General features: G+C 48.3%; 15 protein-coding genes across 16 annotated transcripts; 6 read left to right on the plus strand and 9 right to left on the minus strand.

Moving 5' to 3' along the window:
* Positions 1 to 126: 126 nt before the first annotated feature.
* On the minus strand, positions 127 to 1,312 carry LOC131207403 (uncharacterized). The gene is made up of 3 exons (XM_058200016.1): positions 1,181 to 1,312; positions 993 to 1,090; positions 127 to 917 (listed from the first exon to the last, which is right to left on the minus strand). Exons 1-3 carry the CDS (start codon positions 1,261 to 1,263, stop codon positions 127 to 129), a joined length of 972 nt encoding a protein of 323 aa, XP_058055999.1. The 5' UTR covers positions 1,264 to 1,312.
* A 2,572-nt stretch (positions 1,313 to 3,884) lies between these two features.
* LOC131210542 (uncharacterized) lies at positions 3,885 to 5,765 on the plus strand. Its single transcript, XM_058203803.1, has 2 exons — positions 3,885 to 4,223; positions 4,945 to 5,765. The coding sequence occupies exons 1-2, from the start codon at positions 4,090 to 4,092 to the stop codon at positions 5,258 to 5,260; spliced, it is 450 nt and encodes a 149-aa protein (XP_058059786.1). The 5' UTR covers positions 3,885 to 4,089; the 3' UTR covers positions 5,261 to 5,765.
* Positions 5,766 to 14,403: 8,638 nt separating this feature from the next.
* LOC131211186 (lipase 3-like) lies at positions 14,404 to 15,686 on the minus strand. Its single transcript, XM_058204558.1, has 2 exons — positions 15,585 to 15,686; positions 14,404 to 15,501 (listed from the first exon to the last, which is right to left on the minus strand). Exons 1-2 carry the CDS (start codon positions 15,684 to 15,686, stop codon positions 14,404 to 14,406), a joined length of 1,200 nt encoding a protein of 399 aa, XP_058060541.1.
* A 703-nt stretch (positions 15,687 to 16,389) lies between these two features.
* Positions 16,390 to 23,726, minus strand: LOC131207404 (uncharacterized). The gene is made up of 7 exons (XM_058200017.1): positions 22,608 to 23,726; positions 21,981 to 22,478; positions 20,473 to 21,665; positions 19,353 to 20,208; positions 19,100 to 19,283; positions 18,883 to 18,984; positions 16,390 to 18,804 (listed from the first exon to the last, which is right to left on the minus strand). The coding sequence occupies exons 1-7, from the start codon at positions 23,724 to 23,726 to the stop codon at positions 18,560 to 18,562; spliced, it is 4,197 nt and encodes a 1,398-aa protein (XP_058056000.1). The 3' UTR covers positions 16,390 to 18,559.
* A 2,447-nt stretch (positions 23,727 to 26,173) lies between these two features.
* LOC131209162 (protein FAM91A1) lies at positions 26,174 to 29,869 on the minus strand. Its single transcript, XM_058202161.1, has 13 exons — positions 29,724 to 29,869; positions 29,575 to 29,659; positions 29,325 to 29,465; positions 28,991 to 29,244; positions 28,646 to 28,906; positions 27,710 to 28,574; positions 27,430 to 27,636; positions 27,245 to 27,358; positions 26,948 to 27,178; positions 26,832 to 26,869; positions 26,642 to 26,745; positions 26,471 to 26,540; positions 26,174 to 26,382 (listed from the first exon to the last, which is right to left on the minus strand). Exons 1-13 carry the CDS (start codon positions 29,808 to 29,810, stop codon positions 26,284 to 26,286), a joined length of 2,556 nt encoding a protein of 851 aa, XP_058058144.1. The 5' UTR covers positions 29,811 to 29,869; the 3' UTR covers positions 26,174 to 26,283.
* Positions 29,870 to 40,858: 10,989 nt separating this feature from the next.
* Positions 40,859 to 44,664, plus strand: LOC131211479 (uncharacterized). Of its 2 annotated transcripts, XM_058204962.1 has the most exons (3): positions 40,859 to 41,935; positions 41,999 to 42,340; positions 42,516 to 44,664. In XM_058204962.1, the coding sequence occupies exons 1-3, from the start codon at positions 41,350 to 41,352 to the stop codon at positions 42,977 to 42,979; spliced, it is 1,392 nt and encodes a 463-aa protein (XP_058060945.1). In that variant the 5' UTR covers positions 40,859 to 41,349; the 3' UTR covers positions 42,980 to 44,664. The 2 variants fall into 2 exon arrangements, with proteins under 2 accessions (XP_058060945.1, XP_058060944.1); XM_058204961.1 differs by having other exon boundaries at positions 40,859 to 42,340.
* Positions 44,481 to 45,363, minus strand: LOC131208500 (tRNA-specific adenosine deaminase 2). Its single transcript, XM_058201274.1, has one exon. The coding sequence runs from the start codon at positions 45,361 to 45,363 to the stop codon at positions 44,845 to 44,847; it is 519 nt and encodes a 172-aa protein (XP_058057257.1). The 3' UTR covers positions 44,481 to 44,844.
* A 73-nt stretch (positions 45,364 to 45,436) lies between these two features.
* On the minus strand, positions 45,437 to 46,604 carry LOC131211481 (single-strand selective monofunctional uracil DNA glycosylase). Its single transcript, XM_058204963.1, has 3 exons — positions 46,111 to 46,604; positions 45,776 to 46,039; positions 45,437 to 45,712 (listed from the first exon to the last, which is right to left on the minus strand). The coding sequence occupies exons 1-3, from the start codon at positions 46,498 to 46,500 to the stop codon at positions 45,437 to 45,439; spliced, it is 930 nt and encodes a 309-aa protein (XP_058060946.1). The 5' UTR covers positions 46,501 to 46,604.
* A 1,299-nt stretch (positions 46,605 to 47,903) lies between these two features.
* On the plus strand, positions 47,904 to 49,988 carry LOC131210876 (tetratricopeptide repeat protein 30 homolog). Its single transcript, XM_058204186.1, has 3 exons — positions 47,904 to 47,963; positions 48,025 to 48,739; positions 48,799 to 49,988. Exons 1-3 carry the CDS (start codon positions 47,904 to 47,906, stop codon positions 49,986 to 49,988), a joined length of 1,965 nt encoding a protein of 654 aa, XP_058060169.1.
* Positions 49,989 to 50,084: 96 nt separating this feature from the next.
* On the minus strand, positions 50,085 to 59,614 carry LOC131211959 (uncharacterized). Its single transcript, XM_058205656.1, has 9 exons — positions 59,274 to 59,614; positions 57,068 to 57,121; positions 54,215 to 56,476; positions 53,878 to 54,062; positions 53,119 to 53,775; positions 52,750 to 53,043; positions 51,662 to 52,000; positions 50,833 to 51,585; positions 50,085 to 50,764 (listed from the first exon to the last, which is right to left on the minus strand). The coding sequence occupies exons 1-9, from the start codon at positions 59,433 to 59,435 to the stop codon at positions 50,317 to 50,319; spliced, it is 5,154 nt and encodes a 1,717-aa protein (XP_058061639.1). The 5' UTR covers positions 59,436 to 59,614; the 3' UTR covers positions 50,085 to 50,316.
* A 19,709-nt stretch (positions 59,615 to 79,323) lies between these two features.
* LOC131212515 (thyrotropin-releasing hormone receptor-like) lies at positions 79,324 to 102,031 on the plus strand. Its single transcript, XM_058206409.1, has 4 exons — positions 79,324 to 79,419; positions 79,504 to 79,666; positions 92,364 to 92,544; positions 100,870 to 102,031. The coding sequence occupies exons 1-4, from the start codon at positions 79,333 to 79,335 to the stop codon at positions 102,029 to 102,031; spliced, it is 1,593 nt and encodes a 530-aa protein (XP_058062392.1). The 5' UTR covers positions 79,324 to 79,332.
* Positions 102,032 to 110,015: 7,984 nt separating this feature from the next.
* On the minus strand, positions 110,016 to 110,536 carry LOC131207405 (protein stunted-like). Its single transcript, XM_058200018.1, has 4 exons — positions 110,510 to 110,536; positions 110,313 to 110,377; positions 110,125 to 110,255; positions 110,016 to 110,056 (listed from the first exon to the last, which is right to left on the minus strand). Exons 2-4 carry the CDS (start codon positions 110,339 to 110,341, stop codon positions 110,016 to 110,018), a joined length of 201 nt encoding a protein of 66 aa, XP_058056001.1. The 5' UTR covers positions 110,342 to 110,377; positions 110,510 to 110,536.
* Positions 110,537 to 111,208: 672 nt separating this feature from the next.
* Positions 111,209 to 120,482, minus strand: LOC131209429 (uncharacterized). The gene is made up of 5 exons (XM_058202500.1): positions 119,762 to 120,482; positions 115,299 to 115,414; positions 111,705 to 112,509; positions 111,497 to 111,614; positions 111,209 to 111,428 (listed from the first exon to the last, which is right to left on the minus strand). Exons 1-5 carry the CDS (start codon positions 119,844 to 119,846, stop codon positions 111,371 to 111,373), a joined length of 1,182 nt encoding a protein of 393 aa, XP_058058483.1. The 5' UTR covers positions 119,847 to 120,482; the 3' UTR covers positions 111,209 to 111,370.
* A 1,684-nt stretch (positions 120,483 to 122,166) lies between these two features.
* Positions 122,167 to 125,760, plus strand: LOC131210985 (uncharacterized). The gene is made up of 2 exons (XM_058204319.1): positions 122,167 to 125,619; positions 125,680 to 125,760. Exons 1-2 carry the CDS (start codon positions 122,167 to 122,169, stop codon positions 125,746 to 125,748), a joined length of 3,522 nt encoding a protein of 1,173 aa, XP_058060302.1. The 3' UTR covers positions 125,749 to 125,760.
* Positions 125,761 to 126,099: 339 nt separating this feature from the next.
* On the plus strand, positions 126,100 to 131,109 carry LOC131211990 (V-type proton ATPase subunit B). Its single transcript, XM_058205698.1, has 4 exons — positions 126,100 to 126,224; positions 126,301 to 126,468; positions 127,356 to 127,681; positions 127,741 to 131,109. Exons 2-4 carry the CDS (start codon positions 126,372 to 126,374, stop codon positions 128,812 to 128,814), a joined length of 1,497 nt encoding a protein of 498 aa, XP_058061681.1. The 5' UTR covers positions 126,100 to 126,224; positions 126,301 to 126,371; the 3' UTR covers positions 128,815 to 131,109.
* The last annotated feature ends 8,039 nt before the right edge of the window (positions 131,110 to 139,148 follow it).

Consider the following 139,148-nt stretch of genomic DNA (forward strand, 5'->3'; position numbering starts at 1 on the left):
TTTTCCACTCAAAATATTGCACTTTTAACTACTGGCACCGTGAACCGTCCAATAATAGTTCAACCAAACGGTAAGTATTGCACTGAAGATTGGCCGCCTTCCATACGATTATTCCTACAACAGGTCCTACAGCCAGCTTACCAGCAGCGACGCAAGGAGAACCACTCCGCCAGACGTTAGCAATCCCACACCGCTGGTGGTCGTCTCCGGTTTGATCGTCGTGACCGTTGTCTCCGAGCCGATTCCGGTTGAGGATGAAGTCCCCGGAGTTGTTGCCGTGGTTCCAGCTTCAGCCGAGGTGGTGTCCACCCGAACAGTTGTGACGGCTTGCGACGTTGAACTTGCTGGAGGTTCTGGCGTCGTGGTAACACCTGCTACTGTTGTGGTTACGGGTGCTTCCGGATTATGCGTTGTCTCCGAGCCGATTCCGGTTGAGGACGAAGTCCCCAGAGTTGTTGCCGTGGTTCCAGCTTCAGCCGAGGTGGTGTCCACTCGAACAGTTGTGACGGTTTGTGACGTTGAACTTGCTGGAGGTTCTGGCGTCGAGGTAACACCTGCTACTGTTGTGGTTACGGGTGCTTCCGGATTATGCGTGACGGCGACGGTAACTTCCGCCGGCTGCGTTACGGAAGAATGCGTTGTGCTGAAAGATCCTTCCGATGTGGACCTCTCGAAGGGTATGATTGTCGTTGTGGTCGCGTTGAGATCTGCTACCGTCGAGTTTTCCGGGGCTTTCGGTTTCAGCGTCGTGAGTACTTCCGCCATTAACGTGGTGCGTCCTTCCTCTGTGTAGCTTTCATCAATTTCCGTAGTTCCAGTAGAACCATTGTTGGCCGACGGTTCAGTGGTGCTAGTGCCCACTTGATTCGATTCGCTGGCAACATCAACGGGCGTGCTGCTATCGGTCGGTAGTTCTTCTGCAATGACGACAACGATCACTCAACTCAAAGTTCCATCGAGTTCCATTAGCCGAGACGGAACCGAGAACCTACCATCTTGGTCACGCGTCGGCAGCTCCGTCTCTGGCAACAGCTTCATAGCAGTCTCCGGATCAACTGATAATTGAGCGGTGCTTATTATCGTTGGTTTCCTAATTTGAGTGGAGCGACGGTAGGGAACAAAGAACCAAACACATGAATCGAATATAAATTCTCACAAATCACTTCGTGGCCCACCGTACCTCTGCTCATCATCGACCGGTCCACACATGGCCCCGATCGCGAAGGCCACCACTGGCAGGAATAACACTTCTCGGCGAACCATTCTGCTGAATGCTAACGGATCTCCGTCTCTCTCTCGTCGCTTTGTACCAGTCTCCAGTCGGCGAACCTTGCACCTAGCACGTCGGAAGCAAACTGCGAATTGGTTCCGATTCCGGCACGCTTTATGAAGAGCCATCGCATTGGTTTTTTCTCCACCCAGCGACGCTATCACTGACGGCGTGGTGGTGTACCCCGTGAGATAAAGTTGTTTGCCAGGACGAGTGTGACCCGTTTTCTGGCCCCGCCAATGGGTGACGTCTCGGTGGGCGGTGGTGTGCGTAGACTTACCAGAACGCGACCCGCGCCATGGCTTGACTCGAGAACGCCCGCATCCTAGTCGGAGCCACAATGGAGGCTCTTTCTAGCGTCCCCACATTGGTCTTATCGTGTGAAACTGTAGCAGCTCCGACCTCCCGTGATATCGATTAGTTCACCCTTACTGGGGCTGCAAAGTAACACCGTTACCTTGAGACCAACGGCCCTGTAGACCACGGTCACGGTCGCTCGCCATCCGTTGCGGGCGGGTGAGCGGTTCAGGAGTTCCACAACGTTTTGCCACTTGCCTAGGCAATGAGTTGGCCAGCTGTGTCCAACAGACGGCTCCTTGTGGCCTCATATCGGTGAGAAGCTGATAAAAAATTAAAAACCTAGTCCCCCGTCCCATCGGAAGTCATCGGGCGTTTTCGATGGACCTACTTAGCGGATTGGCAATCGATATCGCACGGTAATTGGCACTCTTTCGACACGTAACCCTGCCACAGTTTGCCACAACCAAAGCATTGCTCATATTCCATATGCCATACGACAATGTGTTGGGTTCCTTCGTAGGACAGCGTGGGATTCCCAACGGATTTATATAGTCATAAACGTGAACGTGGCGATGAGATCAAAGCCCTATCTAAACAAGGAGCAAGGGATTGCATGATGTACACAAAGTCTGCGTCAGGTCGTATGGTCTTTAGTCTAGTTCACCGTTATGGCCACCACGTTGTTCGTTTTGGATTTTTGATAACGAAAATATGGTTCACATTCCAAATTGTTGGGGTGTTGCAAATAGTACCGACAAACCAACGGTTGCCAAAAAACGACGCATCTTCTCAGCCAAGACCTCTATGACACATCCGGAGCACCTTCTTTTGATGTGAATGGCAAATATTTGTTTTGATAACAGTTTTGCACAGGCGCGTGAGTGAGCGAGAAAACTCTTCGGACTTGGGTGCATCTTGGTTGAGGTGCGACGAGAGATTCTCCGTCGTAATGCACAGGTGAATCATCGTCGGCCCGAAGCAACGAGATGATGCGATACAACTGCAGGCGCATGGGAAGTCCCGAATCTTTCTTGGACCACAAGGGCAAAAGGTATATGTTAGGCCCGTGTTAAAATGGAGCGATTGCACAGTCAGTGAGAAACGAAGAGTGCCTGTAACACGGGTTTGTGGACGTTCCTCCACTCGATCGCGAATTCATCGGTTGCAGCTCTGGATAAGTTGGTCCCTCCACCAGTTCGTGTTCCATCACAATCCAACTATTTAAATGTTGAATAACTCCGCTACTTGTCAGTCGATTTTAGCAAATGAACAAGATTTATTTGGAGTATAGAATGCCGTTTATTAATAACTTACCCAAACTAAAATACCGATCAAATGACTGCGTCCATTAGACACACAAAAAGCAGCCTGTTTTGGGCATTTTTCATTGCATTTGACAACATTTCGGTAATAGACAACGTAATAGCAGCAATTTCCGCTGTAATGTTTGCTTTCAGTTTTTCAATGTTCTTGAAGGACATTATTATTAACATTAACTACATTAACAACACATATAACATATTATTATTTAACATTTGAATAGTTGGATCGTGATGGAACACCCTGTACACATTTTGTCCTAATTTAGATTACAGCCCTATCCATATCGGATACTCGCTTTCAAAGAGTTCAGTTTGTTCTTTAAAACTTCAATGCCCTAGTCATGCCCATTTCTTATCTTAGTAATCAGAAAAAGTGTCCTCGATGCTCGATCGACTACAAATAACTCAACAGCTAGAAGTTGTAAATCTTAATGGTCACACTATCTACTTGAATCAAAGTTTATTTCTGCAATAGTAATAAACAAAAAACAGCTTTGAATGGCGACGCCTAACGATTTAATGCCGAAACAGCACACGCCAGTTGTTTGGCCACATTCTCCGTTCTCTGTTCCGCGTGCCCAAATGTTGCGCAACAATCCCGGGGCCGGGGACCAATTTGCGTGTGGCTGCTGATTAGACGGACGGAAGTTCCGTTCGCCACAATGGCCGGCCGATCGTGACCGTGAATTCGAGCGAAATTCGTCGATGTCGACGCTACAACGGTTCATTATCTCCGCCAGTTATCATCGCCGACCGGCGGTTACGTCGTCACGTGACGATCGCGTCCTCGGAAAGGGCGATAACAATTGCGGCGTCATGCACCGCAACCGCAGGACACCGACACTCGCAGTCACCCGCACACACCGAGATCGATCCCGATCCCGCGGGAAGGCACTCATCCGATGGCCGCACACTCACGCGTAATCATCCGAAACCGGTACGGTATTAAATGCCAGTCGTCCGGCGGACGGCAGCCATTTACTGTGGTGTGCCCGGTGATCGTCAGTGAACTGCTGCGTTCCGCGCTGCGAGTGCCTCAGTGCAGCGTAGCTGTTGGATTTGTTTTCTAGCTGGAAGCTTCTGGGGATTCTCAGCTTGTTGACCGTTGATCAGCGGGAAGTTTCCGTGGCCCCAACCACAATAATAAGCCCCAAGTGACGTCTATCGGCAGTGCAAAAAGGGAAAATCCTGCTCAAAATGACGATCAACGAAAGGACATCGCTGCTGCCGAAGGACTACCAGAAGACCTACATCATCCCTATCCCGCGCGATGACGAGAACAACAATAGCAGCGACGGCAACAACAACGACAACAGCGTGCTGCGAGAGTAGTAAGTATCCGGCGGGGTCACAGGAGTGCACGATGGTCGAGCAAAGGGTTACGAACACCACGACCGATGAGTAAGGCCACACATACGCCCACGACAGGTGCGAGACCGGCCGAGCGGTTCCGTATTTCTCGGCATCATTCCGGTTCGATGTTTTTGGTTCAACTTTCGTTTGTCTCCCTTCCGGCTTGTTCTGCATTAAGTGAAGTGATGTTAAACACCGAGTGGCCTATCTCCGAGCGGTCTGATACGTGTCGCCCGCCCGCAACCGCCCCGTCAGGACAATCGAGTGACAGAGATCTTGTCACATGTCCGATAACCGCCATCGGCGTGTCATCTTTAGCTGGCCCCCCCGGGGTGCGCCATTATCTGTTCTGCCGGCTTGACGAGCATTGATTTAGTGGCGTGTCCGTTCGGCTTGCTGAAATTGTTTCCCACTTTTGTCGATTAGACCCTGGAATGGGCTGGACTTGCGTAGTTCGGATGCTATCTGGAAACGATTGACTGATATGAAGAGAAAAATTGATATGAATCTACTGGCTGTCCGACGAGAACGTCAGCTGTTTCGGGCGTGTGTTGACCGGGTTGTAACCATTGCATTGGACAGGTTGTGTTGATTAAAATACGAGGCATGAGCGATAACAGAAGGATCTTCTTCTTACTGCAACTTCAGTCCCGTCAGCTGGTATCTAATTCTCTCTCTCTCTCTCTCTGCTACTTTCAGCGACAGCTGTGCCTTGACGAAAGCGGAACTGAATAAATACATCGACGATCCGTGGTGGATAAAGATGCGGTACGGATGTTTCGCGTTCTGCTGGATTGTGTGTCTCGTGGCCCTCGCCATCTCACTGTACATTGCGGCCGATGCCCTGCAGCACGACATCTGCGGCACGGCACAGGTGTCTAACGCCACCACCCAAATGTCAACGACGCCCGCCAGTAGCAGTGGAGTCCCTGGGGTGTCCGCGAACCCGCCAACAGCCGGTGAATCACCACCGTCGGTAGTGTTTGCTCTGCTCAGCCAGCAGCCTAGAGCGTGATCGAACGCGCGATCGGAACGGATTTCCGTGAAGGTTCATTTGTTACCGATCTTCCTATTGCTGTGATCGCGACTGGGGCTACCGGCCCGCCCCGCCGGGAGGACACGGAGGCGAATCTTATTTATTGCATTACAATCGTCAGCACTGTAAGCGGATCTCATCCACGAACGAAATCGCATTGCATCAATGCACGTGCTGCTTCCAACAGCGTGATAAAAAGCCGAGATTGACGGGGCACTGTGGATGGGCATGGTTGATGATAGGCACACCGTTCCATCGAATGTAACGCGGTCTTCCAGTTATCTCGTAGATCATGCGCGGACTGGAAATGATGCAACTCTCGGTTAAGCTGCCATCATGCCCGTTGGCTTCGCAGCGCTTCATTACGGCCCGCGGGTGATGACATTGACACCGCGCAATCAATCGCGTCGCGAATAGAGCGTGCTTAGAATGCAGCTCATATTGATTACTTCAAACAATTCTACAACATTGTAAACCTACTAATAAAGGACAATTTTTAAAACAAACTGCTGCATTTTCTTTCAGCTAGATTGTGGATTCACGAGAACCACAATCTCTAAAGAGAGAACTCGGTTGACAACAAGGGAAAAGATTTCTTTGCCCATCTATGCACATACACGTCACGAACAGAAGCGATGAATCCACACACAAAAAAGCTCGCGTCAGAACTGATACCATAGAAAAAAAATTCGTTAATTTAGATTGTCCTAATCAGCGAATTGACAACGTAAAATTCCACTCGAAAGATTCGTCATCGAACCCTCGTGCACCGTGCGAAGGCAGACAACTCGCGTCTTCGCGTGAGGTCAAGGTTCCGCCAGAGATCCTTTCTCGCGGGGAACCGGCAGCCGTCATCGTCGCTGTCGTTATCAGCGCTGGCGCACCAAGCGACGGGAGGTGCAGAGATGTTTCCTGGTTCGGAAGCGCCCAACAGAGGGGATGCGTAACGCTGGACGCCCTCCGAGATAATCGTCGACGCGGGACATTGTTCGGACCAAGCCAAAGTGCATCGAATCGAACGAACGATTTGTTTTGCTCCCCACGTTGGCCAAGCGGAGAAAACATAATGATGTAACTATGGGCTACGATTTAATCAGACCGCGCCGGCCGAATGAATGCCGGAAGGATGTAGTCACGCTGCCGTAGCGTGCGGGAAATCCTTGCGACCGCAAGGGCGCCATTGATACCCATTGAATTCGGCACAAAAAGAGTGGGGCTCAACGAAAGTATCTGTATCGGTCTAACTATTACTTTTAGCTTGTGTTTAACATTGTAGCAGCTTGCGCCGATCCGAGTATAAAGACGATCATATTCAAAATCCTTATTTGATTTGTTTCCATTTCAAGAACAAGAACATCGTTTATGTAAGTTTCATTGCAGCATATTAGCATATCTTTCTTTTCAGCTAACAATGTCTCTCTTAATAAGCTATAAAATTCTCAAACGAAGTAAATTTACGGTTCTGAATTTTTGCTATTTTTCCATTAAAATAGTGTCATAGAACAGTTTGAAGCGGTTAAAAGAGCTCAGGAAAGGTTCAATAGCTGAGTTATTCGGGATGCTGTTGAAAATGTTTGTTCCACTGTATTCAATCGTCAAAATACGAAACAAATCCCCTTCTTTTAAGTTACTTCGGATATCAAGGTGAAAACTCTAAGTTTAGCTCAATAAACCGATTCTGACTCTAGGGACATAATAAATGGACATATATTTCTAACCAAAATCAGATTCATCTCCAAACTAAGCTTAGTTACAAACAATTGAACATTTGAGAACAAACAATTCATTATGGAATAATTTTCGGAAACTTCACAAATTTCAGGCGATTGGTCTCTGCTGCAGGCCAAGACCCCACGCCGGTTGTAATTGCCGAAAATAATCATGTATCACGGCAGAGGTGCCGAAGAAGAGGAGGACCGGATATCCTGACTAACAAAAACTGAAAGGTATCTCCCGAACAATCTGGTAACTTCCCAACAACGGTTCGAATGTGCACGACAGAATGTGCAGAAGCAAGAACGGCGGGATATTAATTTATTGATAACTAGCTGACCCGGCGAACTTTGTTCCGCCTTAGGGGTAATCAATAAGAGCAGATGTTGGATTTCATCAAGTTTATTTTCTACTAGGATTGGGATAAGTTAAAAAAAATCTGGTATTCTAGATATTCTTTAATAGTCGAATGTGAGAATGAAATAGGTCGTAGCGACGCACAACGGGCACGGCTTTTTTCTTTATAATCTGATAGACCAAACTATATTATACTCTTTCACTTCCATTGTATTACGCTACATATTTAAAGGAACTTTACTGGCACCAACTGGCTCCGGCCATGATTGTTTTAATTTAAACGTTTTCCTTCCTCTTTATACGTTCGAACTTAATTGGCCGTAAATACGATTGAAAATAAACCCATTTCAAACGATGAACGTTCTTCACGGTCGCATGGCTCACGAAACTTTCTAGTTCACCCACTGATCACCGTCCAGGGCTTTAATTAAACCTCTTTCGGTCAGTGAAGCAAGACGTTCAGTGGACCACACTCTATCACTGCATCCCTGGTACGACGGATGGAACACATACAGATGAAGAATCCCCAACGGGCAGTGAAACGATAGGAAAGCACTCACCAAAGGATCCGTGCGCCATGCTCGCCTGCCTTTAATTAGTGAGGCGTCAGGCAAAAAAAATACACGACAGAAAAGAGAGCCCAGCCAACGCAACTCCTGTCGTTGCCGAAATCGATGTTCACTGTCAACAGCTCGGGACTGGGGACTCGGGAGCACTAATTAAAACCCCGAGCGCTTAATTGTCCTATCCCAATGAACCAGCAACGACAGCTCCGCTCGGCGGGAAAGGTTTCACTCATTAAGCCCGAATTTTAACCGGTCCCCAGCATCGGCCAGTAGGTAGCCCGGACTCCCGGAAAATTCGCCCCCCGCCCAACTCCCATCGGGCACGTGCGCTAGATAGCGTGGACCGTGGACGGAACGAACACCAGCAAAGAACGGCCGGACGGTCTGTGCTTTAATTACTCGACCCGCCCCCGAACTACCGGATCCGGATCCACCGGCGAGGGTGCTTCGGTCGGCACGACCGGACCGAGGGTTGCCTCGCGGTCTACTCGGCCGGACGCTGCTCTCTGTCGGAGAAGAACAAACGGAAACTTCCCCACTGGCTCCCTCGCAATCGAAGCAGGAAGCAGGTCCGAGACGGCGATAGCATCTCCGTGCCGGGTTTGGCCCCCGGAAGGATGAATGGGAGTCGTTCTATCGGCCAACACTTTATGGGTTTCGTAGCGTATTCTGCTGTGTGGAGCTGAACCAGGTGTGCGACCGGTTCTGGCTTCTGGGCACTCAATCCAGACCTAGATAAGATTACTCCACAAGCCTTATTTCCCCAACCGATGTTTCGGCTTCCACAAAATACCCATCTAAATACCTACCGGCCACTGTGTGCGATGGCGATCGGAAGTCTAGTGCAATAAATAGTGTGTCTAATTAATGGCCCCTTCCCCGAAGAAGACATCCCGTCGACGACGGGAGACCACGAACACGCCCCAGGCCGTGGCAAGGAATAAAACATTAACGACCGGCACACCGGCGGCCACAGGTCCTGCCGACGGTTGCCATCGTAGGCAGCGATAAATTTTCTTCGCTCAGCGGCGCTGTCACACTACCAGGCGACCATGACGGTGGCCATCGGAGCGAGCGCCCGTTCGGTGCGTTGGAACGAGGCGGGGTGCGGAGTGAGTGTGCGCGTCACGAACCCGCCTCTTGCCTTGCCCCGCCAGCCACAACCACCTCGCCTTGCCAGCCGGTTGCCGACGAGGAAAGATAAACAAGTGTACCGGCCACCGTTGGTTAGCGTCACGCGCTGAATGTAGGTCTCACTCCTGCACACATACACTGGTGGCCAAGGACGCGCAGCACCCTTGCCGCCACCCTTGTTGCTGGTGGCCGAAACGGAAACCCCCGGAAGAGGACCGTGACCGGGCCGGGGCCGGCGTGACTGTCGGGTGTGCTGCACGCCTGGTCGAATCCAAGGTAGGGGAACTAAATGTGTTACTCGGAACCGCCACGACCCAATAACCCCGCGGCAGGGGGTGTCATTGTTTTAGTCCCGCCGGGAGGGACGTGACGTACAACGATCCCACAGCATTCGCTGTGGGAAATGCATTGCGTCACGCGGGGCATCCGCAGCCGTGTCCGATAAATATTCGAGATTCGAAGAGCTGATGCTCATGCGCGCGCCGGGATTCCGACTGCGTGCGGGACCGAATCCGAAGGGGACGGTAGTGCACCACGGCCACTGACAAGGTTGGTGTTCGATTTTATGCATTAAATAGAAATAAATTCAATAACGAAGTGCAATTCGAAGCTGTTTTTTTTTTGGTCACCTCTAAACAGTCGGCAATAACTACCGCTCTTTTGCAAACATACGAACGGAAAAAATAAAATAATGTTTCCTTTACACTAATTAAGTAACATTTATAATCAATAGCAATAGCAATAGCAAGTAAAATTTATAATCAAATCAATGAATAAATAGAAATTTATGTTTGAAAATAATCGTCGGCTTTCGAATATTTAAAATATTTAAAAATTCAATTCAAATAATAATTTAATAATAATAATTTAATTAACAATAAGAGTAATTCAAAATTTACTCCAATAAGTTGTAATAATCCTGTTGTTGTTATTTTGATACACAGCTAGTAAATAGTAAAAGGACAGTAAAATGTAAAAGGGTCAACATATGAAACAACGACCTCGGAGTCGGACGTCCATCCGAGGGTGCTGTCCCCTGCAGCGCTGACCCGCCTGTCGGTGCTGCGCTCCCGTTACTCGACGACAAAACGACGGCATTCGGGAGCATCTTACGACAATTTGCCAATCATCTCCGTCACCGCACCGTGTGACCGCGATAATGCAATTATGCACGCCCAAAGCCGATCCGATCCGCAAAAATGAAGAATGGCCCGCTGATGAGCCTACCCGCGAAAATGTCAAAGGAGTTTGGCCGACCCAAGTGACCCGCCGGTCCTGTGTAAGTGCATGTAACGATCGCGTGGTTCGGGGTGTTCCGACCGACCTCAAGAAGGGCGCGAAGATTTCGGTCAAGTGGCTGCAATCAGAAACGCATGCGAACCGGTAAGCAGATGCATACGGAATTGGGCGCGCCGTGTCGTTGCGTCATTAGCGACCGTCAACCGGCACTGGCACGTGTGAAAACGCACGCACGTTACACAACGCCGGGGAACTGAGCGGACTGGCAATTATGTGTACTTTCAGCCGAATCGCCGGGAAATGGCGCCAACGATGCACTTGCCGAAGGATGGGCCGCGCACACACGGGGCGCGGAGGACAATCAATTATGCAAAGCGGTACCGGGACCAGCATCGCTCTTCCCCCGGGCAACGCGGGAAAAACCGAGCGGGGCCCGAACTGGGTCCGGTGGTGGCCAGTGAATAATAAATAGGCGACGAAAAAGCAAATTAATTAGTAGCAGAGCGTGTTTTAAGCTCAATAATATTCGAACCGGTTCGAGTCGCGTTTGTGTGGGTTGTGTTTGTGGGTGAGAGAGATGGATAGAGCAGGAGGAGAGCAAATTGGTTGTGTGAGAGAGAGAGAATGAGAGATAGAGGGAAAATGCAGTTACATGGAACAACCGTTCGGTTTGATTATCTGACTGTTATTGACTGATTACAAACATTTTTCTATTTTGTTTAATTGGGAAAACGAATACGTGGAAATGTTAATGTTTCTATGTGAATGTTTTATTTTTTTCTACTCTTTTTTCTATATTTCATAGCTTGCTTTTTGCTAAAGGTTTTCGACCAAAAATCCATAAAGCTGATTTGATAATTGATGCTGATTGCATGGCGAAGTTACCAATACCAATAAAACCACGGTTAGTCCTTTTTTAAACAAATCTTATGCAGTACGAAGCATCACAAAAATGAAACATAAAACGTAACAGCGCATAAAAACTATGTAGCACCATTCATAACCTCCCAAAATCCAGATCGCATCACAAAAGAGATAAGAGTCACAATTTGTCTTTATATCTTTTATCAACCGGACATGGACATAAAGGACATCAAACAATAAACTACAACATTCTGAATACTAATTCTTGATGAATTGATCCCCAAATGCAATAAAATCAACATACCAACAAATTATAGTGACTGTTCAATACAACGTTTTATACGATTGAAAACAATTAAAGCACTCGTCAATCATATGGTAACTTTTAATCAAGCGCTAGAGCTACAAAAACAACTCACCTACAAATATGTAATTAAAACTAACTTGAAATTTCAAACCCGCACTCAAAGATTGTATCAAAACCAGGGATGTGTTTTAGTTGAAATCGGCAATGAAATGAAAATAGAAAGCATTACCGAAGGGCAGCCAGAGTAGGAGTTTTTGGTAGGGATCAGCAACAATCCGATTGGCCGTCGCTTACCTAGTCACCACACAAGATTGTTATTCTCAACAAAAGATCAACAGGGGCAAGGGCACCTATTATCTCCACAGCTCGTATTTCTTCAATATCTGTTTTTCCGAGGGTAAATCATGGTTGTAAAATTGCTTCATTTATCCGTCATTGTTTCTGGAGCAACTGGCAACTGACTGTTGCGACGCGATTACTGCGATGCAAATTGCGGCGGTCGAAAGTTTGGCTCGTTTCCATTGGGCGGGCATTCTCATTCCTCCGACCGATTCGGATCGGGCGCCGGCCGCATGCCGGTCCGAGCCGGCTCGAACAATATATTTTCATTAGCGCGCATGTTTTCTGCTTCCATGCATCATCGAGTTGCACCAGCGGCTGCAGCACAATTACACCCACACAACGGAACGGGCCACGACTACCACGCACACCACGGGCGGGCTCGCGGGTCCACCGGTAACAGTTGTCCTCCGCCGAAAACGGTAACACTAATTAATATCATATGTATCACATAACATAACCGGTCGGCTGCAACCGTTGTTGTCTCGGTTTTATTCGAAAACGATAAACAGTGGGCCCGGAGCCCGAAAGATAGGCCTCCTGTCGAGCATCGGTGCCGGTGAATCGACGAAATTAATGAGTCGTTTCTGGTGGGCTCCCCGCCCGGCGCCAGCCACCTTATCGCGCCCCGGACCCGTAATTATTTAATTACCATTATCTTAATGTCGCGGACTCACGTGAACGTCTTCCGATTCCGACGCCGGGGGGACGGCATAAACCGCGGACAGTGGAGGCGCCACTGATGGAGGCGCCAGCTGATGGAGGCGCCCGATGGAGGCGCCCACCGGGAGAGGGCTCTAATTAAGCGGCAATCCGTCCTCTTCAGTCGGGCCACAGTGGACACTTAAGTATTTTTATTTTTTTAATTTCCAACACAATCTGTGATTGTTTTTTACTTGATTATGGCCAACTTACCCTCCCGTGCATCCCCCGCCACCCACAATGTTGTCTTACATCCGGAAAGGTGTGTCTTCCGATCGAGACGAGCCATCAGGAGCGCAGGCACTCGGATCGGTAGCGATGCTCCCGAATGTCGACCAGCCCGGGACCGGATGCAGCCTCACCCTCCCCGAGCCTCATGTCCTCCGTGCGATGCTGCGCCTCCGCGGGTTCGCAGCGAATTGCATTATAATATTGCGCCCCACAGCGTCAAATAACGCTATTAACGTATTTGCTGCGTTCCACGTGGCGGGGAAATGGGGAAACGGAATCCGCGTTTTCAGATTGGCTGCTGCCGTCGACGGGGTTTGTTTTGCAACGGGTTTGCGCCCCCGGGAAGCGTTCAGTCGTTCGGCCGCTACCAGGTGCGCAGAAACGAATGCACCGCACGCATTGGCACGATGCCACGCCGCCGCCGTCGTCGTCGTAGCCGGAGCCGATTCGCGAACCTTTCGCATTCCGATGCAACCCTTCGGCGGACGGTTGTGTGTGGCCAAACGTGTGGCTGTGGTGTATGTGATGGGTACGCCACGGCCCATCAGCTACCAGAAGTGCACGTCGGCCAGCGGGCAGTGCAACTGCATTCGGGTGCATCACGCGCCGATCACGGCTCGGTGTTTGCCGATCCGGCCCACCAACACACGGGCAGCTCACGAGACGCCGTCGGCTGGCGAACGCTTATCGATGCACCCGACAGCGCATCGCGATGCAGTCGCTGCATTGCATTCGGGCACTGCAGGCTGCACTGTGTCAATCGAAGCATCCAACAGTCCCCGGAATACTCAACTCGATGGTGAACGTGCTTTCCCAAACTTACCCATCGTGTTAAAAAGACGCTTTATTTCGTTGACGTTTTTGAGCAAATTCAAGTCGAGTCGATTCAGTTCGTAAAACCGTATCCATCTTTATTGTTAATCCTGATCCGATGATGGCTTGGGATTGGGATTTGGGAAACAACTAATCACTCGTTTCGTCGATCTTGCAGTCTCCTGGTTCCGACTTCCATCTGATCCAATCATTCGGACTGTCGTCAAACGATCTCCGAATACTTTTAATACATTGGTGACCGTTGCATTGGTGATGCTCCTCCTGTTTCGACGCCATTTCCACAAATGAAGGGCAAATGACTAAATCGAATAATGATTTTTTGATGCACTATGGAAAATACTACATCAAGTTGAAGTTGACCAATTTTTGACAGGCCCACCCGTTTTGTGCAACGCGCGCCCCCGGACTGTGTCAACCATTGTCCCAGCTCGGCCCTCGACCCGTTAGCGCTCCATAATCGTGTCTCCTTAATCTTATCGTAATCCCAAAGCGCCCCTCAGCGTGCGTAAATCGGCTGACGTCTTTCCTGGGGGTCTTTGGGGGGGTTGAATCGTGAAAGTGCCATGGGATTTCGAAATTCAACCTACGACGACTGTTCACCCGCATCGATAAACCAGCGGCTAGCGATAAAGTATTGGCGCAGTCAAAAAATGGACACTCATTCCGTGATCCTCGGCATATAGCGAAGCCCACCGCGGAATTAAAGAAAGAGGCGTGACACGGAGAGGATTTTTCGTGATTGATTGCTAAACCGTTTCTCGGTTAACCTATTGGATGGGTTTTTTTTAATGTTAAACTTTTTGTACCAACTTTAAAAAAGGGACGGCCTAGGCTCTCTAGACGTACGCCCGCAGATCGGCAAGCAGCTCGTTGTACAGCAGTGGCCGCACATTGATCGCCCACACGAAATCCAGATGGTTGAAGACAGGTAACGGCACCAGGTAGCGCTTCACTACGTTCGGCAGTTCACGGTACAGCAGTTCCACGTCTGGCGGAGCAGCCATCCAATCGTTGGTACTGTGATAGAAGAGCGTCGGGGCCTGGACGTTGGCCAGATTGTAGACCGGCGGCGTGAGCTGCCCGTAGCGAACCATGTTCATCGCGCCGTGATCGTACTGGCGGAAGATACGCGAACGTATCGTTTGCGCATGGTGCAACATCTGCATCGCCGAAGCACCAGCCGGCGAGTGAGCGTGAATGACCGGCAGCATCGTCGAGTTGACCTCCTGCGTGTTGAAGCCAGCGATCAGGAACGTGTTGATTGAGCACATCGCCTGGAACGGAGCGCCGTCGTGGCAGTTGTTTAGCCCGCCCTGGATGTTCATCTCGTTGGTCGGCTCGAACCACCAGGTGCCCATCATCTGCAGCATCAGGTCGGTGGTGTAGAGGAACGTGGCCAGAAAGAGGACGTACGGGCTGCGCGTGTTGTGCATGTAAGCGGCTGGGGCCAACGCGTGCATGCTCTTGATACGCCGGTTGTAGTACGGGTGCTGCGACATCATCACCCAGTAGGCGGTCGTGCCCTGCGAGTGGCCAACGTACTGAATCGCCTGCTGCCCGGTGCGCGCTATGATGTAGTCGATCACGTTCGGAATGTCGATGCTGCCAACCTCGTGCCAGGAAAAGTCCCAGAACTGCTGCGTGACGTTACTGCGGGAGCGATGACGGTTGGAGTAGCGGTTGCCACGTGCGTTGCCCATCCACACGTCGTAGCCGGCATCGGCCAGCATGTATACCAAGGCCGTGTCCGGCCCCATCAGGATGTAGTCGGCCGACGAGCTCAGCATACCGTGCTGCAGAAGCACGACCGGTTTACCGGACGCCGGTGGGGACTGTGGGCTTCCCGGGCACCGGTGAACCCCCAGCAGGTAGCCATCGTCCGTCTCCACAATGTGTTCCTCGGCCGGGTAACCATACTTCCGCAGGAGCCCAATCTGTAGCACCACCCAATAAAACGAGAATCGACAAATTTAGATGCCTTCGACGCGCTCGCCGGCTAGGGACACGTTCTACCTACCGAATCAAGGAACGCGTCCTCAACGATGTCCGGATGAATCTGGCATTCTCCCCCGGTGGCCACCAGAAGCAGCGCGGCCACCAAACCGACAATCACGTTCATGGCGTACATCGACACCCTGGCTGTTGAACCTCCTTAACGGCCGCACACACTATAAGCCTTGACGGCACGGGGTCACGGCCGTTAAATAGGTGAAAATGCTACCGTTTCTTATCACGCTATCACGGGCCCCCTTTTCCCCTATCCATCCTTTCGGGTGGATGATTAAAACCGGCAATGGACACTTGTTATCACGGGATTATCGTCGCCCCCCCGGCAGGGTTGGGGACCGATCATAGATAAACATTTCTATGCTAGTGATTGATTGAAAACATTCAACAGTAGTGCAACAGTAAGAAGCGTCACCGGACGACCCAATTAGAGGAGGAAAGGCCGATGACTGGCATCAACCAAGTCCACATCTGGCAATCGGGTTCATGGATTCGTGTGAGCATCGGTGAAATGGCTAAAAAACACGGCAGCTCATCTACACGCATTTCACAGGGTCCAGTGTTATTCGTAATCCGTCGTGCGACAGGTCACGGATAAAACGGGTGCTTCCGATTGGTGCATCTGGTTCTGGGATTCGATAGCGAACTCGAGATAGTAGAGCATTCGCGTTTTCCTTTTGTGCCGTTTTTATGAATCTAGATGCTTGGTGTTCTTAAAGTTACAGTTCTTTCATTGGACAATTCTACAATTCGACAGAAGCAAGTCGTTTTTTTGCGTTTTATTATAAAAAGCAATGTTACAGTTAATGTGGTTTCTATGTTGTTTTTTAACCTGCGTACATTTCGCTAGTGTATTATGTGTGTTTGTGTTTTTTTTTGTTTACCTTATCGTATCATTTGTTGCTCGTTACCTGCCACACTCACAGAATCCCAATATACAATTATAAGTGTACTTTTTAAGGTAGAGTTGCTGCTAGAGGGGCGTTAAGTGTATTTTATCGATTAAAGTATTTATTATCATTCATACGATATATTTATATATTTGTGTTTTTATCAGTACCCTACCGAACTAAAGCTTATTGATTTCCAAAGGACAGAAGCGATTCGCTTACATATTATTGCGATACCATGTAGTTTCGTCAATCATTTGTTTGTTGCATTTCACACACTGAAGTTACCTTTTCCGGGTTTTCGTTAATCCGAAGTTCATGTATCACTACGATAAGTAAGAACGAATTTTAAGAGCATGCCTCATGTTCCCGATACTACCCACTCTAGTGCGAACGCTTTGGAACCCTACGCCATCGCTCACGTTTCTAGAAACTGGTGAAAAGATGTGTCGCTAAGACAGATAAACTCCGTCAACCGGCCAGCGATAAAGACCCCTTAAATTCGAAGGCCGAAAAACGAAAACAAATGGCAAATCTAGCTCCCGTTGTGCCATTTTGATTTCTTTTTTAATCAGGTACAGATATCGAGTTTGCTTTTAAAATATGTTTAACTATAGTTATAGCTTGTTTATGTATAGGTATGTACAAAGGTATCGCGAACGGTCCCCAGGCTCGAGGACGACAACGCAATAACCGAACGCCTGCCAGGCATTCATCTATCTGCACCACAGAGCAGCGCCACTTAAGGCATTGTCGGACTGTGCGATCGTTGTCTGTTGAAAAACCCCATCATTATTAAGGCTAGATTCTGCCTTCTAAATGCGCTCCTAAGATGCACTTTTGTTGCAAATCTAATCGATCAAGAATCACTGCAATCACACGTTACCCAATGGTGGCCGGTGAGAATGGAATAATGTTTGTGAGAATTGTTAGCATGCGACCGACACTGAGGCCGACTCACCGAAACGTTCTTTGATGCGTAATTTATGTGAGCCTAACAATACTCATAACGATGAGCAATAGAAACAAAACTAAAATCGTATATCATGCGATTGTGTTGCCATTGTCGAAAGAAATTACTCTCTTGACAACCTGGCGGCCATGCTAAGTGACAATCAACTGCAACGACAAGCTTCGCTTTGATTTGTGAAAAAGTTCCTTAAGATGCAAAAGAACTACTTGCAAAACTTTCAACATACTCTAAGGCAAACCTAAAACAAGCAGTGCAACTGCTTCTGCATGTAAAAAACAATAATTATGTAGGACCCCCTTCAACAGAAAGAACTTTACAACTTTACAACTTATCGTTGCTTACGTTGCGTCAAAACCGCGAGCAGATACGTATAACTTTTTGATAATAACCCAACTTAAACTGCATACTTGGCCCGCCTCAGTAGAATTTACTCGGCAACTGCGAGCAAACAATTGAAAAAGCAACTCTTCGTGATCCACTTCATGATCTTCAAGACGTAATCTTTTGTACCTCATGCGCAGTGTCACTTCATTCTTCGTCTGGGCAAATTATCCACATTATTATGTTATTCGCCGCTCAAAAGGTCTGGTTGTCACGACGATCAAACATAGCCCAGACAAAATCCAGGAAGATTACAATTTCATACAATTTATTTCACAAAACCACCTAGGAGATGAAATGATTAATTCAATCAAAACACTGACTAATATCTGGCTACTGATCAAGTTACCAAACATCATTGGTGGGAGCGCACAATAGCGATCCTCGAAGGTGGTTGCATGTTCCCTTCGCTTTCTGTGCGGGATGCTACGGCGATTCGCGTCCGCGAATCGGATCAAGTGGTCTTTGCGATCACACAAACTAAATCATTTTCTAAACCGTTGCTCTCGCTCTCCCCGTTGCTCCACAATCAATGGAACGTCAGCCGAAACAAAGCTTCCATCGTAATTTTTGTGATCGTGCCTCCCAGTGGACACTGGTTTCAGCTGTCATCATCAAGAAACCGGTACAACGATCCCCCCAACTGAGCGATTCTGTAGTGATGGTGAGGAACATGCGTGTCACTACGAATCGTTTTCTACGGTCGCCACTACAAAAGCACGTATGCCACACACCACATACTTACGTATGCACAAGCCCTCGGATATCGCTGCCGTTGTTAGGTGAGTGCAGTATCTGGTCAGTACAGATGTCCGAACCGTCCAGGATTTCGTCGTCGACATTTTCGAGGAAGTCACCTAAAAAGTTTCCGGACTCCACCGTCATGTCGTCGAGTGATTTCGCTTCCTCCAGTGCCAACGCAATTTCTTCCTCAACCTCGCACGTATTTTTGTCGAACGCCGTGCCCTGATCGTGAACGTCTTGAGCTGCGGCAGCAAATAAAGCAAAAAAAAGTTATGGTTGCTGTCGTCCGTATTGGCGCCATGATGATGCACGAAACTTACTGCCGCCCCCGGAGAACAGCAGCTCATTCAACTCATCCGCCGGTAGCTGACTGAGCACGTTCGAGTACAGCTGGCTGGTGATGTCGAATGGTATAATTTCCTCTGAAAGTGGTAAGATTAGCGAAGATTAAGTGACTACTACTGGCCGCTGATTAAATAATATTGCCTCTTCGGTTTCCAATAATACCATAAAGAGCTAATAAATTTCGCCACTCACCAATCACGTCCGGCGTTGCCATCAACTCCGATTCCGACAGGCCACCAACACCGGTATCTTCAGAACTGGCGTATGCAGAGCTGTTCTCGCATATCGTCAACAAGTCCTGCGAGGCAGAAGCATGCAGCATGGGTTGCACCGGATGCGCTGTAGCACCAGTGCCGTAGTGCTGTTGATGCTGCGGCTGATGATGATGCAATTGCTGGTGCTGCTGTTGTTGGATAAAATCGAGCAGCAGTTGCTCCTCGTTCACCTGGTGCTGCAGATGCTGCTGTTGCGGTTGCTGTAACTGATGCTGATCGTGGATTGGTCTATCGGTCTGGCCAACAAGTGCCACTGTCGAATTATTTTGTTCCGATGGGAACATCGCATCTACCAGGGTGCTCTCCCCGATCACGTGGCTATCGGCACTAAGTGGACTTTGAAGGTGACCATTCGTTACGGGCATAGTTCCACTATTGGACATTGCCGTATCATTGCCAATATACTGCTGTTGCTGGTAAGGCGATGCTAGTAGTGCGTGTTGTTCCGCATGTTGCTGTTGAACCGGAAGTCTATCAATGTGCCCGAGGGTGACACCCGGAACATTCGACCGGGGTGCACCGATTAGCAAACTTTGTTGCTGGACGACCTTCCCTCTCTGTTGCTGCTCTGGGGACACAGGCAACTGTGCAGATTGAGGATTCATTTGGCCCGACTGCACATGATGATGCTGTGGCTGGGTGTTGCCCAGGAATTGTTTGAACTGCTGCTGGTGCAAAATCATTTGCTGCTGCAGAGGTGTCAACTTCTTCTTCTTTTTCGGTCGCTTCTGTGTTCGCGCGACGGGCGGAACTATAGGTTTGGGCTTCTTCCGGGCTGGCTTCTTCTGCTTCACCTCCTGCGTCATCTTGTCGTGATTGTCGTGCTTCCAAGCGTGCTCCTTGCACAGCACTAATTCGTGACTTATGTCGAACACCGGCACGTGGCACTGACGGTTGTCGGAAAACTTTGCGGTGCACCGTTGAAAGAGGCGTTGCTCAGTATTCTCCGTAATGTGGTTGTAGCAGTGTGTCGTCATCACAAGTGCTGCCTCGTTGCAGCCCTGCGAGAGGCATTTCGGTTTCTCGCTGTTTGTGAGCAGATCGAGATATTTTCTTATATTGAAACAGTTTCGAGTTAACTACTTATGTTACGAAAAAACTACAGTTTGAATAAATGGGAGGTTGAATAGAAATGATGCTTCATTAAACTTGTACAGGATAAACGTAAAAAATTAAGGAAATCTAAGAATAGGAAATTGTCGACCAATGTTATTCCTACAGGACTACACTGGATAGAATTCACAACCAATTTTCATAATTAAATGATAAAAAAAAGGTTCGTTCTCTCACCTTTCTTGGGTCAGTGCCTTTAGTCGACGGGCTTCCAATTTTTCCATCACCTTAGTCATCGACTCAAGTCTCCGTTTGGCGGCCGAAACGTTTCGCATCCGCAGTCCATTGCGACACTGAACCGCACGACGCTGCAGGTAAGCTTTCTTAAGCTCCAGCCGCTCGTCCCGCGTCAGCATGCGGATTTCAAACTTTGAATCGTCCTGTTTGTCCTTACCCATTCGTACACCACTACCGTGCGATGGACCGGCTCGCGAGTGTGGTGGATTAAAAGCCCAAGCCGAGCTCCTTTCCGGTACGCTGACTGCGATCGATTCCTCGTACCAGAAGGAGAGCGTATTTGGCCACAGATCGCATGCATCCTCATCGTCATCTGATTCATCTTCCGGATCATTCTGATCAAATATATATGAACCAGGAGCATGCCATTCGCGCACTGTTTTCTGAACCATCGGTACCGCAATTGCACCAGGCGCCCGTGAGCTCGGACCGTGCTTTAGTTTCGGTTGCTTGATGGCCGGCGATTCGTCCCCATTGGTACTGCTGGCACCTTTACTCAAACTTTCGTTTGTCGGCAGGAGAGGCGTGAACTTTTCCTCTGGCGCTTTCTCAACCTCCATTATCGCCGCGGAATTTGCCACAGACGTAGGAGTAGCAGGACAAGATTTGGATGATGCCGAAGTTGCTATTAGTTGCTCGCCAGAATGTTGTTTTTCCGTGGAACGTTGACTGTACGTTCGCTTGCCTTTCTGCTGCTTTCCAGCTGGATTCTTACTGGCGGATCCAGGCTTTCGTCCAGCGTTTGAGCGACACTTTACATTAACGTTCAACGGTGCGACTGTGGCAATTGGCATTGCTAGCTGAGAGTTTTCTTCCACTGATTTCGTTTCCGTGAACTGCACCTTTGGTACAATCGTGGGCTCCACGTTAGTCTTATTCTGCGGTGAGATTGGATTGCATATGGTCGATAGCGTGCCGTTTCCATTGTTGGCGATTGCGTTTTCTGTTTTCACGAAGTCAGGCACAGGTTTTACACGACCATTGACGTTTGCGGCACCAGAAAGTAAACTCGATTGCCCTAAGGTTCGCACTGTGGTCAACACTGGCCCCTCAGTTGTTGCTGGCTTAAGATTGACCTTTCCAGCGCTCGCAACAACCGCTTTTGCCAGTAAAGATCCATTTAACGTGGACGACTGGCCAGAGAAAGGCACACAAACAGATTTAGGCGCAGTTTGGAGAATCGAGGGTGCTCCCTGATTCAGAGACTGTTGAGCTTTGCGTTGTTTGGGCACTAAGAGAGGAATCTGTTGTTGTGGTTGCTGCCGCAGTTGTTGCTGCGGCGACTGCTGATGCTGCTGCTTGGGCTGCTGCTGGGGTTGCTGCTGGGGCTGCTGCTGGGGCTGCTGCTGGAGCTGCTGCTGGGGCTGCTGCTGGGGCTGCTGCTGGGGCTGCTGCTGGGGCTGTTGTTGGAGCTGCTGTTGGGGCTGCTGTTGGATCTGCAGTTTAACCTGTTGCTTTGGGAACTGTTTTGGCTGCGGCTTGGGTTGCTGCAGCTTGGGTTGCAGTTGCTGCGGTAGTTGTTGCTTTATTTGTTGAGGTTGCAACGACTGTTGCTGAAAAGAGGACGGTGCTGACTGTTGCTTTATAGTGTTTTGTAGGAAAGGTTGCGGTTGTAGCAAACTTTGCGGTTGCAACAAACTTTGCGGTGCAGTGCTTTGCGCCACCTGTGCTTGTTGAAGAACCTTCGGTAGCTGCTGCAGTATAGACGAATGCTGCTGCGTTTGACTCTGCACTTTTCTCTGTACCAACACATTTTGTGAGGCGGGAGCATTATTGTCCGACTTAGACAGTAACGATTGCTGCTGTTGCGGTGGCGGCACCAATGACGTTTGGATCTTTTGCTGGAACTGAAGTATCGGTTTTACTTGTTTCGGTGTCTGTTGCGGTAATTGCAGTATTGGGCTCGGCTGCGGTTGCTGCGAATTCTGAACAACTTTTTGTGTTTGCTGTGGCAATTGAACAAGTGACTGAGTTGCGACCTGTTGAAATTTTAGTTGCGGTGGTATTGGTAGCGGTGAAGTTTGTTTTATCTGCTTGAACACCTGCTGTTGCACATGCGGTTGTTGCTGAATCGCCTGCGGTTGCTGCGGTTGCTGCTGTTGCTGCGGCTGTGACGGCTGTTGAATTTTAGCATTGTTCAGTTGCTGCAACTGCTGCTGCCGAAAAAGAGAATTTCGCAAAGCCGCTATACTGATTGGACTCGAGATGTGAGTTGTGCTGGTCAAGTTGTTGCTGTTCGCTGCTTGAAGATAAATTTTACCCTGGGAATTTGGTTGTATGAGACGAATTTTGGTCGGCGAAACGCTTGGCAACTGAGTCGATACAACGGTAGCAGCATTACGCTTTATAGTGGATGACGGGGTCGTTGCGGTAGCAGTCACCGATATAGCGGATTTTGTACCAATCGTACCAAGGTTACTGGTGGTAAGTAGTTTCTTCGTGCCATTTCCAGTGCTGACTTGTATGAAATTTCCCTGCGGAATGCCTGTTATTGTTGCTTTTCCGAGCTGATTCTGAGGGATTTTGATAAACTTTAACGCCGTGCCGGTCGGTGTCGTAACCGTTGTGAATATCGAGCCGCCGGGTGAAATGATCGACGTTTGTTGTGGCGACGATTGGTTCTGCGGCCGTTGCTGCAGTTGTGAAAATCCTTTTAGGTCACCGGCAACAACCGTCGTTAGCAGGGGCGATTTTTGCGGCAACACTTTCTTGATCAGTTTCCCCACCGTGACCGTTGGTTGTGGCTGCGGGGTTTGCTGCCTAATTTGCAGTGGTTTTGTGAAAACCGGTGTAGTAGCTACGGCTAGCGGAGCCTTTTGAATTTGCAAAGGCGTTACCACGCCATTATAACGAACCTTCAACGATGGGGAGATTTGCGGGTGTGCCGGTGATCCGGCTACCACCGGCTTAGGCGATATGATTGTCCCAACTGTAACCGACGTAGGCGCTCGTCCTGCTGGGCTGGTCGCAGTTCCGAAATTGCCCCCAACTGCGGACGAAGCGAGTAAACTAACGCCAGACTTGGCGGCCGCTGTTGTGACCACCGAAATTCCCGTGCTCGCGGCAGTCGTTCCAACATTACTACCGACTGTGCTTGAATGGTTTGCATACAGCAACGAGTTCGCCTGAAGTGGGGCTGATTCGGTGAACGCGTACGGATCATCCTGTGCTCGGGATGTTTGGTGACATGACATGACCGTCACAGCTGTGCCCAAGCACTCGATCGTCGTTGACCGTTAGTTTTCGTATTACTTCCTCGATACTGACGGAGCTGCCTGTGGTCGAGCTTGTTTCGAAATTTGTTCGAATCTGTAACGGGAAATGAATACAATAGTGAACAAAGTAACGACAATTCTTACAACGACATTTGTGTGACCATGTAACCAAGAATAATGTGAGGGCGAAAATACTTTAGCCTACTTAGCGTAGTTCATGTTCGTAGTTAGTATGAAAACCAAAACGCATGCCGTTTATTGCTAATTGTCAGCAACCTTTTGTTGCTTAGAAAGCAAAGTGGGCACAGCAAATAGTGCTTACCAAGCATTAAGCGTTAGCATAAAAGTTGCACGGATCAAGGTGTCGAAGCTAATTTATTTAAACTGCGCTCGTCGAAACCGCCAAGACTCCTAGCACAGGCCAACACAAGCCTTGTAAACCACTTGCAAACGTTTTAATGGTGTCGGTTTTCATTCAAGTGGTGACGCACGTCTCAATGGAACGGTTATCCACAAACAGCGGAGAGGCCGGAGGCCATGGAACATCCGGAACTTTTTGTAAACAAACTGCACCAGTAAGTATTCATCAGGCATCACATTTAAAGATCGAATCGGATAGCACAAACCCATTCTAACCAAAAGCGCAATGTCGCCAACTAGGGAAAAACAAACGTACGATTATCGCAGCTCCGAATTGGTGCCCTGTGTCTGCCAGTACTCGTGATCCTGTTTTCCCTTCATTTATTGTCACTGTCTGGTTGTTTTTACTGCTGTTGTTGCCTCTTGCGTGATTACTTCTCAAGGGGTCAACTTTTCGTACCGTGCACTGTGCTGCTCACGACCGAACAGAAGCTAACGGCAACCCAACACGGCCCGTCTACGGTTCGCCACACCGTTCACTCCATTTTTGTCGATTAATCGTTGACTATTTTAGCTTTTTGTGTGAAAAAATTATCGTCCCAGGCTGACGAATTTTCTTCTTTACTATGAAGCTGTCAAATCGTGAGTTACTATTTCTTTGACGGAAGAAAAAAAAAATGAGTTACTTTCGTTTTGACAGCTTGGAACGCGCGCCCTACAGACACTCACTTTCCGCAAAAGAGGCACTTCGCGAACATTTCTCTCTCTTTCTCTCTCTTTCACAAATCGATCTGAATTGCTGAGTACCACGATGTCAAGCGTGAGTTTATTTTGTTTCGTATCAGAGCTCGAAACCGGCAACATATGATATGGTTGTTCGTACCAATAAATGATACGAAAACGCATCTAAAATGCTTGTCACCAGCTACCATAAGCATCGGAATTGAGGAAGTAAGCAGCACTTTGTGCTATTAAAATCCTTTTGTACGTTTCGTACTCGATCGATGATAATCACAATACTAAAACACATTCCCGGCTCCGGGGTCATCGGTAAAGGTCGTTCGCGCATAGAGCACAACATTTCAATAGTTTTGCCCCTTCGCGGTCAGATGGTACTTTCAACAGAGTTATAGACACAAACGAAACGATTACTTGATTCGTACGCCGCACGGCTTCCACCACCATATACAGCTCAAAAGTCAACGAACCTATATAAAGGGGTATGAGCAAAGCGGAACAACGCACGAAAAAGAACGCCTCATCTTTTTGTGTAGCTCCCACACTAAAGAACAGCACGATTCGCCTACGGCTTCCTACGTTCAATAGGCAAAATTAGACATTCCGGCACACGGGCGAGAGACAGGTTAAAGAGAAAACCCAAAACTCGTTGCTGGACGAGCAAAAAGCATCCCTCTTAATCGCGGTTCAGTAACCATTGGAAGGGGAGTTTCCATTCGCTTTTCAGCTTTGTTTTCATTCATCGGCTTCCTGCAGCACCACCCGCCGCAGTCTGTTTGCCCAACAAACATGCAGCAACGTACGTACGTTTACGCTGTGAACTCATTCTCATCTATTTCACAAACAATCTTCGTTCTCGCTCTCTCCCACACTCACACACACACACTGCCGCTACCTTTTTTACCGCTTTTACCAGCAGCTAGGAACACGCCCGCTGAACGCTGCGCCGGCAACGATGGCTAATGAAACCGTATCGATCTGCACGCAGTGTGACCACTGTTCGATTTGATGAGTCTGCAGAAAGCGATGGCGGTGTAAATTACCAATTTATGCTGGCGTTTTGTAAAGCCGCGTGACGAGCAATCCCGTCCGAAAGCCAACACGACCTGTGCACACCAGCTCCGTCGCAACTGACGTTTCGCAAGCCAAGCCGTCAAGCGACTGACAGTTTCCTTGGCACTCAACTCTGTCGGACTGGCCTGCGTGATCGTCGTCGGACCACTCGATTCCGACAGCCGGCAGCGAACCAGGACGATTTGTTCGTTCGGTTACACAATTGAAAGCACAAACGAAGATTATCCGCGGTTTTAAAATGCTGCCGTCCCTGCTATCGATTATATCGTTTTATTACGTTCGCTGTTAAAATAAACCTAAAAAATCACTGGAATCGGTTGTTGCGACAAAGGATGGATCGGTTGTACCAAGAGACGGAAGCGGCTCATTTTCCATCCCAACTTTGGATTTTCCCTTTTGCGTATGCAAGATTGATGCGTAATTTTGGCGGCTTTTTCAGTTCCCTGTTATCATCTTCGTAAAACTAGAAAAGAAAAATTTTCAGCTCTTCATCCGTTTGACTTCGGAATTGCCGATTGCCGTGCCACGCATCGACGAATCTGCATACTCACCAGACATTGGGAAATAAATTCGACGTATTTTCGTTCCATCGCCTGATTGACTTCCTTCAGTGTTGATATGCTGCAAGTGAGTCGAACCGGATGGAATAGGAACGAAATTAGTTACTTAAAGGAATTGGCTGTAAACTCTAAAATGCGAGCGCTTGCTGCTTCATCCCTTACTTTTGCTCATTGCACAAACGTTGTACAACATATTGGCAAATTTTGGTGTTACAGTCCACGTCAAATAGAGGAATGCCGAAATTTATGTCCAGTATTGTCCACTCCTATCAATAGAAGGGGGGAAAATAACGCAACACAGTCGTTAGCTCAATGCGGAAATGCTGAAACTAGGATTTATCGGTTCACGTACTTCGCCTGCGTGCTGTAGCGAATTCTTTCTCGATATTTCTGCAAATGGGGTTTTGAAAAAGAAGCATTAACAACCAAGAATAACATCGTAACTCATTATCACAACCAGCCCGTTACCTGTGTCCGAATCCGATTCAGCCATCTCGAGCACCGCCTGATTGTCTTGTTTTTCTTCGGAGGGCGTACCGTTCGTTCCTGTAACTTCCGATGGAATGTTCGTTTCGTTGGGCGTTTCCGTATCATTGGAAGAAAACGTTGGATTTGATTCATTCATTTTTCTACTCGTACCTTTCTGCCTTCTGTCATCAATTCTTTTAAGTACGACTGCCGTTATGGTATCGTTACATCCTGTAGCGACAAAATGGCAACATTAGTAACCCACCCATTAGTGGTAGTGAATAGTGTAGTGCTTACCCAGATCAGGAACACCAGTCTTGATGAAAGTAACGTAGCCGAACGTTCGCTTCATGTCGATCACTTGCGATAGACCATTCCACGCACCGTGCTGGCTCCAGCAATTATTTTCATCTGCAATGTGAACCCATTCGAAAATGAAATTCTGTCCTTTTTGCTGAAAACTGTAATCCAAACAAGCATACCATTAATATTGAAAGGGAACGGTTCGTAATGCACTTGGGCAGGTTCGTTTAGCCCATAGCCTTGTATAAGCAAACATTCGTTTTTCAAATGATCATTCAAGGTGTAAAACTTTTCCGAGTTTAAAACGTAAGAATCCGTATTGACGATGGTGACCAGAAGCTTCCCATAGCCGAGGAATATTCGAGGTAATGATTTCAAAATCGTGCCTGTAAATGAAACGTACAATATATATCTTTCTGACCCGTCGCAAGAGACCGCATTCGTTCCCGATTATTGTACCTTTCTTCAAAAATAACGAAGGTGGCCCGTAGCCTCCCATGTGGTAGTAGAATAGCTTCGACCAAATATGCGATTCAGGTGAGCTCTGGTAGAACTGTCCGAAAAATGGGATCGTAAATTGACTAGACAGCGCCCCGGAGAGTGGGGCTGCCGATATAAGGTACTTATACTTCCGCTCCAGCAGTCGGTTACGCGTCTGAACATCCAGCCCCTCAATACTTTCGAGCCGCAACAGGTCCAGTTCAATTTTGAGTGAACTTTTCAGCGCAATGATCGTGGATCGCAACAGAACGGCATGATTAAAGTACCGACTAACATCTCCTTCCGATTCCGCGTCCAGCATCGACACCTTTTCGAGCTCCTCGAGAAGATCAGCCATGCCTTCGTCGCACAGTTTACCCACCTCGAAAAGCGTGATGGCGTGCGTTTTTAGCCCGGGCGACAGATTGCCCATCATTAGGAAGGCGGTTAAGGTGGAATCAAAGAGAAAGCCAACCCGCTTCGCGCGGTTCAGCGTACCTGTTCCACCAGACTCTGCCCCAACCTTTGGCAACTCGGATGGGCCGATCGAAGTCGGACTGCTCGGATCGGAGGGAGGAAAGAAAACGGGCACCGAGGATGGCGAGACGCTTCCGTCGGGCGATGGTTTCACCTCGAGGGGTACTTCTGATAGAAGCAGTGCATGGTAATTGTAGGACGCCACATCCTCTCCACCATACAACTGCTGCAGATGCTGCTGCTGAAGCCAACTGTCGTCCAGCTTAAACTCACTGAACGCGTTTTTGATCTGCGCAAACCCCAACCTGCAGAACAGTGACGTAGCGCGCTTCACCGTGTCCACCGGTACTTGTAGTATCTGCGAAAGCTGCGAAAGATGAAAGACGTTACACACCGCTTACGGATACAGCGTGAAGTGAAGAGATTTCTTAGCATTACCTCCGAAGTTGTGCACTGTTCGTCGGTCGTCACAAATACGTTGTACAGCAGATTCTCAAAGTAATCGCCGGCCACACGGTTCATCACAAAGTTGCGTAACGGTGGAATGTTGATGCGATCCTCGCCACTGATTGGCACATCCAGATATATGAGCCCCCTTCGGTACAGCTTTTGCACGGTTTCGAGGTTCAGGGTTCCGGCCGTTTGTGGCCCGCAGTCGATTAGCTGATCGATCATCGTGATCTCGTCGATGGGCACGTTCTGCGCAACAGAATCCGAAACGACAGAGAATCAACACAAACGCTCAAACTTCTAGTATTGCACAACCGAGCGCCATCAAGGTACCTCTACGTCCTTCTCCAGTATGTGGCCGATCTCGACAATCCACCACGGGTGCATCGTTACGGTGCGCGGAAACTTTGGCAGAAAGTGGTAAGGATTTTTCTTGAAAAACGAACGAGGTGAACTCGACTTTAGGTCGCTTGAGATGGAAAGGTACTCGTTTCGGCCAACACCCAGCACCCGCAGACAGTCAGCTGCCGTGAAGTTCGGCAGTGCATCATAATTTTTGTCATTCTTCAGCAGAAATACTATCATGTCTGCGAATGAGAAAAGTGAAACTCGACGTACATGATGATGCGCATACAATATGGCACACACAGTTCCCTGAAGTATCTACCTGTGTAATAGTTGAATGGCGTTACGCGCAACCCCTTGGTGATAACATCGGCGAGATGATAAGGGAAAATATGCAGGGCCTCTATGTTCACTTCCACCAGCCGCTCGTAGTAGCGCTTCTCATTCTTCGTCACGCCGAACACTACAAGGCATATCCGCCGTGTGGTACCGCGAGGAAAGGAACCCATTCAATCATAAATCGGTAATGGTTGCGCAAAAGCGACCCACACGAACTTCGTCTCCATGCTTACCGATATTTCCCCGGAACCGGAGCTGGTTTTGCAGGCTGTAATTGATAATTCGCTTACGATACACGTTCTCATCGTCGTTCAGAGCCTGTGACGGGTGACGGGAGTGTGATTAGTAAATCCTGCTGCTAATTCCGTGGTCTAATGTTTACCTTTCGCACGTCCGCACTCAAGTCCTTCCAGGCGATGTTACTGCGAATACTCTCATCCACCTTGCCGAACAAGAATCCGGAACCCATCGCAGCCGAATCCGGAACGGATTAGGCAACAACTTAGAGACAAGTAGCTGCTATTTTGTTACGCTTCCGCAAAACAACACCCAGCGACCGACCGTCTGTTGTGATTACATCGACGATCAGCAGTGGAATCGAACTCGTGCGACGTGTTAAGGCTGTCATCGCTTGACAGCTGTTCGTTCCAGTCGAACTTTGGCTGGAATCGTGTGACTGCGACGCCACTTGAAAGCTCGCCCTCCCTTTCACGCTGAACGTTTACCAGAAGGCAAAAGCTCCGTAGGCGGGTTGCACGAAAAGCGACCGACAAAACATTTAACACGCAAAAAGCAGTGCGATGCAAAGTTTATGGGAAAAACAGTTCGAATCAGCCGTAGTTTACCAGACTTAAAGAATCATGTAGCAAGGTTTATTTGTGATGCTTGTTTGATAATATTGTGTGTACCTTAGTTTGGTAACAATGTCTAAATTACAATGTGCCGAATAATTTCACCAACATCCAGAATGAGCACCGTTCCCCATGCCCAGCCAAGGTTATGCATTCCTTTTATCAATTTACCGATGGCGCGCATAGTTTGATGTTTTAAAGCGGCGGAAAACAAAAATAAAACACTCCAAGCGAAATAAACTCGTCGCCGACCGACTATCAGCGGAACGCGTTCGGCGCATAATGCCAACCGCCAGAATGAGCGGGGAAGTAAACAAAGGTCGCAAAAGGGGCTCGCTGAAGTTATGTTTCTTCTTTTCTTTTAGGCGAACACAAGAGCGAAAGAAGGACGCCAAGATTTGCGATGGGCGAGGCGCCGGGGCCGAGATAGGGGATAGGGCCTACGTGACACGGGGGAGTGCGTCCGAAAAGCCCGTCCGACCAACAAAAGACGAAGCATGGCGCAACATAAAGACGCATTAATCCACGCGGAGACGCACCCAAGGCACGGTTAGTGGAGGGGGCACTTTCTTTCGTAACACAGTTTCCAACCCCAAACCGTTGTTTTGACCGTGGTGAGTTCCGCGAGCCGTGCGTCCGATTGATCTGCGGGTGGGGCGGCAGGCGAGTGCATTTCGTGTCACAGTGAACACCGGCCATTGACACCGATGAGGCTGACCTATCGAATGGGATGGGCGAACGTACTCGCGATTAGACCATCAACCAACCCAGTATCTTACTCCTGCGGGACTTCCCTTTCGGGAACGGTTTCGGAACGAGCCTGAACTATGTAACTTTTGTGCGCCGTATCGACTTGCCACGCACCGGCTGATTAAAACGATGCGTTTATAGCTAAGTGGATTGCACGTGAAATTGTTCGGGCGAGACTGTTGTTTCGCTGCGGCGTTGATAAAGGTTGTAACTGCGTAACTAATTTCAGCAATGGTAAACGATAAGCATTGATTGTTGGATTTGGTTGTGTTTGGATCGGTAGGTGCATTTTAAAACCATGCTCATTTTGGCTTAGCTTATTTAATTACTGTTTTAGAAATTTAATAATTTACGCTTTACGCCAGGCCATGTTTTAAACATGGTTATTTTTGTTACTCTATGTTCTAGTGAATGTGATAGCATTCTTTCTGGCCAATCGTTCTGGCTTTCCGAGTTCATCAATTCATCGCTACACCGAAAAGCGTGCAGCTTTCGATTCGGAATCGGTTGTCGATTACCGCATCTTAAGTTGCTGATGCGGCTAAGATTGATTCTAGACTGATTGCCAGTCCCATCCGTGTCCGAGGCGATTGAAATCGGAAACCCGTCTGACTATAAATACTGGTCCCTGCATCTGCATACATGTGCATCAAAAATACGACATCGACATCCGCCGCGGTATGCCGTCCGCCGAGGCCTGGTGCCCACACGTTGAGCGTTTTCTTGGCGGCTTAGCAGCTTGTCTAAAGTGTTCGTTCCGCACGATTGTTGTGTCAGGCAGTGGCGGTGGTTTTGAAATCATAAAGCGATGAAAAAAGAAACACCTCCCAAGGGGCGACTCTCTGACTGCGCCAGGGCAGAGCAAAGCAATAGCCAGCACCCAGCACGGCGACCAAAGCAGAGGACTGCAACCGAAATGATCAAATCAAGCCGTAAAAGCAGGTGAAAGATCATCTTCCCTGTGGAGGGCACCACCGGACAGCACTAAAAATGCAGTTTATTGCGATCTCCTGGACTTGGAATGAAAAGCGTTTGGCGCAGGATTTTGCCGGAATCGGCAATATGAGAAAACCAGCGCCACATATAGTCCAGCTGAGTTGTACATGCACGTCCGATGAGTTTTCACGATATACGAAAACGAAATTACGCTAAGAAAAGAGTTACTCGACCAACTCCACATCTGGAGCGGCTCTGTTGACTAATATTTTATCATCAAGATGAGCTTCGGGGCTGATCCAACATCATGAATCTGTGTTGACGAAAAGCGATAAAATGGCTTACACTAATGGACACCGACCACCACCGGCCAACTGATGAAGACGAAAAGCAGTTTTTTGTCAGTGGAGCCGCAGTCATCAGTAGAAGCAAAAAAGACCCAACCTTTATCTTTGGCCGCGTTAGATATTCTGGGCGCGTAAAGCTGGGATTATGATGATCCACAATGCGTGAGAAATCTTTAAAGTTGCTGTGGGCTGCGCTTGAACAGATTTTCTCTACTCTGTCTGTTCATGAGGCACGGAAGTGAAACTTTAAAAAACAATTTTCATTACATGGTGATTACTCGACTAGAAGGGTACGGAATTTTATACGGAACACCATAGCACTGTGGACATGAGTGCATAAAGTCTTATCACACCATATCACGGTTCAGTGTGGTAGTGAAAAGGTTTCGTTAATGTGCTTCACTCTTGTCGAAATCTAAACTGATGGCGGAGGTCTTTGGTAAGATGTGAATTATCATACTATTACAATAACTACTGCAGATTTTCGTGCACATCAGCAGTACATTACGTTTGTTGGGCTTATTACAATTCCTGTCCGCGCAAAGCAAGGGCGACATTCTCCTTATCAATCTCCAAAAATTGTCCTATACGACACCGTTTTCTTATCTCACTTGTTCAGCATATTAAGCTGTTTGCGAGCGGTTTAGTTATAAATTTACCCACTCTGCGGAGCAGGAGAACCCAGAAATAACGCAAATTCCGCAAGCAAATGATTGAATTGAAATTCAATTAAAAAACTGAATTAACATTTTTGATTTGGATTCTTTGAGTACAACCTTTCCGACCATTGTTTAGCCGTGCAGGAAACAGCGTTGATCAGGAAGAGCGAACAAATAAACGAACAGTTCCTGTGCTGTTCCGACCTCTTTCGCCAACGGCACTTGAACGAGTATTTGGCGAGCTTGCCGAAAACAATATTGACTAATATTTAATGTATTCTGGGACCTTTTACAACTCAAGTCAGTAGCATGCACTAACAGGTCTGTTACCCGGAGAGCGATTGTGGCGCTCGTGTCGCTGTTGAAAGTATGCTCGCATGTCTTTAGGTTCATTCTTAAATACTCACGTCTTGAGTGTGAATTCATGAAAATTGTCAACGTGTAAAGGGTTGTATTGAAGTTTGTATTAGTTCTACCGAAAGAATGAGATTTAACCCAAATTCAAACCATGTCCACGCCCGGTGAAGTAGGAATTAATGATCTGAATAAATTTCACCTACTTAATGCGTTCCGGTGTTGTTGACTTAATTTTTATCGCTACGACTTTTCACCTTTAGTGATCTCAGGCACGTTCTCCTTTGCCATCGCTGCTCCTTCGGCTTTCGTCTTTGTTCCTCGTTTACGGTTTTCATCGGCTCTCCCTTTCGACCGCGACGTGCCTGAACCGCGCCGCTCGTCGGCTCCCGCTCGACGACCACCAGACGCAAGATAATTAATCATGCGAAAAACTTTTCTCACGAGCGGTTTTAGTGCCTGCATTTATAGTTCCACCACGTTCTTGTCGAGAGCTTTCCACTGCTCCAAGGGCGTGCGGCGGTCCTATGGTTTTTTGGTCCTTTCCGCGTTACCGTTCATCACGCCAGGATTAAATTACACATACACTAGCAGCACCAGGAATCTAGGGGGAGTGGATCGCCGTGAATGGATTGGGCCTTGGGTGGAAAATGGCTTTTCCAGCCTTGAAAAATTTTCTTCCTTTCTCCGGCCGTTTCCACCTGTCTCGTGGTGCAGTTTAACTTCTTCCCTCTTCGTTTCGGCTCTCTCGTGAATGCGTTCCCCGTAACACCGCTGACCCACTTCTTTCGTTATGCTTTCGTGCATTTTCCGCACTCACGAATTACCACCATCCCATGGCGACCATTACAGTTTGATGCAAGGCTCCGTAGCTTTGGTTTGGCCACCACCAATGTGTGCGTCCACCGTGAACCATGACCACGAGCTTTCCTTTTCAGCTTTGTCATAACTTTGTCATTGCCTAGATTTTTTTTTTTTTTTGTCAATCATATCAATGAGAGTAGTCAATCGTAAACTCTATGCCAACGGTGCCAAATACGAATGGCATGGAAGCTCAACTTTTACGGTACATTCTTACATTGCCAAGTTCTTGTAAAACGAACATTTTTCTTAGATGCGTAATAAAAACTGTCTTCCTATTTTATGCCGGTGTGTGTCTCTATACTTGGGTGTGTGCGAATGGATCATTTAGGAGAAAATTGTCCGACAAGCGCAACAGCCGACCCGAGCGCTCGACCAATGCACCAATTTCACATGGCCAGCTCACTGCACGATGCCAATAACCGGGCAATACTGAAAAGCGAGTTGCAGCTTGTCGCTGAATACATACGATCCTACATGTCCTCCGGTTATTTTTCTATGACCAACACTTCTTTATTGCAAAATGCATATGTGCCTCGAATTTACGGCTAGCTCATGTCATACAAACAGGTCAGTACCTGATGTGTTAAATGTTCGAAATGTTATATTAATAAAAAAAACTATTCCTAGCATGAGCAAAATATTTGGTGTACATGTTCTCAATTGACTGGATAATACCATAACACGTTTCGATTGGTTCGTGGCATCCGTATGATCGAACATGATGATTGTCCTGTAGCAGATAGATTTCTAGGCTTACTTTCCTGACAAGTTTATTTTTCTTGTTCCTACTCACCACCAGAGAAACTATTTCTGCAAACCAAAACAAGTTGAAATTTCAACATCAATTTAGCCCGTTTATAGAAACTAGTAGTGCGACAAAAGAGAAACAGTGTGCAAAAGAGAGAGGAAAGAGAGAAAGAGGTGGCTTAGCAAAGTTCAATCTGTTATCGATGTAGTTCACAGTGGTACGCGGCATTACTACTTCCATTATCAGCCCTCGAAGATGCTAAACCAAAGATGCAGTTTGCTATTTAAAATGAACTTCAACGGACGGTCAAGACTGGATTCACACACCTGATAACGTAATCACGCCCAAACGAAATCCTACACGACTGGTAAGCAAATTTCCTACCAAACGATTGCGAATAATCTTTTTAATATATCTTGTATTGTTGTTTCGAACGTTCTATTGCAATTCGGGGATCTGCTATATTCAATTTGGCCGTACTCTAAGTCGATTCCAATACCTTTCTGGTGTGTAGCTCTAGACGACGGAAAAGACATCTTCGATGCAATCGTGCGTGCCGCGTCGAACAAGGTTTGCTTTGACGGTAGTGGTACGCCTTGTGGAAAGAGTATTAGTGTTGGGCCTACCAATAGCGACCAGCAACGGACGACGAATATTGTAGCTGCGACTGCCTTACATGAAAACGTAGCCGCGCGCGAGGAACGAAGGACAGTTGCTGGCAAATATGGTTACGGCGTCAAAAACGACCTCTCGCAGCGTACGCAGCAGCGCTCGGCCAACAGGTACGGATCCCGCGGCTCGAAATTGCCGACACACACTGCGATGTCCGCGCGATGAAGAAGACGCCATATGAACGTTTTATTAGGATCCCCCGAGACGGCGCGAAAAACATTAACGAAGTGATGGGCACTTCGATGAGTAGGCGCTGCTTTGTTGGTGAAGTGAAATGAGAAAAACATTTGCAGCCTCATTTGCTTGAAGTCTATTTTCAAATGTTGATAGAAAAATATGAAACACCACAACAGCACTGAATGCAAGAAGATGCAGTTTTCGTTTCAATCACGTCAATCAACGACATCTACATTTATTGTTCGTTTTGCTGATGTTCTTGTTTTCTGTTTCAGTCGTTGGTGGTTAGTACATTTTCAGTGGTTTCAGACATAAGTGCTGGCCGCGAATTAACATGCGGCTCATAAGTGGGAACCAAATCGAAAGTGAACCGCAGCTACCGTTAGCGTTGCACACGACATTTGACATAATTTAGCGGATAAAGAACACAAGCCTATTATCTATCGTCCTACAACGCGAACTGATGCTTCGAGAATGGTCAACTTGAAGGAATTACTTCAAATACGATCGATACGATTGAACGTTAATGTAACAGGATGGTCAAACTTGGCGCAAATGATTAGTCTCGCAAAGTAAAGAAAACCGGTACAATCAACTGGGAAATTTGTAAAAATATTCAAAATAATACGGCATCCCTCCGCCGTAGCGCATATTTATGTTACACATTCACATCATGCACGCATATGTGTGCTGTTTACAGCGGTCGCGGCCAATGCCAAATGTCAGAGGGAATATGCTGTTGGTTCCCGTTGTTTTTTTGTCGTTTTTGAACATTTTTCAATTGAAACCCACCTTTCTTCTCGCAACACAGTGAGCGCACACATCGAGACAACTCCATGATTGAGGCACCGTTGAGACGTTTCTCATGTTTATTTATGTTGGATTGTCTCATTTTTTGGAAACGCCCGGAACGCAATCAAAGGACGTCACGACGGCGCGTCCAATGGGCGCAATTGAGGCTGACAAAATGGCACGCGGAAACTATTTTTCCCCAACTTCCGTCGCGCTCTGACAGGCGGGAGCTGGGACACGGTGGCAAAAACAAGACAATTCGCCCACCACACGCCACCGAAGGGGAGCCGCGCCCCAACCGAGACACAGAGACGGAGCAAACGGACCGGAATGGATGAGGCGCAACGTCAACCATCGAACCGGTGGCCATTGTTTGTGCTGCTCATCAATGGTTGTCACCGTGCTGTATTCGTACCCAACATAACCTACTAAGCCGTTCCGACTACTTCCTCCTACTTGGGCGATTGGTTCGATTGGCATTCGGGTAGTTCTCAGTCCGCTCGTGCACCGATAGCGCCAACAACAATCGAACCACGGCAAGTCTCACAGTTCGCGTTTTGCCTTTAATGTGCCTCGATTAAGTTCCATTTCCATTTCAACATGCCGGCTGACCTTCAAGGCCGCCCGCCAGTGGACCCTCGGAGCAGTTTGACTAGGAAAATGGTTGCGCTATTTGGACCCGGGCTCCAGAATGCTCCATCCCCACGGCGATATTGCTTAAGCGTACGAGAACGAGAGTCCAAGCGCAGTATTGTATCGGCGTGTCGCTCATGGCTCAACTCGGCATAGTCTATGCTCTCCATCCGGTAGCCGATGCCCTTCGGATAAACCAAGAAGGAAACGGATACTCCATTCTCAAGGAGCATTTGTCTTTCGTCGAGAATCGTCGTCTATGTTGACCACTTACTATTGTTAAGTACAAATCTACATAATTTATTTTCCATCACCAATTGTAAGTTTCAATTGGTAGCGTTTAAACGTTATCAAAATAAAGGTTTTGATGTTTTTATATGTAAAACCCAAAACTAAACGGGCTTATAACGATTATAAGTAGAATGTTTCGAAATGATTTGCACTCGGTCTAATATTTGTACGATATTTGGTGGTAGGCTTGGTCCTAGATGGATAACGACATCCAGTGACTGATTTGAGAAGAATGAACAGCCAATAAGTCTAGAGTGACTATAAGTGGACTATGAATTACTTCCGACCACTGGGATCACGGGCATTCTAGATGGTTGTGAAGTATTTTAAATTCTCCTCAGCCAACAAGACCCCCGTAATTGCTGGACACACCTGTGGAGGTCAGCTATGGCGTCTCAACCGAAACCTCCTTAGATGGGACGCTGGTTATTGCGGCGGAGAGCCTGTCAGGTGTCGCCGATGGTCCATGTTATCTCGTCACAGGTTATAGCGCCTGCCAACTTGCACACCACCGACGCCGGTGCCGCCAGCAGTGTTGTAATGGCCCCGCCGTCCACCGTCGCTGAACGCACACGAGCAAACGTGTGAGGCCCGTGCGCGCATCACGAGAGTGCAAAATCACTATATGTGCAAAAACAAACCGCTCCGCGGTGGGCAGACCAAGCGACATAAGAAAAAAGGGAAAAAGCGAAACCAAACGCATGGCGCACGAGCGCGCTCCTGGTCGCCACCCTCCCGCTCCACCTTACGGTCCACGGGCAGGGACAGATCGGCTCGACTGTCGCAGCCGTTATGGGTCCCGTTGTATTTCCAGTCGCTACTACTCCTAGCAAGCATAAAATTCAGTACTTTTCACGTGACTGAACATAAAACCACGGAACAAAGGGTTCATGCTTCGGTCTCCAAACAACCATTGATTTGTTTCGCCAACCGAATTCTTTTTTTTTTTCAAGAGAGTGTAAACACGTTTGAACTGGCAAACATAGAACAGGTTTCGGTTTCGTAAGTTTCGTTTTACATTTGATCGACTTCTTATGGCTAAGAAGTGGTGTTAGGAATCGTGGTAAATGATTATAAGTAACCAACTCACTCGAGTCGAATTAGTTATTATTAATTCTCTATACGTCCAATTAGGGGAGGTTTTAGCTATGACTGCCCAAAATCTAGTCAATTTCAGTCCTACACCAAAAAACGGCCGAAAAAGGCTAAAGAATAGAATTGAACTATGTCTTTCCGTTCACAACTGTGCCATCGGCTTCTACGATTTGAGGGTGACTTGAGTACAGCTCTTCGTCCCACGCTTTTGGTTGCAGGTTGCCCGTGTAGCCGCATCTTCCACACACAAGGTTGCGACACCGCGTTCGGGGCCTTCGCCAATAGAAAAGAATAAAAAAAAACGTAGAAAACAATGTCACCGAAGATGAGTGAAAGATGCAAAGCCGGTGCTCCGGACGCTCCAGGTGATCAGTAGGCGCCGGCCTGTGCCACAGACTTTAATCCTTTAATCCAGCGTAGCCTCACTGCTCACGGCTGAACGATGGCGGCTTTCGGATCCTCGCAATGTTCCGTAGCCCACGATTGGGGCTAGATAATCGTGTCGCAGGACCAAACGCGAGTATTGCCCACTTTATGCACACACGACCGCCGACCGGAGGACTATTTTGCACACACGGATGGACCATACACACTATCGAACGAAATCCGGTTCCGGTTCGATTTTGATAGATTTCACCGTGGGCGATGCAAGGATGCTAGAGCACCGCTTTGGCCTTCCTTTTTTGACAAAGCCCTTTTTGCTCCATCGCGGGTTTTTTTGCCAACATTTCATTTCGTTTGCCCATTATCGCCGGCGTGCTCTCTTTCTCTCAATCGCTTGCTCGCTCACTCTCTCTCTTCCATTCCACGGCCTTCTCTATGAGCTCTCCCTGTTGTTTTGGGCCGCGGCTTCCAGGCCGCGCGTCGCCTACCTTGCCCCTTCCACGAGCGTGTGAGTTAACGAAACCTTCGTTCGATTAGCTCGCCTCTCTCTCGCACTCGCTCTCATCCGCGCATAAGCGGGCTCTTCCTCACCCTGTTTCACGGTCGGATCCATTGGAGCGGGCCAATCCATAAAAGCATCGTGCTGGTCACTGGTGCAAGCGGGGGCGCGGGATGGACGAGAGAGCTGGGAGCAGCGAAAGTGTTACCGCGTTAGATGCGTTCCGCGTATCAGGCGCAAATAAAAAATAGAACTAAAACAAGTCGCTCGGCGCTCGGCGAACGGCTGGCACGAAAATAACACGGTGCACCGGGGGCAACAGGGCAGCAAGTCGTAGGCAATGGAGGGCCGGAATCGCAGCTGGAAGTCGGGCGCCTTTTCCCTTCTTATCATGCTCTTGCACCCATCCGCCGGATTCGCTCAGCGCTAGACCCGTTTCATGCGGTGGTTTGCAGTCCACCAACTTATCGTCAGTCTTCTAGGCTCTGTTTTCGGGCGAATCCTTTGGACATTATTGTACACATCCCCGCAACCCTTTTCCGGCTCTTCCGTTCTTACCCCGCTATCCATGGTGTCAGGTTAGTACACCGATTTGGGGACTGATTTACATGCATGGTGTACGGCACACGACGGAACCGTGTTTATCTTTTCGCAGCCACCGCATGTGTTGGTGAAATTGTGTCATACCAAGAGGCGGCCATCCGATCCACCCATGAGCCAACGGGGAAAAATCTTCACCTGTAATTTCTTTTGCCCTTATCCCTGTATTTAACAATTTTTTCCTCCTTTATCTAATGAAACGAATATTTGGGAACTTGTGACTTGATTATTTTGGAGGCACAATACCATGGTTTGCTTTGAGACGTTTCCGGTTTCTTCTTTTCCGGCCCATCCCATAATTGATCCCATAATTGGATGTTGTCGCTCACGAAAACTAAAACAAATAATTTAAAGAATTGTTCCAACATTCTTCTGGCAGTATACCGTCGGTAACACGCAATTCTAAAACGGCTCGGCGCTGCACTTCCAGACATTCCGTAACATCACGTCACTCGCCAGTGCATGACGCCAAGCACGTTATTAATAGAAGGCCTACGAAATCAGTGGCGCCTTCTCTGGACGTCGCTCGTACACGGCGCACACGCATCCGAAGGCAACACCTAGCCCGCACACATCGGTAGAAAGAATGAAATGTGTAAAGAAATTAAAAAGTGTACAAAAAATCGGCCCGAGCTGAGTCGAACCCATGCGCGGGGTTCTCGATAAAACATGGCCGCAGCGGAGACGGTGCCTTGACGCTGGACGTGCGAGAGCGAGAAGCACGATGACAACAGAAACCGCAGCGGTGCGGGAACACGCGAAGCTCACCTCGGGTTCGACCGTGCAGGGCAAAACAAAAGCACAACCCTCGGGTTGGACGGAACGCTGCGGAGCGAGCGGACTCATTCTGCCAGGAAAAGTCGAAGAGCGAGCACGGTTGAGCGAAATCCGCGTGAAGTTGAGTCAGGGGTGTAGCCTACTCGGGAAGCGCTGAGACGGGACGAATGTTTCCACTAGCGAGTGTACAGTGAGCGAATTGGATGTGCAGTGAAATACACCGAAACTGAATATTGTGACTTGAAACTTTTAAATCTAAATTAACGAGTGTAAAAGTCGGAGCCACTACAACCCTGCACAGCAAACTGAAACGGTGCGAGAGAGCGGGACCACAGCGCCAGCGTGCGGTGAAAGAGTGAACTACTAACGCTTCGAGTTTTCTACAGCGAGGGAAAGAGAGAGTGGTTAAACCCGACGCCCGAGTGAGCGAGCGAGGATCAAATTTGAAGATGGCGAATAGTGAAAACCGAACAACCGTGCCAACAGTTTTAATGATTTTCGGCGTGTGGTTATAAGAAGCTCATGCGGTAATTGACTATTTTCGGTTGAGAAAAGCTTCAGTAATCGATAAAGTACAAAATGTCTCTAGAAAGTTGCGTGGAACAAGCAGAAAGCGTGCGTTTTTTGCGGCACCCCGAAGATGTCGGCCTTCTCGGCCACCCGAACGTGAAGGCAACTGGCCCCGAAGCAGTGCCGATAGCCGACGACGGTGGCCCGACCACCGCACCGGCGATAGCAGCGCCGCCAGAAACCACCACCAGTGATGGCGGCGCTAGTGATGTACCGTTGAACGATCTGGACCCCAACCGTGCAGTTGCAGCCGTTCAAACGGAGAGCGAACGGTTGGCAGCCCCGAATAACAGCGGCAACGTGCGCAATAAAGGCAACAACAATGGCAACACCAACGTTGGTGCGACCGGCACCATCAAGCGTAAGAGACGCCGCGGAAAATCGAAGCGTGGAAAATCGTGCCCGACCCAGCCGTACAGCAGGACTACCCAATGGAAGTACCACAGCGGCAACTTCAAACGGCGCCAGGAGTACCTGCTGGCGACTGCGCGACGCAATACGCCGTTCCTGCAGTCGGATCAGCCCCCGCTAGTGCCATACAACACTAATCGCTTCCTGATGGAAGATCACATGCCGCAAGTGCTAACGCCCTCAGGTAGAACGCGCGATTCAAGTTTGTCGATAGATTCAGAAGAAAATTATTTTTACTCACTACCAGAGGACGAAGAGGATTTCCTCACCAAGGATTTCGCGGTCGTGTACGAAAAGGAGCGTTGCGAGCAGCTCGAAAACCTGAGCCATCCGGAGCTCATACAGGAGTACATAAAGTTGCTTCTCGATCACGAGCAGGTAACGCGGCGCCTCAACGCACTAAGTGCCAGTAGTTCCGCTTCCGCCAAGAACACAGCGAACAACAGTAGTGGTGGTAGAGGCGATGAGCCAATGGCTGGCGAGGCGGCTGATGCAGACCGGGATAATGACAACGGGTGCAGCAGTGGTGGCATTTCCAAAGAAAAACGTTTAGAGGAACGCGTTCGAGAGCTGACGGTAGAGAACTTCGGTAAGTTAACCCGCGGTGCGCAGTGTGCACTAGATCAGTGTATGGTAAAAAAGTCAATTTTCAATCTTTTAAAATGGTCGATAGGTTTGGCATGTTTCTTTGCTGTTGGTTTCACAATAACAGTTGACTACAAGTCTACAACGAATCATTTCGACGTTTTTTTTCATTTCTTCAGAACTACGTCGGCAACTGGAGCACACCAACCGCATGGTGCTTTCTGCCAAATCATCACCTCGCTACGGAGCACCCACATCATCAGCATTCCTAGGCTTAGACCAGCGGATGGATGGCGTTGGAGGAGAAAATCGACGTAATGATGGCAGCACCAGCGAAGACAGTGAATCAGACAGTTCCAGTACGAACACCAACAGTGGAAAAAGCAAAAGTAGTAGCAGTAGCTCCAGTAGTAGTAGCAGTGCCAGTAGCATGAGCGACGCAGAAGCCGACGAACCTATGGCTGCTGCAGAACCGTCTTCCGGCGATGCGCCGTACGGTCACATGAACGGGAGGGTACATCATTCACCACTGCCTTCGCCTCGGTTGGAGGCAGATTCACCGATGGCAAATGGGGCTGATCTTAGCGAAGACGACAACGCAGATTTGCCGCTTTCCCCGCGACCACCGTTAGCTGTGGAATGATAAGCGATGAGGGCCACAAGTATGCTTTTAAAGACGATGGCAGAATATGTTTGCGTTTGAATGTCCTACTACTATTCATATCAGTTTAGGTTGACGGATTTTGGATGATCGAATTATGACATGTTTCTATCTGCATCGTGTGAACGTGTTATTATCAAAGAACCTATCGGTCAACATTACCAAAAAGAAGATAGAAAGAAAAATTCTCAATATTTGAGAGTGATGGGCGCGCTGCTGCGGTTTTCGAGAATCATACGGGCATACGAGAAAGGCGGTTTGAATTGTAACTGAGTTTGAAAGATGTGGTTCCTCATCTCTTGCTTTTATTATAAATTAATCGTTAACATTTTTATCGTTTCGTGCAAGTGAGAATAGGCATGTTAACGAAGCAGAAACATGAAAAAGAGAACGGATTGAGCAGCAGAAAGGATTGATTTTTTGTTAAACAAAATTTGTTTCTACTTTAGCTCTTTAAGTATTAAGATCGAGGAATACGTTTGAGAAAATAAACAACACCTAAACCGGATCAAAACTGAATTAATAAGGTACTGGTACCGCGGTACTGTACTCTGGCAAAAAGTTGTGGGAAAGGAAATTTGCAAACTTAAAAAGAAAAATTAAAATCCACATAAAAATAGCAAAACTCCTTTTATGTAAAATCAACAAAAACTATGCAAAGTCTTCTGGGCGAACTGCCAGAGAAGAGATGAAAGGCAAAGAAGATCGAATATTTGCTAACGGCACTAGAACGGGAAGGATATTATACACATAATTGCAAGAATATGTAGCGTATAACGATATACCTTATACAAACATATACAAGGAAAAAAACCAAGGCGACAATGCAAATGGTATGTGATTTCTCTTTTCTCTACAACAAAAAACGTAAAATGTAGCACACAAAACGGACATAAACATTGTTGGAACAATACAATCTTTCAACCAAGTCACTTTTATTGACCGCAAACGAATGCGGTAACATAGGTGAAATGTGATGAATGTGATTCGATAATAAACTAAGCATACGGACGGATGTTGGTTTCGCGAAGATGGTGATAAAACGACTAATACCACAATTGGCATTAATTGACAAGTTCTATTATGCACACCACGCAAAAAGTGGTGTGTTGGCAAATTTTGAAATTTTACGTTTAACGTTTTCAGTTTCAACAAAAAAGAAAACATACACCTGGCCCCTTTGCATGGCGTAAGAGAAGTTTAGAAGCTGTTAGTACATATTGGTTTGATAGACAAGGACACGGTAAATATAATGGAAAAAGAACATATTTAACAGAAGAGGTGAATGCGATGAGATATCAATATTTCATTGCTGTTACCGTTATTATACAAGTGTAACATTTGGCACAAACTAAAAATAAAATCAATAGTTCAGACAACCATCGAACTGGTGGCGAACCTGGAAATCCGCATGCGAAGGCATTCCGTGACCAACAAATTTCTAAACATGTGAATGTGTACAATGAATTTGGTGGCCACCGATGATCCTTTCGCTATGTTTATCGCATCCAAAAGTAGGAAGATCGTAGGATCGTATCCAGTGATATCACAAGTCGCCATGCAATTTTTAAGATGAAGAGTTAAAAGGCAATGGTGGAAATGGTCTGCTCGATTGAAACACATTTGCTGTAAGTGTACGATGCTTGCTGCAAGTAATACAAAATAAACAGAAGAAATACTATAATTTTGTTTTTTCATTACTGTCTTCTACATACATTTAGTCCAAGAGAATCAACGTCATTTGTTCATACGAAGTGGTAGAAGGTTCTTAAAAACGCATATACTTATACATGTTAGTTTTGTGAAACCGAGTTCAATGGAAATCAATCATTCTGGCAAATTCCTGTTCATGTTTTACATCCACCTTGGTTGGCCCTTGACTTTGGTACAGGTGCGGATGGGTTTTCTCCTTTGTAGAACTCCTTCAGCAGCTCCATCGCTTCCTCGCCTCGAACATTTCCGCGGATCGGAATGCTAGAATTTAACAAGGTCCACACGTCCACTACAGTCGATCCACCGAACCGATCATTGCGACAGCCGTAAATGATCTCCCGTACACCAAGATTGATCAACGCCGCTGCGCACATAATGCATGGTTCCACGGTCACTACTACGGTGATGGCTGAGAAGATACTTTCGGGCGGTTCTATAGCGTACTGCCGAGCGTATTCCAGTGTCTGATCGATGCAAATGAACTCCACGTGGCGGGTAGCATTCTTACTTTCGTTTACTAAATTACATCCACGGGCAATGATTTCTCCGCTACTATTGCTGCCATCGTAAACGAAAACACACCCTACCGGAACTTCGTTGAGATCGTTTGCCGCCCGTGCTTGTTGCAGCGCGTCTTCCATGAAGCGTTCCATTGCTTGCTCTTAAACTTACTAAATGACTTGCCAAACAGGCAAAGCGAGTGAAATGATACACAGGAATGGTCGATTAAATGCCGCGCGGCACGAGATATGGCATAATGCCGTGTTCGTCTAGCCAATGTTTGGCTTTTTCGTTCCAGTTCGTGTTGTTGAGGCTCCGCGGACTTGGGTGGGGCATACAGAGTGTGCGAATGGTTGGATCAAATTGATTTTGTTTAATGAGAGCCTTTACTCGATCCTCCGTGTAGCGCCCGACGGATATGATAATTTTGGGTTGGAGTAATCGGAGTGCGATTACCAGATGCTGTTCGCTGATCGATTGAACTTCACGCTTTGCTGGGCCCTTAAAATAAGAAACAAAGACCGAATGTTTATGGTACCAAAACAAGAATAATTGTTATCGTACTTTCAATTCACTCGGTGTAATATTCCGTCCCGATTTGTGGAAGAAAGCCAAGGGGCAAAGATTGTGCACGAAACATGAGTTGAAGAAGTTTTCCGGCGATCCACACAACTCCTCGTACAGGCCCCACCAGCGTTTTCCGCTCTGCTCTTCTCGAGTGCATGAAAGTCCTTCAACTGGGCGTACAGAAAGTTCGTCTGACGGTTTCAGTACAGTGCCCTTTAGTCCCATCCAATCGCGGACGGCCGGAATGTATCCGAACGGAACCTGCGAATGCAAAATACGAAGTTAAAATTGAATCACAATTTTACGTGGAAGCAGAGTCAAGCAGTTTTCACCCCGGTTTGGCACATGCCCCATGGGCCGGGATTCATGCCGATGAACAAAACCGGCTTTGGACCGTCGAGAAATCGGTGCAAGTACGCGGAATGAATTTTTTCAGCATAAGCAATCGGATCGTAGCAGGCGGCTACATCGGCAGGAAGAGAAACCTTTCGCAAGTCCGCCGAAAGCTCCAGTTCGATGCGATACAATTGTTGCCAGAACGGAAGTGTGCCAAAACCATCGGTTGCTGTAACAACTACTTCGCTCGGATGTGCCTTAACGGTAACGTCCGCCGGATGTCCGATCAGCTTGGGTTTCGGTGTGTTGGCGAAGCGCGACAATGTAAATTCACCGGCAGTACTCGGCGGTGGCCGATCATCTAGCCTTAACTTTTTGCGTAACATGTTTTTGCTCACACGGCTACTTACGCGCTGTAGTTTTCTTAGTTCTACAAATTCACAGTTGAATGCAACACCCGAAAATCATTCGAAAATCGCAATTTTACCGCCCCGCCGGAAACGTTTTTGACAGCACACGGCGTAGTTTTTTCCCGAATGGCAAAATCGTTTGACAGCTGATGTTAAATGGTCAACAATATGAGTTTCAATTGTTTGTTTAATCAATGATATTCCAAAATCCACATTCCCCATCAAGGCTTATTATTGTAAATCATCCTTATTTCTGGCAGCGAACGAAAATGTGCCCCATACAAAAACAACGACCAGACCGTGTCAAATTAAATTCTTGCACGGGAACGAAAACAATTCAAACTCCAATGTGGAACACATTGCAACGCCTTTCCGAATGGAAAATGCAATTTCCCCATGTCTTGCCTATTTTTCAAATCAAATGAATGAATCCGACAGGAGCTAAAAAACGACTTTTTTATTAATTGATTGTTTGCAAGCGGCGCGTAAATAAACTACATTGCATTATGACGAACATAAAGAACAACGAACAATGTTCCGTACGAGTGATCAACGCTTAATGCCAATAAAAGAGTGTTATTCGGTCTTCGCCAAGTGCTCTTCAAATGTGATTATCCGTGCTTCGGACGGTTGCTTTTCCTTCAGCCAGGGTCTTTCCCACACAGATATCTTGTACTGCTGGCCGGATTCGTCATTCTTGAACGAAATGTGATAAGTGAACTTCACTCCGGCAACGACCTGTTTGGTCACACTGTGCACTTTATACGACCGTCCTGAGTGTCCGTCGGTTGTGGCAAGCGCGGCCTCGATGCGCTCGGCATGCTCAGGATTCTGAAGGTCTTCGTCGGCAGTAACAGCACCACAAAGAACAGGTTTTTGAGTTTCGGCCATAATATTCGATTGAGATTCTGAAAGAAGAATTCGTTTGGAGTTATTGATCTTGGAGCGATCCTTGGGTGTGATCATAGTGACTCACCGCTTTGTTGTAGAAATATGTTGGACCCGTTTCGTTGCCTGTTCCTAGAACACTGGAACAAAGAATCCGATCTCGGGGATTGTAAATAAAAACAACTCACTGCGTTGACAGTTGCGCGATGAAATGTTATATTAAAAATCATAGAATATGGATCAAAAACGCCGTTGATAATGAGTAAAATATTTTTGTTTCTTTTAGGTACTTCATCGGACTAAAACAATTTTTCCCTTATTTTATAATGATAATTTCACATTTATAAGCGCTCAATTCTAACTTTTCATTGCTGAACGATTAATTCGAGTTCACGTTGAATAGTTACCATGGATACGGTAGTTTCAAACAAGGTGAAGTACTTTTTCCCATTTTAACACCTAATTTACTTGCAGCGCTGTTTTGATCGAAAATGTTTTCTCAAAACATGATCATTCGCGATGGCGAGTACACCAAAACAATCTACACGATGGTGAGTCTCCTCATGTGCCAGAGATGGTTTGGAAGCAGATAAATAATGAGTAAACTTCCAGATAAAAGAGGAACGCTTTGTGGAGGCAATAAACACCCTAAACGGCATACCAGAATCGTCCACCACTCGGGCCGGATTGTCCTTGCTCGGGCATTGCTACTATACCACTCAGGATTTTATAGAGGCAGCCAATTGCTACGAGCATTTGATGAGCCTCGTGCCGGATGTACAGGAGTACCGCCTGTACTACGCTCAATCCCTGTTTCAAGCCGGCCTGTTCGAGGAGGCACAAAAGATAATTGCTACCGGGTTGGACTCTCCGGAATTGAAAGAGAAGGTATTACAGCTGCAGTCCGCCATTGCGTATGGCAACGAGGACTACACAACCGCTCAGTCGTTGCTGTTGCAACGTCAGGACGGAAATGGCCAGGAATCGTTTACTAAGAATGATGAAGGTTGCCTGCTGTACCAAGCGAACATGTTTGAGGATGCACTGCAACGGTACGTCTCAGCATTGCAGGCGGGTGGGTTTAATCCCCATGTGGCTTATAATGCCGCCTTGTGTCACTACCGGCGCAAGGAGAACTCGCAAGCGTTGAATTTTATCGCCGAAATTGTCGAACGTGGCATTCGCAACCACCCGGAACTGGGAGTCGGAGCTCAGGCAGAAACGGAGGGAGGTGCTCGAAGTGTTGGAAATCCTCCTGCTTTAGCTGCATCCGGCTTAGCGCAAGCATTCAACCTCAAGGCGGCCATCGAGTATCAGGAAGGGAACGGTAAATACTAAATCTGTTTGCTCTTGGAACATATGAGAATATTTTCTATTTCTTTACAGTCGAAGGTGCTCGTGAGGCGTTGACCGATTTGCCGCCGCGATCGGAACCGGAACTTGACCCTGTAACGTTGCACAACATGGGCCTGACGGATCCGGTTGGCGGAGGAGCCGGACTGCGTCGATTGGCGTTCTTGCTAGAACTTGGTCCACCGACATGCCCACCGGAAACGTTTGCCAATTTGTTATTGCTATGTTGCAAGCACGAAATGTACGATACCGCAGCGGACATACTGGCGGAACACACACATTTGACATACAAATATCTTTCGCCATATTTGTACGACCTACTGGATGCGCTGATTACGGCACAATCGACACCGGAAGAAGCGGAGCAAAAGCTTGGTACGCTGGCCAACAGTATCGGTGGAAGATTACGGTCCCTAGCTGCCAAAGTACAGGAATGCCGGTCGGCAACTGACCAGAACGCACTCCGTATGGCGCTACGGGAGTATGAGGACGCACTCGAAAGTTACCTCCCAGTTGCGATGGCACGATCCTGGATTCCCTGGCGAATGGATGATTTCCAAGGCGCGGAGCGTGAGTTCCGCGCTAGCGCCGAATTCTGCTCGGAAACACCCTCCTGGCGATTACATGCTGCCCACGTGTTGTTCATGCGAGGCGACCGATACAAAGAGGCAGCAGCCTTTTATGAACCGATCGTACGGCAGAATTATGACGACATTCTCTCGATTCCGGCATCCGTGTTGGCGAACCTGTGTGTTGCGTACATTATGACATCACAGAACGAGGAGGCGGAAGAACTGATGCGTAAAGTGGAACGTGCGGAGGAGCGTAAGGGGAACACGACTGGCCAGTGTTTACATCTGTGCATCGTGAACCTAGTCATAGGAACGCTATACTGCGCGAAAAACAACTACGAGTTCGGTCTTTCACGTATCGCTCATGCTCTCGACGGTGGGTCTGGCGCAAGGCTGTGCGCCGACACTTGGATTCACGTAAAACGGTGCGTGCTGGGATTACTAACCGGTATTGCCAAACAAACGATAGTGCTTCCGTCAATAGCGCTACAGGAAACACTGAACTTCCTGCGGGCCTGTGAGGCCTACGGGATGACCATTCCGGCCGTGTTGACGGGACCACTTGAGGATTCGGTCGATCATTCGCCTACCATCGGGTTGGAATCGAGAAAGCTGCGAGCACTGCTTTTGAAGCTGATGGAGTATAAGTAATGTTTCGATATTCGTTTACCTTCAAAATAACTTAATCAAAAAATGCCTCAACATTGAGCTTAAACCTTAAAGAAGCACAAGAATGGCCGATTTGTTGAGTGTTCGTTTTCATTTATTATTTTTACACTATATCGCCTAAAAGAAGGTACATATAAAAATAAGATATATAAATGATGAATAAAAAGAGATTTTTGCTTAAAAGGCCGCAAAATCTACCATAGTACCTTTAACGATGTCGAAACGCGGGCATGCAAGAGCAACAAGAGAAATATAAAAATTGTAAAAAAGTGAACGTCAGCAAACGCCACTAAGCGACCGCACCATGTCTTTACTCAATAACTGCCGAAGATGCCATTTCGCTCACACCGCACGAGTTGTCCCCGCGATAGATACGGTAGTAGCCCTGTTCACCCCACTTCGGTCCCCAGGAGTTCTTAATGATCCAATATGGAAGAGTTTTGTTGAACATCGGATACTCCTTGATGCCGTACCCTACCAGCAGGACACCGTGGTCGATCTGTTTGTGATTGCACAGCAGATGCCAGGGATGTGATATACCGCCGCGATAGAACTGCATCGCGTTCGCGTTTAGTCCGATTGAGATCGGTCCGTTTTCGATGAGGTACTGCGCGATGAATGTTTCGTTCTTCGGCATATCGACCGCACCCTTGACGCGAACGTGACTGAGTGTTTTGTTGTACTGGCAAGTTTTCTGCGCCTTGGCATGGTAGGGATAGTCACTCTCTAGCTCCAAACCGCCTATCTTTTCGATAGCCCTAAGGAGTAAAATAAGGCATTGTCATGTCCATGTGGTGCACTCTATCTGATGACTGCAAAAACTTACTTGAAAGCATCGTCCATGTAACCACCCTGGCACCCGTTGTCCACTTTGTCGCAATCGATCAGCTCCTGTTCCGAGTATGATTCCAGCTTTTTCGTTTTAATCTGGTGCAAACCTTCGATGTTTGCGATCGCACTAAATGCCCAGCACGAGCCACAGCTGCCCTGATCCTTCACATTAGTTACGGCACCGCGGTCACGCCAATCAAACGATTCCGGTAAATTTACCTCATTCGCAAGCTTTGCGATGGGATTGCGAATGTGGTTGCTGTGTTCGTGTTTCGGCATGATCAAGCCGGTGTGCGCGCGGTACTCGGCCGTGGTCATGTCGGCAAACTTTGTTACACCGTACTTGCCAGTTCCTCGTTCGTGTTTGTTCAGTTGCTCTATCTTAAACAGATTGTTTCGGAAGATGTTGAAACGCATCTCGTGCTCAAGCGAACTGGCGTACTGGCGCATGTGTCGCACTTTAAACTTCTCAAACTGGCGCCGAACGTGCTCGTTGTCGTCGATCTTTAGTGATCGAACCGAACGCTTCACCGTATCCTGCGGCTGGTGTTGTTGACGATCCGGTTGCTCCGTGTCGTCATCGCCGGTACACTTAAAGTTGTACTTCCGCTGATCCTGCCATTCCAACCAGACGCGCTCCCAGATGGATATTTTGCATACAATTTCGGGCTCGCTCTTCACGCGGAACGTGTACTTGTACAATGCGCCAGCCACCTGTTGCGTAGAGCCTGCTAATATTTCAAAATCACTGGAAAAACGAGTCAAGGATCAATGGTGAGTTAGTAAACACGAACACGCTTATCACTGATCACAGTCCAAATTACCTGTAGGTTTTCGACCTTTCGACGTTGTACGAGACCAATCCGGCTTTGATACGCTCGACGTGCGATTTGTCCTTTAGTTCTTCGGCCGTTAGCTCGTTCGAACTTCCCGTCTTCTTGGCGTGACGCCGCTTGCGTTCATGTTTTCGCTGATGCTTCTTTTTAGTCGGACACGCCACGGTATATTGATACGCGTCGGTTGGATTTTCCTTCTCGAGCCAAGGGCGCTCCCACGACGACAGTTTGCAAACTTTCTTGCCTTGATCATCATCGAATTCGACAGCGTATTTGTACAGTCTTCCGGACACAGTCTGCACGGTTCCGCTAACAATCCGTACTTTACTATCGGTCAGAAAAGGATTGTTTTACTTAGTATGTGCGCATTGCGATGGGCTTAAAACTATCCAACCAGAACTCTACACGCTTTTCTAGGGAATTATTGTGTAAATACAGAATTTCTTGAATTGACAAAACAATTATTGTTTTTTATCGTCCCACAATAACACTGTAAGAATATAAATCCAGAGTAAAATGTCGAAAAAGCTACCCCATCACCCTATTTTGGACGCTGGAGTACTTTCTGTTCTAACCATGGATCGGTCGATATGTTCGAAACCTTCTTACATCCAATCCAGAGTACATCTTCGCCATCTCTGGTATTCATACTTTTTCACTAACAGACTATATGAAATATTTTTCATATGTTTAACCTCTAATCTACACCATTTTTGATTTTTTTACAATCATCGAGCAAGTTCTGAAAAGGCCGAGTAAATCACCTTCAATATGTAACACCCTGCAATGTGCAGAATCGAAAAGCGATTATGCTAGCTGAACCGTTAGTTTTATTTTTTCTGCTTTAATTTGCATACAACTCGTAATGTGTGCGTAAATATAAGAACGTAGACACATGTTGTATTCATCACCACAAAAAGAACTCACACATGAACAAGGTTAAATGCTACCCTTACACTCATGTTAGTTGAATTTCATATGACGTTGGGGTCTTAAGCAGGTCGAGTAATTCGGTAATCCAAGCAAAGCATGCTAAGATCGTGATTAGTGCGATCCTATGCGCGAACTGTACTTACGATCCATGAGATCCGCCGTTCGACACTAAAATTTTGTCCACGCGCTGCACATGTTCCGTATCGTCCAGTTCATCCTGGCCGAACGAACGGATTCCACCAGCTGACCGACGACGTCGTGACTTTCCTTCTGTGCCGCAGCTGGACGAATACATGTAGGCTTGTTCCGGATTTGACTGTGCTAACCAAATACGCTCCACCGACGTTAGCTCACAGGTGTTGCCATTGAGCACGACATTGTATATGTACTTCATACCCGCTACAACTTGTTGTGAGGCATTGATCACCTTGAAATCTCTGTTGGGGGAACAATTGGAGTCCATTATTTCTATTTCTGGAGGTGATGTTTTGCTCGGGTCTACAAGCCGTTACCTATCCCGACTTAATCCGTGGAACGAAAGAATGCTGTTGATACGATTCTGATGTTCGGTGTCGCTTAAATCCTGCGTACTTAACGACGAAGGGCAACCAGCGCAAGTTTCACGCTTTGTCTTCTTTGTGCCTGATGGACAGCTAAACGTTGCCTTGAAGGCTTCCTCGGGTGCTTTTTCCTTCAACCAGGGCTTCTCCCAGACGGTCAGTTTGCAGACACGCTTTTCTTCGTCGTCGGGAAACGTTAGCATATAGGTGTATGATTTGCCCGCCACGAGCTGCTGAGAAGCACTGACAATCTTAAGTTTCCGGTCGTTACCGCTGCCATCGGCTAGCTGGGCCATTTTCTGTAGACCAGTGCGGATGCGTGCCTGATGCTCCTCCTTGCCGTACTCTTCGGGTGTTAACTCTTGGGTTCCACCGGTTTTCGGCACTTTGTTCAGTTTTTTCGGTGCTACATCGCGCCTATGCCGATGTTCTCCGTCCTGGTGACAGTTGAAATTGTATTCCGGAGCACGATCGGAAGATGGCAACGGTGTGAAGATTTTCACATTGCACTTGCTGTACGCAACCTGGTCGCTGTCCGTAAGTTCGATGATGTATCGGTAAATGGTACCTGCCACGAGTTGGACGGTTCCGGAGCGAATTGCGAAATTGCTATCGAAGATGATGAACGTATTCAGAAAGATGCACAACGTTAACCGAGAAAAAGTACACTAAATGAGATTTGTTCAGCCAACGCAGCCGCTATAAGCTTACCTATGCTTGCCATTCTCATAGCCGACCAGTCCAAGACGAATGCGTTCGCTGTGTTCCGGTTCGGTTACGTTGACCGGAGTTTCGCCCCCAAGCATTCCACCTATAGATTTATGCTGTTTTTGACATTTGGATTTGGTTAGTTTTACCTGTTTGCTGTCGTCATTTTTGGTGTTAGAAACATGTACCTGTAAGTAAGAGATAATGTTACTAAGGATTTCCAAGCCTTCCACACTTTCGCGGCATATTCTGGAGATAGTATGTGGTCCAAAAGGAAAAGGACCACAATCGGCGAATAAATGTTCGCTCTTTCCATCCTGCAATCTAATGTCCCCATTACCTCTAGGGTACACTCTTTCGTAGTATCCGGCATCAGTAGCGACCGGCAGGACTCAGTGTTCTTGCTCTCCTCTTCCGCGCACCGTGAGTTGGCGGTTAGCACGTCAAGCACGTATGTTGCACGTGTTTTGTCGTGATTCTGAGAGATCTTCCGTGCGGTTAAAACTTCGAGCAGCATCCGCTGGTACGGATCCGTATCCATCTGATCTAACCGGTCGATAGCTTCCATTGCGATCGCTTTCATTGTTGACTCGATTGTGGGGTCGTCGAGGTTAACTAGCGTCTTATCCTCTTCTGCGACACTCCGTTTTCCTCGGTAGTAACCATAGTACGGATTTCGAGGATAGTAGCCATAGTGATTGCCACCCCATCCGTAGTGGCGCCTATTATAGCTTCCGTAGAAACCGTCTGATTGATCGTACGATGATGAGTAGCTACGCTTGTCCCGTTTTAGTCCATCATCTTCGTTCAATCGCTTGGTAAGCTCTTCCTTCGTAAGTTTCACCTCTCCAGCATCCTCATAACTATCGCCAAACATCATGGCAACGCCTTCAATCTTTGGTGCTTGGTTGGGGCTATTATGATCAGATAAGAGACCACTCTGGCCAGTAACTTGTTCACCCGTCTTTGAATCCGACGAAACTTTATCACCGTTTTGATTGTCGGTAACCGCAATTTTGAGAGAATTTCCTGGCATCGTTTCATGCACATCGATTGGCACGTCATCCGGTGCTGCGTTCCGGTTAGCACTCAAGGGATCGATGTCATTTGCAATTCCTTTTACCGGTGGTTGGTTCACTGGAACACCTTCGTTTGCTTCCTCCACCATCGTGTCTCGTTTTTCTCTGTAGTGGTGGCCAGAGTGTCCACCAGAGTAGCTTCCATAGTGGGCCCCAGAATAAGCGCCAGACTGACGCTTCACCCGCTGCAATCCGTGGTCCTCGTTAAGCACTTGGGTAAGTTGCTCTTTGGTTAGAATATCGTGCTGATCGTTGTCATCCTCGTCATCGTCCGCCACGAAGGTTGTCGTCAGCGATGGATCAACCTTGGCTGGATACATATTCGCTTCCTGGGGCGGGATGCGATGCTGTGCAAATACTTGCGGTTGTACTCTCTGGTGTTGTTGCAGATCTTCGTCGCTTTCTGACGAAGATTGCGCTTTGTGCACCCCTGTTTGATCAACGGTGTGGGGCGTTGACGATGGAATGCGACTTGGCGACGTGTGACTATTGTCTCGTACAACAAATGCGGCCGTATCGACGTTCGAATCACCTCCGTTGGTTGTGCGATAATAGCTATCAATACTAGCTCGTACCTTCTGCAACAGCGAATCGAAAACGGGTCTATACTTGAGCTGCACATCGCGCCCCCCACCGTTGACGACCACTTCGTCCAGGGCTTTTTGAATTTCTTGGTGCGTACGGAACACTTCGTCGAAGGTGGACTGAATAAGTTGATCCAAAGGCTGTATGGTAGAGGTCCCGGTGGTACTAGGAGTCTCCGTCGTCACGGTACCCTCTCGAACGAGTGAAACTCTCTTCGGTACGATCATTTCCTCAACCACTTCCTCTCGCACTGGGTCAACGTTAGTGTTTTCTTGGTGTGAGACGCTGGCTACCTTCTTCTGTGGGGCAGCGAAGCCGAACAGTTCGTCGATACTTGCTTTGGCCGCTTCACTTAAGCCTTCTTCCTCGGTGGTAGATGATACGATCGCCGCACCGGTTGAAGTGCTCTCGCTGATCGTAGTAGACACTTCCTGTTCGGTCGTAGGTGAGTACGTCGACGAAGGAATTACCGGTTCTTTGTCTACAATAATCTGTTTCTCCATGTCTTCCACACGTTGTGGTGTAAGTTCCTGAGATTGGCGAACATTTGCGTCGAACGCTGGATTAATCTGCGTTACTGGTTGAATGGTTGCATCACTTTCCGAAGCATTCGTAGTGCAGTTGGTGTACTCGAGCGCGCGATGCTTTCCGCCGTAAACTGTCGTAATCCACGGCTTCTCTAGTATTACCATCCGGCAGTAATGCCGTTCGCCGGCTTCATCCGTAGCGATGGCAACCAGTTCGTAACGAACACCTGCCACTACCTCGCGAGTGGCTGAAAGGACTTCGACGAAGGTGTACCCACGGGGCAGGAAGCTGATAGCCATGTAGGACAGGCCGCGCAAGGTGGGTCGTAACTGTTCCTTGGCTCCGACCGCGTCGACGTGAATGGCTACAATGTCGCCTTCACTGCTTCCGTTGATCGTCGATGGAGCATCCTAGGCGAGCGGAAGGGAGAAATGTTTCATCCATTGATCGTGCGGATCGATCGTCTACGATTCTACCAGCCGGTACAGGTTTGATGATCTGAGTCCGCTCTCACCAGAAGGTTAGCTTTTGTCCGCCCGTTCCGGCGGTCTGCCGCTTAAACGGGTGATGTATTTTGATTATTCCGTGCAACAAGGAAAACTAGTTGTGGTTAGAGCGGTAGTAAATAGGAGAGATGCGCGGTGGTTAGGCCGATGATTCATAGCGAAAGATGTTCGAGTCCATGGAGGCCGGATGAGTGTAGGTACCGATGAATTGAGGAAGAGGAGAGCCAAACTACTGAGATGCCGTGTTACGATTGCCTGAGGCTGTAATAATAGATTCCCTTTTGCATGTTACAATTGCAGCAGAAGATGAGTAACCCAACGATAGTGCCTCCAGTGGGCGGATGTTCGAATAGTTCCCATGCAGTAAACAGTGAATAACGACACAACAGCATCCGCACACGATACTCGGAGGTTCACGATTCGAGCAGGACAAAAACAAAAGGTAATTTTGAACGCGCTTCATGCGATTTACAATTTTGTTGGCGCTTCACTTACGGCTTGCTCTTTGACGAGCTCATGCTCCAATCGCAACCCGGAGGTCAACAAGTTCTACAACGAGTAGAAAAAATCGGAACAGGTTAAACCAGCACAACAAATGCTATTAAATCGGACACATTGATGAATGCGGCGACGCTAGTTTTTTTGGCCGCGAATGGATGAACAGACGATAGGACGGAGATACGCCACACAAATGGTAGACGGTTGTGTAACCCCGCTCCAGGTATCTTAAGCCGATCGAAAGGATAGAGAAGATTTAGTGCGCCGAAGTAGTCGGATAATGAAGGCAGGCGATCTATTTCAGACGCTGCAAAAATGTTCCATTGCAGACAAAGTCCTCTGAATGTATAATAAACTAAGATGCGCCATAAAACTGTACGAAGTTGTCATAGTAGAGGCCTTATGAGTCGGTTGTCAATGCTGAGACAAAACATAATTACAATTTACAATCAAGGGATTGATTTTATAGCAAAACTAGTGTGGCCCACAGAGCATCATCAATGGTATCAATGGAATGGTTAGAATAAAACAGAAACTAGGCCATTTCCACGTCGCTGTTTTGATGTGGCGTATGTCGCTGCTTTGCTCTGAAACGCGCTCGCTGCGCTGTTTTTGTCCATCAACTCCCAACAGCATTATCACCAATTCGCTATCATCATTCATCAAACATCGTCCGCTATTTGTACGCTAGTGTGGTGGATGAATGAGGCTTGGCAAGTGCTAGTACCGGAAATGTCTTCAATACTAGTGCTACACTTTTTGCATCCACTTGTAGTATTTGCAGTGTTTCGCTATTGAGGCCCCTATCCGCCAAAGCAATGCCCGAAACAGGTTCCAAACGTTGTCCTGTAAATGTCGAAACGGTCCAAACGTCGAAACGAATTTAAAAAACATGGATCGTGGGTGGGTTACTTTAAAACGGTTTGCATCAATTGACTCGTAAGTACCGTGACGGCACAAACGGTCCAATCGATACCACGCCATTTCTCCGGATGATGCTAATTGGCAAAGAGGCGTTTATCGGACCACGAATGCACAAAGAACCCGCCAATCATACTGTCCCGCGAACGAAGATGACATGAAAGGCTCAGACCGTTAAATTCGAGGAGTAAACGTCCAAAAATACCCACTTCTTTGTGGATGGCTCATTGTCAGGAGAAAATATCTGATGGTAGAGCTCTTTATGTGAATGGTTTATTTTAGAAAGGCAAACAATTAGGCACTAGAAAGAAAATCCTACAGCTGAACGACGAATGGAGCCACCATCAATGCGGAAGGCAACAGTAATAACTTAATTCCTGTATTATGCAGAACGGGCGTGTGGTTCTACTACTTTACGTCACTAATCCGAGGGAGGACACAGAGGAACTGGTCTAACCGGTTGTGGGAAAAGCGTAAGGTAAGAAAATTTCAATAGCAACTAGACTTTTTATGATTTTTAAAATTAGAAAATTTTAAACTCTGATGGAACAGCAAAGGCCGAAGGAGAGTAAAATTCAATACGGCAAACAGTTCACTGTCTTACTTTAAGTTATTTGCCTACAATGTCTTTACATACGTTGTGTTTCATACTTTGAACACATAAAAGGATAAAAGCTGTATCGGTGGCCGAGCGAGGGGTGGCCTCGTTCAAACTGCCTTGAGAGACAGTGAAATTCGATCGCATTCAGCAAACTGTACAGTTCCATGGTGCTGGTGCTATGGCGATAAGGCCACATTCGCTCCAGGCACCGAGCTGAGAGAGGTAAGATTCGTAACTCGGTTGTTTCCCCTTTATTCGCCTACCCTCCCGGTCCTTGACCACGGTACCGTAGTCGGCTTGATCATGAATTGATCAGCATAAGGCAATGTTTACATAACGCTAACGTGTTCCCGGAGAGCCTGTGCCAGCCGCAGTTGGCCCATCGAACCTCCTCTTACGGGCTCCCCCCCGAACGTTGATTGCGATGCGCAAAAATCAAACGCCGTATGCCGTGGGCGAGCGTCACACGATCCTCCGTGTTGGTCAATGGTACTCCGTTTCGGAAACAAAGAGATAGGCGATCTGCTGTTTTCGGTGAGGTCACTACTTTGCCTGCGTTAAGAATTCGTTCTGCCATCAGTTGAACTCAGAACGGGGAGCAACGTAAGGAAAGTTCACGAAAGCATGACGGATGTAGTAACAGTAACAGTAACAGTAACGAAAAACTTAACCTAATCATACCTGATGGGTGTACTCATCAGCCGTTGGTGATTCCTTCGCATCGTCGTCGGCGACGGCAGCGGTTCCGGGATCCGATGGCTCTTCCGAGTATACTTCCTTCACCAACACCGCTACCGAAAGAACTAACAGCAGCAACAGCAGCTGTGGACGAGTTCTTCCCATCCTTCCACCAACTTTTTCCTTTGTTTTGAGGCTCTTTTTATTGTGCAACTCTGGCTTATATTGCAACCAGCATTCGTTCCCAATGCACTTCACCTAATGCACTTCCAACCAATGAGGAACAGCAAACGATGGCAATTCTCGCTTCCGCGAAATATCGCGACCACCACGCTCAATTTACTACTGCGCAACCACGTACACTCGCGAGGAACAATTCACGGCAAATAAAATTATAAACAAACTGAATGAACAGCGAAAAGGGAAATAATATGAAAAGGACGCAAAACAATCGCAGTGACAGCGGTTTGACGTTTCGTGTATTGCAAAACGCTACAAAGAAACGCTTCGCTCGTGAAACGCTCGCTATGCCGAAGTGGCGCAAAATTTGAAATTTAAAATGTTCGTTTTCGCAGCCAAAGATTTTCTTAACAACTCTACAGGCTTCAGTTGATGACGTTATTGATTTTTATTCATTTTATTCTCAACAGTTGCTAAGTTGAAACGGATCAGTGGAAAGTATTTCAATGCGCTGGAAGTTCCTGAAAGAAAAATGTTTCTCCACGCATTTAGTGAAAGAATGTAACGTAAGAAGTTCATTCGCTTCGTTGTTGATGGATGTCTGACAAAATAATGTTCAAAACACTTCCATTTTATTATTCAAATTGCAGTCAATAACAAATGATGGAAGATTTGGTTGGAGTTAGTCAACTGTATATTTTAGACGAATCTACCACCTTTTAATGCACGCGTCTGCTGTCTGTCTGTGTGATGGTGCGACTGCAACTAACGATTAGGTCGGCGGCATGGTTGACAAACAAAAAAAGGATGTGGCATGATGGCGCAAAATGTGCATATTGTGCAGATGATCATCAGCGCGTGTATGGCCAGATCGAAAGAAAATCGAGATTTCCTTAGCATACAAGAGTCCGTCGCAAAATGAGCTCTCTTCGTTGCGCTGCTCTCGGCAGTGACAGTGACATTGATGGATAGTATGTGAAAAGACGAGTTGGCAGAGAATGTTTGGATAAATTTGGTTAATTATCACGAATTAAGCTCGTTGATGGAGATTTCGTATGTGCGGTACGCTGGATTCGCGATGATTTATGGGGAACAACACGCATTAAGGGTAATATAATCTTTTTTTAATCTTAGAAGAACGGACTGGGCCATATTTATTCATTTCATCTTGTAGTTGAAGTTGCAATCTTCCATTTAAAAAGTACTTTTGTTTTAGTTAGGAAATGCATGAAAAATTAAATAAGATGACGCTCTACAAAGAGCAATATTATTCGTACTATTCTTTTTGCAGCAAACACTTTTCGCCTGTCTGGGCCACAGATTAGAACAATGGTGACTGAATGTAAACTGACACTTGGCATTGATTGAACGATGATTTTTGGGTTCGCTACCCATGGAATCAAAGAACAATTATCGCACTATTCCGTTAGTGTCTGATTGAGGTTTTAAGACAGCTATGAAAGCAATCACTGCTTTTCACGAGACTACACCACGACTCTCAAAATGCAGCTCGTTTCATTTTCGCATCTTGATTGACCAATGGGACTGACAGAGCGGATAGGTTGGTACACGGTTAGCAAATAAATTCGTAGGTTTCGCTGAAGCGTACTCAATATGGACACCCTTTTTCGCAGCTTCATCCTTTGTTAGAACCGTGGATGCGCACAACGGAAAGTGTTGGTTTCATTCATAGTATCACATTTTGGCAGGGCAAGGCAGGGCAAGGATGGTGAAAATTGATAAAAGCATCACCCCAAGTGATTGATAGCGAACTCACTTGGGCGTGTAACTCTATCGGGTAAAGTCTTGTTTGATATTAAAAAAAGGCTGCTCCATGCCATTCCAAGATCCATTGATTGCTACGCATTGAAAGCCACTGGCAAAATTTACGGATTTGAAACAACTTTTCCTTATGTTGTATGTGTTCGATTTTTCAACATGATTATGTTAATTTTCTCCTTCCAACCATGCACTGGTTTATTTTTCTGCTTTTTGCGCTTTCTAATATTAAAGCACAAAACTAGTAACTGTACTTGGAAAGCAAATTTATCGGGCTCGATGTACACCATCCACCAAGCGAGATCGCACAGAAGGAGCCGATGACGTCATTCGGCTCCCCCGTGGTCAATAATATTGCAAAAGGGATACAAGTTATGTTATCGCCCAAGCAAAAAGGAGCACTGTTCCGAGGGCTGTCCAGGGATGTCAGAATGTGGGAATATTTTTCCCCAACAAAAATGAACTGGTAATATTGAGTGAAAGTTGCCTGTGGCTCACCGTCACATCATACTGGCCTTAGACACTTCAAAGCAAGTAACGCGTGGTCTGCTTTGAAGGATGACACTATGCATCGTGGTACGGCCGAGTTGTAAATGGCTTACAGCTATGAAACCATTGAGCAAACAAATATGCTGTAAGCCATGTTTCGAATATTGCTTTTGAGTTGTACTTGTCCTACCTTTCATAGATTCGCGATATGTGTGTAATTTAAGCTATTCATCATTTTCGACCCATCCAGATTAGAGTTTGTATATAAGAAAATGATTATAGTGATAATACATTTGATGCAATTTATTCGTCTTTTGAGCTTTAAAATATTCTACCACATATTTTTAAAATATGAAAAAACAATAAAGTAAATGAAACAACTGTTGGCAACTGGAAAGATGCGTCATAGACAGAATTAGTCGATAGGCAAACTGAGGTACAAAACAATCTAATGAATATGGGTTCGTCTGTTGTAAAACAACGATAATTTGAAGCAAGGCGATCAGAACAGAGCGCGTGGGACACGCCAGCTCGCGTCGTGTCGCTCGGATCCCGGCACCGCGCGATTCGTCGCAGTTTCGGCTTCGGCGTTCGGGCATAAACACACTTGATGCGCTCTGCCCGTCGAAAGCGCGGTTCAGTTTGATTGCAAACGCCCAACCGTTCGGTCGGAAGTCTCAGTTCGGTTCGTGGCACGTGTGTTCTGCCGTTGGTCCCCGTTGGTGTTCTTCGAACGATCGCCAAATATTTCGCGCGCTTCAGGGTTTAAAAATTAACCCAATAGTCGGTTGCCGGTGCGTGGGTCTCGGCGCCAATGGAAGCCGGTTCTGCCCGTGGTGACGTGGTGGTGCTGGTGCTTTAAGCTAAGGCCAAAGATCAAGTGCTCCCACGATGGGAACCGCCAATCGACCGTCAGCATACTTTTCGGCCAATTGTGCCGTGTTCTGCTCATCATCTGTCGCATTCTGGCCGGTCAACGGCCAGCACATGGCGCGTTGCCCGCGGCAAGCCGGATTCGCGCATCTGAAGTAACGAGTGTTTATTTTCTCAAACGAAACGGCGAAGAAAACTCCTCTATGCAACATTAAAACAGGCAGTCCGGCAGATAGTGCGAACCCGAACGCGATCTTGGCCGCGAATTGTTTAGATAATCAGTCGGAGGTGAGTTGAGGGTTTTCTTTTTCTCCGCTCCAAGAGTTTTCCGATTCCAACATTCGTTAGCCAGCCGCTAGGAGCGCGATGTTTTTTTTTGCGACTATAAATTGAGTGAGCGTGTAGTGAGTGTTTAAAAAGTTTAAAGTAATACGTGAAAATCTGCTGACCAACACGTACGGGTACGATTTGTTTGTGGAGCGTGGAAAAAAGTGCCGTTTCCTGCCGGCTACCTTGCAGGCGAAGTGCCATCGAAGAACTACGGACTGTTTCAACTAACGGCACCGGCGTTAAGGTAGGTCTTCTTCGCCGCACTCCGACACGCAGTGATCCGATCGGTGTGGTGTACATAAGTTATGAGTTACAGAGATGGACATCTAACCTTCGTGAATCGAGGAAATTAAATCTTATCAAGAAAAAAGAAATCAGCCAGAATGTATCTAATTGATATCACCGCCAAAATCTCAAGTGACACCCGTCCCGGGCGGGGCATCCCTCCGCAGTAGTTGAAAGCAGCCCAATTGCGAACGGGCGAATGAATATTTATTGGAAACGATAATGGCGTGCCGGTTGCCGCTGCCGGATCGGAACGCACGTTTGCGAAATAGACGATTTATTTTTACGATCCGTGCGGCAATGGGCCCCGAAACTAGCCCTTTTCCCCGTGAACGTTTCTATTTTCCTCCACCCCGTCAAATGGGCAAAGACTGGGCTGCATCCGTCCGAAGGTACCCAAGACTCCCATTTGTGCATAATTTATGGTATGCTAATACCGGCTGGATCGTGAGTTTCTAATCGGTCTTTCCGTTCTTGCGACATCGGTGCGAAGCGGTACGATTTAAGTCCTGGGATCGGAAGGATCCGTAAAGTGTTGTTCCGAAAGTAGTTTTCACACTAGTTCCACCGGGACCACTATTTCCGGGCAGTCCGAGGGACGCTCTCGTTTCCACCGGGACCCACTTGAACTATGTGCGTGACGGAAGTTTTCACTACGAACCTACAGAAACACGTCAGGAAGCGCCAGCACGCTATTGGCTGGCGATCGAAATTAAGAGACACCATTTGCTCGACTAAAAATCGAATTCAAATAGCTTGACTTTACCGCTTGAATTAGTCAAAGGTCATACCGCCCCCAAGAATGTCGCTTCGAAGTGAGCCACAATCGCGGTGCCGGTAAATGAACTGCAGCGCACCTTCTCGGAACCACGTTGGATGCATTAATGCGCTAATTAAATATTAGCAAATTTTCCCTTTTAGCCCTCCGGCAAACAGTGCACCGGTGCTGCCGGAACGGAACGATGTCGCCGCGGCCGCCGCCCGACCTGCCCACCGTCTGCACACCGTCACAAATCTCTAATAATCGTTCGACTCGACGGAATCAGGGTCGTCAGAGGCGCGCGGGGCGCAAATGATTGCGTAGACCCCCCCGCCCGTTTGCCGCGGTCTGTTGCGCCGCGTTGGTGGACAGTTGGTTCGGTTTTCGGTCCAATACTTCTTTATTGGCGCGCCGCATGGCCGTTTCCGTTCGCTCGGCAATGTCACCGGTCCGGGCCGTGTTTCTTGGGAAGGTGGCATTTTAGGTATTCATTCGCTCGAAACCCGAAACCCATTCGGTGACCAATCGACGAAAACGACGTCCGCCCAAATATTCACCTCACGTAGAAACGGAATCAGGTTGAGGTGCAGTGTCACCCGTCCGTGCCCTTAGAGCTCTCGTTCGTTCTGTGCTTCTTGTCTTCATTTGTCGCCTTCTCTGCCGTCGCTAGTCGTGAGCCGCTGAAGGAAACAAAAATCCGACCATCCCTTGGCGGAGTGCATAGAACGCGATCCCAGAGACGACCCAGGGCGAGATGATGGTTTATGATCGATGCATAACGCGCTGCGATCTTCCCAACCCCCTACGGGGGGCAGGCTCCGGTCAGTTCCGGTAAACGGGCGAAGATAAACAAAACCCAGCGGCCGTTTGAGGTGTTAGGTGTTTGGTCAATTTTTTGTTTCCTTCGTTTTACGACACACGTTTCACGTTTCATTGCCACGGCCGACTGCTGGACGGCCGTCAGCACGGGGTGGCCCACACGATGTGCCCGACTTGCTTGACGTAAGCCATCGCCGGCCATTATCGTTGGGCCGTTAAACGAAAAGTAAGAAAACCATAAGGCCGGACCGAAGAGCAACCGAAAGCCCTCTCGGCGGAAAAGCCGGCGAACGCTAGGCCGGCCGGACACTATCGACGGATGCCAAGGACCCGGGGCCCGCAGCGTATTACGTTTCGCGTGCATTTCACAAACGATTGAAGCGATGGAATTTGCCCACAGATCCCGAGCATCCAGTTCAACTCCGACCCTAACGGTCAACGTGGTAAAAAGTGCCTGCATCAAGGATCTGGTCTAACTTTCAAGGCAAGGATAAAAGTTGACGATCTATCAAGGTCCGGCATAGTAATGGTGATGATTTCCGAGCTTTATGTGTGTGTCGAAAACGCGGAACTACTAGCGGCCGACATCACGGTACACGCAATAAAGTTGGAAACTTGTATTTTCCCACGGAGTTTTCCACTTTTCAACGCGAGCCACGTGGCGAGCCTGCCGGTGTGCAACCAGTGGGTCCGAATTGGTGCGCGACCAGCGGCAACAGGATCAAGCGTCCTCAGTTTCCCATCTTCCGGTCGGCCCGAGGCGAACTAATCAAAAAGTCAAGACGTGATGGGTACGGGCGCGATGCCACAGCCCACATGCCACCCAAAATTCATGTTTTTCCAATTCGTTTAACATCCGAGCCGGGCTTGGCTACCAGCAGCATCGGACGCTCCGGACGCTCGTCTTGGCTGACCATGGCTGAGAAAATGTTGATACAGCTTCGTTTCATCATCGCGGACGGTGGCGCCGACCAGGCCCTGCTCATAATTTGTTCCAAATTTTTGATTTAACGAACAGTCAATGGACGTGGCGTCGAGTGTGAATATTGTATGGCGCATAATTTAATGTGCCCGGACGATGGGCGGACTTGTTTTTTTTCCCGCAGAGCCTCGAAGGTGGTTGAACGCACGCGGAGAGATGCACCGCGAAATTCCGGGACCGGGTAATCGGATAGCCCTGGGCGCGTCGGGTTGCCCGTCAGAAAGTGGTGCATCGCAGCGAAACAAGCAACGCAGACCCCCGCGGATTCATAACACGCGCCCGAGCATAGCGCACCGGCGAACCGTGCGAGATTTCCGTTCGTCTCTTTTTATTATCAACGCCCTCAGCCCCATGTTGGGGCCCCGTGTTTGGCTGCTGAGAGGGTGTTTAGTGAAGGGGCGACGGAAAAATTAAATGGTCCTTCTGTTGCCTGTCTCGTGCTGTCGGGTGGCGCGCTTCTTGCGTTGCTTTGAAGTAGCTCGAGCGAATCGTGAGCGATGGTGTGACACTCGAACGGACACGCAAACAGCGCGGAATATTGCAAAGTCACAGAAGGGACGCTCAATCCGACGCCCTTTCAAAGCGCCAGTTTGGTGTTACTAAAGAGCACAACATCTTTGAGTGAGATCCATCTGAAGATGTTATGGCTGCGGTCAATCACCAATGTTCTTTGGAGAAGGTGTGAAAATGGGATTTGAACTGAAGCAAAGATTTTTGAGAAATAATTAGATTAAAATTCAATCCAAATTCATAAACTACTTAAAAGGCAGCTATGATTTTAATTCGTACAAACGGTTGATTTTGGTCCTCATAACACATGGGCTGAAAAGTACCGGACCTAACACATAGACGGTGGTAGTCGTATTGAATACATCGCTTTTTCTGTTAGTATTAACCTTCAAGAGAAAGTTGTTAAAATTTCATGATATTCTTCTCCTTATGTTTTGAGCATTTGACTATGAGAAAGCTATGTTTAAAGTGGGTGCCGCGTTTCCTAACTAACAATGGACGATACATGGTAAACCTCGTCCAAAGTGTCCGAAAGCACATCAATCGACTGGAAAGCTCTATGGTTTCGGTACTTTAAGATGCGTGCGTAGTGTAATATTCATCGACTATCTTGAGAAGGGAAATACTATCACCAATGAATATTTTATAGGGTTATTGAAGCGTTTGAAGGCCGACATTGCAATGAAACGAACCTCATCCACCGTATCCGCCAGATTTGGCTCCCAGCGACTACTGGCTATTCGCAGACCTGAAAAAAAATGCTCACTGGTGAGAAATTTCACCAGAACGAAGAGGTTATCGCTGAAACTGAGGCCTATTTGGAGGCAATGGATAGATCGTTCTACAAAAGGACCGACTCATGATGGACTCTTTTCTTGATGGAGTCCTGGACTTTTCAGCCCATGTGTTAAACTACTCCTGGGACTCTAGAATTGAACTCCAACATAATTGGTTTTACCAGCGACTTATTGAGCAACCCTTCGTCGTAGGACTCCTGCCCCCGAATCGTGCAACTAAAGTCAATCTCGGACGATGAATGTGCATCGATTGCGTTTGAACGTCTCGTGCGCCTCCCGCTCGAATCATTTCCGATTCTTGAGGCCCTTGTCTGGGCCGCCAAGTGCCTTTAGAGCCGGGGCCGCGCGTGACGGAAAAGTGCGGCTGCAGTGCCCGCCAAGCACCCCGGGCGGCCGTGCTCTTGCGTCGAGAGCGTCGTGCATCGGTTGAACTGGGTCATTTCTTGAAGCACCTAAACCGACCGATAGCCGGCCCTTGTCCCGGGCACATCCTGGTCCGCTCGCACATATGTCGCGTTCCGCTGATGTCGTCCCATTATGTTTGACGCGCGCCCTGTGAAGGGCATTAGTGGCGGGCTTGATATTCGGGCGCACAATATAATGGCCTTTCCATGAGCGACCGAGCGGCAGGAAGCTGAAAAGACTGCAAAGTGGATTCGCTTGGAAGTTCCACCCGGTGGCTAATGGTATCGAGCACGAGAAACGCTCCAGCTGGCACCCCGAAGGCTGGCCGGCTTCGGGGACCGGTCAGGACGCCCAATCAAGCCGGGGCCGTGTGCTAATCGGACGTCCAGAAAATGCGGCGAAAATGCTGCCTCCCCCCTGGAGGTCTTGGTGCGGTCCGCCATGTCAGCGGAAACGGTGAATAGGGAAAAGAAAAAGGAAGACACAAAACCTGGCCACACAAAAGCAACCCACGGTGCTGGTGGCTGTGATGGCATCTCCGGGCGAGTGACAAACGTCTTCCAAGGGCCGCCCTTCGACGTCGGAAAGCGGCCCAAAAAGGCGATTGAAAGTATTGTTCCTTTGGGTCCCGTCGTGTTGGGCGCCGTTATGCGCTTAGAATAGCTAATAACGGTCATAAATTATGCGCCCCGGCTGCAATACGCCCAACGCCCCGCAGCGCGAAGGTGTTGCGCGGTTCCGGTGTCATTCCAATTAAATGCCTCACACACCTCACGCATGTCGGGGGAGGGCTTTGGGCGATTGCTCAATTCGACGGTTGCAGCATGGCAAAGCCAGGGCAATGCGCTGGCAAGGTGCTGCCCGGCGCTACTATTTGGTCGGATTTGTCGCCAGCGGTTGGTGTCGATCCGTGGGTTGGTTTAATAACTACGTCCCGGGCCGTGGCCCGGTGCAGCAATGCAATTAGCAGTGGGCCAGCGGCAGCAGAAAGATTTCACAACCGTGGCCACCGCCGGATGGTATACGTGTGGCGGGTGGGCGGTGCTGATGAATTGTTTAGCATAATGCTGGGGCTTGGGAGTTACTCAGCTCAGCTGAAGCTCATAAAATTAACATGAAATTGGATTAGTCGAAAAGCGTTTAACGCGAAGAGATCAACAGACTTGCTCCTTGTTGTCAACCGTTTCTTCCAATAATCGAGCCGACTATCATCGACCATCACTTCTACGAATTGGCATAGATTTTCACCATATTTTTTCCAAACCATATTATGTTTCCAAACTTTACGATATGTCCTGGGCGTAAAAAATGTTTCTTATTGCGGCCCACGGTTTCGGTTGGGCTGTGTTCCTCGAGCATCGCCCTCGGATAAAGTGTCCGACTTTATTGGTCGGCTTTTCCATCCCGGGAGAAGGCATTCCCCAGGTTTGGCCCCAGATCTCAGAAGGTGACGCGGGATAAGCCTTCACGCGCGAAGGGACTGATTGGTTGATGAAGAACGTGGCGATAGCCGCACGAACATAGACTCCGCCATCCCCATGAACGAGTCCTGCCATCCTTCGCAAGGGCCAGGTGAGTGTTTAGGGCACCCATCACGGCGGAGCACGTTTCGACCTTCGCTAATTTCACGACTCTCGCTCGATGGTTCGTCTCTGACGTGCCTGACGCGATCGGAAATTGATATCGTTCCTATCTTCTGGCAGTGCCAGATTATGCTGCTTATGCAGAGAAAAAGATAGAGAAGGTCAATCGGATGAGAGCGGAACCGCAAAGTGTCGCCGGTGAAGGCAAGGGACTGCCACTGTTCTGCGCGACCGAAGATGTAACTCCGGTGACTCCTGACCAGGGTTCGGATTCAATCAAACGGCGACCCGGCGGGGGGCGCCGGGGCACGGATTTATGTGCCTTTCTTTGGCCTTCCACCGAGCGCCACGTGGCTGGCCGGGTCGGGCTTTCGGGTGTCGAGCTGAAGGATAATTCCGTCCATTCAACGCTTGTCGCCTATCGAGCGGAGAAAAAGGAGCTCGTCATCCGTGAACTGTCATCAAATTTGTTCGGTGCGTTGATAGAGCGCCACGTTTAGGCAAAAGGGTTCCCCGTATTCCCCCCTTCCCAGTACCAGCTTCGTCCCGGTTCCCAGCCGCTCCTTTGTGCTGCGGGACCGTCGCGGGCGAAGATGAAATTCTGGTCACGTTCTCGGTTAAGCACACCGGAAATGGATATTGAAGACATTTGTGGCGGAGCCACTCCCATGGTCGGAAACTCGGGCGGGGGGCTGGGGTTAGTCTGGAGAATGACGGGAATGTTTCCGAATGTTTTAGAGTGCGTGCCGAGATTTCGCAATCGCGCGCGCGGGAAAAGTGGCCAGCGGTTGGGGTAGGTTAAGGGTTAACACTCGCCCGGGCTGTTTATGAAGTTTATGCTCGGAAGACGTTTTACGATGCATATTTTAAGGTGCACGGGGCGCGCGCGTGCGATTTATGACGAGTTGCGGAACGATTTAATCGGCAACAGTTTGACGTTGGACGCGGAGTCGTCCGTCCGTCGTCATAAAAGGGTGTCAGAGTGTTGCGGGGGCCACCCGCTGAATTATCGCCCGTCATCACGGAGAGGATGTGCATCGAAATCAATCTGTGGCCGTTTATGCACCCTGCTAAATGTTGCCATCGGCCGATCGTTAAGGAACCACCCGATGGGAGGCAGCTTTTATGACTACCCAATTTAATGAACATCAAACTGAGGCGTTACTTTGTGCAGCGGGCAATGTGTTTATGGAACAAATTGGCAAAGCAAATAAAGGCGCTTCGCTGTGTTAAAAGAAGCTGACGGTTGCAACGTAAGAACAGAGCTGTTTATTTAAAAAAAATGCATCCAATGCCTTTTTCTGAGGAGAAGATTACAAAACATGGTTTGAAATAATGTAACCTTCTAAAAAGTATTTTGTTTTGACTGACTAATCATAATTTGCTGCAAAAGCCCCTTCGAAACGAATTCCCAGAAACAGGCTTAGGAAAACCTTAAAATAGAATTTGCCGACTGTCTGGCCATGCCGAATGTATAAATTGAAGTTATTTTCCTTATGTTTTTATATGCGACCAGGTTTCTACTCATTCTTTCCATTTGATATACCATCATTTAAATTAAACATTAAACATTAAAATTAAGTTAAGTGCATTCGCTTGACGAAAAAGCAGTCGAAACACATCGTTTTTTTGCGGAAACTTATGGTGAACCTGCTCCAGCAGCAGTGAAGGCATGTGAGAGATGGTTTCGCCAATTCAAAAGTGGTGTTTTCGTTCTGAAGGACATGCTCTGTTGCGGTGAAAATGGCGGAAGGCGAGAAACGGCAGGAGTTTTTGAATGGAGATCTAGAGTTACAGTTTTTCGCTTCAGTGGAATATGCACTTGCAACTCTTTGGGGATTTTGAAGATGTTGAAAAATGGGTCGACGAATGGTTTTCGACAAATCAAAGAAAATTTGTGTTGGAAAGCGAACAATTTGCATGAGAGATGGGTAAAATGTGTGGAAGTACTTTGAGATTCTGCTGACAATTATATTTTTAAGAGTCTCAAGTCTTCACTAAAGTACTAAGTACTAAGGTATGTAAGTTGAACAGCGTTTTATCCATTCCTTCGATTTGATGTACTAGTATGTACACATATAATTTTTTCATTTGATTTTAAACTTTAAAAATATGTTAAGTATTGTAATATGTTCAGAAAATCAAGTTTCCAAAGTAAATAAATTCCAAAGTTGTTATTTCGACCTACACAACAATGGTCATTGGCTCGTCCGTAGCTGCACCCATTAGTCGGTTTCTAAGCGAAATACATCAGATCGAACCCTGACAGAGCATCAATTGAGTGCAAAACTTTAAGTTGTTGCTTATATTAAGTTATAAATAATAAAAACGATCATCATGGTGCAGTGAAACGTTCTAAAGACAAGGAATTGCGGGAGTTGTTCGAAACACTGAATGTGTCCCGAACAGCAGTGTCCCATCGTTTAAAAGCTACGGGAAAGATCCGTAAGCTCCAAAACTGAACGGCACCATAGACAGCCGGTTTGGAATAGGATTGTCACTGGCGATGCAAAATGGATTTTTTCGGAGAACCCTAAGCAAAAAATTATGGCTTTCACCTGGTGAAGCTGGCACCTGGTTCACGTCTAGTCCAAATGGTCTCCGCTGCCAGAAGATGCTATGTCTGCAAGTTAAGACCAGGAATATATGGTACACCATGCGCTACAAAATGCAGGTGACAATAAATTGAAGTTTTTAATATTGCATTGATGTGAGAGTTTTCTTCATCGAAAAGGCACCATGTATTTCCACAATGTACCGATCGCTGCCGATTAGCCAGTGAGCCGATTTGTTGGCGGCAATTACGCTTCTTACGCCACTCTGTCCCATGCTAATCATGCTTCGGTCAATGCAAACGGTACTTCGGTGCAGTTGTGGTGTGTCGTCCGATCTTTCAGCTTTCCAACCGTTGCAAAGAAATCACCGGAATGTGGAATCTGGAAGCCGAGACCCTTGACCGGCCCGTGACCTCTCCCGTATCCTTCCACCCACCGGGGCGTTACGAAGGCAAGGCGGCAGATGGATGGTGCGACCGCGTCCCGTATGTGCGCGCGTGTGTGTGCGCTACTGAGTGGTTTATTGTCCCGTAATAACTTCCTTCGGTCGCCGGCGATCCACCAACCGTTGGCATCCGTTTATCTGCGGTCGTTTTTCATTCGCATCTGTTGCGCATTTCGGTGCTGGCAGCTCTGGCAGCGCTGGTCGGTCTTTCCGAAAGTCGCCAACCGCCTCGTCCACCCCGTTTCGGACTGATCAGGGAGCTTCCGGACAGTGGGGCCAAGCTAAGATAACTTTCGCACGGCCCGTGTCCTGCGAACACATCGAACTTTGCGCGATAATTCGGCCGGGCGGTGGTGAGTTTCCTTTTTCCTTGCTACGGTCCACGGCAACTCCTGGGCGTTACCCGCTCTACCTCCCGGCTATTTTTCGACAGGACACGGCGCTGAAGAACACACTGAAGAAGTGCAACACAGACACGGACTACGGATTTAAGAAGAGAAATCCACAAGACACACACATATCCCAAAAGGACGTTCGTCTTTGGCTGGTCATCCGAACCGTGAATTGGCCATGGATTTGGCTCCCTTTTTTCAGTGCCCGAAAAGCAATAGCGCTGCAAATTGGTGCGTCCGTTCGCTCTACGGCGAAGGATCAATGCTTCACTTTATCAGCTGTTCGATGGTCGCCATTGGCCGCACCCCGGCCGGGAGCCGTGGAGGGCTGCGGAGCAAAATTAAAAAACTTTCCGCCATCTTTTCGACGAGGAGCAGGACCCTTCAAGGAGTGGGTTTTTTGTGTGTGCTTTTTTCACACATTTCGCCCGGTCCCGGACCGAAGGTCCTGGGCATTCGGTTCGATTGTTTGGCTTTGGCGGCCTGGGGTGAACCGGAACCACCGTTATTCGATTAATTTCCCGGTTCAGGTTGACGATCTGCTGATGATTTGCTGACGCGCTCGGGACATGTTTTTTGTGTGGCAGGATCCGGATCGTGTTCCGCGCAACCCGTTTCGGGGCTGTTCGGTAGCTTCCATCGGGCGATAATTCGGCTTTGGTGTTTTCTGGAGCACTTCCATCTTCGAGGGCTTTGGGGGCTTCGACGTCCTGAATGATTAATGATGTGTGCAAAGCGGAGCACTGTATTTGATTTGACACGCCGCCGATGTTGATGTTGTGATTTTCAGTTTTTCAGTTTTCCCTATTCTTACTTCATCGCCAGTTTGTCAATGTTTTAATGACCCTTCGATATGGCTGCGTCCGTCACCTTGCGGCTAGTGTCGAACTTTTTAGCATGGCGAACGCGCGTTTTAACGACGGCCGCCACTTTATGGTTCGATATTGATTTGATCCAAGCCCAGTTGGGGAAAAATTTTGAACAAATTCCAGACATTTCCGACGCCCAGATGTGTCAGCTCCTGGGATAGTGATCCGTCCCTGTGGACGTCCGTTGAGTGGCCGCCATCTGTCCTTTGGTCCGCTGTTCGCTCGCTCGCTCGCTCGTGCTCCCGTTCGTCATCCGTGTTTCCGCTTGTGAATGAATTTTATTGTTTCCGGTTTTGCGGTGCGAATGGGGAAAGTACCGCGGAACACGGAGCGTCTGTTCGCGCCAATGACTGTTTGGGGCAATGTGGCGCGCTGCGGTGGGCGCGAGCATAAACCGGGCGGATTAAAAGTAAACATTTGCTCAGCTTTCATTCTACGACGGACCTTTGATCTGGCTGGGCCCGTGTCTTCGTGCTGGCGGAACTTCTCACGCATCGTGAGCACCCCGTGACATCATTATGCATTCATCCCGACCCACCCGGTACTCCCGGGTGTTCCTTTCAGCATGATTTATCGGGTTTTCTGTGGACGGTTGACAAATTGACACAAGATGGCACCTGTACCGTGTCCTCTTTGCGCCTTAACCCGAGAGGGGCCGATGTTAAATGGACAAATTTCGGAAACGTGTCACCTGACGTCTGGGGCCCGCGCGGATCGATGCACTTCTACGGGGTGCAACCTGCTCCGTCGAAACCCACTTCCATTTTCAAGCGATCGCAAGGGTCTGGTCTCGTCTGGCACCATTTGTACGCTTCCTTCCAGCTCATTTTTCGTGCACCGTGACGTAGCGTGGCGTGAAACACAAATTGCCCGTTGACGAAAGTGCCAATGGCCGCCGCCGGTTTTGACAGCCACAAAATGAAATGTCTTCTTTCGGGAAGACAACACTCTAAATTAAAGCCTCGAATGGAACTGAGAAAACTTTTTTTCCGGCGTTCATCAAAGTTAACATTGATTAATTACCTTGCATTTTCTGTTTTGTCGTTTGTTTTGCGTGAGGAACACAATGCCCGATTTGCGGATTTATTGTGGCTTATGTTTGTACAAACCAGACAGAGATGAAAACTAACGAAACGACCTTGTTTTGATAATGCCCATAATTTACATATAACACTGTGGTCAAAAGTAGCAGGAATTTCAATTTTGAACTTGTTTGTGACTCCGATAGGACCAAATGGTTTTATTTGGAAGTTTGCAACACTCTCACCAACATCTGTGTTAAATTACTTACGTCTTAATACTAATTCTTCGTTTTTCATAACGACTGCCATTATTGAAAAACTCAATTTAATTAAATTTTACGTGGTTGAATGGTTGAAAATTTCGTAAAAACCCTTCAGTGCGTAAGCTTTATCAGAAACAAGAGTTTATAAGAGGTACAAAATGCTCAAAGGGTCGGAAAGCATTGAAAACGAAGCACGGCCAGGACAACCATCATCGACATCAGCTGGAGAGTCCGAGGCTCTAAAATCGTCGATTGACAGTTCGAGAATTAAGCGCATCATAACTGGAGAGACTTAGATCTACGAGATCATGAGACTTGGATCTGTGAAATGACCTGTGCTAGTCAAGAGTCAAATTTTCTTCAACTGTCGTGTTGTGGTGCTTCATGAATTCCTTCCAAATGGCCAAACTTTCAACAATGAATATGGGTTGTAACCGTTTGTGTAATTTTGTGCGTCCAAAAAGACCAAATTTGTGGAGAAATAATTCTTGGTTTTTGCGTTAAGATCATGCACCATCTCACACTGCACTCATAATTTATGATCATTTCGCCACAAACTCGACCTAGATCGTTCCTCGACCACCGTATTCGCCTCACTTACCACCATGCGACTTCTGCCTATTCGCTTAACTCAAGAGGCTAGAGGTTTTTTGAGTTATAAGCAAATTTCCGTTACTTTTTGACCACAGTTGGTTAGTTTGCATTCCTAAAATATTTTATCGTCTAGCCACGTCATCTTGTGTTTTTCGCTGTCAACCGACGAGAAGACGATCCGGAGCGTCAGGCCACCTACACACGGGTGGGCCAGTGGGCGGTCCCGTCGCGCCCGAATCGATAACTGTCAATCATCAAATCATGTCGTACCGTTGTTCCAATAATTAACCTGTGCCAAAAATAGAATTCCAAACTCGTCGAACCGATCGTGGGATGCCGCTGGGGCCACCGGTGAATTGAGGTGCCCACTCAAAGTTTATCACTTTAATCGCTTCATTACCCAATTCGCGCGAACCGTCGGCGGCACGCTTTTATGCTGCCTGCCCGTCGCCTAGATCACACCGGGAGCACACAGGAGCCTAAATCATGATGCTGTAGAGCCGTGGTGGCTTATCTGTTGCCCCGAAAATAGAGCCTAATTGTGAAACGGCATAGCATAAGAGCCCCCGCCCGAAACGGCACGTGGCAGACGGTATGCCGCCCTTGGCCCTATTTCGGCCCCAAGAAAGCGGGCGGAGTGTGTTTGCTGAGTGCTTCCTTATGGCACCTTTTGCTGGCTTTCTCAAACACCGCTGCTTTCGCTGGTAACAACCGACGTGTAGACAACGAGTCTGACGTCATGAGCGTGCAAAGGTTGTAGAACTTCTGGTCGCACGTGAGGCTGTGAGCAATTTACCGTCGGGATTAACGGCTCCCCGACAGGGTCGTAAGGAAAAGTGGAGAATGAACATACCTCTAGCTTATCGCGCGCTGGGCTGATGCTGCGAAACGACGCGTTTGGTTGTCGAATTACCGAAACCAATCATCGACCCACAAAAGCGACCGTCGAGACCGCGATAGGGCAGCATCAGCATCGGCGGGAGTGACTAAGCATAAGCAATTACCAGGGTATGATTTAACAGCCGTCGTTGACAGCATCCCGCCCGGGGAGGTGTGGCGTGGCGTGGTGCGGCGCGAGGTAGATCAAAGATTACTGTGTCGCGTGGTTCCGCGTTCCTGGAACCGCCCGATGAATCGAACCCCGCAGCCGCCAGTCAGACCTGCTGCTGCTGGCAAAATTGCAAACGTGACATAAAAAAGCACCTCATCCGCCTTCGTGCCCCGCAACGCAAACATTTCCCCTTCAGCACCCGCCTGACAACGGCGGCGTATGGCGTATTTAAGGTGCTAATTTGCTACAGCGCTACCGACGGACGCCAGCCGCCCGGCGGCCCCCTTAGAAGCAATAAAAAATGTTGTGCACAGATACCACGACGAAAAAAAACAACACTTCTCAACCATCTCCGAAAGTAGGTTGAAGTGATTTCAGATGAACTCATAAACGCGCGCGCACACGCAGGCAGGAAAAACAGGAAGACCGCCGCGCGAACGAAACGGAAGTTGATGCTGCGGTGAAGGTAAAAAAGAAACTCATAATAATAAAGTATTAAGAAAAGGAAACAAACCCCAAACAGAAGGGTCCGTCTCGACGCTCACAGAGGCGCCGCCGCCGGTGTCTGGTTAAGGTTTGAATTACGCAAAACGACGACGATTTTGTGATCCGTCGGGTCGGGCTCTTACTTTGAGCATTAATCACCGGCGATAATTGCCGGGGGAATATACACACGTCACGTCTGTGGTCTGTGTCCGTTCCGTTTCAGGGTTTTGTTGGATTTTTATTGTTGATTTACTATGGGGATGAATCAGTCGGGCATGTTGGCACCAAAACACCACATGGGGGTTAGACAAATTTAGTAGAGAGTAGTAAAAATAGCTGAAAATGAATGGAATGTGAATGAACGTTAGAATGAACTTTGAAAATGAATTGAATAACATTTAGTTTGAATAACAATTACCGATACGATTTCAAAGCTTAATGCCCGGTCCACACGCTACGATACCGATGCGATGTAGGCGTAAGTGACGTCTCTCGGAGACGTCATTCATGTCACTGACGCAGATCTACAAATCTGAACAAACGAGCATCAATTTGTGAACAAATTTCAAACAAGTGCCAGTTTGTCGGTTGACTTGTTGATGTTTTGTTTTGGCCTCTTATTTATATTTTGGACGCTTCGTCAACGTTCGCGAAAGTATTTAACTGAATTTATAAAAATTTACGAAAGTCTGCCATGTCTTTGGCAACTAAAAAATAAAAAATATAGTGATCGGAATAAAAAGGCGGAGGCATACGATGCCATTTAAAAGCCATTTCCTCGACACTGTTGGCCTCCCACAGAGGAAGGAATTCCGAGAAAAGGAATTCATGAAAACACAATTTTCATGTCTAGTTTTTTCCAATAGAATAACCACTGCAGTCAGTACCAATAGAATCGTCATGGAAGAAACTACAAGCACCGGTAATTTCCGGAACAACATACAGCTATCGACAATCATCATATACAATTAGCTAGTGGCTTCAAGGAACTTATTGGCCCAACTCATCTAAACTATTGGCAGTAAAAACATCCACATTCGGCAACGGCAATAATAATAATACAACATTAACTGACACATCCAATACACCTTCAGCATTCAGCAGGAAATGCCACATATTGATTAAGATACTCTTTTTATGTTAAATTAAGTTAATTTTTAAGTAAATTTAAAAAATGCCTTCCAATCTGTTCTTCTAAGATAAAAAAAAATACTGTGTTACATCCCGATGATCTATTCAATCATCCAACCAAATTTATTAACTTGCTTGCCTTATCGCATATCTTGGAGTTGAAGGCTGGAGTAATGATTGTTCTTTTGAATCCACCTAAACTTTGTAATGGTACTCGCCTTAACATAAACATGTTAACAAACGAAAACAAATTATCGAGGCCATTTTCAATGTAATATAGAGATGTACTACTGCTCCGAGTTGCCATATTACCGATGGAAAATCGTTAAAATTCTAAGATCCCTAAAATGCGAAGGTCCCAGCTTCTTACTCTATATTCCTTTCAAGACCGTTTTGATTTGTGACCAACGCCGATCGGTGCCCTACAGAGCAAAGACATTCTGCCAGCCAAAAGAATAGCTGATAAGAGGAAGCAGTACACACAAGAAATACGTGAAAAGCATTCTCATTAACAACTTGCTAACCGATCGACCTGTTGATCGTGTTGTTTATTTCGACATGCGTTCGCTGGCGATCGACCTAAACACCGACATTTATTACACCACGAACTAACAGTCGGATGATGCTTTTCCAATTTTTCAGCACACTTTCCGCGAGCGAGGCCAGCGAGCAAGTGGAGCGTTGCAGCCAGGAGACGTGAACGACGACGCCTAGGTGGTTGTGCCTTTTCTGCAATCGACGACCTTCGATCGAACCGGCGGTTGGCTGGGTGTGATCACGGATGGTGTAGGGCCGGCCGGAAGCGCTTCCGGTGACGGTCGGATCGAGTGCGCGCGCGTGATTGAGTGAGATTGAAGGAGTTGCAATAATAAGCCGGCAAAGTGTGAATACCGCAAGCGAAGCGAGTCCACCGTCCCGGCGGCGCTCGAGAGGCGGTTGGCGGTGGTGGAAAACGCACAAGGACCGTCATGTCCTTCGGTGCGCGGGGCGTGCTATTGGCGTTACCGTCGGTGGTGGCTACGACAGCGTGGCTGCCTCCGGGCGACGCACCGCGGCGTTAGTGGTGGTGGAGCATGGTGCGGCACCGTGCCGGGGTGGCACCGGGGCGGCCAGCAGGGTCCGGTGGAAGGGGGGCGTAACCACGGCCACGGTCCTGAGCGTGCTGCTCGTCCTGCTGACCGGCCAGGCGCGCTCGATCGAAAGTGGCGCGAGTGACGCCAACGTAACGGTGGTAACGCCCGGTGGTAACGCCGCCTTCGTAGGTTACGGTGGCTTCAACCGCTTCGGCCGCTTGCTCCTGAACGGCACGCGCCCATCCGCAGCAGTGACCTCAACCCTGTCAACCCCCGCGACAGGAGCCGCCACCGGAACCGGAGCCGCCCCAGAGCACGGGCTCGATGAGGGCGTCGGGTTCGGCGCGCCCGATGGAACCGTTTCCGCCGGCTTCAACGACTCCAGCGAGATGCCCCAAATTCCGGAGTACATCCGGGCGACGTCGATGGTGTTCTGTATCATTATCATGTGCCTCGGCGTTATCGGCAACGTTATGGTAAGTGTCGCAGGGCGGGTTGATTACATTGCCGGGCGGCCCTGTGATTTCATTTCATCCCTGCTCTCCCGCCCCGTTCCGCAGGTCCCGATCGTGATACTCAAGACGAAGGATATGCGCAACTCGACCAACATCTTCCTCACCAACCTCAGCATCGCCGATCTGCTCGTGCTGCTCGTCTGCACGCCGACCGTGCTGGTCGAGGTCAACTCTCCGCCGGAGGTCTGGGTGCTCGGCGAGGAAATGTGTAAGTAACGGTTTCGCTCCGCTCCATCCGCCATTATTGATATTTCCATCGTGATAAAGGGGGGGGTATGGGGGGAGGGTGCGGTGGCTGGCCGGGGTTCGTTGCGGTCGGTCGGAAGTCCAGCTAAACGCACCGCTTCCGCCGGATGGGCACTTTTGACAAGTTTTGCGTTATCTCTGCCCGTTACTTCTTGGGATGTTGCGGATTGGTGCGCCGTCGCCCGTTTAGATGGCCGCCCACTTACGGGTGTCATTTCCTGCGGCCAATGCATTTCGTCTTCGTCGTCTTTCATCTGTGTATGCGCTCATTACACGTTGGCGAAGGGCGCGCCGAGCCGAGCTTTACGGCTTCGCATGATCTAGAGAGCTTACGGAGCGCGATAAGCAGTGGGAATCAATTAAGAAATGGCCAAATTCGTTGCCATCGCCCTGGATGGCCTTGTACCGGTTACGTCGGGGTTGGATCCAGATTTCACCGTCTAACGGTGGATTGGAACATTATGACAGCTTTAAAGGAAAGTTTTTCAATATGACCATAATAGCCTTGGCATGAAAATGTTCTTCAAAATTAGGGACTGAGGTTTCGCCAATTCAGTGTCTCTGTTTCCTTTTCTTTGGTCCTCTGATAAGTGATAAGTAATTCTTTATTTTATCCAGTAAATATGAAGGCTATTTAAAAATCATTTTTTGTGATCTTATTCAGTTACTCCTTCGATGCCGTCTTTATATGCTCAATCGTAGCGTAGTGTCGTCCTTTCATGCCCCTCATTCGACCAAACTTGGTTCTTAATCGTTCCCATCTTCTCTGCCGTCTGAAAACAATTTAAACCACCGATAACCGCTGCTTTGGGTCATAATAGCTTCACCATAAGCCACAGTAGACATTTCGAATGTGTCCGAGTTCTTAATTTCGTTTTTCACACAAAATGTGATACAGATTCTTTGCCACCCACCTTTTGAAATTGACAAAATTCGAAGATGTGCCAAAACACATCGAAGCGAAACAGCTGCCAATAATTGATTGATCACTCAAAATGGCCGAACTTATCACCTTCAGTGAATGACATGAGTGGCAACATAACACCATAAATAAAATTAAAATCAAATATACGTAGCCTGTGGGGATTCAAATTGTCGCGATACTTTTGGAATGGCCCTCGTACAATCGCAGAGCGATCTTGTGGTCTGGAAACAAGACAATGTCTCAATGTTTGCCAATAAATTATTGAAAGCGTATTTTACACGTTACTAAGTTACTATATTATTAAGATATGACCAACGTAGAATATGAAAAATTGACATTATTTAATAAAATTAGGAAAAAATCCTTCGTTAAAAAGGGATGAAAGGCTGGCTGATTGTCTGCTAGTACTTTGGCTGGGAAATTGCGATCGACAGTTACTAAACGTGCCTCAAGATCAAGACTTCAGCATTTCTACGGAGCGCATCCGGCTAATGTATTAGCGTTTCGTATGTTTTCAAGTTTTTTGACAAATGGGTTGCCTATGTTCACACAGTGAGACGCCTTCGGAAACAGTAAACTTAAGCCAAGTTAAGGCAATTGCACATAGAAATGTTTGGGAATTCTAAAGTTTTCTTTTCAATGTCCCCTTCTAATTGTTGCAATATGCCCAGCGACTTGGGACTCTTATAGGCTAACTTAGGTTCAGAATAGGAGCACTATAAAATCACGACGTCTTGCCGTCCTGCTTACGATGATTGACGGTAGCGAAATCCGAAAGATGGTCAACCCTGTCGTGAAAGACTTACCTCACTGCACGTGCCAGTTTGTCAACACGGACAAAAGTGCAGCTATTTCTCATTTCCGTGTCCGTGTTCCGTGCCGGCTCGGAAACTTCATGCTCCCGAACCGTTGAAACATCGTGGCCAGCCGAGAACGTGAATTGATTTCCCATTCTGTACCGGGCATGCTGGCATGTTCTTCGCACCTGTTCCGCTGTCATCGACTGCAGGGACTGCAATAAACTCATCGATGGGTTAGGTCGACCCAAGAGGCAACATTCGTGGCCGGCGACCGCCACAGTGAGTCCGATTACACCGACGGCGATGGCGCGACGTGCCGTTGACGAACTCGGCCGTGTACCGTGGCACTGATTTACATCGCAATCGCAATGGAAACAAATTCCACCCACCGGCAAACGGCAGAAAGCAGCAAACACTTCGGAAGCACCACACTCCGGTAACGTGGCCGCCCGAGCAACCGACTGCATTCCCACTCTCCCGGCCGAGCGACTGCCGGGAATCGGTTTTTGAATGTGTTCAGCAAACGTTATTAACATAAAATATGACCCATTGGGCAGCGATAGGAAGCACGGCCACGGTGGCACCGTAACGACGCCGTCGTCGTTGTCTGAGGAATGTTCCACGTTTTTGCGGTCGTTCTTTTCTGCGGTTGGTTACCTTTTTTCCGACCATTCTCGGTCTCGGTCGGGTAACGAGTCCCGTCGGAGGTTGTTGTTCGCCTCCGGAGCCACACAGGCTACCGGAAGTGGCTGGGGTAGACAAAGCACGAGCGTCTGGCTGGCCACTGGTAACGATAGCCGAAACCGGTAGCCGAAATATCGTACCACGTCGGGGATGATAAGAGCTCGATTCCCACAGCAAATCTCCCGGTGCCAATCAACGGCTGCGAAAGCCCATGGGTTTTTGGCAGTCACATACTACCGGAGTCGGCCCTGAATCGGGCTCGAAAAAACCACGCACCGCGGTTCTTAATCCCAGTGCTGATGAATATGTATTAAACTGGCGACGGTTGAAGGTAGCGGTAATTCAATCCACCCGTGAGATAGGATCTAGAGGACTTCGGAACGCGTTTGCTGTCCGTGCGATTTGGTTGAGTTCCGGTTTTTTTTGGTCCCATCCCTTCTTCAATTTCCGATACCGCTACAAAGGAAGACGTCTTGGCGTGGGTCATGCATGGCGCAAGGACGAACGTGCCCGGTTAACCAGCGGGCCCAATGCGAAGAAGGTCAACTCTGGAGGCCTACCGTACCGTATCTTCCACCGGCGGCCTCAGGCATGGCAAGGCGAAGATCCGACCCGGGACCGGGACCGAAAGCGAAAAGTGTGATAATTTAAATGCAATTTCACCACGGGATGCCGGCGGAAATTACAATTAATTTTGGACATGCTCTGGTTGCGCTTTTTCCACTCTCGGCTCTGGCTCTGCCCATTGCTCCCGGGCCGTGTAGCCATTATGGCTAGCGTCGTAACGCATCGGGTCGGGTTGTGGCGCTTCCAGTGGCCATACTGGCTGCGATAGGGTAATGAAAGTGCCACCCACTGCCACACCGACAGCTAACAAACACTTTAGAAGACACCGCAGAACACACCGTTCAAGCGCCGAGATTGGCCAACGATGGTTGCCAACTCATTGGAGGACTGTTCGCTGCAAAGTAGCTGCCGATCGCCGAGTTCTTGGTTGGCCCTCGCCGTGAGGTGCGTGAATTGGCGCTACGCCTGGGTGAGCCCGGGCAAGCAATAAACCGATTACCTGGTGCTACATAAATCTGCCATCAGGAACTTGTTGCATCATTTCCGTGGCCGACGGACGATGAGGTGATCGAACCGGCCCCAAGCGCTCCACTGCTGGACCTCCCGCCGTGGGGTGAAAGCTTCGAAAGGCGCATCCGGAGCCGCCTGGTAGAAAGCTATGAAATTATGCCCAGCACCGTGCCGACAGCGCGGAACGCGCAGGAAACTAATCGAGAACGTCTCGGCGCTGGAATGTGGCGACTGGCAGTGGAATGCAGTGCATCTAATGCAATTAAGGAGAATGCAGAAAAAACGGGTGAACCAGGCACTGTCGATGAGCAAATCCCGATCATAAGATGCTTAATTTAATATCGCTGCTGCCTTTGTGGAACGGCTGTTACGCGGCGAAAGAAGCGGATAATTTGGTCTGCATCGTCACAATCGATTTATGGTATTAAATTGCTGCGTAAAATTGCCTGTCAAGAGATTTTCGGACGTTAAAGTATGGACCTCTATTTTAGATCCCGAGATGGGGACCGTCGCTAGTCGTTTCCTTATGGACACACGTTAAAGATGAACATAAACAAGCAAGTAAAGTCACTGTAACCCAACGACCAACCAATTGTTTCATTTTGGGAACTATGTTCAATAATGATTTAACTTTGCAGCCGCATCTTGGAATCCTGGACATCCATTTTTGCTACTTAAAGAATTAAATTGCCCTTAACTACCTTCAATATAGCATCTTGATCAAAAAGTTCCCGGAATTCATTTATAAAATATACAATATGTTATTGCTCAAAATCGAGTAGTCCTTAAACTAGTCCCCATGGTCTGCAACGCACTTATGTCAATTATGGATCCAGTGCTTAGCTTGTCTTTCGGAGCTCTCCGTTTCGTATCTCCATTAGGGTCCCATTGGTGCTTTGTCGTGGTTCAAGACTCACGAGTTGTTCGCCCACAAATCCTAGAGTTGTTGACAGATTGATTCAAGCAAACGTCTCACCAACACCCGAATAGTACTCCTTGTTTGAGGTCTTACCTTGTGGCAAAAATTCACCATGTATCACGTCGTGATAATCCATTAAAACTGTGAGCAATGCTCCCTTTTTCGACTGGTAAATGACGCAGTTCTTTTGGTCTCCCAACAGTACTACTATTTTCTTGCTACTAATTACTAGGAAATAATTTTTAACTGTTGTAGGAGTTTTGAAACCGTTGAAATCATGTTCAACAAGAATTTAGTCGTTGTTGCTTATTCAAATCCATTATTAAGAATTCTTAAAAATCGTTATCAAGCTCAGAGATACATGTAAATTCCACAACTGATGATGAAACGAGGTCAACATTTTGAGAAAGCTTCAGAGACAGTTAAATACTAGAATACTAGAAGCGCCGAGTACTAGGAGCGTCACACGGCGATCATTCCGGGATTTTTTTGTTCAAGGTGATATTACATAAGGTGTAGCGTTCATTTGTTATTAGAATATACAGATACGGAGCAGCGAACCAATGACTAATGTCCAACTACCCACTTAATTTTAGTAAGGTAGATCATTTGAGCTTGAGCAATTTTATTAAAAATATTGGTTCAATCGAATGGGTAGTCTGTTGGCGATGGTACGACATAAATTATTAAACCTAAAATTATATTTAGGAAGGGTAAACAGTTTGCTTATTAATTACAAAATATCTGTCATAAAAATTGACAACCAACATGTCATGTTACCATTTCAAGCGGTCGCTTAATTTACGTTGCAGCCGTCGCCGTGTGTACATTCGAAAGACTAATTGTTATCGCAGTCCAGCTCCCCCAAAGGGGTCTGCCAACGCAGAATGTTTTGACATCCATTTCGCCTTTTAAAATCACATCAAGCCCTTCCCATAATGCGGGTTTTGCCGGGACGAAAGCAAATGGCGAAAGTGTTTGCCTTGCCTTGTGCATTGTGCACGACGTCTTTGTGCAAAATACTGCCAAAAGCATTATTTTCTTGAGCTGAAGTCCACTCATCCTCTGCGATGTGGCGCTGTTTTCCTTGGCAAAGGGTTTGCATCATCGCTATGCTGTGTTTTCTAGTGGTCTTCTGAGGCCGGTAGAGTCGGATAAAGGATAAAGTAGCGGCACTGTTCCCTTGGTAAGTGGATTTTCATCCTTGCATCCGAGCGCGGGACGTGGAAGATCCGGCCGATACGATCAGAAGCTCATTTGGCGTCAGAGCGTGGCGGCTGGTCCTGGTCCGGGCTCTGTGGTAGAGATAAAAGTGCATCGATTTATGCGTTCAGCGATGGCACGTTGCAGCTGGCTGCAGTAATACCAACTAGCCCCATCTTATTGGCACTTGCTTGGCCGCAAGCAGCAATCGGAAGCCGTCACGTGGCACGGCACGGGCTCCTAGGCTCCTGGGACGCAAGTGAAAGAAAGAATCCGTCCCAAGTTTGTATCCGGGGATTAGATTTCCGAGTGTGTGCTCACCAAATGTCCGGCGCTTTTGTCATCAGAGGCAGGTTGGGGGCGAAATTTAGGTCATCGTCAAGATCGTGGCCGGTCCGTGGGCTGCTGCTCATCTCGGCAGAACCATTGTTGTCTTCCCAGCACTGCTGGCCATTGCGTGCCCGTTGGAACCAATCTGGACGCCATTAAATCGACTAGCCTACGACGGGGGACATGGGTGACCGGATGTGGGTGTAAGTTACACCGACCAGCTACCGGCTTATGTCAGACAGAGCAAACGTAATGGTGCCCATGCTTCATCCGCTGCCATAAATCATCATTAGAAATTGTAACCCATATTGTGTCGTGCCAGTTGAACCGTGGAAAATCATGTTTGAACAGATTTCTTCAGTTTCTGCTAGCCATGCACTTTCCAAATCCAGTTGTAAAATAGCAATTAACGTTGTGACACGATTAAGAATCGACACGTTCGTGAGTTATGCGTGCCGATGGCACAGATTATCGCATTTACTTATCCTTACTGAAGGCCAGATTCACGTGAAGCTTGAATAAAAAAAGACTCCTTCATTGCAAGACACCTTCGTTTTCTCCTTCTTTTTCTTGCATTGTTATTTTTGTAATTTTCATTCGTCATTTATTTTATTTTTTCGGTTGCATTTTAGTCATTTTCGTATCTTTTATCAATCGTTCAGTCGTTCGAAAGTTCATCGAACATTAATCGTTCATCGAAGTTCAACATTATCAAACGTAAACAAATAGGTGTAAATGAGATAGATCCAAAATAGCCTGAGATTGCTTCATCGTTTACTGATAGAAGCCACCTTCGAAAAGCACAATGGCCGAGCTTGGCCTTGCTTTGTTCCTCCAAATGCCCTCCAAGGTTTGGGTCGGAGCTATCGAAAGTTCTGGACACTATCGGGTATGAAGCGATTTCACCTTTTTTCTGCTTCCGATACTCGTATGTTCCGAGATTATCGATACCAACTACCAACCACGTGCACCACTACTAAATGATGCAAGCAGGTTGCATGCTCTTTTTACGTCCCAAACTACACCGCCCTCGGGCTTTCTTGCTCGGCTCGGCACTCAGTTCCGTTACTCCGCTCGGCTATCGGGATCAGAAGCGCTCTACCACGTGACCAGCGTGACAGCGTCCAGGGATTGCCTCGAGCCTCCCGATGCATCCCTAGTTTAGGCAACTTGTCTTCGGGTGCGGCAGAATTCATTAAAATTTGAACTTTCGCCCGTTCAGTGCCCCGTTCAGTGCACGCTGAAACGGTCCCCCCGAGGGAGATTGCCGTACGTTTTCTGGCGGCAAAAAAAATGTAAAAGAGAAACAACCCAAGGCGCAGTACTTGTTGGTGCAATCTCCGGGTGCAACTGCATTGCCACCGGTTTTCGAGAAACTTTCCACCGGCGACCGTGGAGCAGCGCACCTTGAAGATTGTTTGACACTTTTTAGATGCATCCCCATTGACGATCGGGCGCGCGAAACGTACAACCAGATGAATTAAGTACACTTCTTCTGCCGACTTCCGTGTGCAAATTAGTGCCGTTTGCGGTCCACAGTCCACAATATCGAGTTTCCGAATCCGGGGTTTGCCAGTTTGCCGTCGCCGCCATTAGACGCTACCACCCAGACGGGGGCACTAAACCGTAATTAGCGCCTCCTCGTTTGCGAAGGTGTAAACAAGACTTCTGCTACTTCGGTGTCCGGAGGAGGATACGCAATTTACGAACTGTGCATTACGGCGGTTAGCGTGGCTGCTTCTGGATTCGAATTTCGGATTCACCGAGAGGCGCCACAAAAACCGTGTGTGTCTTGGCCGCATGTCAAGGAGATGCTGTTTTTTTCGCGTGCGATTGATGGCCCGGCCTACACCTCAATTACCGGATGAAGAAATGTGCGTCCGAATGGGGGAGCGGGTTGTGAGCTCGAGGTTCAATCGTTGGCCCGTCGCGAACCGGTCACCACCATTAGATCGTGTGTAAGATGATCGTCCACGGAACCGAGCAATGGATCGGATCGAGAGACCGAGAAGAGAGAAGCGTCCGCCAAAAGGTGCAATCATAATCAACTGGGAACAGGGTCATAAATAAGCGTATCCGCGCGTCTGGCGCGACCGAGACACGGACACCGGCGGCAGTCGAGCTCTTGCCGCGCGTAGAACTGTCAGCATATCCAAAACCGGAATTCTGACGGTGGAATGCATCTTCTGTATGCAAGCGCCGTAATGGACCTCTCGTGCTCGTGGTTTATGGTGCATCAGGGCCATACTAATGAGCTTGGAGATTGGGGAGTTCAGGATCGGGGTGAGGCCCCGGCCAGAAGCAGAACGAGTAGCAGATTCTTCGCGCGGAGGAGCAAGATTAATGTTCCCATCTTTCTTAGCGCTGCCTCGATGCGGTCAATACGGTACGGTCAATAGCGAAACAATGTTGCCCTTCATTGTATCTGAACCAATTACGCGTTTGAACTGCGTCGGATGTTTTAATGTTGCGAACAATGATGGTTTCACCATTCCATTACGTTATGTTAGACCGGGGATTAAGCTTTCGCAGTCAAGTTGAGGATTCAAACTGACACGTCTTTGGCTTGGAATCGACCGGATCGGGAGCCGCGTGGACGGATGATCTGCGGACGAACCGCGGACGTCCTTGAAAAAATCGTCTCTTTATCATTCTCATTCACGAGAGGGTGGCGCGGTCGTGGCGCGAAATGATCATCATCATGATGAACGGAATCGATAGTCAAGTATCAGGAGCGCAGACCGATTCTCCGTCATCCAGCGTAGTTGGCTTCATCCGTCACCGACGGCGGCCGTGAACGTTCCTTCGGACACGTTGCCGATCCGGCCGATGAACAGAATGTGGCCGCCAGTTTTGCGGACCACCGAACGGGGTTCACGGGTGCACTAAACCGTGCGTAGGATGAATTAACGTCCCCGTGTGTGCCAAATGACGCTGAAGAAGGCACCGGCGACTTCATTGGGTCATCCGACGCCGTGACAGGCTGAACAGCGCGAAACGACTAATACTCAAGCCTAATTAGGGCCGATAAGATAAGGGAACAGAGTGACTTCATGCTACGACTCGGTGGAGCACATCAAAAAATGAAATAAAAACGAACGACAAGATCAGCTGGCATAACTCCTTTTTGTATTTGAGGTATGTTTATTTTAAAACTCAAAATCATTAATAGTAGTATTGGTACTTTATATTTTACATATAATTTTAAATATTAAATATTTAAATTTGAAACCTTTAAGAAGTATTTTTCGAAAGTGGACGTACTATTTTTTTATGTAACAGTTTCAACATTTGGCTAAAAAGTTTTTTTTTAATTTACAAAAATACCTTCACAGGTTACTTTCACATAAATGTGTTACTTAAATTCATCCACGGGGGGGCGAGTGCAGTTACATTATCTTGCACCGCGAATGCAACTTTAATTATGTAATCAAACAAATGGCCCCCAAGAACACACGCCAGCCAATTGAGCGCATGCATTCCAACATGACAGAAAAAAAAAGTTCCAATCCACTGTCGACGACCGACGTGCGAATGTTTATCTTCCCTCCGTGCGGTCGTAGTGCATCCCCAGGCTGCACTTGTGCAGTCCGGTCTTTTATGCAGCCGATGATTATTTGCATAAATATTTTGATCAGCCATGTCGACTTGTTTTGCTACACGCCAGAAGTCCTGGGTCAAAGCATCAAAGAAAATCGAAGTAAGCTGAAAGCGACCCTGAGTCTGACATCGGATTTGTTGGTGGATCGTGGTTCGTGCCTGCGTGTGGATCTGTGACCATCACCGAGGCGCTTTACTGACGTAGTCGGTTGTCAAACGGTAGGAAAACTTCAATCGAACGGTGCCGCGTCAACGAACATCGCGATCCAAGCAAATGGGCCCGATGGGCGGTGGGTTAGCCTTTCTTTTAACGAATACCCAAGGTTAGCTGTTTGTGTTGGGGCACGATTTATGGTGGTGGTGGCACGCCAACGGAAATGTGGACGTTACATTCGAATACCCACAGAAATGCAGGACAGTTTCAACATCCGTCCGAGGACCCTTTTTAGACTCTACCGACTTGGGCTAGGGAATGATTTGCTAGGATTTCCGACACTTCGATGCGTTACACAGAAGGCGGACTCATTGGACATTGGTTTGGGGTTTAGAAGTGCACGACCACCCGATACCGGCACCAAACACCTTTGGCCTACTTTGGCCGTTCGGTGACAAAGCGGACCGAGCGCCAACCGCGAAACCGCGCCGCGACGCGTTGAACCGTATTATTTTTATCGTTTTTCGAAGCACCACAATGAGAAAACAATAAATAGAGGGCAGCCGACCGCTAGGCTAGGCGACCGAACCAGTTTAGTGGATCGGAAACCGAAAACTCCACTAATAAAGCATGAAACGGTGTCATTGGAGCGTGCAAATTGATAAAATTTTATCATCGTGTACACACCCAAAGGGCTGCTAGTTGAATACATTTTGAGGCGATGTGTCCCGGTGCTGAAATTGGACCGGCCAACAATTATGGAAGGCTCCTAATTTATCGTTGTTCAATAGGGTCCATAAACGCGGCGCAATTCCGCGACAAGTTCGCCGCTTACTTCGATGGCCCAATTTACCAAACACTGTGCCGTGTCGTTCACTGGAAAGCTTTTCGAAATTCTTAGTGTACTACTATTAAGAACAAAAAAGGAGTATTACATTAATTTAAAGAATTTAATATGCCAATTTAAACATGGCCTTTTAATTTGTTGGTTTTAGTAGTAGAAAGCTAATCAAAACACAAGAATTACGTTACCAAAAGCAGATAAACAAAACGTGTATAGAGTAAACGTAATTAATTAAACAATGAACAAGGACACCATGAACATTGAACAAGCGGAAAATAAGTTGTTGCGACCAGCTACTGTACACTTATCGAAATAAAAATTCCGATTTGACCGCCCTTTCCGGCTAACCCGCCCGTTTTCACCCGGCGTGCAGAAATGATAAACGAACCGGTCTCTTAGTAGTAGCAGCACTAGTAGTATGATGGTAATTAGTTACGAATCTAATTAAAAACCAGTGAACCAGAGAACCGAACCGATGAGTTTCTTCTGTGGACCGTCGAAAGTAATTTGGTCACATCGTTTGGTGGAAAAGAAAATCTTTCGCAGGGCTTTATGTTTTTGTTTTCTCGCCCGTTCCCTCTTGTCTTGGAAATCCTTCGAGCAGCACGCGAGAAAACGTAAAAGAAAACATGGCAACGGGAAACGCGCCGGCAAACTTTTGATGGAACTAGGTGTGACAGGTGTGCTTTCAATTTTTTTCCACGGTTGTTCTGTTTTTTTCGCAAAACCCAATGCTGTAGAATCGAATGAACAAAGCCACTCGAATGGATTGGGGAAGTGCCGACTGTTATTGCCAATCATTTTTAAGTATTGTTCTGAAACAACACTTCTAGTGCCACTTCTAAGGGCAGGATACTATGTGAGCATAATGATCGTCGTTGGAAATAGACAATTATGCAGTTGAAGCTCTTCTATAAACATTCGAGTCACGGGGAATTAAAAAATGAATCGAGAAAAATGTAGTAACCATGGTAACAGGTTTTGGTGGTGCTTGCGAATTACCAGGAAGCCAGGAAGTGAATTGCTGTGCTGTTCGAAATGAATGCCGATCGGTAGAAAAGTAACAGAAGCGCAGACGATTTCGGACGCAAAGCGCAAATCCGTGAACGGTAATAGTAAACCAAGTGCCGACGGCGAATGAACGGAAAGATGGTAAAAGGTTGCTTCAAGTTCACTGTTTTGCAAGAGTCATGAACATGGGTGGATGATTTTCACACTACTCGGGCAGGTGCCCAAAATTTCGTTCATCAGCCCTGTTAAAAATGAATATAGAAAATAAATAAGTTTATTGAAAGAGGAATGACAATAATGAACAACCGACCAGGGGGAGCTATTGTTTTGTTTTTGTGTTCATTTTGAAATACAAACCGATAGTAAACTGTTGTTTGTAATTCCCTTTTGCAAATTGAATGTCATTTCAATTCTGCAATATATCAGTTTAAAGAAGCATAAAAAGATTATGTTAAAGCGTGTCATTATGCCACCGACAAAAGTGCGTATGGTTCTCCATGCCGAAATTTTCTAAAATTTGCTTTTAACTTTCTCCACATCACTCCAGCTACACACGATAAAATCCAAACCCGCAATCGCCAATAAAATATACTATCCAAAATCAAAGGAGTGCCGCCGAAACCGTATGGTACCCATCACAGAACCGATGCGCCTTTGAACAGCCGGGGGGTCTTGGACCCTGGGAATGTTGGGGCACTCCATTAGCACCGGCTTCGCTTCCAAAACCGGCAAAATGGAGCCACTAAATTGGTTTTGCTCAGCACCATCAGCACCGATTTTTCCGTCGTTCGCTCCAATTTTCTCGATCCTCGACGCCGGATGCCGGAGTCCGAAATTAATTCGTAATATAAGCGTTAATGTTTACATGACGCCGATTTTGCGCCGGCGACGTCGTTACTGGTTCTTCCTCCAAATCGCACCCTCTTGTCGCGCTACCTATCACGCACCATAGCCCGGGACCAGGCAGCTACTTCCGGCGCTAAGCACCGGTTTGCGGGTTGTGTTTTTGTTGTGTTTACCGATGCGGTTTCGATTAGGCTGTGTGATGACTTGGGACGTGTTGGCAATTTTCTTTAGCTTTGTTTGTATGTGTTTTATCCGTCTTGTTACAGGCAAGGCAGTACCGTTCGTGGAGCTGACGGTGGCGCACGCGAGCGTCCTGACGATTCTGGCCATCTCCTTCGAGCGTTACTACGCGATCTGCGAACCGCTGAAGGCGGGCTACGTGTGCACGAAGGCGCGCGCCCTGCTGATCTGTCTCGCGGCCTGGACGGTGGCGGCCATCCTCACAAGGTAATCTCGCACGCACCCCCTAACATAACTCGGCCAGACGCCGGCAAACGGGCTGGGAACCGATGCTTTCGTGTAACACTCTAACGCACTAACAAGATCCATCCTATCCATCAATCCAGAGTGGTGTCCCCGTGGTCCCGCTGGTATTTGCTGCCGCTTGAACGCTTCGTTCGGTGTAATATTACACGCGCGCGCCGCTCTGTTCCGTCACCCTTAATCCGTTCCGTTCGCATGTGCATGTGCTCGGTATGTTTATTCATCTTCCCTCCGCTTTATGTAGTCATCGTCCAAGAACGCATTATTGTCGCACTCTCGACCGTTAGAATCACATTCTGGTAACATGAGCCCAAACAGCCGGATGGGCTGATCGATCATGACACATACAGCGCTTCACCGCCAGAGGACAGCACTTAATCGAGCAAACGAGTTAAGACCCGCCAGCCGTTACGGCTCCGTCCCGTACGCCGGCCGATCGATTGATTGATTGCAAGCGCTGGAATTGTATCGTTCCCCATTCGTTCCCCGGCTCATTTGGAACCACTTTCTATGATGTCTCTCGCGATGACATGCTTCTGCTTCCATCAGTTGTTCCATCTTACGGCCATGAGGGCAAAATTCGTTACGGCTCTGTTTGCTCACAGGCTCTCTGCCAGGTCTGCCGGATGATCGACAAAGTGGCAAGTGATTGGCTGTGCAGACTTGCGGATAATGTACTTGCAGGAAGAGTATTACTCAAACTAATCGGCAAGATATGACCTACTTCAAACCAAGGAGAAGAATTGGGAAGTAGAAAAATTACCATAATTAGCATATTAGCATGTAGTTATTTAGTTGTGGCTTCAGACTTTCACAAGTTATTGTGGAGTATAGAAACCCAAACAACCAGCTTTGTTCATTAAGCCTCCTTCATTAAGCCTCATTCTCCACCATATTTTATGGTTTAAATACATATAAAAAATCGTTAATAAGGTCATGGTAACAAAACAGGACTTCCGCGTGGTACGAGGCTTTGCCCGAGCTTTCCTCACGAAGGCCGTTTCTTGGGCCATCCTTTTAATAATCCGCCAAAAATGCAATGTCACTGTTTTGGGCCGTTTTTTCTCTCCCATCCTGGCCCTTTTTGTGGCCTTTTAATAAAATATCAATCCGGCATCAAAACCAGCCCGCCCGAGCCTTGCTATCGTTCTCAGGAAGTAATGTTTACGACTTTGGATTCGATCATCGGTTCGTCATCGTGGCCGTTTGGGCAATTGCAAACGTTGCAACAATCTTTCTGCCAATTCGGGTGGCACCATAAATGTCGTCGCTCAGCTCAGGGAAGGAGACTACCTTGCGCGGTCGATAAATGTATTTCGGGTGTTTCATTTTCGATACGACGGGCTGGCGCGGACAGAAAGCTTGATCGAACTGCAGTTTAGACCTGGAGGATCCATATTCCCGATGGATAGCCAAAAAGCCAACCCGCCAAACGGTGAACAAATGGAAACCGCTATGATTCTGGACGCCCCGACGCCGTTCAAGGCGGTGATGTGAGTGACGGTGCCTTTGTTTCACGGGTTGGAATCGTGAAAACTTTCGGTGATTGCTTCCCTCCGACCCACTGCCGAATCCACGGACGAGCAGCACGAACGATGAGCGGGAGTAGAGAAAACCCGAATCGTCCATTTGTGAAGACGCGACGAATATTAATGTAATAGTTTCGTTTCTTTTGATACCAAATGTACCGTGAAGCTTGGCCCTGGTTGGCCGTTCGTTTGGTCCGAACGGCTGGAGGACGCGCTTTGCGTCACAATTCACTCACCAATGCAGGACGAGCCAGGGATCCAGGGAGTGTCCATTTCACTTCACGCTCAAGGCAAGAAGTGCTGTAGATTGCAGCACCAGGCCGGTGGGCCGCTGTAATTTTGTGGGTTCGGTAGCGACTAAAGCGGACTGCGCTGCGCTGCTGCTGCGGGCACTAGGGACGAGAAAAAATACATCATCCGGACTATGCGATGAAACGAAGTCTGTGCAAGAAGCGCTGCCCATAAATTGACACTGCCACATGGCGTAAGGGTTAAGACTCCACACAAAAGGCACAACGCCGCAGCGTACTTGCGACAGCGGCTGAAGGATGTGGACATTTTTAAAGAGCAGACCCGCTCCTCCTTTTCAGGAACCGTTTGTTTGTCAACGCCAATGGCTGCCAGCTGGCGGCCAACATCCTCCCGAGCTCGCGGATATGTTTAGAGGTTATTATTTTGCGTCTTTAGTAAATAGAGTTACTTTACGCTGATCACGTCGCTTAGTGCCCGGATCCGGATGTTGGAACGGGAGCGGCACGGAAAACCGGCAGAACGTGTGATGTGTGTGTTTAGAGTGTGTAACTTTTCTGTTTACTTACTTAGTAAAATCACATTATTCGCTGACGAGAGCGACAGCACGGAAGCACGGAGAACCGGCAGAAAGAGTTTGATGTGTTTTTTCTTCTGCCCGCGAGAAACTTTGCCATTTTCTTTGCGGAGCCGCTGTTGCCGCGGGCAAGTTCTTGGGATAATAATGGTATGAAGTAACGGAATGGAAGCGAAATGAAGATAAACTTACTGAAGTAGAATACTTTTTTGTGTAGAAATGGCATAATTTTGTTTATTCGAATTTTCGAGGCTCGTATAATACGATGTACTCACGGCAATCGAGTTTCCTTTTCATATTTAAGACCAACAGCGAAACAATAACTCTAACGTGCAGTGGACCATCGTTTTCCGCGAACGTCGCGGCCAACTACTTCAACCTCGGGTGACACGTTCGGACGACGGGGCCCAACTGCGGTCAACCAGTTAGCTGGACTGTTATTGGCCGCAGTGTCGTTAAGAACGGACAGAGCGCTTCCTTCGTCACTGCTATCGACGTTAATTAGTGGACCCGTGGCACAAGAAAACTTCTTTATTGGTCAACTTTAATCATTCAATTTCAGTTGAAATTCTCCCGGTATGTCGACGCGTCCACCATCGAACGGGGAGGATCTTTTATTTTGTTTTCATTAAAACTGCGGGAAGTGTTGGACGAAGTGTGCTCCGGTCTGCGGCCAGGACACGTTCTCTCCTGGCGTTTCTCGTGATGCCGGAAATGCTATAATTGTGCTTTTGTTTTATGACAAATTCGTCATTCCTGCGACGGTCGCAGCCAAAAAGGATGCCTTCGGGGTGCCCTCCAGAGTGCATTTGGTTTAACGTTTACGTGTGTATCTCTTTCTATTTTCCACCACTTTGAGTGGCCGCACCCCACCATCTGCCCAGCCGCCGTCGAGCGTCGGCAAGTCAACATGATTTAGTGGCCAAACGCTTGCCATGGCGACCGCTGGAAATTCATTCCATTCATTACGGTCCTTCTGTTTTCCGTCGCACCACAATGAAGGCGATTTATTTGCGTTTGCCACTCGTCAAGACACTCTGCTGCTCCCGCCACAGGGCGTCCCGGTGGTTCTCGGCCACTTGCCCTTTATCGATCGTTGCGGAAGGAATTTCGTTGGCCAAGCAGAGAAATAAAATCTTCGATGATAACGAAACCCGGCGGCAATTTTTGACGGATGCCTGCTGGATGTACTTGATGGTCAGTGATACCAGTAAGTCCGGTTGGCTGCGAGCAAGCCGATTGTTCGAGGCATAGAAACATAATGAACTGGCCAGTTAATAAATAGTAAATTGAACCGCGACCGGCTAGATTATTGCAGATTATTAACCGAATACGGTATTCGCGATACGACACAATTAAAAACGAAATGATGAGCACTAAACCAAACCGAACCCGTTAACGGCGGTGATGATGTTACTCACGTGGCTTCGGAACGCCGCTCGTCGCAGCACCGACATGCGGCGAACATGAATTTATGACACGCAGCGTAGCGGGGAAATTTATGGCCGCCAAGCAGTATAAGTGGATGATTGTGGTCGACGAGGATTGATAAATATTATGACCATTTGGCGAGAGCGTAAATTGTACCGGTTCGATCCGGTACCGCCGGGCCGCGAAGCACGAGGCCCGTTCGGACCTGTTCCCATTTCGGCCACTGGAGCCCTTTTGGGCCAAACCGTACGCACTCCGATATTGGATGTCCGAGAAGCTGATACGTCGTTGAGGGCTATAATTCATCTGTCAAATCCTTTGCCTTCGCCGGTCCCGCCGATTGGTTCCGGCAATGCTTGAGGCTGGTCTTCGAGTACGGCTCTCGCTGCAAGTGTACATCTTTTCGATCGGTTAGGATTGGTCAGTGTTCCTTTGCACCATACTTATGGGATAGATTGTGATGAATGGGCCATCCGGGGTCCGTGGTGCCGGCGTACGTCGTCGCCGTGGACTAACGACTAACCCGATGCCGCTTGTAGAGCGACATAATTTACGACCCGCAGCCCGAGCATTGGCTCACCACCGGACGACAGTGTGCGTTAATTAGTGAGCGCCGGTTGTCAACAAACATTGTGTCTCGGTTGACAAACGAACCTCACAGTGGCCCCTCCAGCGTTCGAAGCTACTGCCCCGAAGGATGCTCGGTTGGGAGGCCGATGATTCCCGATGACGATGACGTTTGCCGGATATTGGGCGATTAGAAACACGGCGAAAATCAACCGACCATTTTCTTTGGCCCGCCATTTTTTTTGTCTCCGTTGCCAGGATACGTTGCGTGTTATTATTTTCGGTTTCGCTTCATCCGGCCAAGTCGCGGCAAAAATGAGGTTAAACAATCATCCTGATGGCGCTCGGGAAGGCGCGTATTCGCAACCACCGCCCATCGTTACGGGCCCGCGGGGAGCAGCTTAGCATAAAAGGATGTGCGCCTAAATTTAGATGGCCCATCCGATGTGCGCCACGGCGGGTTTCGGATGTCACGGTCGGTTTTTTCCTCGCTTCTTGCCCGCTCGTCCTTTGTGATCCTTTTCCTGGCTACACAACACACGGTTTGCTGTGTGCTCATTTGACTAACTTTATTTTCCCATTCGGTTTAGTGCCGCTTATGCTGTGGGCCGACAACGATGGGCCAAATATCAACAATGAAACGGAACGGGCAAGAGAGTGGTGAGAGTGTCACCAATACCAGCGCCTAGGTCGCACTTCCGGGGTCAGTGTCAACCGGCCAAGAAAGTTGTAGGCTTGTCGTCTTAGATCCTTGGCGGGCGGGTCACTCGATGGCCGGCAAATGGATTGGAAAATCCTGCACAGACGCGCCTAGCAACCGAAAGTTGCGGGAAAAAAAGAAGATGAAACGCCGGGCCGGCCGGCGTATGTTTTATGCCCCCAGCCGGCCGGGAAAGCATAACTTGGGGCTGGCATCAAATTTCAAGAGGCGCTGATTGACGTCTTTGACTCCGGCGGCACCGTAAATCGTTGTCGCTTGGCTAACCGTGATTTTGTTTGTTTGTCGCTCGTCAGTCGGCGTTACTCGATGCTGGGTGGTCGAATTTTTGGCCGGTTGTCGGGTCAGGATAGGTCAATTTACCGCACCAGCCCCGTTCCAGCCCCTCGAAGCATCGAGGGCACGTGGCGCGATGGCATCTCGGTGCAGGATGCGGAATTCGATTAAGGCAGCGTCCGATTTCGCCGGCCGGGCGTTCAAATGTACGACGGGGACTTTTTGTTTGGTGAATTGATAAGTGATCTCATGATGTTGGATTTCGCTTTTCCATACGCCATACGATCTCTGCCGAGGACGGTTCAAATGTTGTCGCTTTAATGTCGGGAATTGAGACTATGTAACTTAACCGTATTGTATCATTTTCAAAAGGATAATAATTTTTTAATTTTTTCAAAAGAGTTACAATTCACGAAAAGTATTTTATTACGTTGCTGTATATATTTATAGAACGCGCTTCTGCCTCACCGGAGAGGAAACAAAATAATCCTCTAAGCTATCTCTATATACTTCCATACATTTCGCTGGCACGGAGCACGTACGGTTCCATTTTCGGCATTACCGGCAGTCATCCACCGTGGAACCTTTTGATCCCCTCGAAATCCCTCCATTCACTGGATTACGCCAGAGAGGACGATGGGTGAGAATCGTTCGAGTTCGCCCAGGAAAAGTGAAATAAAACCAAAACCCGAAATCGTATTCATGTTTTGGAGAATTTACACTGCCACAAAAATTGCCCCAAAAAATGGTGGATCACGCCAGGGTGTGTTTGCCGCTTCACGAGTGGCACACTCGTGTGGTTGAACGAATTCGTGGCACGACGACAATGTTTGGTGTTTGTTGATTGAATTCATGGTTTTCTTCGGCCCATTCCTTGTGGTGTCGTTTCTGTCGTTGGCCGAACTTATTTTGCATCTGTCGTACTGCGAAAAAGCCAACTTTACGGACCTGATCGTTGCCTACTGCTCTGTCACGTCGGGCATCCAGGACTTTGGAAGGACATTTCACGGCCAACCTCGAAAGCGTGCGAAATTCGAATGGCGTGCTGTTTCAGTTGGCAGCAGGTTCATTACCCGTGGCCAGAGAACAGCTGACTTGTCACTGCTCGGAAGCAATTCCAAGTATTGCCGTCGGGCTTAGTGTATGGAAAAGGCACAAAACAGAAGGAATCCGGGAAAGCAGAGAATAGCAAGACGAATTTTATTTGCCATTGTTGAGGCGAGTGGGAATTGATAGCAATTGCTCGGAGAGCCAAGGCAAAGCAGCAGACAACCAACAATACTAACTTGCAGATTGGAAAGCCATCGGAAAACGAAATCGATACTTGATTCCGAGAATGTCCTTTCACCGTGGACTTCTTTTTCGACTGTCTTATACTCGATTTTTATTACAGCAAAATCAGCATCATTCATTGTTGCTGTTTCGAAAACATTATACAAACCACACTGTTATTCATAAAGTTTTACATCAATCGCTAACATAAGTGCGCGACAGTAAAATGATCCCCGATCGCAATCATCATCATAATGTACCATGCGCCTCCACGGTGTCCCAGTTGGGAGAGGATTAATGGAAATATGTGATAACTTAAATGTGATGGCTATCCAGTGGCTCTTGTAATCATTTAACGTACTTTTTTGGACGTATCAAACAAACTTTCATGACAGTAGTTACGACCAAAAGTACAAACTATAATAATTCCCATGTCCTTCAAACATTCTTTCATGCGGAATGGGAATATTTTTATTCTACTATTTATATTTATAGTGTCACTGTCTGCTAAATATTTCCAAACCACCGAAGGTCTATTGCATGTGTACCGGGCCAAATAACACTGATTGACTGACCCTCGATACTACCGGTTACAAAGGGGTTCTGGCCATAACAAATGTGTTCGATAATTGCTTTTGTGTGTACTTACAATAAGGTCGTGGAAACTCCTCCGTCGTGAATAGAAAGAAACAAAGCGGAGTCGCAAGATATGCAAATGAATCCTGTGTCATTTGTGGACGCAGGACGTATTGACCGTTGGCCAAACAATAACGACCTTGGGAGCCGCAAATGTCGGATGGCTTAGTGCTGACCAACGAATCTGTCATTACCGGCGATTGGTGACGTTAATGCGGCACCTTTGTAGGAAATTGAAATTAAAGGGCCCTAGGTTTGAGTTTATGGCACATCATTGTTGACCTCTGCAGTTATTATATAATCTGATGATGATCTGATGATTGTTTTATTTCGAATGCCAACCCGGACTCTTGCTGAAGAAGTTCGCTGGCAATCAAAAGCAGTAAATCCTCCCCTCCTTAAGTGGCACGAGTGGTGTTGTTTCCGCTGACTGTTTGCCCGTCTGTCGCCGTGGAGAAACCGGAACTTCCATTTGTGGTGACAGTTGATGGGCCGCTCGCGGATTACCCAGAAACGCCAGAGTGCAAAGTGTGGATTCTGTAGCTCTGTTTATTACATTCACACGACTGCTCATGATGGATTTGCCACAGCATTGCAAATATGGACAGCGCCAAAAAGTCAAACTTGATGTTTCAATTAACCGCAGATTGGTTGGACCCCTAGGTTGCTGTTTGACGAGGTTTCAACGAGGCACAAGCGAAATGTTTATTGCTGTGCTAAATGACTAAAATAGTTATATTGGTCTTTTGTTTGGATTTGGAATAAATATTACTGTCATTGACTTCTACGTTACTCCTTTTGTTTGTACTTTATTAGTTTCCAATTTATGTACTCTTCTAATGGTTATGGGGATTGAAAGTGGTGATGGTTATTTTTAAATTTTTTATTAATTCTGGTCGGTAACTGGATGGATTCGGTTGGTCACCCAGCGATCCGTCATGGTCGGCCCCTAGGTCGGTTTGGCCCGATAGGTAGTGGCAGATCTGTCTGAACCGAATGCAGCTCCTCTCACACCGCGTTCTGCGTTCCTACAGTCCAATCGTGTTCTTCGCCGAGTACAGCGTGCAGCCGTATCTGGACGGCAGCCGGGCGGCCATGTGTCTGACGAAGGCGTCCAATGGCTGGACGTTCACCTTTTTCCTGATGACGATCTCGCTGTTCTTCGTGCTACCACTGGCCATCCTGATCGTGCTGTACGCAATCATCGCCCGCAATTTGATCGCGAGCGATCGGTCACGGCTGAAGATCCGCCTAAGTAAGCCCGAGCTGAGCCACAAGGCACGCAAGCAGGTGGTGCTGATGCTGGGAGCCGTCGTGCTGGCGTTCTTCACCTGCCTGCTGCCGTTCCGTGTGCTGACCCTCTGGATCATCATCGTGCCGGAGGAAACGTTCCAGCAGCTCGCCCCGGAACGATACTACGTCCTGCTGTACTTCAGTCGCATCATGCTCTACCTCAACTCGGCCGTCAATCCGATCCTGTACAACCTGATGTCGTCCAAGTTTCGCAAGGGCTTCCTGAAGCTCTGCACCTGTGTCCACTGGTCGCGCAGAGGATACGCTGCCCGCAAGGGCCGCAACCGTTCGGCAACCTTCACGACGACCACGACGACAACCACCAGCAACAGCACGGGTGTGGGCACGACGAGTGTCACGTTCGGGGGACCCTTCACCGGGTTGGAGGTCCGATCGAACGGTGGCCATTGCTGTGCATCCCTAGACAACGCAATGGCTCGGAAGGGTTCCCGAAAGCTCACATTATCGCTGGACGATTTGCACCAGCGGCTGGCGGATCGTGACCCGTCGTCGCCGGCTTCGTTCTATCAGATCAATCTGATACGCCAGCACTCCAGCCCGGGCCTGTCACTGGACCCAATTAGTGCCGTCCTAACGCCGGCCTCCTTCCAACCGCGGACCACGCTGAAGCGTCAGCTCAACGTTACCTTCGACGAAGGAACCACAGCCACGGCGGCCAACGACGAACCGTCGGCCCTGGCCAACGGAGCGGCAGCCGAAGCCGAGCGTCTTCTGCTACACATCGACACCGCCCGGAACCCTAATCCACTGAAATTGAAACTTCCCCGCTTCGGACATCGACGAGCGGGCCTTCGTCCGGCCGGTGGAGCGGCGGCCACCCTCCAGCAGCTGTCGCTGGACGAAAGTTTGCTGACGGCGGCCATTGCTGGGCGCAAAGTTTGACAATTTCCCCAGTTCCCGGTGGCTCTGGCTCGGTTGAGGCCGCTGGTCCGGCGTGAAGGTTGGAGGCAATCGGCATCGGCCAGCCAGCCAGCCAGCGACGGAATGCTGGCCATCGACAACGGGGCCGCGATTGGGGCCTACGGTCGGCACTTACCACACAGCATCCCGCTGTGTGCTGTTTTGCAAGAGTCGCCGCGCTTCTAATTGAGTTTCGTTGTTGCCCCGACCGGGGTGGTTCCGGATTACCGTCTCGACGGCGGTTTGGGCGAGGCAGTTTGAAGGTTAGAAGATTTCCCCCTCCCCCTCCCCACTAGCTTGGGTCCCCGGCTTGGGTCCCGACGGTCGATGAACTCTCTCGGCTGGGTCCGCCACCTTCTCGGTTAGTGCCGATCGAGTAGGTCCCGGGGTGTCCCTATCGGTTACGGATGGTAAAGCGGTTTTCGCATCGAGGGTCATAAAAGTGGCTGAAACGATACTCCGAGACGGGTCTGTTTGGGTGCCAGAGGCGCGACAGAGAGAGTGAGAGTTGCGGCCGAGAGAACAGTCGTAATGGGCCGTAATCGTTGTGGGGATAGCTTTAAGCGTCACTGTTCGGGACGGACCAGAGACCACCACCGAATGGTGGTGTGTCCTGCAGCCAGCATCTCCAAATCATACGCCCCCCCGGTCAGCCGGCGATCGAACGCATACGTAACGGAACCGAACCTAGTCCAAAGTGCGACATAAAGATGGAGAAAAGATTAGTGCCGAAAGGAGGCATATTACCGGAAAGCAAAACTATTTCCAGCATTGCGTATTATTTACAACGATAAGCTACTGCGTGAACGTGATGAGATCGTCCGTTCGTGGACCAGACCCGAAACCGGCGCGGGCAATAGTTACCGCCATTTTGTTTTTGTTAACGTTACCACTGGAGTAGTATGTTGTTTGCCCCTGATAGGCCGGTTATGCTGTAGATGTTGAGTATAAGTATGATTTAAGAATCGAAAGGCGGAATCGTTCCAGGCGGCGCGGTATAGGTAAATTGTTTAACACTTAATAACAGTATCATATGGCGACGCTTTAAAAATGGTGAATGTTGTTTCTGTGATCTCATATATCGTGGTCGACCGTTGTCCAATACGTGTGTCGAAACGCAACCGAATATCCTGTCATGAAAATGTAAATATACTACAGATAACTATACTATGCGGCTCTCGGTTGTTGTTAATTCGATCCCTTTCGATGGGCATTTGGCGAAACAAATTGAAATTCGTGCCCGACTTCGGAGAATCCCTTCGACCACGCCGGTTGCTGAGTTGATTTATGTTGTGCGCCTGTCCGGCCACGACAGATCAACCTGCGAACGAAGGGCTTAAATGTGGAAAACAAAAACACAAAATTATGAACCGATATTTCAACACCTAAGTAGGGTTTCGCGGGCAACGGTCACGTACGTAAGGGGACCTCCGGGTGAATCACGAGAATGGGGCGCGACAATAGAGACCCATTTAACCTCTGGGACAGGCGACGGCCTTGTCCGAAGTTCCGTTCTTTACTCGGTTGCCCGGTAGTTCCGAGAAGAGTTTACTTCATCCATCAGCCTGGCGACGGTTCACTCTGCTTATGACAGGTGCCGGGTAAGCGCCGAGATAAGCACGAAGAAATGGTCCCGGCACTTAACACGTCCCAAACGCTTCCCAGACCCCTTACCGGACCCCTGCCGGGTATTAATTTGTTGCAGAATCGGGGTCCGTGACTGTGGGTGAATCATGTCAACGGCACCGAATTTAAATCACGTCTGAGGCTAAGCGTCTGTTTTGTGTGTCTACTATCTACTAGCTTGCTGGTGTGAGTAGTGCGCGTGAATGAACGTGAGCCGCGAGTAAAGGCCATCCGATCATTCCCAAGTCCGAAGCGAAGTGACCAAATGAATGCCAGTGAGCGAATGTGCGTGAGGACGTCGGTGTCAAAGGAAAACAAAGCCGTTGCTAATCGCCACCATTTTATCATAAATCATCAACCACCGGCCCAGCTGGTTGGGGAGCACTTCCGTTAACCCTACAAGCCGTAATCATCGTCGCTGATTTGTGACACGGGGGCAATTATCTGACATTTCTTTCTGTTCTGTACCGAAACAGAGGCAATAGCGAACCGTTTTTTTTTATTATTTGTACATTAGATCACTGGGCTTGTAGGCGTTTGTTGATACGAAGAGTTAATGGTGTGAATGTGTGTTGAAATGTAATAAGCCGTGTAAGCACGTGGTAGTTAGTAGCATATCCTAGAGACGAATGTTAACCATTGGCAGGGTGTCGAACGACGAAGATTGGCTGCTCGGGAGCTCGGCGAGTGTAAGCAAGGGTAAGATAAATATAAACTCCTAAATGGTGCACCATTCTAAGACCATAAGGCATAACAAACTCGTTGATTAACATCGTCGTTTTGATTTGTGTAGAATGTTTCCGTTTTGTTTGCACTTTGCATGGTTACCCGGCACTTGACTTGAAACATTCAAACATGTAATCGCTTGAAATAGATAGTTTTGTTCAAATTTCTAGTGCTCGCCGGGGTGTTATCCCACATTCGGTTGAAATAGGCCCCTCCGATAGCCCAGCTTAGGGCACCGTAGAGCACATTATTTGACCCCGGGGTCGTTTTACAAACAATCTCTCTCCAGAGCCGCCACCGAACGGAACGATGTACCACGATGTGCCAACATGTGATGGGTAAGTATTTCAGAACGAGCTATGCTGTAGGCGTGCAAACTATCTTTCGCTTCGCCCCGGTCCCCATGTCGTTCGGTATCCGTTCAACATAAATGCTACAATTATTTGCACACATTCGTAAAACTTCTTCCACACGCTCTGCCGTCAATGGGAGCAGCGTGGCGCTGACGATGAGTTATGACGATTCCGACGTCATTTTAATCGGTCGGCTGCTTTTTGGCTATGTTGAGATTTCTATGCAAACACAGTGTCTATTGCTATTGTGTCCATTCGCTACCGAGTGCCAGGCGCCTCCATCTGCAAATTAAAAACATTATGTCTGGGGCAAAGTTTTACCGTCCCCTTCCCTGAAAGCATCTAAAAAATGTCGATGAAACCTGAAACCTGGAACCTTCGGACGGAGCTTCACTTGACGTAGGTTACACTCATGCGTTTTCTATTTCTCTGAGCCCAAAGTGTGGGTCCGCCATTAAAAGGTATTAAAATGGCTTAAAATTGTTTATTTACTTCTACAATGAGGGCGAAGGATGGAGATTCCCGGCTCGCGATCACCCGTATCGCCACGTAGGAGGGAATGTGACGAAAATAAATTGTTTTAACTTTTACTGACATGGGACCCGGTGTGCCATTATTTTAATCCACTCCCGTTAACGAGGTATGTTCCCTCGCACGTACGGAAGGAAACAGGAGCCCTCGAAACAATATTTTGTGTTTTCAATCAGTCTTAAAGGTTGGAAAGGAACCCAAATGTGTCAGAAAAACAAACAGCCACACAACGGGTGATGGGATTAAAATCCGTAAACGATACCAGAAAAAGAACAAAAAATGACACAAAACTATCGCTACTGATTTGAAGGTAGTATGTTTCACTATTTGAAATAATAAAAATATAAAAAAACCTAAAAATGAACGCTATAGTAATCTAATTAACACCCTTAAAAACACCATTATGAAACTTGATTTCCCTCAGAACTGCAGGGAATTATTCGGAAAGACGACAGTGCTTTCTTTCACCCGGCTGGCGCTTTACATCGTTACACGGAATTTTGACTTTAGTCACGATTTTGTGGCACAAAGTTTCGCGTAAAGATTAGAAACTTTTTCCCGACGACGCCGCGCGTTCGGGGATCAGCGCCCCGAACCCCGAAGTGTTGTCGGCCTCTTTTCGTCCTGCCGGGCGCTGGTTTACCATGTAGGAAATTACGAATCAGACTCCCGCAAGACGATGCCGGTGGGGCGATTTGGAAGCTGTTCTTGGAAGCGCTCGAACGGGTGGACTTTTATCAATTCCGTCATCGTCCGCCATTGCGCCGTAAATTAATACACACGTTGCACAGGGTCGACCACTGTTCCAAACTTTCTTTCCTGTGCCTGTGCTGTGCCAGTGCCAGATTCCATTGTACAATAGGAGCTGCGCCACCGTATACCACTACGGATTGGAATTTCGTTAGCCGTGAAAGGCAACGACAGGGTCAGGAGACGGTGCGTCTTGAGAAACGCACGGCACCGGGATTTCATTCTAATGAACAAGGGCAGTACGCTGGAGACGTTATGGACTGTGCTTTTTGCTCCGACACTGGCTTAGCACTAGTTCTTGGCTCTGAGTGTCTCTGGCAACATCCCTGAATTGCCAATGAATACATTAGCAAGTCTAGCCAACAGTCGTGAAGTCGTCTTGCCAGAATGTTTAACATGTCGTCGCAAGGAACGTTCCAATTGTTCGGTGATCATCGTCCAATATCTTTCGGTTATCATGCCATTAGCGGCAAATCACGAAGCTCTCACGATAGAATAATAATATTAAATGATTTTTGCTAGCTGGCTCTAGGAGAACAAAATCGAAACCCCTTCCTCATTGCATACATTTTGGCGTCACAGACGAATATAATATTGTAACACGGATTGCTTACGTTTATGCGAATTGAGCAACATTTTCGAAACGGACGTTACTTCTCATCGACATATTTGATGAAGTACGCATTTTTAAGAACCAGCTGGAGAAGAAGTGTTGCCCGAAGCTTTAAGCGGCTTATACATGGCTTTAATTTTCTTCAACAGGTTCGTGTTCCACTTCAACCGTAGGTCTCCTAGCTCAGTTGGGCTCGAACCGGTGGCGGTAGCCACGCACGACCATGCTCATTACTCGCGTCACGTACAAACGGTCTACTCATTAAGGATCTCCTTTGCGTCGTTGGTGTCTCGCTATGTACCGTGGTTAATTATACGGTCAAAAAGACTATTCTACTTGAACGCGGAGCTACCCGGGCTTCTTCGGGGTTACGCCCGATTTCGCCATGTTTCGAACTGTTAGCGAAACACGATGGAATATTAATTGAATTCCACCCCGCTCATTTTCATTAAATGTAAGACTCTTCCTTGTTGTTAGACTCCGACCGGGAGCACCGACAGTGGTTGGTTCTGAGCCGCACAGGATGTGGGCAAGATATTAAACAATTACACGTTAGTTCGTTTCGATGGAACCGTAAGTGATCACTACTAGGCCCGTTTAGGTTGGAATAGAAAACAGTTGTTAAGATGTGTGGAAAGTAAACGAAAACATATTTCGTTAGCCACGGAAAGGCTCAGAGCGGACGAGCCACCAGTTGTTGAGTACACAAAAACTTCTTTCATCACGCACCGCACCGCTATGCTGTTTCCATCGAACGATGGAAAATTAACGACCCTCATCACCAGATGCCCGTCGATGATGAAAAATGCGTAAAAATGGTCGTCTCATTCCAGTGGATAAATGTCGACAAAGGGCCGCGATAACGGGGAAAACGCCACAAATGATGCCGAAATCAATAATGTGGGGAGTGTGACTTTCAAGTTCGTTACAATATTGAGTACACTTTCGAAAATTTTATGGTCATTTGGCGCTACGCAAAGGGCAATAATTTCTGATAGTTTCCACGCAAATTTATCTGATAGATTGTACCAAACAACCTGAAGACATTGATTTCAAAATGTTTATACTCAATATGTCAGACATTATATTTTATCTTTGATTTCGGCTAAGGAGACGACATTTATCACCATGAGTGGTGGGTAAACTGAATGTAAACTAAATTTAAACTGGTGATCTGTAGCGAACCCATGCATTCTACAATTACAATTCCTTTCCCAAGTGCTCTCGAAGATCGCTACTAATGCAAGGTAAGAGGCGAACCTGTGCCCAGCAACACCTCACAATCGACAGGTAAGTGGCAGAAGTTACGAGCAGCATTGTAAGAGGAACCGTCGTGACACCGTATGTCCCCAACTTACACAGCAGCTGCATGAACCACGTAGAATAAACGCCACGGTTAATGGTGGCATTGACTTTCACTGACGATTTTCACTTCCAAGGCACACGGACCACCACCATATGCACAGCAACTTGACCCATCACGTAGAGCCCCATTTTTCCGCTCGAGTCCTGACTCGTCTGACCTTAACTCTGTTCTTCTTTCTCGCGGTTCTACACCTTCACACAGTCCCATCTTGATGATCTCCTCGTACGAGTACGTTGAGTACGTCGATGGCCAAATGGTGACGGCTTGCCTGTCGCCGGTGGACAGCCTCTGGCCGGCTTCGTTCTTTGTCGGCAGCATCGTGCTGTTCTTCATCGTGCCGCTTTTCATACTGGTCGTGCTGTACTCGGTCATTGCGAAGAACCTGATGGACAACCCGAGCATCATCATGTCGAACGCATCGAGCGGGAACCGGGGCAACGTGTACAAGTACCGGAAGCAAGTCATCTTCATGCTCGGAGCGGTCGTCGTCAGCTTCTTCGTCTGCCTGCTGCCCTTTCGCGCCTTCACCCTCTGGATCATAATCGTTCCGAGTGAGGCGATCGTCTCGATCGGCATCGAGCGGTTTTACATCCTGCTCTACTTCTGCCGCATCATGCTGTACATGAACTCCGCCATCAATCCGATCCTGTACAACCTGATGTCGTCGAAGTTCCGGAACGGATTTCTGCAGCTGCTCGGCTGCGGTAAGATCGTCCGCTCGGACAGCATCTCGAGTGGGGCGCGCAAGGGTGGCGGTACGTTTCACACGGGCTCGACCAACCTGAGTAGTTCACACGGGACGCACGGTTCGATGCAGCGGAAAAGCGTCCGCGAAGATGGCGGCGGGAGTCTTAACGGCACTAACAGCATCCGACGCCCGACGGTCCAGTTTCAACAGCCGCCGGTTATCATCCCATCGCAGCAACATCGCCCTCCCCAGGGCTCCTCGCAGCGCCGACACGCTAGCATCATATCGATACGGTCGACGGTACAGACGGTGGCCGATCCCGCGGCCGAAGAAGACCACACAAAGATAGAGGAGGAAACGGAAGAGGGTTGTGGCGTGCACAGCACCATACCCAAAACCGATCAACAGCAGCCATCAGCAGCACTGCCAAACAGTAACGGTTTCTATAGGATTAAGGATAAGGTTAGGTTTAACGGTCATCAGTCTCACCGAAGAAAATGGCATCTTCGCCGCAACCGCAGCAGCAGCTTCGATCGCAGCCAGGCCAATGCCACAGGAAAGAAGCCTTCAACGTATCTGGATCCGCGCGAGGACTCGCCGAATGAACAACTGCACAGCGGCAACTCACGCCATCACGATAATGACAATAAACGATTCTCACTGCTGCAGGCAACGACGATAGCAGCAACGAAGACGGTGGTGATGATCGTGGCCAGCAATGAAACGGAGCAACCCGATACGGTTACCGCCGCCGAAGGTTTCGAGCACGGAACCGGAGACGAGTGCATAAATGGGGCAACAATGCCGACGGTTGGTAGCGATGGATGCAGTTTAGAAAAGGCGACTATTTGCGAGCGTAGGCTGTTCGATGGTTCCAGGGAATGTGATATTTAGCTTTGATCGGAACGGACCCACAGCTCATCGACTTCGTTGCGGCGACAGCTCCGCGACGATGGCGAGGGTTGACGGGGAAAAACGTTATGAACGTTGAACAGGTTTTCTGGCCGTTCTAGGTATGCAATTGGTAAAGTGGTCCTTGTAAGAGATACCAAGTATTCTCCGCTGTACAGTGAAACACAATTTATACACACATACCAGGTGCGAGGAGGCAGATTTAAAGCTCTGTAAAATTTGTCCAAAATACATCTGTATCGGCACCGAGTGCGATGGTTACCGTTTATGGAAGATTTCGATTAGCACTCCTTTCAATCTTGGCAGACTTCGGAGAAAGATACCTTTGAAATTTGAGCGGCTTGGTAAGTAGGCTTTGATTTATTGATTTATATTTATTTATTTATTTTATTTATTGATTTTTATTTATTGGTCGGAATTTGGTTTCCTTTGTCCATTGGTGCTGTAAAACGAATAGAACATAGTGAACATTCAAAGTAAAATGATTTATCACGTCCAGTCCATACTTACGCTCTGGCTTTCCATCCTTCCACTTTGTAATCTTGATACTAGATTCATTCCGACGAAGAGCTTCGGTTCGGTACTCGGGTTTCAAAGCTCGGCGTAACAATTGTGCCGTGATGTTGGAGTAATTTATATAACTGGAAAAAAACAAAGACCTTAGATTGATTCTGCCTTTAGCACTATTGGCAACTCACTTCAATCCTGCTGCTCTCCAGTTGGCCATGTCGGATGCTTTGTTGATGCGCTGCTTGAGCTTTTGCTACGGGAAACATGAATTTATGAAATATAGAATACACATTTCGGGCTTACTCGACGGCCATTCGATGCTTTTGGTACTATTATTGCCGCAAGTCAGAAAGGATAGGATTTTCCGCGTGAATTAACCAATTACCTTGTGAAAATTTAAAGTGTGAGCTCTCGACTGGCGATAAACAAAAACGAGAGCGAATATTTTGACAGTTGACATACTTCGTTTTTCACCGTCAGCAGCTGTCAACTTTCTTTCGAAATTCAAAATTTAACGTCCAAGGCCTACACGAGTTACTGTTTCAAAGCTTATTTGGGGAATCTATTGTGTTCAATAGATAACACGGATACTTGAGCCAGTGACTACTCACGCCATTCCTGGGCACAAAATGTAAACAATTAAATAGGCCGTAAAACTTTTCAAAGTAGATTTATGATGTGCTTTCCCAGATTAGCCAACAATACAGTTTCGCGCGGAATAGCAGGATTATGTAAATTTAGATCTTCCACGTTTTATCACTTCAACATTCCTATATCTCATTATTCAAGCAAACGTCCGTCAAGAGCTTGTTTCGTTCTGTAACAACTTTTACCCAAACGGGACACTTAATCAGCGGCTAACGCAGAGCAGTTTTACGACACCGTGACCTGTTCGAATTCTGAAACAAACGTCATTCCAAAAGGCATTGATGTTCCTTGTTTAGAATATTTCTCCTCAGTACGTTTGTAAAGTCATCGTCAGACTCACAACAAGGCACAGACACATTGTGTGCAGCTCAGTAAAACACAAGCGCAAAATGTGGTTTTGTGTATTGTTGATAATATTTCGTCTAAAATACACCAACACGATGGACATGAATATGGTGGAATAAATTGTGGCTAAAGTAAGTCTTATAAATACAACACGCGGGCAGCCGGTGTAGCGCGTGTGATTGGCTGGTTGTGCGGGCTTCGCAGGCGGCCGATGTAGCCACGCATTATACTATCGGTTTCCGACGTCAAGCCACTACGAGGCGTAGGTCTCCTTGAAGCGTCTCTGCACGTGCTGATATGCATTGTATATTCTAAAACAAAAACAAAACAAGTTAAAACAAATCGCGCCACAACTTGTAACTTGTCTCCAAACACTCACTTGTTTTTCGCCGTCTTGAAGGATTTTTTGCGACCCTTAGATTTCTTTTCTTCCGAATCGAGTGAATTCGAAGAGCTGGACGCGGGCAGGTCGATCGGCGCAATCGAGATGCAGTTGTCTGCGGGCGTGAGGCACAGAGGGGAGAAAGAAGAGGGACAGTGAGTTCGGTGGACCCTTATATCACCAATAGCGTGCCGACGAAACTGACCAGGATGTACGAAGAATGCCAACGAGTGGCGGCCACGGGTGCGGATCGTTTCCTCCTTCGGGATGATGACACGATGCTCGAGCGCGCAGATCTTTTCGCCCGTCCACGTCGACAACAGTTCGCCGGCGTTGATAAGGATGGCACCGGGCAGGTGACCAACGCGCTTCCACCGATCCGTTCCGGGTAGCTTCACCTCCAGGCCACCCTCGGAATCTTGGGCCAGCAGGGTAAACGTACCGTAATCGGCATGGGCCCCACATCGCGTCACTTGCTGCTGCTCCTCTAACGCTTCCTGTTCTTCGCGCACCTTGGCGCGATAGTCTTCGGGCAGCGAAAGATCAATCTCGTCCTTGGTGCAGCGCTGCTGGCTGTACTTGCATGTGCCCCGCAGCAGCTCGTTCTTGCTGTCGTCTTCGATCAGCGGCGGATAGTAGAGCAGGCGGAATGTGGACTGGTTTTCGCCCTCCCCGTCCAGTATGTGACGGTGCTTCTCGAGGAAGTAGCCGTACGGCAGCTCCATTCCGACGGCCAGTGCCTGCAGCAGGAGCGATGACAGGCGCTTGAAGTCCGTCGCCAGGTCGGACATGTGTTCCCGGAAGCCGGGCAGCGGTTCGTCGGGCAGCGCGCCGTCCGGTTTCAGGGTGCAGATGTTGTACGTGTGGCGCAGGTCCTTCGATTTGCCATCGAATCGCTCCTGGCCCGGCTTGATGTAACCGTGGTTCGTTTCGCCCTGCCGTAGGTACGTCTCTTTCGTGGTGTCCGACAGCTTAACGAAGTCGTCCAGGTGACCATACGCATGCTTCATCTGCGAAGGAAGTGCCCGCAAGAGTAAGTTAACCATTTTATTATCGTTCGAACAAAAACACAAACAACACGGCCGGTTGAGCTGTTTTGCCCAATTAACGCCTCCCGGAGCAACGGTTCAACGAACGAAACCGGGGCGGAATATTCGTTCGAAAACAACACCGGCAGGACATTCGGCAGAAGGAACCGCCCAACGAATGGTACAGAAGGCAGCAACCGTGCGCGCCAGGATCGTAAAATGTCCGTCTCCATGGCGCTCGCAGCAGTAGCGCCGCAGGCCACGAGGACCCTTCTCGGGTGCAGCCCTGGTGGACCTGTTTCGACGTCCTCCGCTGCAGGAGTCGTTTGTGACAGTAATTTAACTACAATTTCGCGAATCATAAAAAAAAACTTTGCCTCCACGCAGACACTGGCGTCATCTAAAGCGGCCTGCGGTGCTAGTTCGTCATCGTCCCAGCCATCGCAGCCATCATCGGGGCCCGACTATGAGGGCGTTCCGTGCCCACCGGCCGTCCGGCCCAGCCAGCGGAGCGGGACATCGGTAATCGGTCTGCTCGCAAAGGTGCACCTCGGGGTCGATGCCAAACAAATAGCACTTCGCAGCGCATGGTACATCGTTAACAGCCCGCTTCCCAAACAATCAACCACCTTGCGTTCTGCGCCCTTCGTACGCGCCAGCTCCGGTGGGTTCAAGATCAAAAGCCACCCCTAGACTGCACCGGCCGGCCCGCTGGGCGAGTAGGGGGAAGTCAGTAGCAATTGTCTCGCTTCCGTCTGGCGGTGAGGCGTCTCACGAATGGCAGCGTGATTCGACGGCCCGAGCGCCACGGATGGCATGAGCAGGTAATGTTGTGAAATTAAAATTTTCCACCTCACGCAACAACAGGGTGATGGTAGAGATCGCCAGGGGAGCGCAGAAACCGCCGGCAGATAGCAGACGGTGAACCGATCTGAGCCGGTAACAACTGGAAAAATCATAACAAATTAAGGTGCAAGGTGCGGCGCACTCGCCTGGCGCTGGCGACGTGCAAATAAACTCCGTCGGAAGCCTCGGAAGCGACAAACGAAGTTAAGGTTAAGTGGTTTGCTGTACTCTGCCAAGTCATCGAGCCGGTTTTGGTCAGTTACATCTCTGGCTTCGTTACCATACTACGCGTTTCGACGCGTTCAATCGAAATTCGAAGCCACAACGCCATTAAGGGTTAGGAGCCGAAATTGTACGGAATCCCGCAAAAAGCAGTGGGAAGCACGCTCGAAGCGTGCAGTTCAGCACCATCAGCGGATTCCTCGACGGTCGACGGTGACGTTGCTTATTTTTAAATGGTTTTGAGAATAACATTAACGGGTTCCCGTGGACCGTAATATTCAATCAGACTGTGGAGTATAATGATATACCCATTGCAACACGGCGTGTCTAGATAGTACTTAAATTGATGCTCATCCAAATATTCAAACCAACTGTTGTCGTTGCTCTTCAAATGTAAAACGTGTTCAGGATTTAACAACTTTAAATATTAACCGACTTCACTAGGGACATTTAATCAATAAGCATTGTATAGCATTTAGATGACCATGTCCCCGGCAATTATCCTCAATCATGCTGCCAACATGCCATTGAGCGATTGAAGCCGAAGGAAAAGCACAGCGCAAGATCGGAGTGGCCAGACCCGGAAATTGGAAAATCGGGACGAAGAAAGAAGCGAACCGGCTTCCGGAAGCACGGAACCTTTGACGTGCGCCGAAAGTTGCCCAGACGATGGCCACTCTGTGTTTATCGTCTAGACCGGTAGAGGAACATAAACAGAAACACCAAACAATATCGAAACATATCCGTTTTTTGTTTTGAGACAGCCACATGACGTCTGGAAGGCCGGGGGGTTTGCGGAATTGACTTGTTACGGCGATGAATTATGAGCGACTCTTTTTATCTCATTGGGCGGGGATTTTCGGTTCGTAAGGATTTTGCTTGCCGTTTTTTTGTAACAAGTGTCCCGCTGCGACACTTGAAACCGATGACTAATGCAGATGACGCACAGTAACAGTTCGAAGTTTCGGGTTGCATCTTTATCTGTAAATTCTCGCACCTCGTACCCGTGTTGTGTTCAGGGCACCCGAGGGTCTTGGTCTGATTTGGTTGGGGTGTCGCTCGGATGATTGAAAACCTACGAACGTCATAACGGGCGGTTCGCTTCGAAAGGCAAGTGTTCTAAATGCGCACAACAGGGGGAGGCTTAAGATACCGGAAGCAGACACGGACGCCCGGGAAGCGCCAATAGATAAGCCGCCGCTTAGTCGGTTTTAAGGGCTAGAAATTAATTTAATTTAATTGGAACACAGGGCCTTTTTTATATCAAAACCGGACGCGAACGCGCCCGGCGAGGGTTTGATTTCCTTCGGGAGCGGCGGCAAAGACTCTCTTATCGAAGAATTCACATGCAGTGACATCAACCGCCATGGATGGAGCGCCAAAGTCCACTGTGAGATATCGGAGCGACACCAACAATGCGCCGCACAATAAACACAATGGCAAGATAAAATTTATGAAAAAGTGTTCCAGCGAACAGCGGGTAATCTTTATTGCAAATATCTTGGCTTCACTTTAAAGTGGCGTGGTTTTCCGCGAAATAATAATGCTCGGAGGGACATCGAATGGGCAAAACATGTTGTTTGTGGGCCCCACAGAGTACCTTCGAAATGTGCAAAACACGTAGACTCGTTGCGGCCCCTTGAATAACATCTAATAATAACAGCCTTCGCGTGTCGACACCAGAAGCTGCATGCCACACTTACCTTCTCTTCCGAGATCCCATGATTGACCAGCAGTGCGATGCCTTTCTCAACTAGCGCCTTGTGGAGCTGGTGGCCGACACGATTCACGACCGACCGGATGGGACATTCCTCCGTTCCTGCGGGACATATCGGGCGCGCATGGGGCAGAGAGCAGGAGCAGCAATCACGGCAGCAAATGAAACGACAAATGGTTGCAGAACATTAGACAGGCACCTCAGGCGCTTACGGGAACTTGCGACGGGACGGGAGTATTAGAAGGGTGGCTCGAAGAATGCATGCAATGTAGTTTTCGCGATTTAATTGCAATACTTTGTGACGTAACTGTGCGAGGGCTGACGAACAGTCGGTCGGTTTGTTTGCAATTAAACCGTTTCGTAAGCGTTGTCTTTCTGACAACGATTGCGTTTCGTCTCAAAACAATCAAAGCCAATAGTTGATTGTAGTAATCACATTTTTCTAGACAAACCGTTGTTGTGCCAAAGTTCATCTTGAAAAATCGATACATGAGGCAAGTATTTCAGAGAATGTTCAACACAAGCCAGAAGCCCACAAATGATGGCAACAGCTTAACCGCTTATATCAGCAATCGATTTGCACCCTAAAACCGGAGAATCTAAAAGTAAAACTATTTAACGCTCAAAGCCGTTTCTTGATTTCAATCAACCGACAGTTTGCCCCGGTCGATATGCTTCCAGCGATCGGTGCCATCCGGTGAGAGGTTTGCCACGAACTCGAACTCGTTTTTTTGCTCGTTTGCTTCTAAAGACCACTGAAGAAGCTATCTGCCCAAAGTTCTCAATCAAATGTTTACGATCTGTCGGCAGCAACAAACCACTCCAAACGGACACGCTGGGGCAAGAAACTTCCGTCCTCAAACAAGCCATCGATCCTCCATCGAAAACTTCCGTCGGCGATGAGCTGGGACCGAGTAGAGTAAATTTAATTTCCACTTCCCGGGAGAAGGAAAAAAAAATTACCGGAATGGGACAGATTGTCACGCTGACATGTTGATTTGAGTGATCCCTTCAACCACCGACCGCCCTCGGGCCGGAGCGGAGCGTGGACACAAAGTGTCCAGGAGGGAATTCAAAATTCCAACCATCTTCGCTCGCCATTTCCGGCGTGCCGGGTCATAAACATCGCTGCTGTGCGTTACAAATCGCATTCCGAGATGATAAGGAAAACGCGGAACTACCGGAAGCGATGAAAATGCGGGGGTGAAAATGGTGCTCCAGAACGTTGCCTTATTTGACTGCGGATTCAGGTCTTTAACGCACCACTGCGTTGCGAGCTTTAAAAAGAGCGGGAAACAAATTTTTGCTCGACCCAGTAAAATGTTTTATGGTGGTATTTTTATATACGTACCCTTCGGTACACGCTAGAGCCATATGCCATGCCATGGGTTGATAGGGTTTCCTGGGAAACCGTTAGCCAACGGCGTGCGATGATTAATGCCTAACGAGGCGAACCAGCGCCCACAGTGCGGGGTCAAACCAATGTGCAAAAAGTAACACCGCGGCATTCCTTTCACTTCAAGTCATCGAATCCGCCAGTGGGCCAGAAGGAAAGTGGCAGCATTATTGGGAAGGCGAGCATCCGGATCAACGGACGTTATCTGGTGGGCTGCACGCTGAACATGCCGCCACATCACTTATCAGCCTGTTCCAGCGAACGATGCTGGCGGAGCACCGAGGACCTATGCTGCACCCACCGGGAGGTACACTCTGTCAAAGGTCAACCCGGGGTTCCGGAATGATGTGGCAGCTTGCGGCAGTTTGTGCCACGGTCCAGGAGCAAAGGCGATTTAAAAACAAAATCGAACGAAATAAAAAAAACACCATTCTGAGCCCGAACCATTGACTGGCTAACGGACGTGTCCACGGAGCGTAAACCAAATGATCCGAAGGATTACTTGCCCCCCGCGCAGGGTTTATTCTGCCCAGTCACAACAACGAAGGATTCCGAAGACAGTGCGTAAGACGGAATCGTCACCGAAACGGATTAGATTCTTATCGCGGATTGCAGGTTGCTCTTGTGGCTCCTCTTGTTTTGCGAGGTTCGCGCACGACAACGCCGGTCCGCCGGCGGGCTTTAGGAACTCCCGGGCGGTTGATAAGCACGCTTGTTGGAGGACAAGCTAATCTGATAAAAAAACGGCAGGGCCCACTGATCTGTACTCCGGGATTATTGATAAGATTTATTTATAGCTAAACGCTGCTCGTTATGTTTTTGCCAGGCTGCTCCGGGATTACGGTGCATCCGCAGCGCGAGTGCTCCGTGCCACTACAACGAAGGGGTTCCCGCGTGAATGGCCCGAGAGCCGCGACAAATGATTTACGACCGGGGATGAAACGATCATAAACCGATGAAAATGGAGTGTAAATCGCTCGAGAAACCGTCCATACGTTGGTTCCGTGGCGACAGGGCACGGAGCGCTGGTCGATTGAAGTTAGCAACCGCCTGCATCGAATGCACTAACGAAATCGAAAGGGAAGTGAAAGTTTGAGGAACCGTCGATGTGTTCGAGGAGTTCCGTGGTGAAACTATTTATGCTTTACTGGCGAGCATAAAAGACGACAAGGGCTCCGCGGGGGCGTTTTGACTGCCAACAATTCAGCGAAACGTCCTTCAAACATACCCGAGGACACTCAAAACGGGATGTATTTATGCATAATTTGCAGTACCAGATTTATGTAACGATTGTTGAGTAAAATAAATTACACAGCTAACGCTGAAAGATGTAGACCGTAAGAACTATTTTTAAGCATAATTAGATCGTTGAGAAGGTGTTACTCGCGCAACGGTCCGTTACCGATTTGGGTTTTGTTGAATCGAACACCTTTTCAAAGTGAACCAACCAACAAACCAGAATCAACTGGAACCGCGCTAGCTTATGGATGCCTTGTCCCGGTGCCTTCCGAAGCAGCCCGAGAACGTAGCGGCGACTGACGCGAGCCTTATGCAAACATCGAACAAATAAACAGGGGGCTCACCGATGTGAGGGGATGGTCACGAAAATTATTAGTCTAAACAGGGGATCGAATTTAAATGGCAAACGCCAGCCTGCCTGCCGGATGTGCCATTTTTCTTTTGGCACCTTCAAATTAGACGCCAGGGCTTACGTTGGCGTGGCCGGAACGAAGGCGCGCGTTTGGCGAACGGAACCAAAGAACGCCGATCGCCGATGGTTTTCACGGGTACGCGCCATTAGCTGACCGGGCGATCGTGATCGTTTGATCAGACGTCTGATTCTCACGTCATTCCGCGGCGGCCAGCCGGCCGTTCGGACGGTCTGTTAATCTGAACATATAATCAAACAGCCAACGGCGGAACGCAACAAACAAAGACGATACACCTGGCCATCGGAGTCGGAGTTGCGCTCATGTAGCGATGCTGCGCCGAATGATTAATGAAAAACTATTTTAAGCGCCACAAAGGCCGCGCAATGGAGTATGTTTGTTGTTGTACGTATTTCCCGTTCAGGTTTAAAAATAAACTAACTATCTCGCCGGACAGGTTCGGTGGTGCAGGTCGTAAAACGTAAGGGGCCACTGTCCCCGGACTGGCCGGGACAGCTGCCAGGACAACTGGCCTAGAAACACGAAAATACGGTTCTTATCACTGTTGTTGATTCAATGATTAGTCAGAACGACCGAGCAAATCGCATCGAATCACGCTTTGGGCCGCGGGAGTTGCAGTTGCAAAAGCTACGCCGTGTTGGTAACCAGGTCCCCGCTAGTTTGCAGTGACAATGACCTGGAAAGCCTGAAAAAGTGGTTCCGCGACAGACCGCGACACGGCACTATGTAAACCTTATGCCAGTGTCCGTCTTCGGGGGTTTGGCCTTCGACCGCCGCTAAATCCGAACCGGACATTTCACGGGACTGTGGCGCCGTTGGCGTAAGACCGTCCGAAGGCTGAGCGGAGGCAGATGATTCATCTGTTCGGTCGCGGACAGCATCGTCCGTGCTGCGCTAATGTGTGCATTCACAATGACAGCAGCATGTAAATTACGGTCCGGTGGCGGGTGGCTTCGTTTGCTCACCCCATTAACCGCCGACGGGTTTACATAACCGCCACGGCCGTTCACCGACGCGGGTCAATTAAATCATCCATCAAACGGGGCGAGCTGAATCCCCGATCGCGGCTCGCTGTTCATTTGTGTCACGTTGAACGATTTGGCGACGGTGAATTTAGCCTTCGGCCCGCCACACGGATCGCATGAACGTTCGCGATCGGATGCGACGTTCATCGGCGCGGCCAGTTCGGGGAGGTCAATTGAATTACAATTTGCATACCCCCGGGGTTCTGACCCGTTTAATCGATCGACAAATGACGTTACGTGGTCGGCGAGCGGCGCTGATGGATCGCTCTCTGGAGACGGAAGTGATCTCGCTGTTCCCACGGCCGGATCCGCATCGAGGACAGCGCCGGAGGCTCCATTAGCGCCGGGGGCAACTTACCGCAGTGCGCGAGATCAATGATGGGTATTTGACTTTTGGACAGCAGAGTGTCGACCTTCTCCTCCGTTGCTTTGTTCTTCAGCATCTTTGGGGCGGATGATGATTTGTTGCTTCTTTGTAACGATGCGGTCCAGACGGCGGCGACGCTCGCTCGCTCGCGCTTCCTCCGTCGATCCCCCGCCACAACCCGGGGGGGTTGTTAGGGTTTCTCTGTTAGGGCAGCCCGTGTGTGCTCCGTGTCACAGCACTGGCTATTTATCACTCGCTTCGCTTTCGGTCACTCGTTCGCGGCCCGCGCGTCCCAGTCACACTTCGCGTTCACCCTTCCACGCGCTGTGTGCGTGCGCGGTGGATAGTTTTGCTTCTTCGCGTGGTTCGCGTTTTACGCCACCAACACACACGGGCACACGGGTTCGGAAATTTCACTTTTTCGGCGGTTCGTTGGGATGGGGTTTTTGGGCTCGCGAAACCCTCCACACCGCAGGCAGGCAGGCAACAGCGACTTCCTGACGGTCTGTGGCTCACTTTCCACCCGCTGGTTAGTGAAGTTATTTAGTTCCAGCTTTCCGTTTAGTGGTTCGCGTGATGATCGCAGCCAAGCGGGCGGGCGGCTGTCACTTCCTCGAGGCGCAACGCGAAAGCGCAAACACGGAACGGACCCACGCACGCGGCCGCCGTGGTCGGGGATCTCGGAAACGACTGGTCGTGGCGGCTTCGGCTCACTCACTGACCGATTTTCTTACGCCACCGCCCGTTGTTGGTACCCGCGGTGCGCGGTGAAGTCACGCTCTGCGTTCTCGTCCCGTCAACCTGCGCGGCCTGATGATAAGTCGCACAATAGGAATCGGTTCGGGATTTCCTTCGATGCCCTACGATTTATGGTGCTGCATATGTGTGTGTTGAGGGCGCGAGTGCTCGGCTGAAACGGGCAAAAAACACAAGCTTAATCGAACCGTCTGCTGCACTTTGACAATTTGGTGTACCTGAAGGCGCGATCAATTAGGGACTGCACGCAGGCACGCACACCACCACCATCCGAAGGGTCGCTTACCTGCATAACTCAGCATAACCCGGCGGGTAGACAGGGAAGATGCGCCTCCTGAAAGATTTAATGTGTTCTTCATGCTGCACCGGTTGCTGTTGAAGCGTACCAAGGCTGGGCTTAAATTGAAACCAGACAACGTTCCTTTGAGAACGGATGAAAAACTCATTTCCCACTACGGTCCTTTGCCGGTACAGTATGCAAATGTTTTTCCAATAAAGGCTACGTTGTTTTTTGAACTAAAGTTTATGCTGCGTGCGGAAGAAATATTGAAAATCAACGAGCAATGCTTCGCAACCTGACAACTAGGGGGCGCTGCAGCCTTCGTGAACCAGCGAACCAGACTACACCCCTGGAAGAGAGAGGCCAATCAAACAAATGCCTCGGTGAAAGATGGTTTAAATGTAAAGGGCGGTTTACACGCTGCGATCTGCAATGCAATATCGCTCGAAGTGACATCTCCAGAGACGTCATAAATGTCACTGCCGCGGGTGGAAATCTGAAGACTCGACATGCAATTTGTGAACAAATTTCAAAACAGGGTCAGTTTGTCGGTTGGACATGTTGGAATCAGCCATGGAAGCAACACTGTGTTGGTTTGCCTTACCATTGTGCTTTTCGGTTAAAAAGCGAAAAAAGAACGTGCGAAGAGGTTACAGTGTCGAGGAAATTGCTTTTAAATGGCATCGTATGCCTCCGCCTTTTTATTCCGATCACTATATTTTTTATTTTTTAGTTGCCAAAGTTTAGTTGTTTAGCCAAAGACATGGCAGACTTTCGTAAATTTTTATAAATTCAGTTAAACACTTTCGCGAACGTTGACGAAGCGTCCAAAATATAAATAAGAGGCCAAAACAAAATATCAACAAGTCAACCGACAAACTGACCCGACTGACCGACAAACTGTTTTGAAATTTGTTCACAAATTGCATGTCGAGTCTTCAGATTTCCACCCGCGGCAGTGACATTTATGACGTCTCTGGAGATGTCACTTCGAGCGATATTGCATTGCAGATCGCAGCGTGTAAACCGCCCTTAAAATAAACGTGTGCAGTTGCATCGGGGGTCCTGATGAATGGGTGTTTAATAACAAAATAGCTTTAACAAAACAAAATACAAATAGCAAAATAGTTGTTTTGCATCATGCCCTGCTCCCTCCCAGCAGTTTATTTGGTTAACTGGCAACCCACGCTCTCGGTTGCTATGTTTTGGTTGTCAACGAAGTGCTACGGTTTTGACGGTTTTGCACAGTTTGTAACGGAATTTTTCGAGGAAGCCCGCGCATTCGCTGCGATGAACCGCGGCTGAAGTTCGCCTCTCTTTGCATCTGGCCGTATTTGTGATTCTGTGAAAAGCTAACAAAATGTCGCAAAGTGATCGTGTGACCGATCTGATTATGCAGTACTATATGCAGCACGGTCGCAACCGCGATCTGGAAAAGTACCTTCGTTTGCGACGCTTGTCGAACGCAACACGCTCGTCGAGCGATGGAAGCCTTCCCGGGTTGGATGAGCTGCAGCGTCGTACGATGGGAGCAGGCTGTGCCGCCGAACGATCCGGTGTTGGCAGGTCGATGGAGAATCTGTCCACGCTGCGTAAACAGGCCGAGCGTCAAGAGCTAGCGGAGGGTGAGCAATCGTTAAGGAATGCTTCCGGCGAAAGTGCCAAATCGGTGGCGAAATCGGACGCGGAACAGCAGCCCTCGGCCTCAAAAGGAGTCACCGTGAGGGAGAAGAAAGTGGAGCAGAAGAGTGGACGAAATTTTAACTTCAATCTCGAGTCGGTCATTGAAATCAATCTTCCGCCGCCACCGACAATATCGATCGGTCCGGGGCTGACCTCCGTCGCTCCGATTACGTATGGGCAACTGGCCTCCGTGCAACCCGTGGGTGCTGCGGACGCTGGCAAAGAACCGTCGCGTCTAGTGGTTCACGAGAACAGCACCCAAACACCGGGCCAGGAAGATGCACCAATTCGGCCCGTTGTAAAGCCGTCAGTTCCGGCCGGAAACGAGGACCCACTGGACAGTACGAAGGATCTTTCGCCCGGCAGTAGCATTGCTTCGAACAGACAGAAGCTGGAGTGGGATTCGCTGGGTGACATTGGGTACGATTCGAGCGAACGGTTACAATTCTGCGGAGCGGCCGATCTTAACGAAACGGAAAAACGGTGCCTGCAAAGGTATTTCGCCCGAAAGGGTCTCACTTTCGATCGGAGCGTGGTGGTAGTGCGTCATCGCGAAGGGGAGAAGCAAAGGAAAATGCTGCCGCAGGATGCATCGATCGTGCTGACAAATCCCGGAGCCCAAAGCACTCCGAAAGTGGTTCCGGAAGATGTTGTTAAATCAACGCAAACTACACTCCACGTAAACCGCGCCCGGGAATCGCGCGGAATTCAGGTGGAAGTGGAGGAGTGCAAAAGCGACGGACGCGTGGAGAAGGCTGTCGGTACGGAAAGCCTCACCATGGTGTCGGTGGATGCAGCGGAAAGTTTCGAATTCTTTCCCCGCTCGGGACAGGAAATGACCAGTAATGGTACTACTTCTGCATCGATGCCTTCGTCAACTACTTCGTCCTCTTGTGCGACTGGGGCAGACGGTACATCCGCCTCTCTCCGTCCGGCGTTTGACGATGAGGTGAAACTAGGCCTAACGCTCTACAATTCGATCCGCGAGCTAACCAGCATGCCAACAGGTGTGAAGGAAAGTTTGATCGATAAAATATTCCGCAAGCTGTCACGGCACGATCCTGAAAAGAGGACACGGGAACAGCTGCTTCGTGATTACGCGAAGGCCGTCCGGGAACGTCCGGTCGTAAGCGACCCAGTAGAAGACAACGTGTACGACGACGTGAGTTCCGGTGATGCAGTGAAAGATGTCCCCAGTACGGGCCAAGACCCAAGTACGGGCACCCAAGAGGATCGGAGTTTGGATGTGGTGGAGATTGTTGATGAAACGAAAGATCCGGCAGAGAGTTCGAACGGCGAACATCCCGTCTCCGTCGGATCCGTTCGCGGTTCATCTTCGGAAGCTAATGATGCGAATAATGTTCCACTCCTGGCCATTGTTTCAACGTCCGGTGAGCTCGGTTCTGTGGAAGATTCGTCGCAACCGGAAACGGTCGGAACGGCTCATGAAAAAGTGCCGGAAAACGACAACGTGTCCAGAGAGCGACGTGTCCGGAAGGCCATGCAGGAATACCTAAAGCCGATGACACACTCGGAAGTGGAATATGAAAACCTAAAAAAACTGCAACAACGCAACGAACAGCAGCGGCGAGCCAAAGAGCCTCAGCTGGCCCAAATTGATCGGGAAATCGAGCAACTTTTGGTAAAGAAAATGATGCTGCTCAGTGCTGCTCAAAACTTGCAACATACCGCTCGTTCTGGTGGAGAAGAGGTCCGTCACCGACCACCAGAGGCGAAAGCCAATACGGTTCCGAGCGAACGGAGTGGAACCGTCTACACATCGGTACATGAGGCCGTCTCGGAGGGTTTGGATGGTCGCTCGTCGAAGGACAGTTCCGCGTGGAACTCCCATTATCACATGGCAAAGTTGATAAAAACCCGGTCGAAGTTGGAAACTCCCACCAGCCCGTCGGACGTGAGCATTCCGACGTTCATCAAGCAAAAGAAGGAACAGTTTATCGAAAACTACGATCAAGTGCGTCAGAGACGTGCGTTCGAGGATCAAAACCATATCTACACCCGTCCGTACAGTGGTCAACGGAGCGAAATGCATCGGCACCAGCAGCAGAAGGAAAACTGTGCCCTCGGAAGGAGCAAACATGGAATAAAGAAAATGCCTTCGGCCCAGAAGAACCGCCGGACGGTGGAATTGTCTTCCAACAACTCCGTTCCTTCGCCAATGATCGACGAGGGTGCGGCGTTCATTTCGTCCGATTCCATATCCATTCCGGTGGTGACGACACTAACCAACACAACCACAACGCACCACTATGATATTAAATCCCGGCGCTCTACTCCGGTGCTCAGCGGCCGTACGGCCGGAACACAAACGACGGATTCCATTCGCCGAACGAAACCAATTTTCGGTGAGCAACGTTCGCGAAAAGAGAAATCTACCTCTACGGTGGCAGGGCCTGGCCTTCATGCCGTCGCCGCTGTCGAGACATACGACGAGGAGAAGGATGATTTTCGGCGTCCGGTAGAGTGTCACTGTTTGTGTGGCTGTATGGGTCGTTCCGCGGATCATGGTGTGCCACGGAGGACTCAGTTGATCGATGGAACCGCTGGCCGGCAGGACAAACAAGCGCAGACCAAGCCATCTTCCATCGCGTACATTATCACGTTCGAAGGTGGTGCGAAGCGACCACCGGAATCGAGACGCGATAATCCCAAATTTTCCGAGCGGCCAGTCTCAGTCGCTAGCACCGCAAGCACAATTGAAAGCGAGACAGCAGAGAATGGGAAGGATAACGTTTCGGAAAAAATGCTTACACTGCGCGAACAGTTTTGTCGATCGTGTCCCGCGGCACTGACGCGGATTGAAGAGCGGCGTCGGTGCATCGGTGAATTGAACAAATTGCGTAGCAAACGAAACGCACAACGCCAGCGACTGCTGCTGCTCACTTCGGATGATTCGTTGCGGCGAGCCAACGTGGCACCGGCCGGAAAAGGGAAGCTTCCGCCGCCTCCGCTGAGTACCCAGTGGCGAGTGTTTCCGTCGACTCGTGCGATCCGCGAAAATACGCGCCGCCAGGTGCGTAACCTACCGGAAGTGCTGCGGAAGAAGGAGATTGAACGGATCAACAATTTGAAGCGGAAAAACATGATCCTGAAGGACGTGTACAATAGGGTAAGCGGAGCCAGTAGTTCATTTTCTCGAACTTTTCAATAACTTGCCCTTCTTTTTCAGAATCTTCAGCGAAAAGTGCTGCGAGGGCAAGTTGATCTATCGAACAGTGTTCGTGTGATTCAGGACTAGAGAAGTTTGAACACATCGGGTTGGAAGTTTCTTTATTTTTTTTTACTGATAGCGCCTTCTAATTGTGCGGCTAACGTTTTAAATAAATCTCTAATGATAATTTCGCACATACGGCTTTCGATACAAAAGAAACAAACGATGTTTCCTCGAAAAAGCGATAAATACAGACAATAAAACATTGTAGAATCTGGTGGAAATTGTAACGGGTTTTGCTCGTTGGGTGAGTTGGGTGAGCGCAGTTCAATATCCGAGACCTAGATGTCGCTATCGGTCGCCAGTTTCGCTTCGAATCACATGACAGCTCTTCCGCACGCACACTTGTGTATTTTTCATGCTATCACTGGTCGGAAGGAGAAAAATCATCTCGGCCAGCAGCGGTCCCAGTCGTGTGTCGTCGTTCCTCTTCAACGTGAAACTTGTACTTGGCAAGTGACCGTGCTACGGTGTTGGCTGAATCTTCCCGTGTTCCCGCAGAGGTTAGTGAGTCTACGGAATTTGGTCACCCTTGGATCTGTTCGCTTTGGTTCTAACAGCTCTCGGCCTGTTTTGCAGTGGCACAAACGAGCGAGCAGTTGATTGGAGATTGTAGCGGACACCACTAATCCGGCAAAAGTAGTGCGAAGATGTCGACGATGTACAATAAAACTTTGTCGGCCCACCAGGCCCACAAGGAGCATGTGCTGGCCGTATCCCGGGACTTCATCTCGCAGCCCCGATTGAGTAAGTACGATATTACTGGGATCAACCCGAATTTTCCACCGCGGAGAGGCATCATGTGACGGTGATGTACGACAGTGCCCGAAAATGGCCGATTCTCCCCCATCGCCGCTTCCTATGCTATGCCGCATGCAAGTCTTAAGTTACAGGATGTAGATTTCGGGAAAGATTGCAAAACTTAGGAGGATTTTGCCACGAATTCCAGTTTATCTCGCACTAGTGCTCCCGCCCGAAGCGAAACGAAGCTGATGGGACTGCCAACTTTGCTATTTTTGGAACCGAATCGCTCAAAAGATGTAGAATGTGGATAATTCTTTCAATTTCATTCGACGAAAGTTAGAAAATTATTGTATGTTGCGGTAAAAATTGAAAAAATCTTCCGAATTGCTGTGCAAATGCTGTTTTGATGTCACATGACTGTCAAAACACCTGACTACGCAAAGAGCACGCACATCCACGCAACGAGCCGCGCTCTCACCAATACACCGGAGATGTCGTACTCGACTTCGGACTTCTCTTTCTTTCGCGTGGAGTGTTTACACAAAGTGATTGCTGAGACGGAACATTGGTTGCTGTTGATGCTGTTCAGGCGGTGAAGGGTAGCATTATGATCAAATGGTATCCAATGTTTTATGCTTTGCAATTTTGACGATCACTCTAGAACTGCGCCCCTTCGCCTCCAAAATTACGGGCGAAACGATGTACGACCTCATAAGATAAGATGTTTTGCAGAGAATTTTTATCACATGCCATTGTTACGTAAACGAAGGCGCTATCGTCGATATGCTGGTGAACGGAGCCTGAAAATGGAAAATACGTTTTCGAAGGATGGCTGATTCATAGCGACGCAATTTAACCGCTTTGCTTTTCTTCACCCGCTTACATTTCAGTCTACAAAACTGTGTCCGGTGTGAACGGACCGCTGGTCATCCTGGATGAGGTTAAATTCCCGAAGTTTGCTGAAATTGTGCAGCTACGCCTTAGCGATGGCACGATCCGCTCCGGTCAGGTGCTGGAAGTGAGCGGCTCGAAGGCCGTCGTACAGGTGTTTGAGGGTACCTCTGGTATCGATGCGAAGAACACGGTGTGCGAGTTCACTGGTGACATTCTGCGTACTCCGGTGTCCGAGGACATGCTGGGTCGTGTGTTCAACGGTTCCGGCAAGCCCATCGACAAGGGACCGCCGATTTTGGCGGAAGATTTTCTCGACATTCAGGTATGTTTGTGCGGCAGTACGCTCGTGTAATCGGTTAATTGATTCAATTTTTCGCACAGGGCCAACCGATTAACCCGTGGTCCCGTATCTACCCCGAGGAAATGATCCAAACCGGTATTTCGGCCATCGACGTGATGAACTCGATTGCCCGTGGGCAGAAGATTCCCATTTTCTCGGCCGCCGGTCTGCCGCATAACGAAATTGCCGCCCAGATCTGTCGTCAGGCTGGTTTGGTGAAGCAAACGGGTAAGTCGGTGTTGGACGAGCACGAGGACAACTTTGCCATTGTGTTCGCCGCTATGGGTGTGAACATGGAGACGGCCCGCTTCTTCAAGCAGGACTTCGAGGAGAACGGTTCCATGGAGAACGTGTGCCTGTTCCTTAACTTGGCCAACGATCCGACCATCGAGCGTATCATTACGCCTCGTCTGGCGCTGACTGCAGCCGAGTTCCTCGCGTATCAGTGCGAGAAGCACGTGCTGGTTATCCTGACCGACATGTCTTCGTACGCTGAGGCTTTGCGTGAGGTGTCGGCCGCCCGTGAGGAGGTGCCCGGCCGTCGCGGTTTCCCCGGTTACATGTACACCGATTTGGCCACCATCTACGAGCGCGCTGGACGTGTTGAGGGACGCAATGGATCTATCACTCAGATCCCGATTCTGACGATGCCTAACGATGACATCACCCATCCGATTCCCGATTTGACGGGTTACATTACCGAGGGACAGATCTACGTCGACCGTCAGCTGCACAATCGTCAAATCTATCCGCCAGTGAACGTGCTACCGTCGCTGTCGCGTCTGATGAAGTCGGCCATCGGTGAGGGCATGACGCGCAAGGATCATTCGGACGTGTCCAACCAGCTGTACGCGTGTTACGCCATCGGCAAGGACGTGCAGGCCATGAAGGCGGTCGTCGGTGAGGAGGCGCTCACACCAGACGATCTGCTGTACCTGGAGTTCCTCACTAAGTTCGAGAAGAACTTCATCTCGCAGGGCAACTACGAGAACCGTACCGTCTTCGAGTCGCTTGACATCGGCTGGCAGCTTCTGCGTATCTTCCCGAAGGAGATGCTCAAGCGTATCCCAGCCTCGATTTTGGCCGAGTTCTACCCACGAGACTCGCGTCACTAAGTGGCGACAGTATGGTGCTGGTTCGTCGGTTGTTGTTAAGCGTAAGGTAGATGTTTCGCCTCCCGCACGGGCTGTCAATGTGTGTATGTCCTCTCTTTACGTCTACCCTTTTCTCCTTAGCTTATCCGTAAATTGGAGGAAACAGATATGTTGTAAATAGTGTGTGGAGTGGCACTGCGAAATGTTTCATCCACATTGATGCATTCCCTCACGACGAACGTTTGGATGAAACTGGTTTTCTTTGATTAAAAGAAGGCCAACATTGGCCACCCTAAAAAATACCACAATTTATTGCATGCCACTTACAGATGGTAATCGGTGGGAGTGGAAGTATTGAGGTCTCACGTTCGTAATCGCAGTTGCTCTAAATTTCGTTTTCGTGTGTGTCTTCAGCTGACTTGGCTGACGTCAAAGATGGTCTTTGGATAATTTTTGTGTACCGAATCGGTACTTGAACGCACTAGAAGCCGTTGTAGCACTGACCCCTCTAGCAGCAGCACCATTAACCGCACCGTTTTCTGGGTGATCGCGGGCGCAACAGAGTTGAGCTGTGTAAGTTCTTTCGTCGTCTTCGAAACGCACCAAACCAAGCCAACGAAACTAAGAAATGCGAGTAAATGTCCAATAGAAAAACAACATCAAAACTATTGAAACGACGAAAGAATAGAAGAGTCAACTTACGAGCGGCGAAAGAACTGACAGCTCGATCGTTCGGCCAGGCGGATCGTAAACAGCATCCGGCACGCCTGTTCGGCGTTGCGCTTGTCGTAACGGAACCAAACACGACCGATACCATCGGTTCCGTGGGATCACTCGCCAGTGGAAACCTGCAGGGGACGGTTGTGGCTGCTGGAGAGGCTCGTTGTGAACGGCTTTCCGGAAAGATTATCCTGAAACCATCACTAGCGAAGATAAAAAAAACAGTACGAACGGCAACGGAAGGATCAACTTCTCCAGTTGAAGCGCACTCTTTAACTCGTTATCGCGATATGCCGGCGCAACAATCATACGGTATTCCTTGCATCGATACACATTATTTTTCTTCACATATTTTATCTACTATTGCAATTATCCTTGTTTATTTTTGTTATCAAGCTTTTGATGAAGCGTGTGTTGATTTGCACGATTCGATGTCCCACTTTTACTATTTACTCCCTACGTAAGTGTTTAGCTAAGTGCATAGCCTAAGCGTTTCCTTTTTACATATCTAATCTTATCTTAGTATATACAATCTTTATTTTGTTCGTCTGTTTTTAAGGAATGTTCGGTATATTGAAAGATTTGTTGTCTATTTTGATTTTTTCGCTTGCTGCTGCAAGGTCGAAAAACTTTCGTTCGGATCGATTGATTTGTCATCATGGTGAAGTGAAGAGGAATAAAAACAGTGGCCCAACCTCGGGTTTCGAATAGATGATCCTTAACCCGACGTTCGTTGAGCGATTCACAGTAACTGATGTGAGATGAAGCTAATCTCGTCCCGGCTTACTGGTAGCGCCTTCTGTGAAATGCCATCACACACTAGCTGCTCTGTCGATTTGCCATCATACGCCATCGTACAAAACAATGATACCCCCTTTTAATAGACCACGTTTACGACCACGTTTTACGCGGGTGGCTGTTTCGTAATGGCGACAAAGGTGCTCCCGGTAGTATTAAGATCAGACACTTACTAGGGACGGACACAGTCAGCTTCTGAAATCAACAGGCATCTTTCAACCAAGATTAGGCACCTCTTTCACTTAAACCCTGTCTGTCGATCGTTCGATAGTATTTTGGCGCAAGCGCACGCAATGTTACTTATGTTATAATGTCCATAAGATAAGGCTCTACCTGTACGAAACAAACTTGTACGTTTTGCGATAATTCGATCATCGTCGGTCCAATCCATTGTTGAATGTGGAATAAGAAGATAATCGAAACAGTGTCCCGAAGTGGAAGCAGAAAGGCTTTGTATAATCACAGTCGTAGGAAAATGTTACAACACCTTGTAGTGCTCGCACGGCTCTATGAGACGAAACCATTAGCTGATGGGCTTACGGTTCTCAGCCACGCCACTCGAAGTAGGCACGGCAGCATCCGAACCTCGAGACAACCTCCGGATGTAGATGTGTTTATAACTTGAGAAAAATATGCCGAGGCCCACAAAGTCGTTTGAGCTCTGTTTCCATGCTATTGTAGGTATAGCCACACAAAAATAGACAAAAGTAATGTTAGATATAAAATGATACATGAATACATAACAATATTATTACTGTATTAACGAACGATCACGCTGAATAAAATCCGAGTGCGAGTCCGAATGCTGTTTAGTTTGTAGGTTATGCTTATTATGTCCCCCTGTGGCTGAGAATAACATAAACTAGAACATGGGTTAAAAGACTGTTTCGTTTTTGGGCTGCCCCTCTTCAGCCGGTGTGTAGTGGGAAAATGAAGATTGATTGCTACGCACATCAATCGAACGCGTATCTGCCACGCGGTATTTACTTCCATGGGAGCGTTGAGCAATTGATTCCTTTTGATGCCAGTAACTTCCGCTGCTCCATATCACTCAGCAAGTAAGCGTTCGAGATCCTCATCAATGTGATATCCTTCCGAGTCCACCCCATTCCCTATGAGTTGCAACGTTTTTTTAATAGACGAGTTTCGATTGATTTTTACTCTCGAAAACCTCTGGCCAAAGTCTCTGAACCCAGTGGCCAACGCTACGAACAGCTTCTTTCGGTTTTTGCTTTCCGGCTGCTGCCGAATCATTTCTGTTTACAAAGCGGATTTTCCCTCTCGCGCTGCTGGTGTGAATTCCGCGGCCACGGACTCGCTTATCGTGGTTTCTTTCCCGTTCTGTTTCGATTGCTCGGTTCAGTTCAAGATTTTGTGCGGCGTGCTCGATTAATTTCACCTCAGTAGAAATATCGATGTACCGTAAATATTGTGGCCGCTTAGGTAGCGTGGAGGTTCAGCTGCGTTTACCTTCCAACCGGTGCTTCCCGCGTGTGTAACGAGCGGTGGTACCGGGCGAAGGATGTTTATTCATCATTTTGTTGAAGTTATGCTCCGAAGTTGGTGCTGATCTACTACCACAGTGAAACTACCAACCGCCGGTGGTTTCAGGCAAGAGCGACGGGCGGCGTACCGAGTGTGGGCAACGGGGGAATAAATTATGACGAACTTATTGGCCAAATGTTCGGAAGATAGCCGAACGACGGTTTGTGGATTTGTGCAAAGTCGTGTGTTTAGCTTAAAGCTTTCCTCCCACAGCCTGACTGCCGATGGCTGGCGAGGCCGGCGAAAACTGTCCCCATAAATAAGCTAATGGCTTTTTAATCTTCTCGGCGGAATGCCTACTTCACGAGGAAATAAAGCGCGTCTCGTTTGTGGCTTTACAAATTTACGTTTCATAGCGTTCTACGCAGCGGTCTGTGAAGCGGAAAGTATTCTGTGCATTGACTACTTAATTATTTCATCGAAATACAACCTTAAAACTTTCAAACGGCTAATTCGGACACTAGATATTGCGTTTCAACAAGCAAGCAAGTCCGCCTAAATATAGCAATTTTGAGCATGGGAATTGTTTTACCATTAATTGAAAACAAAATCTTTCCCAATGCAAACTTTCTATGACATCGATTTTTGACGATTTACGCTGTTGAAGTTTCAGTAAAAGATTCTTGGAAGACAGCAGCCGGGCTTCCATCATTGCTTTAGAGTATTCTTTCAGATGTAAAATGAACCAACGACACGATAAATGTCACGAAAACGAAGCGTAAATGGTGAAGCATATTGTAGAGTTTTCTAAAGTCGTCTAATGAGTACCTTTGCATTGGGAGGTTTAAGGCGAAAGGTATTGTAGTCTTCGACACATTTTACGTACAGTTGGAATGACTAGAAATAGAGTTGAATAATTTCACTTCTTCGCATTGAAATTGAACCCAATTTGAGTGCTGTGCGTGTTACTTTTTAGTCGTTTGTCATTCCTATTTAAAAAACCCTACACAGCTACTGTAAAGTCCTCAATTGGAAGAAATGGCACCGGTTGGTGGGAAAATAATAAAAAACACTACCTTAAATGATTCTTTCTCGGGACTTGACTCGTTCATGGCGGGCTTGTTCGTGTTTTTTTGTTCGTACCTCCAAAACACCTTTTCCCATCTCCGAGACCGGTCCAGGTTCTTGGCGCCGGAAAGAATGGAAACCAACAAACCCGGCTAGGGGCCATATATCGAGCAGGAAAACCGTGGCCGTTGAACCGAACCGCTACACGCCGTGTCGCTTGTCGTCGGTGCAATCAAAATGTCGACGGTGCCACGTGGCCCGGCACCGGCTGGTAGTGGGGCTGGATATTTCAATTTAAATTTTGCCTCAATTCCGGTGCGGAGGCGCTCCACCGGAAGCGCGCCGGTGGTGTGTGCGGTGGTACCGGCGGCCACGTGCATTAGCAAGATCGTTCCGGTCCGAACCTCGCGCGGGAATTCGGGAAACCATCGTTAGCGTTCCGCAAACGAGGCTACAAATAAACAAATGGTGCAAGAAAAATGGTGGCGCAAAACATCCTGCGAGATCGCTGCCACCCACTGTGTGTCCGTGTTCGTGTGAAGGAGAGAGCGTGAGTGACAAGTTGTGTGCCATTTTAATCCTTGTTTTATTGCTTTCCGTGTTTGGTGTCGAGCCGGGATAGGCGTCGGGCTTATGGCTTCGTCATGAGGGCTCCACCACCATAAAGGACGCTCCGTCCCAGTGGGATCGGTGTGCTGAAGGACGTGCTTGTGCCGGGCGATGCGGTGGATGACGGTGTAGCTTCTTGCCGGTCACGGTGGAGCGTGATTTCCCGTCCCGTCGCTTATTGGTAAACGACTGCCATATCGTTGAAAATATGGCGACCATTTCTTTCCGTGTGTGTTCAATCAAAATGTCGTTAAATCAACATGTTAAACGCCACCAGGAGACTCGTTTTGAGGCTGCTGGACCTCACCAGGGTGTAGTTTTGGCAGCGGACGATAAAATGTCAACCGCCGTCTCGACATGAGTTACGTACCTGAGCTGACCGACCAGCACTTAGTGAAAAGCGGCGGGAATTGGCATCGAAGATCGACCGTCAGCAAATCGGTGTCCGGAAAATGCGATCACAGTAGTTTTCCTGACGCACATAAATCTTAACCACCGGTATGGGGACATTAATCAGGCACGTTTAGGATTCCTGGGACTCTCTAGTTGTCACTGCCGGCATACGCACCGGCTGCCCGTTAAGGGACCGTTTTGGGGAGTAATCGAATGGAAAAGGGCCAACCTTTTGGGATCACTCTGGAGTGTCACGAGTTTGGTTGCCGTCGAGCGGTTCTGTTGGGCAGTCGGGCTAACAGGATGCGGACGAAGACTTGACACTGTGCACTCGAAAGAATGTGAGTAATGTGGGATTAGACGACCGACGAATTCGAAGAAGAAAGTTACGACAACTTGAAGGGGGCCGTGATGTCAACTAGTGGGGACATGCGGTCTTCATTACGTGACCGCTTCAGCTTCATTCTTTCTAATCGATCCATCCAATGTCCATATCCAATCGATCCATCCATATCTGGCCCAATTGAGGTTCCACTTCTTAAGTCGGATGTTTGCCACCAACTGGCCATTTTGAATTGATTACTTCCGAAATTACAGCACCATCACCGGGCAATCCCGCGACTTAAAATTCCCGATTCATTCAAAGTAATTCGGGCGAATGGTTTTACCCCTGGTTTCGCGGTCCTTCCCCAAATAGCCTATTATTTCGCTATTTTTGTACCGCAAACGATGATTAAAAAGCTGCTGAAATAATTTAAATTTGCTCTCGCTATAATGCCAGGCAGTCGGGCACACGAGGCCACAAGCAGCCGAAACTTTCCACCGACCGGAGGAATAGTTCGTTGAAGGTTTCAACTTTAAACGCCAAATCATCACGATAAACGGGCCATCGAGGTGGAACTAAAAACAGAACCAACACTGGGAAGGGCCGTAAATTTTGCGCACCGCTTATTTCGCCCCGCGTCTGCCAATGATGGCGAAAAGTTGTCGCGGTCTTGCGGATGTGTCTCAGCAATTTTGTCCAGCTAGTGCTCGGCTCGGCCCGCTAACCACCCGGGCCCAGTGCGTGAAACAGAGCAACGGTATTTTTGTTTGAAGCGCGTAAAAAACGCCAATTAAAACTTTAAATTAGATCGAAATTAAATTACTTCTTACCGCGAAATGGGCACCAGCGGTGTTGGTGGCGCTCCGACGGCGATCAGAAGGACCGGACCGAAATGGCCGGATTTATGGCATTTTTGGGTGCTCTGCCGACAGCGCAGACAAGGCTGGACAAATGATGGCATTCACTCAGCGCCAAGTATCACTCGAAGGCACTTTTTTCCGCCATCGCGGCACTTGACTGCGGCACTGACAGGTGGCAAAAGCTGCCCGAATGCGTCACGGGGGTTGACGGTAACGCCATCGTCGAGAGTGACACACTCGACTCGGTAGTCGTGTGAAGGGCTTCCGTTTGTGACGTTCCAGCACCATGCGCGTCTTTCGTGGCCCATGTCGTCCGGTTGAAGGTAAACTTTCGGTTCTTTTAATGTCAATTAGTGTCGCCCACCCCATCTGCTGGACGAAACGAAACCACTACGTTTGATGGAGTGAAGCGGGCTTGAAAAATTAAAAGTCACATCAATTGGCGGACGACGGGCAAATACGGAACGCAAAATCGAACTCATTGAAGACCGACCGAGATGGAACTTTGGGTTGGGTGTGTAGCAATTTTATCGTGCGCTATTTTTCATCACACTTCCGAGAGTGGCATTTTAATTATCATCAAAGGTATAATTACCGGGAAGCTGTGAACATTCCAAAGGATTTTCCTTTTTCAACTTAAATTAAATTCGAAGCGTTTGTGAACGTATATGAAAACGGAATCATTTTGTTGAATTAATTACACTTATTTGGAGGAAATACCGCACCGGAGAAGAATCCGATCCGAACTTCATCACAGTGAAACGCCACAACAGCTCTTAAATGACCGTACTTTAAAACAGGTGGCTAGTACATCTTGATGAAGCTACGGGAGGCCGATTACCGCACGGGCATTCATTACGCTCCGATGCCAACCGTCATTAATTCGATCACCGAGGCGCCATCATCGTAAATAAGTCGCCACTCACTTACCGACACCTTTTCGGGAAAATTAGGATTTCTCGTCGCCGACGCAACGAATCCTGGCATCGACGTTCCCTCCAATGGGATGTGGGCATCATAAATTCATGTGCCTCAATCTGATCGCAGGCACAAGATTCAACACCCACTTGAGATTGGTGATGTTCCGACAGCCGGTCCATTGCCGTGTGCTGGAACGCACGGCGCGAGTTCTCTTTTTTCCCATTTATTCAAAGGCTGGCAAGGAAGAAAAGCCGCTTTCGCGTAGCCGCCCGGAACGCACATGTTCCGGTTCCGGCACCACCAGGTGTACCGGCACAGCATACGTATCTGCACCTGCTCTTCTCTATTCGTGGTATTTATTTTATCGTATTTTTACGATTCGCCTTCCCGCCAGTGTTTGCTCCGCTCGATGGAGATTGAAATCGGTTTTTTGGGCATATTAAATTCGCATCGCAGCCAAAGGAAGGCACACAGAACCGTTTTTGGCGTTGCCCCATACCTTCCCATTTGGCCGCGACGGGACCGCGTTCCGGTGTCGAGATGGAGCCTTCCAGTCGGTAAGTTGCTTGCCCGGGACTTTTTTGACAAAAGTGGAGAGATATGTTCCGAGTGGTTCCTTCGACATCGCGACGCAGTGTTTGCGGTGCGAAATGATCAGCTACCGAAATTAATAAGGACTTTCAATTTCAGGTTTTGATGCGTGCGTGGAGTCCCTTCAGCTCGCGAAGTCAGCTAAAAACGGGGCCGTTGCGCCGAACGGTGCCTAATTGGATTCGGGGCTGGAGGTTCGGGAGGAGAATTCGGAATACTTGCGACCCATCCTGCTTCCGGTGACGTAACGGCTTCGCTCTCGCGTGAAAGCCATCCTTCGTTTCCGAGTACTCGCCATGCGTACACTACACCGGATCACATTACGCGGAACCGCGAACTACACTCCACTTTTTGTGGCCCCCAACCGTTTTTTTTGTCGAGTAGCAGGCCGAAAAGCCGTGTGCCGAATTGGCGAATGAAAAGTTTTATGAATTTTCCTCTCCCGACCCGGGCCGGCGGTTCGGTGGGAATTTTTGCAACCTTCAGTTCGCCGAAGCGTCTTCCCGTTCGAAGTTAGACCGCACACTGTCGACGCATTCCTTCTGTGCCCAGGCGGTGGGCGTTGCGTTTTCCAAAATATTTCACCCTCCGAAAATGGTTGAGGAAGTTATTTTCCCTGTGCCGTGTGCCGGTGTCGGGTGAATATTAAGCGAATGCTATTTAGCTTAAATGTTTTCTCATCCCTTGTGTCGGAAGGTGGCTTTTTGTGAACGGTAACTGATTTCTTACTCTGTCGCATGCCTTAATGATGAAACGGTTACATCGGGGATGCTGCGGGACATTCTTCGGGGTTCTTTAGCGGAAGAAGTTCGAAGTTTTGCAACTTTCATATTTTTTTCATGTGCTATTGAATTATTGCTTTTATATTGAAGCAAGAAACTAATGAGAAATCCATATGTAGATGGATTTTTCTTTATTTATGGGACGAAACTCTATACAACAAATTTTCCCAGACAAGGGAAACACAAACGATGCAGCAATGGGAAGGACGAACGACACCGCCAGATACGGTACGGCAGGAACTACAAACAAACTAGTTCGTTACTAAGTAGATTATCCAAAGTTTGGGGTGCTACACAAAAACCAGAAAGGACAAACGGGCACGATCTGAATCCGAGTCCGAGGCCTGGTTCATAACCGAAAAAAGAGCGTTCTGCTGAATGTTGATCCTCTGATTTTTTGTGCAACCATTTCAAAGTTTGCTCTGCGACAATCACCGATATTTATAGGTGTTCTGTTTTCTTCGATCTCGGTGTCTCTGTCCCCGGCGGACCACACAGCAGTTCTAGGTTTAGGTTTAGTGTTGAAAGTTAACGTGAGTTGCGACATTGTTTTTTGAGAGTCTACGCAGTTAGTTGGTCGTTGTTCCAACATCTCGATCTTGGCGCGGTTTCTGATAGGGTTTTGGTTTTATGAAGATTTAGGTGTTATCAATGGTACCCGGTACACTTGGTAAAACACTGGCTCATTAATGGCTTCTGTGCGATGATTTGACAGAGGTCGTTGATCGCTACGGTGCGCCAGTCCGTGCGTGCGGCTAATAAATCGTACGCCGTACCGTTAGTGTCGCAGTCGATGATGTGCTCAGCGCCGGGAGAGGGCCAAACGCCAACGTTCCGTCCGGGATTGTTCTCATCCTGCCCGGTGCCCGTGCGCTGGTGGATTTGCATATTGTTGTGCCGGGCGTTGGGTTTTATTTGTTGCTTCCGCGCATCGCAGCATATGCAGCCAGCCCGATGAATGCCGTTTGGCAATAAATCTTGCGGCGGAAACCGGTTGGCCAGACTGGCTAGACGAGTTCTTCGGCCGAGTTTCGAGCAGTCGAGCTTCGCGGGTTCGCTATCACCGACGGCTCCCCGACGGGATCGGGGGGGATGACACAGAACAATCCGTCCGCTGTTGATGACTAAAAATAATCCCGACATTATTTATGATAATCCGACTCGAAACATCGGTTCGGTATGTGAGATGTGGAGAATGTGGAGGACTTTGGAAGCCATTGGCCATTGGAGCGCTGGTGGAGCGCATCTATTATGTGTGCGTCTTGAAGATAGTTTATGTTTCCGTCTCGGCTCGGCGGCCGTCTTCAAATTATAATGAACGATTTATGCTACGGTGGAGACTCGGTCCGGTAAACGTCTTCATGTGGGCGTGCGATGACAGCAGGTGACACTCTGCGAGGATCTCCCTAACACTTGCTTCCATACGTCACTCGGCACACGGCGTTTAAGGGGTATCTTTAAAGAACGTTGCTGAAACAATCTTCCACAAATCAAAGGGCCTGGACCTGTTCGCAGTCGTCCCACAGTGGTGTGCGATCCCGACCCCGATAAAGGTATGGGCTGCTATCAAAACTGACACTTTCGGGTTTCGTTTCGGCCATTTCGGGACACAGTTTTGGTGCCAAACATGCCGAACCCACGCTAATGGAATTGTGGTTTATGATTTAGGTGGATAATCGAAATGGAAATGGCAAATCGAACAGCAAACCCGAGCGACCACGAACCACGACCGAAACGTTTCCGGCGCACGTCCGGCCATGCAGCGCCAATAGTGTGGTTTATTCCGCGCGGCTTTCTGTGGCG

The sequence above is a fragment of the Anopheles bellator genome, chromosome 2, assembly GCF_943735745.2.
Source record: "Anopheles bellator chromosome 2, idAnoBellAS_SP24_06.2, whole genome shotgun sequence".
NCBI lineage: Eukaryota > Metazoa > Arthropoda > Insecta > Diptera > Culicidae > Anopheles > Anopheles bellator.

Coding starts and splice junctions, on each gene's coding strand:
- LOC131212515 (XM_058206409.1), top strand. CDS start 79,333: ATGCCCCAAATTCCGGAGTACATCCGGGCGACGTCGATGGTGTTCTGT. Junction 79,667..92,363: donor GGTGCTCGGCGAGGAAATGT/GTAAGTAACGGT, acceptor GTCTTGTTACAG/GCAAGGCAGTACCGTTCGTG. Junction 92,545..100,869: donor GTGGCGGCCATCCTCACAAG/GTAATCTCGCAC, acceptor GCGTTCCTACAG/TCCAATCGTGTTCTTCGCCG.
- LOC131207405 (XM_058200018.1), bottom strand. CDS start 110,341: ATGGCCAACTGGAGAGCAGCAGGATTGAA. Junction 110,256..110,312: donor TGGAGAGCAGCAGGATTGAA/GTGAGTTGCCAA, acceptor GTTTTTTTCCAG/TTATATAAATTACTCCAACA. Junction 110,057..110,124: donor GAAGGATGGAAAGCCAGAGC/GTAAGTATGGAC, acceptor TTCGTTTTACAG/CACCAATGGACAAAGGAAAC.
- LOC131209429 (XM_058202500.1), bottom strand. CDS start 119,846: ATGCTGAAGAACAAAGCAACGGAGGAGAAGGTCGACACTCTGCTGTCC. Junction 115,415..119,761: donor CATTGATCTCGCGCACTGCG/GTAAGTTGCCCC, acceptor TATGTCCCGCAG/GAACGGAGGAATGTCCCATC. Junction 112,510..115,298: donor ATGGGATCTCGGAAGAGAAG/GTAAGTGTGGCA, acceptor CTTCCTTCGCAG/ATGAAGCATGCGTATGGTCA.
- LOC131211959 (XM_058205656.1), bottom strand. CDS start 59,435: ATGGGAAGAACTCGTCCACAGCTGCTGTTGCTGCTGTTAGTTCTTTCG. Junction 54,063..54,214: donor CGAAAGAGTGTACCCTAGAG/GTAATGGGGACA, acceptor TCTTACTTACAG/GTACATGTTTCTAACACCAA. Junction 50,765..50,832: donor TACATGGACGATGCTTTCAA/GTAAGTTTTTGC, acceptor TTTACTCCTTAG/GGCTATCGAAAAGATAGGCG.
- LOC131208500 (XM_058201274.1), bottom strand. CDS start 45,363: ATGGAACGCTTCATGGAAGACGCGCTGCAACAAGCACGGGCGGCAAAC.
- LOC131211186 (XM_058204558.1), bottom strand. CDS start 15,686: ATGAACGTGATTGTCGGTTTGGTGGCCGCGCTGCTTCTGGTGGCCACC. Junction 15,502..15,584: donor AGGACGCGTTCCTTGATTCG/GTAGGTAGAACG, acceptor GTGGTGCTACAG/ATTGGGCTCCTGCGGAAGTA.
- LOC131209162 (XM_058202161.1), bottom strand. CDS start 29,810: ATGGGTTCCGGATTCTTGTTCGGCAAGGTGGATGAGAGTATTCGCAGT. Junction 29,660..29,723: donor TGAGTGCGGACGTGCGAAAG/GTAAACATTAGA, acceptor CACCCGTCACAG/GCTCTGAACGACGATGAGAA. Junction 28,575..28,645: donor AACAGTGCACAACTTCGGAG/GTAATGCTAAGA, acceptor CATCTTTCGCAG/CTTTCGCAGATACTACAAGT.
- LOC131211990 (XM_058205698.1), top strand. CDS start 126,372: ATGTCGACGATGTACAATAAAACTTTGTCGGCCCACCAGGCCCACAAG. Junction 126,469..127,355: donor CATCTCGCAGCCCCGATTGA/GTAAGTACGATA, acceptor CTTACATTTCAG/TCTACAAAACTGTGTCCGGT. Junction 127,682..127,740: donor AAGATTTTCTCGACATTCAG/GTATGTTTGTGC, acceptor TTTTTCGCACAG/GGCCAACCGATTAACCCGTG.
- LOC131210876 (XM_058204186.1), top strand. CDS start 47,904: ATGTTTTCTCAAAACATGATCATTCGCGATGGCGAGTACACCAAAACA. Junction 47,964..48,024: donor CCAAAACAATCTACACGATG/GTGAGTCTCCTC, acceptor GTAAACTTCCAG/ATAAAAGAGGAACGCTTTGT. Junction 48,740..48,798: donor CGAGTATCAGGAAGGGAACG/GTAAATACTAAA, acceptor ATTTCTTTACAG/TCGAAGGTGCTCGTGAGGCG.
- LOC131211481 (XM_058204963.1), bottom strand. CDS start 46,500: ATGTTACGCAAAAAGTTAAGGCTAGATGATCGGCCACCGCCGAGTACT. Junction 46,040..46,110: donor GGGGCATGTGCCAAACCGGG/GTGAAAACTGCT, acceptor TTGCATTCGCAG/GTTCCGTTCGGATACATTCC. Junction 45,713..45,775: donor TTACACCGAGTGAATTGAAA/GTACGATAACAA, acceptor TCTTATTTTAAG/GGCCCAGCAAAGCGTGAAGT.
- LOC131207403 (XM_058200016.1), bottom strand. CDS start 1,263: ATGGTTCGCCGAGAAGTGTTATTCCTGCCAGTGGTGGCCTTCGCGATC. Junction 1,091..1,180: donor CCGGTCGATGATGAGCAGAG/GTACGGTGGGCC, acceptor CACTCAAATTAG/GAAACCAACGATAATAAGCA. Junction 918..992: donor GCCGACGCGTGACCAAGATG/GTAGGTTCTCGG, acceptor TCGTCATTGCAG/AAGAACTACCGACCGATAGC.
- LOC131207404 (XM_058200017.1), bottom strand. CDS start 23,726: ATGTCATGTCACCAAACATCCCGAGCACAGGATGATCCGTACGCGTTC. Junction 18,985..19,099: donor GGCAACGCCGGACGTGATTG/GTGAGTGGCGAA, acceptor TACCACTTTCAG/AGGAAATTATACCATTCGAC. Junction 18,805..18,882: donor GCTGTTCTCCGGGGGCGGCA/GTAAGTTTCGTG, acceptor TTGCTGCCGCAG/CTCAAGACGTTCACGATCAG.
- LOC131210985 (XM_058204319.1), top strand. CDS start 122,167: ATGTCGCAAAGTGATCGTGTGACCGATCTGATTATGCAGTACTATATG. Junction 125,620..125,679: donor TGAAGGACGTGTACAATAGG/GTAAGCGGAGCC, acceptor CTTCTTTTTCAG/AATCTTCAGCGAAAAGTGCT.
- LOC131211479 (XM_058204961.1), top strand. CDS start 41,350: ATGTCTCTAGAAAGTTGCGTGGAACAAGCAGAAAGCGTGCGTTTTTTG. Junction 42,341..42,515: donor GCTGACGGTAGAGAACTTCG/GTAAGTTAACCC, acceptor TCATTTCTTCAG/AACTACGTCGGCAACTGGAG.
- LOC131210542 (XM_058203803.1), top strand. CDS start 4,090: ATGACGATCAACGAAAGGACATCGCTGCTGCCGAAGGACTACCAGAAG. Junction 4,224..4,944: donor AACAGCGTGCTGCGAGAGTA/GTAAGTATCCGG, acceptor TGCTACTTTCAG/CGACAGCTGTGCCTTGACGA.